This window comes from Aristolochia californica, unplaced genomic scaffold (assembly GCF_029961685.1).
Source record: "Aristolochia californica isolate CCGP_79_NKW_82.1479 unplaced genomic scaffold, dmAriCali1.0.hap1 SCAF_16, whole genome shotgun sequence".
NCBI classification, from domain to species: domain Eukaryota; kingdom Viridiplantae; phylum Streptophyta; class Magnoliopsida; order Piperales; family Aristolochiaceae; genus Aristolochia; species Aristolochia californica.
This window is the reverse complement of record NW_027181837.1, coordinates 2,960,502-3,090,989: the sequence shown is the minus strand read 5'-3', so window position 1 is coordinate 3,090,989 and position 130,488 is coordinate 2,960,502. Positions and strand designations below refer to the sequence as shown.

General features: G+C 38.2%; 13 protein-coding genes across 17 annotated transcripts; 6 read left to right on the top strand and 7 right to left on the bottom strand.

Annotated features, from left to right (window-relative positions):
• The first annotated feature begins 24 nt into the window (after window positions 1-24).
• LOC137953199 (WD40 repeat-containing protein HOS15) lies at window positions 25-14,136 on the top strand. 2 transcript variants are annotated; one of them, XM_068800472.1, is made up of 14 exons: window positions 25-216; window positions 4,268-4,413; window positions 4,657-5,122; window positions 5,621-5,715; window positions 5,800-5,846; window positions 8,118-8,268; window positions 8,551-8,614; window positions 10,382-10,540; window positions 10,633-10,754; window positions 12,030-12,104; window positions 13,172-13,225; window positions 13,310-13,383; window positions 13,499-13,573; window positions 13,690-14,136. In XM_068800472.1, exons 1-14 carry the CDS (start codon window positions 156-158, stop codon window positions 13,907-13,909), a joined length of 1,809 nt encoding a protein of 602 aa, XP_068656573.1. In that variant the 5' UTR covers window positions 25-155; the 3' UTR covers window positions 13,910-14,136. The 2 variants fall into 2 exon arrangements, 1 of the variants encoding a protein (XP_068656573.1); XR_011112352.1 differs by lacking the exons at window positions 13,499-13,573; window positions 13,690-14,136 and adding an exon at window positions 13,022-13,073 and having other exon boundaries at window positions 13,310-13,344.
• Window positions 14,137-18,812: 4,676 nt separating this feature from the next.
• On the top strand, window positions 18,813-20,551 carry LOC137953881 (WUSCHEL-related homeobox 4-like). Its single transcript, XM_068801420.1, has 3 exons — window positions 18,813-19,065; window positions 19,457-19,720; window positions 19,817-20,551. The coding sequence occupies exons 1-3, from the start codon at window positions 18,853-18,855 to the stop codon at window positions 19,982-19,984; spliced, it is 645 nt and encodes a 214-aa protein (XP_068657521.1). The 5' UTR covers window positions 18,813-18,852; the 3' UTR covers window positions 19,985-20,551.
• Window positions 20,552-23,103: 2,552 nt separating this feature from the next.
• LOC137952520 (polyadenylate-binding protein 2-like) lies at window positions 23,104-28,784 on the bottom strand. Of its 2 annotated transcripts, none has more exons than XM_068799594.1 (9): window positions 28,182-28,784; window positions 26,566-26,684; window positions 25,749-26,405; window positions 25,587-25,664; window positions 25,408-25,497; window positions 24,967-25,104; window positions 24,043-24,219; window positions 23,657-23,860; window positions 23,104-23,557 (listed from the first exon to the last, which is right to left on the bottom strand). In XM_068799594.1, the coding sequence occupies exons 1-9, from the start codon at window positions 28,453-28,455 to the stop codon at window positions 23,288-23,290; spliced, it is 2,007 nt and encodes a 668-aa protein (XP_068655695.1). In that variant the 5' UTR covers window positions 28,456-28,784; the 3' UTR covers window positions 23,104-23,287. The 2 variants fall into 2 exon arrangements, with proteins under 2 accessions (XP_068655695.1, XP_068655696.1); XM_068799595.1 differs by having other exon boundaries at window positions 23,657-23,857.
• A 9,486-nt stretch (window positions 28,785-38,270) lies between these two features.
• On the bottom strand, window positions 38,271-41,522 carry LOC137953492 (uncharacterized). Its single transcript, XM_068800915.1, has 2 exons — window positions 39,532-41,522; window positions 38,271-39,221 (listed from the first exon to the last, which is right to left on the bottom strand). Exons 1-2 carry the CDS (start codon window positions 41,312-41,314, stop codon window positions 39,142-39,144), a joined length of 1,863 nt encoding a protein of 620 aa, XP_068657016.1. The 5' UTR covers window positions 41,315-41,522; the 3' UTR covers window positions 38,271-39,141.
• A 2,343-nt stretch (window positions 41,523-43,865) lies between these two features.
• LOC137953821 (protein TRI1-like) lies at window positions 43,866-47,457 on the bottom strand. The gene is made up of 2 exons (XM_068801335.1): window positions 47,157-47,457; window positions 43,866-44,213 (listed from the first exon to the last, which is right to left on the bottom strand). Exons 1-2 carry the CDS (start codon window positions 47,421-47,423, stop codon window positions 44,097-44,099), a joined length of 384 nt encoding a protein of 127 aa, XP_068657436.1. The 5' UTR covers window positions 47,424-47,457; the 3' UTR covers window positions 43,866-44,096.
• Window positions 47,458-50,815: 3,358 nt separating this feature from the next.
• LOC137953520 (classical arabinogalactan protein 9-like) lies at window positions 50,816-52,505 on the top strand. Its single transcript, XM_068800946.1, has 2 exons — window positions 50,816-51,466; window positions 52,126-52,505. The coding sequence occupies exons 1-2, from the start codon at window positions 50,864-50,866 to the stop codon at window positions 52,216-52,218; spliced, it is 696 nt and encodes a 231-aa protein (XP_068657047.1). The 5' UTR covers window positions 50,816-50,863; the 3' UTR covers window positions 52,219-52,505.
• Window positions 52,506-61,349: 8,844 nt separating this feature from the next.
• On the top strand, window positions 61,350-64,629 carry LOC137953869 (uncharacterized). The gene is made up of 3 exons (XM_068801408.1): window positions 61,350-62,074; window positions 62,886-63,233; window positions 63,323-64,629. Exons 1-3 carry the CDS (start codon window positions 61,643-61,645, stop codon window positions 63,941-63,943), a joined length of 1,401 nt encoding a protein of 466 aa, XP_068657509.1. The 5' UTR covers window positions 61,350-61,642; the 3' UTR covers window positions 63,944-64,629.
• A 1,784-nt stretch (window positions 64,630-66,413) lies between these two features.
• On the bottom strand, window positions 66,414-72,112 carry LOC137953197 (guanine nucleotide-binding protein subunit beta-1-like). The gene is made up of 6 exons (XM_068800469.1): window positions 71,818-72,112; window positions 71,626-71,720; window positions 69,985-70,409; window positions 68,391-68,754; window positions 67,940-68,053; window positions 66,414-66,607 (listed from the first exon to the last, which is right to left on the bottom strand). The coding sequence occupies exons 1-6, from the start codon at window positions 71,921-71,923 to the stop codon at window positions 66,572-66,574; spliced, it is 1,140 nt and encodes a 379-aa protein (XP_068656570.1). The 5' UTR covers window positions 71,924-72,112; the 3' UTR covers window positions 66,414-66,571.
• A 606-nt stretch (window positions 72,113-72,718) lies between these two features.
• On the top strand, window positions 72,719-93,022 carry LOC137953154 (aspartic proteinase 36-like). The gene is made up of 12 exons (XM_068800402.1): window positions 72,719-73,124; window positions 73,218-73,338; window positions 74,020-74,447; window positions 74,557-74,713; window positions 81,712-81,794; window positions 81,881-81,977; window positions 82,073-82,145; window positions 82,390-82,596; window positions 84,970-85,094; window positions 85,200-85,301; window positions 85,412-85,509; window positions 92,441-93,022. Exons 1-12 carry the CDS (start codon window positions 72,859-72,861, stop codon window positions 92,607-92,609), a joined length of 1,926 nt encoding a protein of 641 aa, XP_068656503.1. The 5' UTR covers window positions 72,719-72,858; the 3' UTR covers window positions 92,610-93,022.
• A 576-nt stretch (window positions 93,023-93,598) lies between these two features.
• LOC137952875 (3-isopropylmalate dehydrogenase 2, chloroplastic-like) lies at window positions 93,599-98,873 on the bottom strand. Its single transcript, XM_068799974.1, has 12 exons — window positions 98,787-98,873; window positions 97,425-97,650; window positions 96,933-97,062; window positions 96,604-96,715; window positions 96,419-96,494; window positions 96,251-96,339; window positions 95,771-95,857; window positions 95,571-95,687; window positions 94,799-94,906; window positions 94,619-94,672; window positions 94,385-94,537; window positions 93,599-93,955 (listed from the first exon to the last, which is right to left on the bottom strand). The coding sequence occupies exons 2-12, from the start codon at window positions 97,636-97,638 to the stop codon at window positions 93,875-93,877; spliced, it is 1,221 nt and encodes a 406-aa protein (XP_068656075.1). The 5' UTR covers window positions 97,639-97,650; window positions 98,787-98,873; the 3' UTR covers window positions 93,599-93,874.
• Window positions 98,874-101,020: 2,147 nt separating this feature from the next.
• On the bottom strand, window positions 101,021-110,227 carry LOC137953052 (succinate--CoA ligase [ADP-forming] subunit alpha-2, mitochondrial). The gene is made up of 7 exons (XM_068800241.1): window positions 109,796-110,227; window positions 108,623-108,832; window positions 108,189-108,359; window positions 104,823-104,946; window positions 102,623-102,684; window positions 101,563-101,644; window positions 101,021-101,452 (listed from the first exon to the last, which is right to left on the bottom strand). Exons 1-7 carry the CDS (start codon window positions 110,006-110,008, stop codon window positions 101,313-101,315), a joined length of 1,002 nt encoding a protein of 333 aa, XP_068656342.1. The 5' UTR covers window positions 110,009-110,227; the 3' UTR covers window positions 101,021-101,312.
• Window positions 110,228-117,890: 7,663 nt separating this feature from the next.
• Window positions 117,891-120,745, top strand: LOC137953477 (pentatricopeptide repeat-containing protein At3g06920). Its single transcript, XM_068800891.1, has one exon. The coding sequence runs from the start codon at window positions 117,974-117,976 to the stop codon at window positions 120,530-120,532; it is 2,559 nt and encodes an 852-aa protein (XP_068656992.1). The 5' UTR covers window positions 117,891-117,973; the 3' UTR covers window positions 120,533-120,745.
• Window positions 120,746-127,748: 7,003 nt separating this feature from the next.
• LOC137953780 (3-oxo-Delta(4,5)-steroid 5-beta-reductase-like) lies at window positions 127,749-129,585 on the bottom strand. 3 transcript variants are annotated; one of them, XR_011112421.1, is made up of 3 exons: window positions 129,495-129,585; window positions 128,152-129,409; window positions 127,749-128,008 (listed from the first exon to the last, which is right to left on the bottom strand). XR_011112421.1 is itself a non-coding variant. In XM_068801286.1 (3 exons), the coding sequence occupies exons 1-2, from the start codon at window positions 129,531-129,533 to the stop codon at window positions 128,276-128,278; spliced, it is 1,173 nt and encodes a 390-aa protein (XP_068657387.1). In that variant the 5' UTR covers window positions 129,534-129,585; the 3' UTR covers window positions 127,749-128,096; window positions 128,266-128,275. The 3 variants fall into 3 exon arrangements, 2 of the variants coding, with proteins under 2 accessions (XP_068657387.1, XP_068657386.1); XM_068801286.1 differs by having other exon boundaries at window positions 127,749-128,096; window positions 128,266-129,409; XM_068801285.1 differs by lacking the exon at window positions 127,749-128,008 and having other exon boundaries at window positions 128,130-129,409.
• Between the last annotated feature and the right edge of the window lie 903 nt (window positions 129,586-130,488).

Here is a 130,488-nt window from a genome sequence, read left to right as displayed (position 1 = left end):
GCTGGAACGAATAGAAATCCGAATCAGGGGCGTAGGGAAAGACGACCAAGAAAAGGGCTGTTCTGTTCAACGAACGCGAGTAGGGGGAGAGGCGAGGGCTGATGAGGTTCGTTTGAAGATCAAATTCGTTTTTCTTTTCGATTTGGGTGTCTGTCATGGCGTCTATCACTTCGACTGAGTTGAATTACCTCGTTTTCCGTTACCTACATGAATCCGGTTAGTTCCCACTTGCTCCTCTTTTCGCCGTTGTTATCTTCATTCTTAGGGTTCAGTCATGTTCGAGCATGAGCATGCAGATCTGTTCTTTTTCATTGCTCGGCTGTTGTTAACTTTTGGTGCAGTTACTCGTTTTTGCTTATGAATGACCTGTGTTAGAGCTGGAATACTAATGTTGCTTCTTTTGTTGGGGTTTGTGACGAGATAAAATGCATGTTTCTGTAATTTGTCTGGGGAAGTTTATAAATAAACATTATTTATTAATTTATAAAAAAAGTTGCTACTTCAGGTGGAAACCTTTTTTTCCCTTCTTGAAAAAAAAAACAGAATTCAAACTGGATGCTGTTTATGCCGTTTATGTTGTTAGACTTGGAATAGAAATAAAGTGGTCATAAGCCATCACTCAATATAGTGCAGCCCGTAACTCTGCTCTTTTATGATTTTCAATGAAATGTCGTAAGGTCAAAAAAAAAAAAAAAAAAGTGCAGCCCTTGGACCACGACTTGGATGAATTTGAGCTAGTTGGTGGTTAGGCATTTGTGCTTGTTAATTGCTGTGGAAGACCTGTACAATATATGGGCTCGACTGTGTGTGCGGTTTTGACTGAAAATAACCCAATAACCTCCAATGAAATGCCTTCATTGGCTTCTCCACTGAATTAGCGTTTGTCATAATTGTTTACATGTTGTATTGTGCGGGACTTGTGGTCTTTTTCAACAATTACAAACTACATCAGACTGGTATTAACACTCTTTTTCTGCTTCTCTGTGTTGTGTACACTAAACGTCTCTCCAGTTTGCTGGTAAATTTGCTACTAAATCTCTTTTGAATCACCTGCGTGTGTGTCTAAAATGACTTCCATCAAGTAAAATTTTCAATAACCTTCTTAATGGGGTTGACTTTACCTCTGTGAACTCTGCTGTTTCTTGTGTTCCATATGCACCAAGGGACGGTGGCAAACAATGCATACCACAAGGTTCCCAAGAAGGGGGAGGGGTCAAGGAGGGAGCTCTTAACTATCAGATTTTTGAAAGCATTGGGTGCACATATGCACAAGTGAGCAGCTGGAAAATGTGAATCGAGTAATAAATGGTCAATTGATTCGTCCTTGCCCCCCACAGAACCCAAGGAAGGAGTTAATGATCAAAGTTTCATGCTGCTGCAAATTGTCTTATGTTAGGACTATTTTTTTGCCACTGTCCTGTTGAAAAACAATAACTTAGGGGGATCCAACAACTTCCAGACCAGGGCAGCAGCATCTCCAACAGAGTGATCAGTATCATTTCTCCGCCTGTAGCAGGAGGCAAAAGAAAATACTCCATCTGGTTTCCATTTCCAAATAATTTTATCCATTCATAACTTTCTTCTGTATTGGCTCTCCAGTACATCCATGAGAGTGCGGGCTTCAGTGATTTCACTATTCCTTAGTTTCTGTTTAAGCTGATGGTCCCAACCATTATCTCCTGTTATTGAAGAAACTAAGGTCTTCTTGTCCCCCAGCCAATTCACCTAAAGGATTCTTCCCCAGCCAAGAAACTGATCACCCTCTAAAGCGTATAGCGCATGCACCACATCCTAGCAGAGATTTCACTTCCACAATGGGGAAGGCCCAACATTAGATATTGTTGAGTTCATGGGTATTTTAGTCATTTCTGAAGTATATATTTGTGCTGGGAAGTCTCATAAGAAGTTGAATTATAAATTTCAAGGTGTACTTTTCATGTATTTTCTGAATGCTTCTTACCTGTATTATATATGTGTCTATTGAGGGGCCTTTTTGTCATTTTGATGTAATCTGTTTTAAGAGAATTTGTAAAACCAGATATGGGATCATGGGAGAGGTATAAAGACTGCTCTCTCACCCAGTTCTCTCTTTCCTTCTCCTCCTCTCTCTCTCTCTCTCTCTCTCTCTCTCTCTCTCTCTCTCTCTCTCTCTCTCTCTCTCTCTCTCTCTCTATCTATCTTGCTCTCTCATCCTTCAATCACATGATTTTACATGGTATAAGAGTACTGTGATCCATAGGGGGTAAGTTCTAAGGCCATTGGTCCATCTGTTTCAAGTGTGTGATTTTAGGATAGTTTTTTTTTTTTTTTTTTCATCTTATCCTTTTGCCAATTGCACTTAAAGATAAGATTTTTCCCTTCTTTGTGCCATAACCTAAGGGTTAATAGTTTGTGCTACTGTTTAAAAAGTAGTTATTAGAGGGTTGAATTTTTAGTTGAAGTGAGGTCTGGACCAGACCTGTGCCTGCACAGGCCTCCAAAGTTGATAATTGAGTTTATGGTTGATTGTTAAGTGTGTTTTTTCTAATTATTGATCTTGTTGTGTTTGTTGGAAGTTTGTTTTTGGTGTGCCCTAGAAGTGTGCTGGTTTGGAGCCCACAAAGTCTGTGCTGCTTTTGTTTCTGGCTGAAAGGGGGTTTAATTATAGTTATTAGCAGGGTATTTGACCTGGGATCAGGAACTGGGTCGGGTCAGCCAAGTCGTCTAGACTCGGGGTGCGTCAAAGGCAACTTGGCAAAAATGGAAGTGGCGAGTATGACCCCATGACCCAACTGGCCGAGTTGTGGGTCAACCCAGTGGGTCGGAAAACCATGGTTATTGGTGGCTTTTTTGGGGCTATTTGTGTTACTGGATTGGTGTTTCTGGAAGAGTAGCCATTGCGAATATAGGCTAGATTGTTACTCCTAATGTGTCAAACAATTCAGGCTCCAAGGATTCTAACACCATTCATATTACATTTATTAACTGGGTTGAGAGAAGGCCTGAATTGGTCTTGATCCTTCAAAATGTTTTTGAAGTTTTATAAAAGATTGAAGTATTTTCGGAGAATCCCCCTTCCCTTATGAATGATGAATGAGATGCAAAGGATAGTTAGGTCATGACTTGGCTATTGAACAGCATTGAGCTACAAATGAGTAACCAAGTTCTGAGTTGCACCACCTCAAAGGAGATATGGGAAATGCTGGAGTCTATCTTCTCTCAAGAAAATTACTTGCCTAGGGTTTATGATCTATAATACAAAGAACCTTAGTTGGTGATAAGACAATGACTGAGTATTTTACAGAATTGTGGTGTATGTTGTAAGAGATCCATGCTCTTCATCCTTTTACTAAAGATTCTACTGAACTCTGGAAAGAAAAAGATCAGATTCAGGTTGCCCAGCTCTTAGATGTTTTGGGCCTAGAATATGATGGCATACTTGCCCAGATTTTTGCTGGTAGTGATATGACAACACTGGGCAAGGCATACAATTGAGTTCTTAGGGCAGAAGAGGTTAGCAGGCATGGTTTCTTCTCCAAAGCTCTCTTCTCTCTGACCCTCTTTCTCATCTTTCAATAACATGATTTTACAGATTGTTAGCAAGCAGACAAATATCAGTATTATAGTATTTTGACATCAACATTTCTCCACGAAGCATTTTTTTAATTACAAAATCTCCAAATCCAGCTCTCTTTAGGTTTGCAAACATCCCTCTTGAAAAAAATGAGTACTTCTGTGCCTTGAAGTATACCTGTATAGGTTTCTTTCCAAGCTTGGTTTTTACATGTTAATCTGTATGGTGGGTGACATCATGCTTTACTTTGAAATTAATATTCTAAATAGCCATTATTGCAAGTACACCTTTTTTGGCAGTTCACTTGGAGTTCAAGAGGGTCTCTTGAGAGCTTTGAGAATAGGCATTAGAACTTTCATGTTATTTTGAGTAAAGTGAGATTTGTTGTTTAGAAACTTGAAATTAACTAAATCTATATTCTCTTCGTCCCTTTGGCCATTTTGGTTTTTCAATATTGTTCCTCCTTCATGTAGTTGGCTACCTTTGTTTGCACAAAATTAAATTAAACGGGTGTTTAGCTGGTTAAAGTTTTGGCATTCTAGGCAGTGAAAAAGAAACAAGAAAAAGATCGTTTTTCTGTTGTTATGTTGCATATAAAGTTGATTGCTACCAAAAAGATATGATTGTCACTTGCATCTATGGATACTGCTTTTTGTTTGACAGTATGTTTCATCATTTATTTGGTGTTCTTTCTCTGATTTATTAAAGTTGCAGGTTTCACACATTCGGCATTTACCTTAGGATATGAAGCGGGGATTAACAAAAGTCCTATTGACGGCAATTTAGTTCCACCTGGTGCTCTTGTTACTTTTGTGCAGAAGGGACTTCAATATCTAGAGCTAGAAGCTAATTTGAACAATGTGAGCATTACTTCCTTGACATCTGGTATCATTCACGTACTTTTCAGTCTATTGGGTTAGTTAAGGAACTTCACATTTATTTGAATGCCTGTGCAAGAAAAATCTCCTTTTTTGCTTTTGCTCCATTCTCTTAATCCCTCACCTTTCCTATCTCAGTATAAGTGGAAGCAACCTTTGCACCTTATAGAAGATAGTTATCTTATCCTGATTGATCCTGATTGATGCTTGATCTAAGCTTGGCAGAATGAATCAGATGTTGATGATGAGTTTGCATTCCTACAACCCTTGGATCTCATCACAAAAGATGTCTATGAACTGCGTCAAATTATAAAAGAGAAGAAGGAAAATCTCTACAAAGATAAAGAGAAGGAAAAGGAGAAAACAAAGGATAAGGGGAAGGATAAAGAAGCTGAGAAGGACCATGAAAGAGAACGTGCACGTGAAAGGGAAAGAGATAGGCAGGAGAGGGAGAAAGAAGCTGAAAGGGATGGGGAAAGGATAGAAAAGGATAGAGAGCGAGAAAAAGAAAAGGAAAAAGAGAAGGAAAAAGAAAAAGAAAAAGAAAAAGAAAAAGTAAAAGAAAAGGAAAAGGAAAAGGAAAAGGAAAAGGAAAAGGAGAAACATCAGGAGGAACATATTGATAGGGATTCCAACAAAGAGGAGGAAGTCAAGGCTAAAGTTAATGAAGAAGATAATTCTATTTATGGAGGTAAAGTTTTCCAATATGAATTTAATTAGTCTTGGCTTCTTTTTTTCTAATCGCTAAAAGGAAAGTGTATTTCTTTTGTTTTGCTAGTCCTTTTAGGCAGTGGGATATTTGACTCATGTATAATGGTCATGTGCGTTGGCGAATGAGAGCTGCATCTGGATCTTTTTATTATCTCAGTAGAACTATAATATTAACATTCATTTGAGATTGTTGGGTGCCTTTTGTTGGGTGCCTTTGTTCAGATCTGGAGTTCAGCATGAGGATGTTAGTGCTCTTCACTTTATGAGCGAGTATACATATATGTGTATATGTGTGTGTGGATAGTTGAAATGCTGTAATGTTATCATCACATGTAGATATAGTATGATCTAATCTGGCGCATCAACTTGATAATCAATAGATTTTCTAGTACAGATAAAGTCTGATCGTTGTGTTTTTCAATGGTTTCTTCGTAATACTCTCTTCTCTGTCAATTAATCTGTTTGACCACTTTGATAGGGCCTGAACCAATGGATATAGCTACAAGTTCTCCATCTTTGACAAATGAGATCCCGAGTTCTGATGTAACGATTTTGGAAGGGCATACTTCTGAGGTCTGTGGATTGTGTATTTCTTCCTGATCGAGAAATTGCAATTATTGTCATTATTTTGTACTCAGCCATTTTGGTTTTCTTCAGGTTTTCGTCTGTGCATGGAGTCCAGTGGGTTCCCTTCTAGCATCAGGGTTAGTACATTCTTTTTCGTCTTTATCCTTCATTCAACTTCCTTCTTGAATGAGATGCATATTTGTTCTATACATGTGTAACCATAAATATTATCTATAATTTAATTCAATAAGCTTTTCAAAAATGAAAACTGAAATGAAATTTAATATTTTTAAATGTTATTTCAAAAAAAAAATGTTATCAATAAATTCTAAAAGCCTTTTTTCTTATCTATCTGCATGTATGTGTACACATATACATGCATATGTGTACATAAAGGAGGCTGGAGTAGGGATGACAGCCAAGACTTGCTACTCCAGATGCCTGGTCCAGTTGAACCCTGGGTATCAATTATTGTTAACCCAGACAGGAGCCTGGTCCTGTTGACCCAGTTCAAGTGGCCAATCTAGTCCGGATTTTACAAAAATGCTAGTTAAGTACTATAAAATAAAACAGCAGAAACGTCTAGAACACCTTATATTTTGTGGATATCAGCACCTTATGACACCTTATTGCCTAGCACTTCCTCCTACTGCTCTTCCCGTAAGCTTTTATTACACCCTTTTATATTTCATTTACTTTTCTTTCACATCTTTGCCCTATTGAGGCCTCTGCTCTCCTCTTATTAGCACTAATCTGTCATCCCCACCATCCTCCCCTCACTCTCATCCCTCCAAAAAAGAAAGAAAAAGAAAAGAATGATGAGTGTCTAAAGTGTGTTTTGGTATTTGCAAGGTTGTAAATTGTTTAGAATTAGGTTTCATTTTGAATGAGACTTTCCCTTCTTAGATTCTTGACAATGTTGCAAAATTGGAAGGAGGGAGCGAGCTCTTCTGATTGTCAAAGGCTTCTAGGCTGTCTTGTTTTAATGAGTGAATGAGGATGATGCAACTCCTAACATGTTGGATGCTTAGTCGAAAGGCCCTTTAGGTCAATGGCCACAAGGGGACTTTCTAGTGTGAGGTCTTGGATTCAGTTCTCACCAGGGGAAGAGATGTTGTGTGCATGTGTAATCAACATTCAGAAAAAAAGGTTTGTTGGATGGTTACAGTAGAGATTAATGTCTGGATGAGGTGTCAGAAAGTGGGAGCTAAAATTTCTAGAAGCAAGCTTTTGTTGAAATACAACATTCGAGTAATGCATATATACGAAGATCAGATGTATGTGCACAAAAAGTGGAAAGCTATAACTGGAGATGGGCATGTTAGAGAAGACATAATTTGTTGAAATAAACAAGATGATAATAAAGTCATTCATGATAGTCAGGGATGTTCCATGTGGACCTAGTATTTCAATTCTTATGAAAAGTTCTATTGACATTGATTGATGGTCAAGCATTGTGCGGATATATGATAAAACATGGTTCCACGGAGGCAGGGATTCTAAAAGGCCAGCCTAATGGTCTATAATCACCCTCCCAGCAAATAATGTAGCTTAGTTTTGATTTTCCTTGTTGCTGATGCTTTTGTTGTTTTCCTCTATATATTGACTCTGCTTTAGCCGTTGTTCTTCTCCTCCTACTTTATAAAGTTGGTCATCTTTTTCCAAAAAAAGGGTCCTCCTAACATGAGTTTGCAAATGATGGTTCAAAATGTAGGAAAACAAGTATTCTGAATGAATCTTTAGGCTCGGAAAATGGTTTTCAAAACAAAAAAGAAAAGTAAATAATGTTCTAAAACTGATTTGGTTCTTATAAAAATATTTACAAATGCAAATATGTTGGCTAAAGGCATTTATGTAAGATGTATTCTTCTACTGAAGGAAAATAGAAAAAGAATGTTTTCATTTTGTTGCTGAGGGTTTTATGAAAAGCATACAACTCTGCTGCCTGTTTTTGCTGTTTACTTCTACCAATCGGGAAGATGATAGCCTTACATGATGGAACTGTTGCACTCTTATTCTGTAATTGTGAAGTATTGATTCCATTGGCAATTCTTCTACTTTTTTTTATATTTTTTTATGAAGGACAATTCTTCTACTTGATGAGCTGGTTTAACCAAATGGCTCATCTTCATTAGAGTTTTGAAAAATCTCTACTTTTATGTGCTGGTTTTACAAAATGGTTAGTGGGCATTCATTTATATCACTTGTTGAGGTTATACGATAATCTTATATGACGTTAGTGTTTTGCAATGGGATTTTTTTGGGTACTACAGTTGAAGCATACAGTTGTTTTCAGTGCTTTTACAATGTAATTACCGCTTCTGGTGCTACTGAATTTTTTTAACACAGCTAAATGCTTTATTTCTCTTTGTATTATCCATTTCATATTTATTTTTTCCATTTTGTAGATCCGGGGATTCTACAGCTCGAATTTGGACAATCCCTGATGGACCTTGTAGCTCTAGCATGCAGAATGGACCTCCAAAAGCACTGGTTTTGAAACATTATGAGGGCACTACAAGTGAGAAAAGCAAGGATGTTACAACTCTTGACTGGAATGTGAGTTCAACAATAACATGATCAAAGCTTTTATACATTGCTGATTCTCTACAGTTTAAATCTGGTTCGTTGTGTATGAGTTTTGATTGATGTTTGGACATCTTCTGGTGAGTCTTTGACTCCGTAGAGTGGAAACTGCACCTGGAAAATAGACCTGTCTGTTAACTGAGCTGAGCCATTGGCTCAGCATATCAAATTATAAATGGTTAGGAATGAGTTTCATCTAAATGTCACCAGGTGCCATGTCTGTCTTTTGTTGCTCTAATATTTGTGGTGTTACAGGGTGAAGGGACACTACTTGCAACTGGATCTTATGATGGACAGGCAAGGATATGGAGTAAAGATGGTAAGCTCTGTTCTCATCAAATTGTGTTGTGAATTCAATCCATATTTGCCTGTTACAGTTGAATTTTTTTTTTTTTTTTGGAACAAGGGATAAATTACTCTGATCAGATTACAATGAAAGTATAAGTTAGTTTTGTGAAGTGAATCAATAGGAATGTTGTTTGGATCTAACTGAATTATCAGACATGAGGAACCAATGTACATTCAACAGGATTAGTAGTTTTCTGGGAAGGCACCTGTTTGATAGAAGTTAATGAGGTCTAGTGAGTTTTTGGTATGAATTAGAGTGATGTTGGTTTTGTGTCACCAAAAAGTTGAAATTAATGGTTTGATGTAGCAGTGATTGCACGGATACCTTTTGCTGTTGTTTTTTTTAATAAAGCACCAGATGAGGTTTTAGTTGACATCATTTGGCTAGGCTGCACTTGAAGACAAATGCCCGGATTATGCAGGAATGGACCCCTCCTGATCCTGGTTACCTTAAGTTGAACTTTGATGGTTTTTTTTTTGGTAACCCTGGACTCTCAGGATTCGGAGGGGTTATCTCGGATCACCTAGGTAACCAGCTTTATTCATATGCCGGCCCTCTAGGTATCTCAGACTCTACCTCGGCAAAGCTTCACGGCCTCCTCAATGGGTTTTGAGTTTTTTGAGATAAGTGCTCCGGCCCTCTCCATGTCGAAGGGGGTTCGAAGGTGGTCATTGGTTGGTGCGAGCGTGCATCCCCTCCCCTGTGGCGTCATTGGGATATTTTTTGGGAGATTATTGAAAGTTGTTTATTATTATCTTGTATTTGGTCTCACATTCCGAGATCCGCAAATTTGGCAGCCGATGATGCGCTTGCTAAAAACGGAGCTACCCTACAATCCATGGTTGTCAGGGACATGCTCTCTTCTTTGTAATTTCTGTATTTCTCTTGTTTGTAATATATACATATCCTTTTCAAAAAAAAAAAAAAAAAATAGTTGACATCTATGAGTCCTATTATGTTGATTGACAAACCATGAATTTTTTAAATATAAGAAAAACTATAGTCATGAATGGAAACTTAAAAAGTTTATGCAGGCTAATTTATTTAACAGAAATCTGGTGAACACTGGTATTTATTCTTGTTCTGGAGCAGCATCTGTGGGTCCAATTACTTTTGAGACATGTCTAGGAAAAGGGAAAGCAGCAGAAGTACAAACATTTCCATCTGTGTGCTATACACTTTTTCTTTAGATCCCTTTGAGAGAATTAACTATTTCATGCAAGACTCTTTTCACACACACAAGATGTAAGACAGATAAGAAGAAATAAAACAGAAGTTTTCGTGAAATGAATACAACCTGATTTTTTATCCATGAGCAGTCTCTGTCCTCCTCTCCAATTTATATTCATCCTTCCTCTGGCAAAAAAAAGTAGAATACAGCTAGAAAAGCTTTTTTTCTGGGAAACGTCTATCTGCATTTTTGCAAGTTCTGTAGCCGACTGAATCCCTATTGTGGAGATAAGGTGTTATGTTTTGAAGAGACACTTTTCTACTGGTTTATTTTCCTTTTCTTTGATGGAATCGAGATGGGAGGTAGCTTGAAGATTTCTTTGTTTTTTTTTTTTTTTTTTTTTGTATATAGGTCCACATTGTGTACTTATCACTAGATAGAAGATATTTCTCACAAAATGTTCCTCAAATTACTTATTCTGTGATGTGTTTCCCTGGTTGATGTTACTTATTGCTTACAAAATGTGTCTCATACATGTAAGTCCATGTTGCTATGCTATTGATCAGGAATACTAAAGAATACTCTAAGCAAACATAAAGGACCTGTTTTCTCTCTGAAATGGAACAAGAAAGGTGATTTTCTTCTGAGTGGGAGTGTGGATAAAACTGCTATAGTATGGGATGTGAAGACAGGTGAATGGAAGCAACAATTTGAGTTTCATTCAGGTATAGCTTTCTCACTGGTGTAGAATGAATTCTTTTCTGTTCAAATCAGGTTTATTTATTTTCTTTTCCTGCTTCCTGTTTCTTTTCTGCAGCACCAACACTTGATGTTGACTGGAGAAACAATGTTTCTTTTGCAACATGTTCTACTGACCATAAGATACATGTCTGCAAGATTGGAGAGAACCGTCCTATTAAGACTTTTTCTGGGCACGAGGTTGGTACAATCAGACATTGATTATTTTGTGAGACCCATTCTCCTATATTTTACTCTTTTACAAACAGTTCATTTTTCTCTTTACCTGTTGTGCTTGATGCATATGATTCTTTCTAGATTTAAACATTTACACATTACTTAGCAGGAGACTATGGTACATAATTTGCAGAACTTCATTTTTATAAATTGGCTTTGCAAATCACCAGAATTACTTGACAGAATAATTGGATTTATGGGCACAAAGCAGAGAAAAAAAAAGTTACTGGGTAAGCTGGTTACAATTTCATCATTTTGAAAAATAAGGTTCTTTTGCATAGCCTATTGATAGAAACTGAAGTATGGATTGAATACTTAAAAAACATTTAGGTAGGAACTCATGATTCAGGCGACTTGGCGATTCTGAGTTTCTAAAGATTAGTGACAACCTGTGTATGAGAACTGAATGTGATACAGAACATATGTTGGTCTTCAACTGCTGATTCAAAGGTCATAGCTTTCTGGATCAATGGTCATTAGTACTAAATGCCTGATTAATAGCGGACTTGCCCATATTCCAACTTGAGAAATTACACATTGGCCCCATAGGGATCAATGACCCAAAGAGGCTGATTTTCTATTACTGATGATTGCCTCTTGGTTCCATTTCACAGACTAGGGGAAAGAGAACAAGGTGCAGTGCAGAAGTTTGATGGTTTAGTGAATCTATGCAGAGAAATCGAAGACCTATTCTAGCTTCCTGAACATTTTATGCTCTCCCTATGGTTATGTCCATCATGCAGTTTAGCAGCATGTTTTCAATTACTGATATTACTTTTTATTGAAGATAACATAGCTGAGATAAGGCGCTGTTGGTGTGGTGGTGCCCTTAGATGTTTCCACAAGAAAATATTAAATGACTCAACTAATGCTTTTGTAGTCAGTCTTTTGATGGGCATTGTTTCCTCTTCCAATGGTAATGTTCATGATGTGGTTTAGCAGCATGTTTTCTATTACCGATCTTCCTTTTTGGCTCAAGTCAATATAGCTGAGACGAAGAGGTGTCAGTTTGGTGGTAGTGGTAGCATCAATGATGATAACTCTTCTTGTTTCTTTTCCTCTTTATTTTCTTTTGCCACTTGAAAAAGTTACAGCCTTCCACTTTCATGATGTTATCCTTTTCTATCCGTATTCGGCAAAGATTTTGTAATTAAGCCATTGAATTGCTGTGAAAATTTCTTTCTAAGATTTCTCGATTCTTTTATGTTGGATTAAAAGCTATCTTTGAATACTTTCCAGGGTGAAGTTAATGCTATCAAATGGGACCCAAGGGGTTTGTTGTTGGCCTCTTGTTCAGATGATCAAACTGCAAAGGTTAAAAATTCTTTTACTGCTTCACACATGTTTTCTGCTGGTTTTCTTGTACTTGTTATGTTTCCATATCGTTGTCAAACTTGCTAAAATGGAACTATAGCATGAGGGATGTATCCATTGAAAAAAAAAAGGTTTTCTGATTACAGAACAGCATATGAGAACCTACCTTCCAAGAAAAATCAAGAAAATTATGTCCTAGTTGACCATTATGTTAAAAGGAAAAGAACAAAAAGTACCTGGTGAGTGAGCTATTATTTTCTTCAGTAAATACCTATAAATTCTCATATTTAAAATGTGAGATTTTACATTTAGTATGGGAGGCATCCAACAGGCCCAATATTTAAAACCAATTCCAAAATAATATGCATTCAATTACCAAATTACCAGGCTTGACGTTGAAAATGGGTCTCCTATTGCTCATGTTAAAAAGAAGGTTTGGTTGCTAATTTATGGATTCTTTTTGTCTTTCTCTGTTGGTTTAAGTGAACTGATTGAAATACGGAAGGGTGTCTTTATAGTTCTCATGATTTTTAAAGGGTGTAGAGAACAAGTCAGGACTTCTGTAGGTATGTTACTCTCTCTGGCAAGCAGGGGGGCGTACCCATTAACTTGTAACTAGTCCATCATATAGTGCACACACTTTGTTCTTATTCATTAATGGTAATTAATGTGATTTTTGTTTTGGGAAATCTGGATTAACATGCAAAGTGGAGACTTTAGAAGTTAAATAGTAAAATCCTGACATTTTAGCCTGCATTCAGTGGAACATCTGTCTGAGAAAGATCGTAGCTGTGAAAATTCTGCAATTTCCAATTTCTGGAGATTGGAAAGTATAGATAAAATTTCTACAGCTACATGTTTTTCAATCAGTTGCTACCTTGAATATGGTGCTAAAATGCTGGTTTCCACTTTTGCAGGTTACACCATGATTTCTATCAAACTACTTACTGAGCCTAAATATCTGTTGTGGTGAGTAGCATTTGAAGCTTGTATTTTGATGCTATAAATTTGGAGATCATCATAATATCACATTTGATAATATTGATTATCTACTCAACACGTACCAGATTTGGAGTATGAAGCAGGACAAATGTGTGCATGATTTGAAGGGACATACCAAGGTCATCCCTTATCTTCATTTTATTATGGGGTTTTTCATTATTACTCTATGTGGATAACTGAACATAGCCCTGAATTTGCTGCAGGAAATATACACTATTAGATGGAGCCCTACTGGCCCATCCACGGCCAATCCTAACCAGCAATTAGTGCTAGCCAGGTAGGGACAGGTTGCTGAGCGTTCCATTTTAAGTTTTTCAGTATTTTCCTCTCTGTTTGGATTCAAGTACCTGGAGATCATGACGATTAGTTTTGGAACTTTGACTCCTTTCTAGTGCATCATTTGACTCAAAAATCAAGCTATGGGATGTAGAGCTGGGGCAGCTGCTCTATAGCTTGAACAGTCACAGGTACTTCCATGCCCTCGAATGCTTTCATTTTACTGAAGATAATGTGGCCTACTCTCTGACCACAAATTACTTAAATCTTTGAAACTAATTTGTCCAATACTGTGGTGCACACTCAGAATGCCAGTATATTCTCTTGCATTTAGCCCGAATGGGGAGTATCTGGCAAGTGGTTCGCTAGATAAGAGCATACATATCTGGTCAATGAAAGATTTTAAGGTTGTGAAAACATACAGAGGAAGTGGTGGTATCTTTGAAGTCTGCTGGAACAAAGAGGGCGACAAAATTGCGGCGTGCTTTTCCAACAACAATGTCTGTGTCTTGGACTTCAGAATGTAGAGAGAAAATCCTGAGGCAATCAAGCCCCGGCCTGTGGCTTCCATGGAAATGTGTATATTGTGCAGGTTGAGATAGGCTTTTTCTGTTAAAACGATGCATATTTATCCAACAATACTTTATTCGTGCTGCCATCGGTGAGATTTCTAGAAGAACCAATTCTTTACCCTGTACAGATGACATGTTTCTTTTTCTTTTTTCCTGTTAAAATTAGTATATGATAGTTTGAATTATGGATTATATAATTAAGTAGGTTATATTATAACTTATTGATTAAATCACATCAGTTATGAATTACATGATAATATTTGTGACTTAAATGCATAATTATATAATTTAATTAAAATAATTAATTTTAATATTAAATGAATCATTTAATCAATTACAATGACCTAATCTAGAGAGAGAGAGACAGCAGGATGCCTTCCCATTACTAAGGTCTCTCTTTGATGGGAGGAAGATAGAGAAGGATGGAGGGGGGTGCTCCCTCGCCTCCCCTCCCCCTTGTCATTTTTAAATTGAAAGGCTTTTTAAGTCTATTCTTATGTTTGGACAGCACACAGATAATAGGGCAATGACTTAGAAGATGACTTTGGAAACATTTCCAAAAGAAGGACATGATTAAGCTTTTGATCATCATCAATGTGCATGTTGACATGATTATATGTGTTGTAACATTAGTATGAAACAATATAACTTTTTATTCATTAGGCTATTAGGTTCAGTGGGGCCTCAAAGAAAGTAGATTAAGCTGCCAAAGAAGCAAAATCACAAAAAAACTAGAATAAGTAAGCAAAAGTCAGGAAACTAATATCCAAATGATAAGATAACTGATCAGAACTTCACATATCAAATCTCTCCTACAGAGGATCCAAACTGAAAAAAGAAACCAGATCCCTGTATTGATGTTAGTACAGTTGATAAAAAAATGTGAATTGGCTATGCAAATCACGCCTCTGCTCAAATTTTGTGCAGGAGAAGTTTGCCTAAAGGGAATTGCAGGTTTTTGACCATTAGCAATTGCTTGAGGTGTTCCAAACCAAATATAACTGCATGACCCACCTCCCGATTCCTTAGAACAAAACTGCAAATTGTGATTTGGAGACTGATGGGCGCAGGTATTGGGAGATTCACAGCTAGAAACCTCTCTTCATCTTGGTGATATGAATGGTGATTTGCATAAGTAGAGTTTTTCAAGCTCAGTAACCCTAGTGCCAGGTGAGCAAATCAAATCAAAACCCTAGTTCCACAGTCAATAAGCTCTGAACAACAGACACCCTTGAAGAGAAAGTAGAGAAATCACCTCCAAAGAGAAGCCTTTGTCACCTAGGATCCAACTATAAATTCCAGGACATGAAATGTCAAAATTAGTTAAACCAATTGTAGACCCTTAAAACCTCCATCTAAACATCACACCCTTGAATCATGCCAGGCATATGTTAAAAAAACCCTTGATTCTCAATTTTGACAGTAAAATGTTTTTTTGGTAACTTTAAACCAAGGCCAGACAAAGATCATCAAAACAGGGTTGCAGAGGCAACATTCTCTATCACTTTTCCTTAAAACAATGTTTGGACTCCAGTAAGTTCTTCATTGCTTCCGATCCGAACCCTCCTGCTCCCTTATATTGTACAAGCCATACTAATGAATAAAATTTTCTATCAAATGATCAGAAGAAAAAGTAGTTGATAGCATGGTTTGGCACATCTTTGTGTCGGCATTTCGAGTATTTAGCAATAATGGCAGCAGCTCCATTATTTGCAAGAGAAAGCACTTGTGTGGTGAAAAGAACAGGAAAGAAAAAACAAAAAATTCTTCTTTTAAGATGATAAGAACTAGGTTTAGTGGACAAAATTCTGGCAGGGGAACCTTCTTTTCAAAATAACAGTGGGGTGTAGAACAAGAACAGGTAATGGAAACCAACAGAATAACAATTCCGCTGTCATTACCCGAAGAAATTCCTACTGGTGAATCTAGTTTCAAGATTGGAATTTATCACCTGAATCACCAAAATTTCTCAAAAATTGTAGAGAAATTCAGAAGAGACTCAAACAGGAATGGGAAACAGAACACAAAGGTCAAAATCCTCAGACATGGTCAGAGCATAATATTTCAAAAGAAGACAACAGTGGGTTTTGAGGACTCTTCTAATTGGGAAAAATTACCAGAAAGAAAACTGCTCCAGTATCATCAATTGGATGAAAATGTTGAAAGTTCAAAGAATGCCAACCAGTAGGCATGCCTGGCAGCAAACAAGTCAGCTGGACTTTGGAGCAAGCGATCTCCACGATCACCGGCTAATTGGGAAAAGATCTTGATAGTGCCATGAGCCTTATTCCCGTTCAGTTGGATCAAAGGTCACCTTTGCAGAAAGCGACCTCTTAGCAAAGGAGATAGAGAAACCAGAGACGATTCCCCTTAACAGTTTTTTTTTGTTTTTTTAATTGATGATCTTGTAAGTTCTGACATGGTCTTACGTTAATTCGAATTCACTTTCACTTACCCAAAATCTCATTAGTGTGCACCCACCAAGGGAAAGTAAAAGCGAATGACTTGTGTAATTCACTTTCACTCGCGCTCTCTATCAACTCTCTTCTTGCATACCGACGATTGAGCTTGCTCTCGCCCTCTCGGCCCCTCGACTGCATCTGTTGAGCTAAATAATGAAGACCTCCTTTATCCGCTCTATATATTCAAATTCGCCCATCTTGAAATTAGTGGAAGAACGAACAATCCGATTTTGTTACTATTTTTTTATTTTAGAAATCTACACGAAGTTAGTAGAATCATTTTTTAACGTGATCGTTTTGTCGTAGTTTTAAATTTGTCCGTTCTATATATTCGAATTCGCCCGTCTAGATTCTTAGAGAAAGTAAAAAAGTCTTTTCTAAAAAAAAACATTTAAGAGTGATAATTAAGATATTGTAAATATAAGAATTTGATAAAGTATCTAAATATTATAAAAATAATTAAAATTTTATTTTAATATGTAATTATTGTATTAATTTAGACTAAACTAAAATTATCTTATTTAATTATTTATTATATTCATAACTTTTAATATTATATTAAATTACTAATTTAAGAGTTGTAATTTAGATATTATAAAAGTAACCATGTTTATTTAATTTTTAAATTATTTAACTTATTTTATTAATTAAAAAGGTAAATAAGATTCATAAATGATAAGATGAGAATCAAAGAGATGAGAATGAATAAAATCTGAAGAGCAGGAAAACCACTGTGCAGGCTCTTGCGAAGGATTACAAAGCAACCATTAGCAGCCAAAGGAAGAGGCCCCAGAAGACACTGATTGATTTCATAAATGAATTGGTCAAACCTGACTGAATGTTTCTTTCTCAAAATTCTCCATCTGGGTCACATTACCCTACGTGTGCAGTACGGTTAGGGCACTCATTACAGCACTCAATTGATTCCCCAGTCTCTCTTCTTTAACAACAGTTCCCCTTTGGGATCCTAAAAGCCCAGAACAAAAAAAAAAAAAAAAAAACAAAACTGGATTCTCTGTCTCCCTTTCTCTTCCTTCTTTGTTTCATCTTCTTCTTCTTCCTCTTTCCAAGGCCGTGTGGTCTTTGTTACTCCTCCAAAAAGAGCAACAATGGCGACTGGTCCACCTACACGTGCATATTATGGTGTTGGGATGCTTAATCATGAGTTCCCACCGTTTCTTCCACTGTCTGGGCTCCATTTCTCTCATTCCCCCAACCCCTTTTCACTATAACCAGAGCATTCGTGGTAAGAAACTCTCTTATTTTTCATCACTATCACTCCTTTAATTATCCTGGTTAAACCTCGCTTGGTCTCCCGAGGGAGACAATGGAAGTATGCATACCAGTCTTGCAGTAATAATTGGTGATAAGCAGACGATAATCTGTGACTGGTAAGACTCCACCTAACTTTGAAATGATGCAGATCTTGCCTGGACGCAATTTTTTGTGATCATTCATCAGAACCCTCATCAATCTTGCCAGTATTTCTCAAAAGATCGAATCCAATCGTTGGTTTTTCACCCACTAAGACGAAATGGGTTAAAAAGAAAGAGAAAAAAAAAGGAGAGGAAAAGGTAAAGATATAATCATCTCCTTATTGTAGCAGCTGATGAAGTTATGTTAGTGGGATCTAATGAAGAACTGGCAACATAAAAAGAGAACTAAGGAAGAATATAATGATGTTTTAGAAGAGGACTTTATGTGATTTTATTCTATTTTTTTTTTTACATTGTTTAGTTTCCAAAAAAACTTCAAAAGAAAGCAGAAATGGGTCCCTCCTGTTTTTCAGAATTCCCTCATTCTCTCCTCCAGAGAGAGAGATAGAGAGAGAGAGAGGAAAAAGAAAGAAAGGAGACGGCTTTCAGGAGGGAAAATCTTGGTACTGATCCACACACAGGCGTGTTGGAGGATTGGTTTACAGTCACAACTCACACAGCCTGCAGTATTGCGTGTAGATGTGATATGTCTGAAGGAGGAGGGTGGGTTTTTCTTTCTGTGAGACATTTCATCACCAAATTTGCAGGCATAGGGATTGGGGTAGGAATCTTTAGTCATTCGCTCCACTTGGCTTTGGAGGAAAAGGGAAGAGAGAGGCCACCGAAAAGCAAGGAGGCCTTATCATGAAAGCAAGAAACGCGATTGATTTGACACCCCAACATCAGAATATTTTTGTTCTTGTCATCCAATTCAACTCCCCGATCTCTTTTTCTATTTTCTCTCCCTAAGTCAACCGCGCCTCATCATTTGGTCTCTTTTCTGCACTCTAGGAAGGATTTGGTTAGTGAGACACATGTTAGAGAGAGAAGAAGAACACCCTCCTCTTTCTCCCTTACTCACCACCTATATATTCACCATTGTTGCACCTCCATTTCTACATCTTCAAAAGTAACCTTCTCCCTTCCCCCTCCTCCTCCTCCTCCTCATGGTAAGGCAGCCATGAAGGTGCACCAGTTTGCAAGAGTAGACCTTTGGGAGCACGAACCTTCACTTTCGCTTGGCTGCAAGCGTCTCCGTCCCCTTGCTCCAAAACTCGGTGGCAATGGTCATACCATCGCTGCTCTAGATCTTAAGAGCTTCATCAAGCCGGAGAGTGGGCTGCGGAGCGCCGCCGGTGGTGTAGGTGACCGAAAAGAAGCTGGTGCTCCTCAGGTAATTTGCCTACCGTTTATTTTATATATTTAGATTGCGACAAGCCTTACTAGGATCAACTCTAATGGAGGACTTTTAGCTGTATAGCACAATTACAACTAGTAGAAGTGCAGTAGGTTTGAAATCAAAGTCCTTCCCGAATTATGGAATATTACAAACCAGGCCACTGGTAGAGAGAGACTACTCTTTCATGAAATGAATGCTGCAGTTTCATCCAGAACTCACAACACACTGCTCTCTGGCCATGATTGTAGTCTGTAGAAGCTTGTTTTTTGTTAAAAAAAGTAACATTTTTTGGCTGAATTTATGCATGAGTAATGGGCTCTGGTCATGAATGACTTCGAAAATTATCGCGAATTGATTAGGTTTGTGGCAACATAAATTCATGCAGGCTGAGGTGCAGTCCGGGGGCACAAGATGGAACCCTACGCAGGAGCAGATTGGGATCCTTGAGATGCTCTACCGCAGCGGCATCCGGACTCCGAACGCGCAACAGATCGAGCAAATCACGGTGCAGCTCAGCAAGTATGGGAAGATTGAAGGGAAGAATGTCTTCTACTGGTTTCAGAATCACAAAGCAAGGGAGAGGCAGAAGCAGAAGCGCAGCTGCCTCACCCGAACATTCTCTGTTAGCGTTATGCCGAAAGTTCCTGAAGTAAGTCGTGTACTTACAATTGTTTCACTGATTCTCACAGGTTTAGTTTCTTCCGATGGATGAGCTCATGACCTGGTCTTTTTTTATGTTTCATAGGATGGAGTAATGAAGGAGGAAGAGAGTTACTACAAGAGAAAATGCAGGAGTTGGAGTGTTCAAAGCTTTGAAGAAGAGAGAAGATTATGCGGTGGTTTCATCACTGCAGATGATCATGAGGGAGACAAGACTCTTGAGCTCTTCCCGTTGCATCCGGAAGGAAGATGAACGGATGCAAGCCCTTCGTCTGTCACTTCTTACTGCTTCTCACAGCTCAGGAAGAGAGAGAAAGATGGAGGCCGCGCCATTTCTCTCTCTTTCTCTATCTCTCTCTCTCCCCTTGACTATCAAGTCCACCGAGGCTCTTTCCCAATGCTGGAGCTTTGTAAAAGGCACGATGAATTCCATGCATTGGATTCTTTATCTGGTCTCCTTTCTTTTTCCCTGAATAATCTAAATTTTCAAATTCAAGCTTTTAGAGGGAATGGTAGTACGAGAAGCATCTTCAGGGACAGAGCCTGAGCACATTAAGAAGAATTTTAATGAAACCCATCAGCTGAATGATGTCTCTGCAACTTCTGTTCATGTGAAGAAAAACTTTGTTTCTGCAGCTCTTGAATTTTCAACCTATATCCTTCAGTTCAATAAAGTTTCAGGATCTATATACAGCTCCTGAAATCGAAAAAGAGGCAGAGAATGTGAATGGGATTTGCTTATAATTGCTTTCGAAGAAAAGGATTTTGTCTTCTCCTTTCACAAGTTCAAATGCGGATCGAAAAAAGTCAAGGAAAAAATCAGAAAAGATTACAGCTACGCAGACTAGGTTCCCACATGAATGAGGATTTGCTTGGAAGAGGTAGAGGTTTATGATATCATATATCTTTCTTATAACGGCTATTATGCAAACTATAATTCCATTATGAAAAAAATAAAATAATTTTGCTTCGTTGAAGCCCCTGAGATTTTCTGAGATGCTTCTACGATAAAACATGGAATCAAGCTCATCCATTAAAGTGGATTCACATGAATAGGCGACCCCAACTCTGTCTAATGCAAAGACGCAGCTAAAAAAACTGAGAGTCACCTTGAACAAATAACATAAACTGATCTCCAGGGTGATTGAAATGTTCAAGGAGATGAAAACGATAGTAACTGATCTAGGGTTTCCTACTTTGTGGATGAAGAAGAAGATGGAAATCATCTAATGGCTATAAGAAAAATGCTGTTTATTTTGGATCATACTTGTGTGATTTTGGAAGATACCAAAAAAATCTTGGATTTTTGTTAAGGAGCAGTAGCAGAAACATAATTTTATCCATATCTAAGAAATGTTTGAACATATTGAAATATGAATGCTTAATATGAAGAAAAAAGAAATATTTTCAGTGGGTCTCTGTGGTTTTTGCTTGAAATTGTGAAAACCCAGAAAACCTGAAAACAATATTTTCCTTATATATATTGAGAGGGTCACTCATCTGTAGATCTGTAGAAGCTTTCTTTGTCAAAAACCCATGTCGGAATCTCTTTGAAGGCATAAAGGTTAGCTTCTAGAAATGCTTTCTTTCTCCAACATTAGCAAGTGACATTCCCTCTGTTACTCACTTGCACTTCTCTTAGAGTTTCACAGTTTTTAAAAACTTTCATTTAGACTAGGGAAAGAAGACAGAAGAAAAGATGAACATCTCTCTTAGTTGTGTTCCAAAGAAAGAAGTCAAAACTTTTGGGCGATGCACTTGTCTTCCACCATTCCATCAAAGCTTTTCTGCTGTTTGGGATTGCTTTAACCAATTCAATCAGTAAATTTTCACCCATGAAACCAACCCACTTTACTAATCATTATCGACTTATCATCCCTCGACCAAATGATTACAGTCATGCTCCTGTTTTTTGTTTTTTTCTTATTAACAAAACTTTAGTTTCTAGTGGGCTACTGTGCTTTGTTTGGTTCTGTAGACAGTGAGGTCCCATGCACCAAGATCTCAATCATAAAGAGATTTCCAGTGACTACCTTTTCTTTTTCTTTTCTTTTCTTTCTTTCTTTTGCAGTTTTTTAGCTTTAGACTTGCAATGTGGGCATTGATCAGATGGTTAGTGTGGAAGGCATTTGCTTTGTGAGAAAGTGGTTCTACTTTTTTTTCATTTGAGATTCACAGAAAAGATCTGGGAGGTTGGAGAAGCACTGGTAGTTGTCAAAGAATTTTTTTTAAAGAGACAGAGACAGGGAGAGAGAGAGAACAAACAAACAAACTTGGCTGAAGTTGTTTTAACTTCGAAAGAGCATCTTAAACATGAAAAACAAGCAGTGGCTTCAGTAGTTCGAATTTTCAGAAAATATGGGTGACATCTTTCCTGTTTTTGGCTGAATTTTCATGGTAAAAGCTATGAGCAAAAGCTTTTGAAATGACGGAGAGGGAGACAGCAATCATGTAGTTTTGAAGGACTAAACATAATGCCAGACAGAGAAAAATAATTTTGATTTAAGATAAGAGAAAGGTATTTCAAGCTGTATGGCTCGAGTTTACGCACACTGAATATGGGTGGGATCTGCTTCTACATGAGAACTGGATACTCTTTAACCTCCGATGTTCTCAAGGCGTGTGACGATGCAAATTGGTCAAAGATTATGATGAGAAAATAAAGATTGGAAAAAGAAAAGAAGACAAAGAATGATTCATTTTGATGGACTTTTACACCCTATTTAGACGAAGAGAGACGATTATCCATGAGGACCTATTTTTTTTTTTTTTGTTTGTTTCCAGCTCATTTGCTTGACAGGTCTTCTCTTTCTGTCCTCGTAATCTTCCTTATCTTCGAATAATACATGAAATCTCTCAGAAGCAGGATTCATGGGGAGATTGAGAAAAGCAAGAAAGATAATGATTCAACGAGAGACTGGAACGTTGTTGAATTCACCTAACATGACTTCTAATATATCTTTACCACCAAATGAGAAGACAGATTTGTTTTGTTCTATTTCCACTGCAAATTTTCTTCATGTACAATCATTGCTTCTATAATGCTTCAGCTCCATTGATCTAAACTGGTAAGTTAAAGAGCGTCTGTAAATTTTATTTATCAAAAACAATAAAAAAAACTTTGGTGAAGATGCAACTCAAATAATGATTTTGTAAATTCTAATGTGATTCACTGGCTTGAACCTTTCTTCAAATGGCAATAGAACGTACATGGTCTATATCCTAAACCTTGAAAATTTTGTGAAGGTGACTTCAATCACCAAGGATGAATTTTATCTTTACATCCTTTCTTACCTTTACAATCAGTTGACATTAGCTCAACAGTTACAAAGATCGTTTAACATCATCCAACCATCAATTTCCAAAACACACTTGGTTCCAATCATTCCTATATTAAAATAACTCAGTATTTGAAGTAGGCTAACTGCAAACTACCATTTGTCCAATCAAACAGACTACCACCACCATAATGGTTTCACAAACTCAAATCCTAAACAGGAAAAACAATAATAGCCCTGCTCACTCCATGTACGAAGCGAGCTCCTCACTGGCACACTCATGAAATAAGATTATCACTCAGCGATAGAGCAGTCAGTTGATCAGTGGGAGCAATTCCCTGCTGCTGCTGCTGCTGCTGTTGTTGCTGAGCCTGAGCAACGTTCCTCAGGACCTCCATGGCTTCCGCGACTTTTGCCTTCAAAGCCTCGGGTGATTCCAAGAGGTGCAGAACCTCTGTTTGATCCATTTCTAGTAGCATACCAGTCACTTTGGCTGCAGCATCGTGTTCAACCTGCTCCACCAATGGGTAGAGACTTTCTCCCAGCATCTGCACATGCCCACACCAAGAAATAGTTAGGGTCATGAACCTGCACATCAAATGTCAAACTCATGAGGTAGATAGATCCAAGGATCTTGATCCACTCACTGTTCTTTGCTGCTCTGGAGAGGCATTAGCAAGAGCTGACGCCAGTGCACCAATTGGTATGGACTGTGAAATGGGTGCTTCACGTATTGACATGCCACCCATGTCGTATGGAACGGAAAGCATGCCACCAGCAGGCATGGGGAGATCAGACATGTTACGACCATGCTGATAGCGAAAGACTCTTCCCCTTGGCACCATAGGCTGCTATAAAGAACATATAATGTATTAAGAACAAAAACAGAATCCAAATATTAAAGTGGATAACATGAATGTATGATAAAACTTATAGCACAAATACAAGCAGGGCATAATTGTCAGTAAATCAGATGTTTGATCCTCATTTCAGACAAGTAGCCACATTGTAGTCTCCTGAATTAACAGCCCACCTGTTGTTGCATAAGTGGAATAGGTTGCTGGCTTTGCTGCACAGGTCCTCCACCAGAACGCCTCCCAGGGCGTTGGCCTTGCTGACCTTGTTGAACCATTGGCACGAGGAAATTTGGCATTGGTGCTCCACCAGGTCTCATCCCAGGCACAAGTTGTTGCTGGTAACCAAACCCAGGCTGTCAAAGTGAGAGAGACAATTAATTACAATGTAAAAAGCCAACAGAGCAGCACTCACACCCACAGGTATTGGCATTGACACCCAAATACTGGAAGCAATACGGAAAGTGTGCCGTTATGAACACAGTTTACTTTTTTTTCTTTTTTACAAGAATTTTATTCCATTCATATTGTCGACTCTATTAAAAGCATGTTTCATCCACTTCTAGCAAGGCTACTAAAATGAATTTATAATCATTTATGCAGCACAACAACTTCGATATAATTCCGATACCTAAATTTTCCGGATTACTTAAAGCATTTAATAGAACTAACAATGGTATTTCTGAAAATACTTGTAGAAATTTACACGATTGGAAATGAATACACCAGAGTCAACCCAGCCACATAATACATATTTCTAGAAGTGTTCAAAATTGTATGGTTAAGAAGCATAAAATGATATTACAATTTTAAGCTGGCAAGGAGTTAAAGACTAAGGTACTCTAAACAACATAATTAACAAAAAAAAGTGAGAGATTAATACAGTAGATAAATCATGAAAGAAAAATACATGGAGGAGATCCTTGGAATGTGTCAAAAAAATCACAAGAAACAAATGGAACAGAATAGAAAAAACTCCATAAAGAAATATCAGTTTTCATATCAAAATTATTAATAAAAATGTAGATATATAGTCACTATAAAACATAAATTACACCCCTAACAGTCTAACAGAGACCTTCATAACATGAAAAAACTTATACCTGAGGGGGCATGAGAGCAGGAGGACCTTGACCATAAAATAGTTGCTGTCCCAAACCTGGAGCACCAGGGGGATAAAACGGAACACGAGCAGCAACCGAAGGTGGCATTGCAACTGGCCTCATTTGAGAGAATTGTGCCTAGTCAAGTAATAAAGCTACAAATAAGCACTGAGACAACTGTAGAGAAGTTAATGAGATAGGGAAGATATATATCCTGTCAATTAGCATTTTTGCAGGAATATGGAGTTGATAATTGACAGAAGATTGCACCACTCCGAAATTAGCAACTGATACAATAGACTCAAGTTCAGGCAATCAAGTTTTTAACTGTCAATGAAGAAAAGATTGAACGCTTAATGTTTAAGAAATGGGGAAATGACATCTAGGAAACCCTTTCATCCACAACAAGTAAAAAAACAAGAACTACTTCGTGGAAATTACCTGCAATCTAGCTTTCCTATCTTCTTTGCGCTGTGCAAGTGCCACATATAGTGGTTTGCTGACAACAATTTTCCCATTCATCTCTGCAAGCTGCACAGGCACTTAAGTTGATGAGAAAGAGAAGTGATATATGCCTTAAGTTCGAAAAGGTAACAACAGTAAAGAAATAGCTAACTTACAGCTCGAGATGCTTCTTCAGGAGTCGCAAAAGCAACGAAGCCTGAACCCCGACTTATGCCACTTGGATCCCGCATAACCTGTCCAAATTAATCACTATAAGAATTCTGGTATTTTACAGATTCTGGCCCATTTACCACAACTAAAGCTGGAATACTAGGCACCTTGCATGAGGTGATTTTACCAAAATCAGAAAACAATTCTTTCAACATCTCATCATCAAGGGTATCATCCAGGTTTTTCAAGTACAGGTTCACCCCTTGGTACATGTCTACAGCCTCCTTATTGTTTTGCTCAAACCGTCCCTTCAATTCCATCTCCCTTTCAGATTTCTTCTGGGCCTTCCCAACATACCACTCCTTATCATCAATTTTTTTTCCATTAAGATCCTCAACAGCTAAAGCAGCATCTTCTGCATTCTCAAAGTTGACAAATCCAAAGCATTTGGATTTCCCATCTCCTTCTCGCATTACAACAGCACTTGTAATGCCTCCATACTCGCCGAATATTTTCCTCAAATCTTCATCAGTTGTTGTTTCTGACAGATTCTTGACATAAACATTATTAAATTTCGTCTTGTTAACAGAAGTCTCTCGCTCCTGTTTACGAACAAATGGGCCAACAAAAACTTGTTTATCATTCAGAAGCATCCCATTAAGCTTGTCTATGGCATTCTGGGCTGACTCTTCATTGTCAAACTGAACAAACCCATAGCCTTTAGACTGACCAGAGGGATCTGTAGCAATCTTGCAAGACAGAATGTTACCAAATGCAGAAAATGTCTCATGAAGCGCTTTGTTGTCAATTGCTTTGTCCAAATTCTGTAGCAATAGGTAGATCATAATTCATCAGACAGGAGATTGAGATCATCATTTTTCTTGTCATTTTTTTTAAGAATGTGATGGACTGAGATGAAGAATAAAGAATAACCAAGGGGAAGAAATACAAAGAGAGGGATTGATAGAGAAAGATTGGCTAAACCTTGATGAAAATATTGGCAGCCCCACTTTTTCGGATGCTAGGGTCTCGGTGGGAGTACATAATCCGTATAGGCTTGGCATTAATAGGGGTGAAGTTCAGCATTTCAAGTGCCCTTGCCGCTGCCATAAAAATTATACCAAACAGTAAGAACTTATAATTGTTTTAGGTATCCAATCATGCAGAATAATAGCAACTTGAGAAGACCACGAAAGGGACTCATGTTTTGTAGAATAGGAAGTCCAACAAGGAGATGAAGGATGTTATTAGCAGTAATGTCACTACAAAGGATCAAATACTCCATCAAACTTTGTAATTTTCTTCTGTTTTATTAATACATCTTTATCAAAAAAAAAATGTCACTACAAAGCATCGTGTAAAGAGCTCAACAATCAGAAGGCACATAAACACCATCACTAGTATATAATTTTCAGATAAAACTGCAATCTATCACATAGAAGATCAAAGAAAAACATTAACTGATCCCTTCTATGCACAATTAAAACTTTCATCAGATACATTTAACATGAATGCAGAGTCAGGTTATTTTTCATATGCACTGGAGTCCAATTATATCCAGCCAAGTAATTGGCATACAGGGACTTGGATTTCACTTTTCAGAAATCATATGGATTGGGCCTTCTCTCAATTACCACATGGGAAGAAGGGGAATTCTAATGAGAGATCTTGGGCTCAAATCGCACTGGAGGAATGGGGTGTAGTCTGCATGAAATATCAACATTCAAAATAAAACACTAACAATTAATACATCCTGCCAAAGTAAAGTCATTAAAGTAAATATTACTAGGTTAACATTTCCCTAAATTGCCTCACAAAAAGAGACAAACAGATCTTCAAGCTAGAGATTGCAGTAACTATGTTAAGTGTCTATTCCTACTTTCAACAGCTTCCATCTGACATGACTCTCTCTGTCTATTTCTCAGCACAAGGAAACCAAGATGCAGGGGCTCTTAGATGATAATAAAACCAAGTTGCTGGGTCTTTTAAGCACAAGGAAACCAAGCCACAGAATCATTCAACTGATGGTTGCAAAATTTCTTTAATAGATTGGTCTTATAAAGGTTAACTTTAACCCGGCTGCCGCATAAGTTACCCTAGTCCATACACCATATCTAACGTAATAGCTCTGTGTAAGTAAGGAATGAATGCCAGAAAGTTCCACACGCCTTCAGTACATCAGCCATGGCACATTGAGTCCTTTTCGTTTACAGCATAAGACTTTACAGACTATTCCAAATATTTCCAACCAAAAAACAGAAAAACAGTTGCTAACCCCTTCATAAGTTAAGAAAGCCACATAAGGAAGAACTCTCCCATAACCTAGAGACCCATTAAGTACGACATTAGCAATCGAAAATAACTGAATTTACAAATACGACAACGTAACATAAAGTTCAAGGCACGATAAGCTTAAACCCACAGAAGCTCGAAAATCGTGTACAAGTTCAATAACAGAGGTTAGAGCATTATAAACTTCGAATTAGATCAATACTCAAAGAAATCCCTAAAGTTTCACCCTCCAATGGTTTAAAACAAAAGATAATAAAATGTTTAAATAGGATCTACGCACAATCTTGGACAGTGGAAGGACACACTACCGTCTTGAGGATTGCTGTAGTTAACATAAGCGTAGCCCAAGGAGCGGCGAGTGCTGAGATCCCGACACACACGGACCGAGACGACCTGTCCAAGCTGGCTGAACAGATCATACAGGTGCGAATCTGTGACGTTGCCTTCCAAATCTCCCACGTAAAGGGAAGTCGAACCGAACTGGCTGTTGCCAGGGCCACCGACAGGGGGCGCCGCCGTCGCCGCCGTTCCACCACCGGCCGGAAGTGTAGTCTGCGACTGTACTTGAACCTGCGTCGCCATCCCAGTAACCCCTTACCCTAAATTTCTTTTTTGTTTTTTGTTTTTGTTTTTCTTTCCTTCTCCTCTTGTTCTTACAAGAACAGAAACCCTAGGGAAGACGATCAAAGAAACTACGAATAGGGTATCCGACTCTGATAGACAGACAGACAGACAGACAGACAAAATTGTTGGGGTATAATTGTTTTCAGATATTCGAATTTTTGTGTTTTTTTGTTGGGATAAAGAGGTATCGAGGAGAGGGAGATAGACACCGGAGATCCTAAGGAAGAACAGAGCAAAGCAAAGAGCGAATAAGGGAGGGCAGCCCCAACTGCACCGCAGATTGGGAACTCGACCTGTTTGCCTTTATATCCACCGGACTACTCCGATAAAACCCTAATCCTACTTCTTCAGAACTTACCATCCGTCGGATCACAAGACCGAGCCCACTGCCGCTCCATCCAACGGATGATGTAAATCCTCACGGATTTATCCCAGATTCGCTCAACTAAGTTGCGGACTATTGATTAAGTCAACTAATGACTGTTAAAAATCAGGATAAGACGAATTACACATAACTGTAATTAATTGTGGGCCCAGATGTCTGATTTTTTACTATTTTGGTTGTAGGCCAATTTTGTTTATCATTTTTAATCAGTTATGATTTTTTTTTCTATCAATTTTAATTTTCTAGGTTTTAAATATTTCTTTATATTACAAGTCGATTTTTTTATAATAAAATTTTCAAGCACTAGCCGGATTTGAGCTCTAACCTCCATTTAAAACTTTATATAAAATTATGCATAAATTTTACTTAAAATTGGGCATGAACGAACTCTACATAAAATTGGGAATGAGCTCTGTACATAAACCCTAGTTGAGCGAAAAGCAAAGAAAAACAAATAAAATTGGTTATATAGTCTGCATAAAGCAAAGAAAAACAAATAAAAGAGAAGTCAAAAAGCTTCCCACTAATTAGCAACTTTCTATTATTGCTCAAAGTCACAATCAAAAGATGGAAACAATAGCCATGAGTAAGACTTCTCCAAGATACTAATGGGTTAAAGATCAGTAGAAATTGAATTAACTTGAGGTCCAACTTGCAAGACCCAAAGCAAATAATATCTTCATTTGGATTGAAATTCCCATAGTGAATTATAGACTCTAAGTGAATTTGGCATTTTAGTTGATTAGAGTGAAACCGAAAAGTTGTTATTTCTACATTCAATATTTGTAAATTAAACAAAAAATTGTAAAAATTGCTCAACAAGAATGAACTGAAACCTTTTATATGCATTAAGACCCTCTCCAATCTTTACTTCATGACATTTCTTGTCACACTTATCTACCAGCATATATTAATGTTGTTTTTTTTTTTTTCCTGTTGAAATGGCTTCATCTCTGAAAAAGAAAGTTTTTCGAGGAGAATATTTGTATTGGTCACAAAGGAGATAATTGTTTCTAGAGAAAAAACTTTTTGTGTCGATGGAGAGTCGAGTGGTGATCGCTTTAGCTGTTATTGATGGGCCGGCGTTCATGACAGTTTTTATATAAGCGAACGAGGTTTGGTGGGCGGTCACGCCACCACCGCCTCGAAGTCTAAAGTGGAGGGAGACAGCAAGATGAAGATCGTCGTCGACAAAGTCGCAAATATTATCGCCGCCTCTATCTTCTTCTTCCGCTCTGGTGATGTTTGAACTCGGCAACTAGGTTCGAATAGTTATAACTCGTTCAGATTAGTTACCATTACGTAACGTAAAACCCATTATAGATATGTTACAAAGTGTTTATTGTGGCCGATATGGACTTTGTAGAGGCAACTTTGTTGACTGTAGCGACCGATATTGGCATTGTTTTCACCCGATATATCGAATATTTATGTCAGACAATATATCGGGTTTATTGTTTTTTGTCAATTTCCTTCATTTTTGCCTGAAACTCTCGCGTTCGGCGACTCCAATCCTAGTTTTCGATTATCTTCAACGTAATAAGGTTATCCTTTTTGAGTAACAGAGGCGGAAAATCACATTCTGATGTTTTTTCAATCGAAAATAGTGGTTGAAAAAATATTACGAAGATGTTTTTTCGTAATTCTACTGACGAATCAATATATTTGGTCCTCCCCTTCTGAGTATCTAGCAGCATCGGCAAGAAGGCGATGGAGGGGTACACGAAATCATTGAGAATGTTTTTAAATTGAACTTCGTGGTTGAAACCGTTATGGTGAAGTTTCCACAAAATTTGTGAACATCTGTTGGATATTAAACTTGTCTGGAATCAAAAAAAATTTGAATGATCTATTATCATTTAAATAGTACAAATAATATGTCATCGAAAAGCTATACATGTCTAGGTTCCAATGAATGAAACCATTCATAAATTGATGTTTTCTAGAAGAATATATTGACAATTTACTAGAGGTTGTTCAACAAAACCGAAAAAGATGCATCCATAGATAAATGTCCCTTGATGTGATAAGATGCATCCATTGACTATTGTCTTTTGATGTAATAAGATACATCTATTGATTAGTGACTTTTGGAGTGATAAGATGTCTCCATTGATTAATATTTTTTGAGTAGTATAAATACTCATGTACTCTTGTAAAGATAACAAGCAATTATATTGAAGAAATTCATTTTCCTTTTGTCTCTCCTTTATTTTTCTTCTTCTTTATATTTCTTAGAGTTGTTTGCCCACTATTGTCTCCAACAAAGTGGTATCAGAGCGAGGTTGCTAGAATGAGTTCAAGGGAGCATCTCTTTCTTTCCAATACCCACAATTATCCAAAATCAACTATGAGAGTTGGTCAATTCGGATGAAAGCTATCATTGGCTCTCAAGAATTATGGGAGTTAGTTGAGAAAGGTTTTGAAGAACAAGAAAATGAAGTGGATTTGCCAACAAATAAAAAGGAAGCTTTAGAGGAAAAAAAGGAAGATGGATCAATGTGCACTTACTGTCATTCATCAAGGTTTGGATGATGATATGTTCGTGAAGGTTGCTAACGACACCAAATCCAAGCAAACATGGGATACTCTTCAAAAATTTGTCATGGGAGTTGACAGAGTTAAAAAAGGTACATCGTCAAACTCTAAGAGCTGAGTTTGAATCACTTTTGATGAAGGAGAGCGAGTTTATCTCAGATTTCTTCACAAGAGTCTTAGCAGTGGTGAATTAGAAGAAAAGACTAGGAGAAAAGATTGAAGATGTTTGGGTTGTTGAGAAGATTTTACGCTCTATCAACACAAAATTTAATCATGTGGTGGTAGCCATTGAAGAGTCTAAAGACTTGGAGATCATGTCAATTGATGAATTAAATGGGTCATTACGAACCCATGAGGAGAGAATGAATTGAGGCAAACAAGAGCAAGTTGAGCAAGCCTTGTAAGCAAAGTTATCTCTTAAATCTAAAAGTGAAAGCACTTTGAGAAGTGGACGAAGTCAAGGACGTGGTAGAGGTCGTGGACGTGGACATAGTCAAGGAAGAAGTAATGATGAGAAAAATTCTATCTTTGATAATAGAAACTAGACTTCTCAAAGAAGTCATGGAAGAGGAAGATGAAGAGGTAACAATGGAGGCAACTATTGGAGAAATAATGAGGTAAAAATTGATAAATGTAAAATTGAATGTTATTCTTGTGGGAAATATGGGCATTACTCATGGGAATATCAATTCAAGAAAGTAGATGAAGAGTTAAAATTGATTGACCACAAGGAAGAAGTTGATGAGCCTACATTATTCCTTTCACTAAAGGATGAGCCCGTGGGAGAAAATAGTACATGGTACTTTGATAATGGCGCTAGCAACCACATGACAGGTGATAGAAGCAAATTTGTGAAACTTGACCAGAACATAATGGGCCATGTACGTTTTGGTGACGATAAAAATGTGCAAATTTAAAGCAAAGGTACAATCTTATTTTAAATGAAAGGTGGTGGCCACAAAATTCTTCATAATGTTTATTACATTCCCAAGATGAAAAGTAATATTTTGAGTATTGGGCAATTTTTGGAGAGAGGCTATAAAATCACCATGGAAGATCGTTTTCTATGGCTTAGAGATTGAGAAGCCAATCTTATTGCTAAGGTCACAATGACAAAGAATCAAATGTTTATGCTTGATATGAAGAACATTGGAGCAATGTGTTTAAAAGTTTGTGTGAAAGATCCATCATGGATTTGGCACATGAGATTTGGTCATCTAAATTTTGGAGGACTGAGAGACTTGGAAGAAAAGAATATGGTGAAGGGCATTCCAAAATTAATCATCCCAATCAAGTATGTGAAGCGTGCTTACTTGGCAAGCATTTAAGAAAAAGTTTTCCGAAACAATCCACTAGAAGAACCACCAGTCCACTTGAACTAATCCATGCTGATGTATGCGGTTCTATCAAGTCTCAATCTCTTGGTAAAAACTCTTACTTTATCCTTTTTATTGATGACTTTTCTAGAAAAACATGGATATATTTTTTGAAGTACAAGAGTGAGGCTTTTGAGGCATTCAAAAAGTTTAAAGTTTGAGTTGAGAAAGAAAATAGTTATGAGATTAAAGCACTACACACCGATCGAGGGGGAGAATTCACTTCCAATGAATTCAAGACATTTTGTGAAAGACATGGAATTCGTTGCCCTTTAACAGTTCCTAGATCTCCACAATAAAATGGAGTTACAAAGAGGAATAATAGAACTATCCTCAACATGGCTAGAACAATGTTGAAGAGCAAGATGATGCCAAAAGAATTTTGGACAGAAGCTGTTGCTTGTGCAGTCTATCTCTCAAATCGATCACCAACAAAAAGCTTAAATAATGTAATGCCGCAAGAAGCATGGAGTAGACAAAAGCCAAGTGTGTCACACTTTCAAGTTTTTGGATCAGTAGCCTATGTTCATGTTCTAGAACAAAAGAGATCTAAGCTTGATGATAGAAGCAAGAAGTTTGTGTTCATTGGCTATGACGAAAATTCAAAAGGTTACAAGGTCTTCAATCCTAGCAATAATAAAATTCTAGTAAGTAGAGATGTTGAGTTTGAAGAAGATGTTTCATGGGATTGGAGTGATAATGAAGAAGGGATCTATGATTTTCTTCCATACTTTGAAAAAGAAGAGTCTGCAGTGCAACAAACTCAAGGTGAAATTACTCCTCCAACCTCACCAAATACATTATCTCAAGCATCATCATCATTTTTTTATGTGATAAGATGCATCTATTGACTAATGTCTTTTTATATGATAAGATACATCTATTGATTAGTGACTTTTGGAGTGATAAGATGTATCTTTTGAGTAGTATAAATACCCATGTACTCTTGTAAAGATAACATGTAAAACAATGTAAGCTCAGCCCAGGAACATCTAAACAGCAATCAAGAAGAAAACCAACACTGATCTATTACAAATACGATAAGAAACTTTGTCCCACTATACGCTTTAGAAGAGCTTCAATGGTTTCTGGACTGAACAGAAATTACAAGAAGAAACTAAACAATAAAACAGAGAAATGAAGAAGGAATAGCTCTGATTTTTTGGATACCAATGCAGCTGAAGAACACCTATTTATAAGTGTTTTTCATCTAGGAAGCTTGTAGAGCAAGCCATCTAAGAAGCTTGTAGAGCACACCATCTAGGAAGCTTGTAGAGCACACCATCTAGGAAGCTTGTAGGGCAAGCCATCCTGTTGTCCTCCACGTTGGCACTTGGTGATGCAATCGTGGCACGTGCATACCGTGCGGCCAACCCCCTTGGACTCCCGTCGGGGCTGACGCCCCGAACCCTACTATCCGTTTTACAATTTCTTCACAAGTAACCATTGCGGTCACAATTTGACCTCATCAGAGTCTAAGCTGGAACCGTTAACTAATTACTCACTATCGACATTGGCACTCCTCATACTTGGGGGCCAGCGAATACATTACATTAACGGTAACTTGAGAGAGGTGGGCATTGATACACTAACACCCCCCCTCAATGTTCACCTCTGTTGGACTATGTTCTCGGGCCAACGCCCAAGCCACAAAGATGCTTGTTCATCTGAGCACTCCCTAGTGCTTTGGTAAAAATGTCTGCATGGTTGTCTTCTGTAGAGCAGTACTCCATGTATTTGGTCTCCTCTTCAATCAGTTCTCTTACATAGTGATACTGAATCTCTATGTGTTTAGTTCTAGCATGGAACACTGGGTTCTTCGCCATAGCTATGCAACTTTGACTGTCACAATTTAAGGTAGTTGACTCAGTCAAAGGAATACCTATATCAGTCAAAATGCGTCGTAGCCACACAGCTTCATAGGCTGCTACACAAGCAGCTTTATACTCTGCTTCGGTTGATGACAGTGTAACTGTTTGTTGCTTCTTACTAGCCCATGAGATGATACCACTTCCAAACAAGAATCCGTAGCCAGTAACAGATTTCCTCGTGTCAATATCTCCAGCCCAATCTGAGTCACAATACCCAAATAAAATATCTCCTCTTGTGTAAGATACTCCAAAAGTTAAAGTACCTTTGAGATATTTGAGGATTCGCATTCCAACTTGCCAGTGCGTTTTTCTTGGATTATTAGAAAAAACGACTGAGCACTCCCACACCATAGCTAATGTCAGGTCTTGTGTTACAAAGGAAGATTAAACTTCCAACTAATTTTCTGTAGAGCTTGTTGTCAACCTTTTCAGAGGAGTCATTGATTGACAACTTGGTATTCACTTTCATTGGGGTGACTACTGGATTACTTTCGGTCATGCCAAAAGTAGATAATAGTTCTCGAGCATAACAGTTCCTGAGAAATAAAGATATGATAAGATTTTTGCCATACCTTAATTCCCAAGCAGTAATGTAGAAGGCCCAAGTTTGTGATATTGAACTCTTGGCTCAACCATTCCCGAGTCTTCACAATGTTGTCTTCATGGTCACCAGTGATTACCAGGTCATCTACATAGAGTACTGTAATGACTCTTTTCTCATGTTCACAAAGAACATATAAGTTTGCTTCAGATTTGCTTTTACAGAACCCGCGCTCCAAGAAGAAAGAGTCGATACATTTGTACCAGACTTGTGGTGCCTGCTTTAGACCATACAAGGCCTTTTTTAATTTACATACCTTCTCCTCTGCATTTGGTAGTTCAAACCCTTGTGGTTGTGCCACGTAGACCTCTTCCTCAAGTTTCCCATTCAGAAAGGCAGATTTTACATCCATTTGATGTATTGTCCACCCGTAATGAGCAGAAGCTGCAAGAACTACCTGAATTGTTGTCATCTTTGCTGTTGGAGCGAAGGTTTCATCAACATCAAAACCTTCAATTTGTGAGAATCCCTGAGCAACAAGGCGTGCTTTGTATTTTTTAAGAGTACACTTTGTTTTCCAAATCCATTTGTTGCCAATGATCTTTCGGTTAGGAGGTTTGTCAACAATCTCCCAAGTATCATTCTTTATGATACTATAATACTCTGTTTACATTGCAGCTCTCCATTTTGGATCTGACATGGCTTCCTCCACACTTACTGGTTCTTTTACCGTCTCGATGATTTGAGTCATCAAAGCCATATTCAAAAGTTGTTGTCCTGCTTTGTTCTGCTCCTCTATTCTCTTTGATCGTCTAAGCCCATCAGGACAAGAGCTTTTATCTTCAACTTTTGTCATCAAAGAGCTGGTACACCCACTTTGGTTGTGGCTTCCGTGGAGGTGCACTAGGTTGGCTTGATTTTCCAGATTTTGGATATGAGTCTGGTTCCTCGTTTCATACTGATTTTTCAGTATGTTCCATGCTTCATTCGCCTTCGAAATATGTTGAATCAGGGTGAGGATAGAATCTTAAATACTTGTGACAATTACACAAAGTGTATCAGCATTCTTCCTTCTCCAATCTTTGATGAGCTGAGGATTAGGAGGAGTGATCTTTCCACCATTAGTGACAGCAACAGGTTCAACATCAACTCCCAGAACTATATCAAGAAGTTCATAGGAGTCCAAAATTGTAGTGATTTTGAACTTTCACAGGAGATAGTTCGTGCTATCAAGTTTGCCTTCTGTGAAAGCCGGGGGACGAATACATATTGCTGGTACAGAACCAGAACTAGCAGAAGAGCTATTAGGCTTAAGATCAGTCATGATGTTGTATTTTACGATAGATGATTGTTGTTAAGAGTCCCCTAGAGCTCTGATACCATGTAAAACAGAGTAAGCTCAGCCCAGGAACATCTAAACAACAATCAAGAAGAAAGCCAACACTGATCTATTACAAATACGATAAGAAACTTTGTCCCACCATACGCTCTAGAAGAGCTTCAATGGTTTCTGGACTGAACAGAAATTACAAGAAGAAACTAAACAATAAAACAAAGTAATGAAGAAGGAATAGCTCTGATTTTCTGGATACCAATGTAGCTGAAGAACACCTCTATTTATAAGTGTTTTTCATCTAGGAAGCTTGTAGAGCAAGCCATCTAGGAAGGTTGTAGAGCACACCATTTAGGAAGCTTGTAAAGCAAGCCATCCTGCTGTCCTCCACGTTGGCACAGGAAGACGATGGGTACACAAAAGCATTCTTTCATTAGGGTATCTTACTCATGGTTCAGGTTTCAACTCATCGACCTCTTCTTTGTAAATAGCAGTTAACCACTACAGTGACGAAAACTTTGATGGGTCTTCGCCACCATGATTTAGTCAAGCAACAAGTTCAGATAAATGCATCAAGCAGTTGTAGATTAAAGGATTCCGTAAGGTGAGAAAAAAAGAAGAAAAGCATAAAGAATTAAAGATGAAGAGAAAAAGATGGGAGAAGTTTGTTGCAGCTAGCGTTGAAGTAGTGGTTAAACAACTTGAATACCAGTTGGTTTCATGAATGCTTTCGTAACTTTGTCATTTGGGGTTTAGAGAAACGCAGGTAGCAGAAGTAGCCATGGGGAAACTGAAGGTGAGATAACAAGCATAGGATGATAATTGATAAAGAAATCAAGATGAAAAGAAGAAGATGGATTAAGTTTGTTGTCAGCTGTGAGTGCAATCAATGGACAAACGACTCAAACACCACTTGGGTTGATGGATAGTTTAGGATCTGTGTCGTTTGGAGAAACTCAAGATCTTTGTATTCATTAATCCATGTGGGACTATTCGACCTAATTTAAAAACATGGTGGTAAATCTTTTGGTTGTTGATGTGGTGTGCAGACGTGACTATACACATATGCAATTGACTGGTCAAAGTTGGGTATTTTTTATATTAAGTTTGGAAGTTGATTATTTTTGTTAATTTTTTTCTTTTAAATGGGTAATTTAGTAAATTTCCTTTATTTTTATTGTACAATATCTTAAGTTTCAAACACACCCTCCCGAACCCTTAGAGATTTTACCAAAGCCTCCTCTTAGCATAAGATAGAATGAAGATCATACAAATGAAGAGTCATAAACTCTTTTAACACTAAAACATGCTAGGAAAAGTCGGAATCCTTGGGTATGGCACTAATATTAGGCTCACCAGTCTTGTCTTGTCTTATCCTCACTCTACCAACTCAAAGGGAAAAGATAAAAAAACATCGATGTACAAAATCAACAAAATAAAAATCAAAACTTGGAGATTTTAAACTTTAGGGATTGTTTTGGGTAATATAGGCACTAAGGGTCTGTTTTGCACCCACAGAAAAAAAAAGAAAAAAAAAAAGAGAGAAAAGTATTTTATGTTGTTTGACAGCAAAGAATCATTGAAAGAAAGTAAGAGAGAAAAGAATCTTACTTAATAAATTTTATTTCACAAAAATGATGGAATTTTGGGAGAAAATAAAAGAAATTGAAATTTGAGAGAAAGTTTAAATCATAAAAAGTTTAAAAATTACTAATTTTCTTTTCTTTTTCCATGTGTATACAAACAAGAGAAAGTACATTTCTTTGTCATTTTCTTTCTCATTTTCCAAGGGCATCCAAAGAGGAGAAAAAAACACATCTTTTCTTTTCTTTTCTCTCCATTTTGTGTGTTCCAAACACAACCTAAAAGCTTTGTCAAGAACCCAATCTCTGGTAGGGGACCTCATACGAGCTACTTGGACAAAAAACACAGAGAAAGGTGACAACCAAGTAATCAACTACCAGCAAACGTGACTTTTAAAGAGATAAGAAGATTTGGACAATCTGACTCCATGATATTTCATTTTCATCTTCTCCATCTGTCTTCTTCTCTGCGTCTGCAACTCTGCAAGTCTTCTGAAACGCTTTCTTGTAAGGAAAAGGTGTATTTCATGGGTGTCGGTCTTCGTTGTTAGAGAAGATCCATGGAGAAAGAAAAAACAAAATATACGTCGCTGTCCAAGCATAAACTAGTCCATGGGCATCGAATATGAAGCTCAGGGTCCTAGCGAGAAAATAGTACGAAACCCACTAACTTTTCCACTGTAATTTAAGCTTTTCCCCCCACCCCTTTTGAAGATCACAGCTTTTTGTTCACTTAAGAGAACGCATGAATGGTGGTCCTGCCGAGCTTTTAAGGAGAGGCTTCTCTTCTGCCTGGCGTGCCAGAACATAATCCACGATTTCTACAAAAACCCCCGTTAAAGAACCGAAAACGAAATTCCCCGGAATCTGTTCTTCTTTCCATAATCAAAATTTTTACATGGAAGCGCACTTGCAATGAGTAATGGGGTACGGAAGATTATTAAAACATCATCCTCGTCATCCTTTGCCCGGTTTGAATGTCGTGGCTGCGGCCTGTCGATGTTTTGTTGTGCTGGTTTAATTCTTTCTCCTGCTCGGCGTTTCCGCTCTTCTCTTCCCTTCAATCGACGAGAGTTCTTCAAGAACTGAGCAGAAGCCTGAAAAGTTTTCAAAACAATAAAATACAGTGAGAAAGAAGCGGCCATTTTGATATCTGCATCAACTTCCACTAACTCTTTGATTGGATATGTGGCTTTATGTTAAAGCCTCAATTCACTTTAAAAGTCTAGCACAAGGTTGATACTTTTAAGTAATGGTCATTTAAGAGAAGTTTGATCGGTCTTTTGGTTGGCAATTTGATCTTTTTTAGAAGTTAAATTTCTGGTTTTCTTCGACTTGATTGAATTCAAAAGTAAAGGGTATATTAGAAACGAAAAAAGGAGGATTCATGCGACTTTGGGAACTTACTAGTCGTCTTCTTCATCGCCATTGCCGTCTTTTTTTCTTTTCTATTACAGTCTTCATCACTCTCGTGTTCTACCACTTCGTCGGGTGATCTCTCGGGCAGAGCTGCAGCGAAAAGCCAGGTAGCGTTCATCTGTTTATTGATCATTCGAGCTGCGTAGTAAGGCACCTTAATTTGCTTCGTCCCCTTGGTGAAAAACCGTCCATTGACAAACATAATGCAGTCCATCAAGCTCTCCTTCGGCAAGCCTACCATATCATACGCTTGCGATCTTCTCCACAAGCTCTTCTTGTGGGAATTCGACGGAACGGACAGACAGAGAGCTCGAGTGGTGTCACTAATGGCTGCTTCAGCATCTTTGAGTATCAAACGACACTGGGCTCTATTGCTGTACAGAACAATTCTCTCCTTTGTCATCACCGATGGACACAAATCCAGAGCTTCAGAGTAGTACACCACAGCTTCTTCCACGTCTCCGCACCAGAACATCTCGTTCCCTTTCTGTTTCTTGAGACATACCGACACCCTCTTTTCCTGTAAATCTTGCTTGGACATTTCCTTCTCTTTTTTCCTCCTTCCAAACTTGATATCCTTCACCTCGTTCAATGCTTTTTCCACTTCTTTGCTCCTTTTAAACTTTGATTTTCTGTCAGTGTAATCTAGCAGAAGAGCTCTAGTGATCGTTTCTCCTATATTTTTTCTCCCTCCGAGGTCTCCAAGCTCTACCAGATCTGAAAGAAACGGGGCAGCAAGCTCCATTACCTTGAACCTGACAACTGGGTCTTGTATGAGGAGGAGGAGGCAATCAATGCCCATGTATTGCCAATCATCGGAAGACCTGGAGAGGTTGCAGAGACTCTTTACAACTTCCTTACAGTCTGAAATACATTTCCTCCCCTCTTTACTGTAACAAAGAATCCTCAAAAGGCCGACTCCCGCCGGAGAGGTATCGTTTACCAGCCTTCCCCACATCTTACACAAATCCTTCAGAAACCCTTCTCTGCAAATTAAATTTAAGGACCTCTCCTTGGAAGCAAAGCAGTTGAGTATATAGAGAGACCAGCACTGGAGCTGGCTGGCCCATTCCTCCGCCTTCCTGTTCTCCATCTCCACCCCTCCCAGCCCTCTGGTCAGCAGATCGCACTGATACTTGAACCTCTTCTTCCGATCCTTGACCCCTACGAACTTACTGTAAACCACATTCAAGCATGTCGTGGCCAACTGCATACACAATTCTACAATCTCCGTCTCAGATTCCAACATCGATTTCATCGTTTGGTCGTAACTCGCCAGATGGCCTAGCGCTCGAACTGCAACTCGCTGCTCGACCCAACTCATTTTTCCTCTTAAAAGCTCTATCAAAGGCTGAACGACGCCGGCTTCCACGGCCTTCTCGGCGAATTCCGCCTTGTTTATGGTGTACGAACCGATGATATGTGCAGCATAGTAAGGAATATACACGTTCTGGTCTCTACAAATCCAGTCTTTATCGTTAACACCTCTTAGAATCAGCTTCCCCATGCATTCAAATACGCCCAGAGTGGGAAACTCGGGATCATCCGGCTGGGTCATGGCGATGTTCCACAACCCGCTCAACACCAGAACATGCTCCTCCTCGTCCCTACGGGGCATCTCCCGGAAGCTTTTCACAATACGGGCTCTCCTCAAAGATGGGTCAGATTCTCTCATGGCGCAGAAGAAGCAAGAAGGTGCATCACACGGCAGCAACTCATTGGACACACGCTGCTTGTTCTTCCTGTTCCTAGACTTCCTTCCCCCTTCCATAACCACACCCAGCTTCTTATCTTCACTGCTGTTTAGGGTTTCAAGAGGTCGGAGGAGGAAGAAACGGGGAGTCTTGTGGTGAGAGACGGCAAGACCAAGCGGCGCATGGTGAAGAATAATGGATTATAATTAGAGAAATGCGACTTTTGATGAGCGAGAGGGAATGCATTCGGTTAGGGTCGAATGATGATCGATTCCTCTTTACTGACAGGGTTTGTACTTCCCAGCATCTGTTCAGGGAAGGGAGATACTCCTTCCACATCATAATATTATAATCACTGAGGTAGAGCCCTCTAAATCGTCACCCAATCATTTCTTGTAACATAAATAGAAGACTAACATAGCTAAAACATAATTCTTAGATTCCTGTAAGACTTCATCATATTAATTATGGCTTTGTGAGACTAGTCTTCCATGTCTACTCTTCAATACTTTCCAACATCAAATTAGGAAAGAGTAACGATTGTTTGCACCAAATTTTATAAGAAACTTGAAGCTCTAATTTGCAAGTGGCTTTAACTTATTTCATGCAAATCTACCTTTTGTTTTTTATTCTTTTTTTTGCAGTATGATTTCCAATCACACTTACAATTTGATTTTGTAGTAGCAGTGGTAATCCAAAAAAGCCTTATTGGAATCGGTTCTGCTTTTATCTCTTGTACTATCACTTAGTTAGAGAGTTGGATCCAACTTAATTGAAACTTTTCTGTGAAACTTACTCTTAGACTCATTAGGGGCTATTGCAATAGTGATTTTTATAAACTTGCTAACCTATTTCAAATTCTTTTCCTAATATAAATTGTGCTAATGTGGCACATTAGGGGAAGGGTTCATTAACCCTCCAGTTAATTCAGTAGGACTAGCCTCAAACTACTCTAGTTCACTAAGAAAATCCCAACTCCTTGAGGTTAAAAGCCAGTATAATTAAACCTTGCCTACTGGCTTTAATTTACACCCTCCAACTTATCATTCATTAATTGAAGATATTAGAACAAGTAGATTTAGGTCCTGTTTGGAACCCATAGAAAAAAAAATGAGAGAGAAAGTTAGTTTCTGTTGTTTCGAAGGAGAAAATCATTAAGAGAAAATAAAATAAGAGAGAAACTTAGTTAATAAATTTTCTCCTATAAAATCAAGAAATTTGGGGAGAAAAGAAAAGAAATAAAAGTTTGAGAAAAAAATTTATTCATCGAATTTTTAAATTTTTTCAATGTGTATCCAAACAAGAGAAACTATATTTTTCTTCCATTTTCTCTCTCGTTTTCCATGGATATCCAAACAAGAAAAAAAAAAAACCCTCTTTCTTTTCTCTTATTTTCTTTTTCTCTCCACTTTTTGTGTTCCAAACACAGCCTAAGAGATAGGGTTTATCCCATGTATGCACATTAAGCAAGGAAGAGGAAGACAAGGGACCATTTGGATGGAAATCGTCACTTTTGTTTTCTATCCTCAAGCCAAAGAATAGGGACCATTTGAATGAAAATCGTCACTTTTGCTTTCAATCCTCAAGCCAAAGAATAAGACTAGTAGAGGACTCTTCACATGCATAACAAACAAAAGATCAGGCATTGCTATACTTTGGGTAGGTTGGACTTCCTACAAAGGAAATACAATTGGATTGATTCAACTCCTTTATTCATATCACATCATTGTCAAATGGCAAAATGTCAGTTTAGGAGAAACAACACTAGAAGGGGCCACTTTTACTTGTTTACTCCTTTGTACCTCCCCTTGGCTTTTCAAGAGTGCTTTCCACCTCACAATAAGTCTAATTTTTTATGGATTGAGCCCTGTCATGATGGAGGTAGGCAAATGATTCAATTCTCAAATGTATCTTTTATTGATTCACTGAACTGGTAACATATTCCTTTCTTGTTTCTTCTTATTGTTTGTGGTGATTCTTAGATTTTGAATGACTAAATTGTATTCCTCTCTCTCTCTCTCTCTCTCTCTCTCTCTCTCTGGAGGAGATAATTACAGTCCAAAAAGATGAAGAAGAGAAAGAAAAAAGAAATTTTAAAAGGGGGAGGAGGGGGGAGAAGTGGCCAAAGATTGAGATTGGGTAGAAACCAAGAAATTGCGGCTGCAATAAGAAAATATTGTTTACACGTTTAAGAGAAAGATCACTTTAGACACTAGATAGCCTTTTAGTTTCTTGAGAGACACCTCCATTAAATTTTGTCCCCTGTAAACACCTTCTTCATCTTGAAGCCTCTTGCTTCACCAGTCACCTGCACACCAAACAGCTTCCGGTCGGTTTCGCAGGTTCGAGACCTGCATGGGCTACAAATTTTCCTTTTTTGTTTCTTTCATATGATCGAGCTTTTCATAGCATCTACACAGATTTTTTTAGACAATTATATTTATGGCAAAATGCAGGCCTACATTTAAAAAACTAATCCGATTTTACATTATAAAATTCTGATAAGAGTTGCAGAAACTGGGATCAGCTCAGAACAGTGTCTGAACAAAGAAGAGGTTAACTTTATATAAGTGTTCAATAATATCAATGAACTACACTAACTTGAAATCAAAGTAAACACAACCAAAATAAAAGGTTAACTTTGCCACATGAAATCTTCATTTCCATGTAAATTAGAGGTAGTACAAGAACAAAACTGAGCAAATGCAAGGGGACTCAGTAGCTGGAGTGGGACATTCATTGATAACAGCATCTATTGTAAATATGATGGACTGAGAACTTGCCCCTCTTTACAAAAAACTGCATCAGATACTGTATATACCCTTCTTGTACTTCAACTAAGTTTTCACCAGAATAACCTCAAAGGAAGTGCGGATTGAGAAGCCCAGAGATCTCAAGGAAACCGACACGATCTTTCCCCCCAAAAATCTTCTTCAACTTCTCATCACAGACAATAATCTTTTTGTTTTCTGGATCCTGTTTCAGTAACGAAATAAACAACAGAATTACAAATCAACATTGCAAACATTGTTGGAAAGAATTCATGCCCTGCTACTCCAAGAAATCAGTGCATCAATGAAGAAACAATAAAGCATCAAAGCAATAGGGGAAAGAATATGGATGGGGAAAGCCCATCAGGGACCAAGCTAGCCTTCTTGTTTACAAAGGTCAGGATAAATTATTTGACATCAGGTTTTAGCAAAATATATGGACATGTATTACTTCTAGAGTATCATGCTGAGCTTCCTTTATATATATTTCACACACACACATGTTATAAAAGTAACTGAATATTGACAGACAATAGAAAAGCAAAGACGATAATGCAAATGTTTTCATTGATCCTTGCAGCAAGGCAGTGCATGCAGAAGCCAACTATAACGAGTAAAGCCAAATATTGGAGGAAATAAATTAGCATTGCTTCATTGGGCAGCTCAAAGAAGATGAGTTCAAAGACTTTAAGAACAAAATCAGTATTCTTTCAGTTTTTGCGTTATACTTCATTGTATTCTGCCATGTATCATTATTGCAGCATTGAACAGATCGATTCAATTGGCAAAATGCAACACACTTCACATAGCAACTGATAATACAACATGAAACTCATAACAAATAACGTAATACAGTTCCAAAAGATCACATTAATCAAACAATAATTCAACTGAAACTGTCATATCAAGCCAAAGTTACTATTACTGAGACAAGTTTGTCAACCTAATAGTGTTCCTAAAGACCACATTAAATGATTGGATAATTTGATTGAAACTGTCATATCAAGCCAAAGGTATTATTACTAAGACAAGTGTATCAACTACTCTCCAGTAGATTCTTTGATTCCATTAGTAATTTCTTTATCACTGATAGTAATAAATTGAACAACAAATCTCCTCCTCATTAGTCACTACCAAAACAATTTAGAGCTAAAGCTATTCCCTTTCAGTACTTGACAATGAACAATACACAATACATAAACATGTACTCTTTTTTTTTTTTTAAAGTAACATTTTTACCGTTCTTTTAACAGTGATATTTAAATAGAGTGACTATTGGTAGGGTAACCAGTCACATTATGGCTCTCGCCTCCTAAACAATAGCCTTCTTCAGAAGTAAAGAAGTACAGATAAATAGTTAGCAAGAAAAGGATTCTTCATGATACGAAATTTTAGAGAAACCAAGGAAATGGTTCTCTTCTACAGAATCCTTTCCAGAATCTTGTCATACTAAAGAAAGCTAATGCCGTACTGATGGTAATGCTGCAAATCAGACTTTTAACTAGGAAAAAAAAAGGCATTTCTTTAAAAATTACATGGCAAGAGCAGGAGAAAGTTTTGAGTTAGAAATTAAATGTTTCAAGAGTTATGCATAGCAATTGAAGCATCACATTAAGATTAGACTACTCAACATCTACATGACTGTCAGTGTATCAAGAGGATATCACTATGATATACTCATAAATTTCTTCGATCAATGCTCTTAAGCACATAAAGATGTATCAAAAAATAAAAAAGAACCTCCATTACAAAGGCATCTCCCCAAATATCCAAGACATTTTTTCGTTATGCACAATATTTTGCCCAATAATTCAATTATGTAGTAGCTAATTCTGGAAACAAGTACTTCAAAGAAAAATCTCATGCAACAGGAACCTAAGAAAGAACTCCTCAGTTCCATCATAACTTTAGCATCCCAGGTAAACTTGCCACCATATAAAAGCATATTATTGGCGCATTTGAGCAAGATAAGAAAAGTGAATGTAAACTGCCTTGTATACATAAATAAAGAATAAAATCAAAGAGTCTTTCAAAGCATCCCTGAAGCATAAGAATAGCCACTAATCTCTACTCTTGTCAAAACCATAAATAAACTTGAACCTAATAGACCAAGCAAGAGTGATTTTCGAACAAGAAGCAGCAATTCGTTTTTTTGTGCTTGAAATAACAAAATCTACCAGTGGCAATCCAATTCTTTCACACTCAGGTATGATAAACAACATGAACATGGGAAGCCACCGGTACAAGCTTCAAAGCGAAACCACATTTAAATCCCAACATTACTCTCAACAAATTTTAGTGTCTCAACAAAAACGCAAAATTCTCAAAAACCCATAGTTGCGTATTCATGCTCTGAAAAGAACTTTTCAATACCAAAATAAAGAAACAAGAACTATTGCGAGGACATACAGGAATCTGGACAACAAGTAAGAGAAAGAACTTAAACATTCACCAATCCCAACTCTGAACATTTTTATGTCATGAAAATAATCTCAAAAATCCATATTTGCATATTCATGCTGTGAGAAGAACTATTACATATTAAAATAAAGAAAAAGAACTATTTCGAGCAGATTCAGGAATCTGGAAAATAAGCAAGAGAGAACTTGAACATTCGCCATCCATATCATACTGAAATAATAAGCACTTACTTTTCCAAATAATAATAATAATAATAAGCACTTCAAAACATGTATTTTTTCTTGTATGCAAAGTCTCCAACTTAAAAATTTTGATGATGATAATGACGATAAAAAATACAACATCAACTACAACAAATATCTCAATGGCTATATTGAAGAAAAAATCCACAAAGCAGGATTTTGAAAAATGTAGCAAGTGGCACAGCTAAAAGGGTAACAGGTATTAAAAGAAAAAAATAAACAACAAGCCTAGAAGTAGATATACGACGATTTAATAAATCCCAAGAACCAAACAAAGAGTCCAAAGCAAGATGAACACGAAACAGCATCAACCCACACTCAACCATGAATATGAAGTTATTCTTTCTGTAACACCGTTACCCTCTCTTGAAGAGTAAAATATACAGTGAGCTTCATGAAAAGACCGGAGCTAACCAATCCGCACAGAAAAATATCTACTGAGGCACAAAAGACAAAAAATAGCCTTTGTAAGTAGAAGCAGAGACCTGAAGATTGTGCTCCTTAATGTAAGCCCAAATCTGCTTGAGTGCCTGGGTTCGAGGAATCTCAGGTACTCCAACCAGAGCTTGCAACTCTGGAGAAACAGGCTTGGGCTTCATTATACCACGAGGCTCACGTTTTCCAGTAGTAGCCTGATTGGACGCGGCAGACTGGACTTTCACCAAGCGCACAACATTAGGGGCAAGGCGCACCGTCCCCGGCGACATGGGCAGGAAGACGCCGGAGCAACCGACCATTGGGAGAGCAGCCATGACGATAACCAGCAAGCAAAACAAAAATCCTGTTTCTATCTGGTGTGTCCAAATCCTTTTAAAGACGCGCCTCAAATCCTTTTAAAGATGAGAAGGTGGCCTTCTCTTTCATAAATAAATATTTATTTAAAATATTTTTATAATATAAATAATTTGATAATTTTCTTGTTTTGTTAGAATAAATGTTATAAAAATTGAACTGATCAATAAAAACCCATAGGATGACTGGTTTTGGTCCCCTCAACTCGGTCCAAGTTCAACCTGACTCATGAGTCTCAATTCAACTCACTCACCTAATCCGACTCGAAAGTTCGGACCTCAATCGGTTCTTGATTATGAGTTTTAAGACCATGGTTCAAGAGCTTTAAGTAATATTTAACATCTAAATATAGTTTATTATTAAAATTTAAAAAGTACATTATATTTTAATTATATTTTTAATCATTAACTTTTTTTTTATAAAAATAAAGAAATATTTGCTATGAAAATAGTGGGATTATATTATAAGATGATAATTTTATTATATATTATAATATAAGGAATTTTATATGTTTATTTTGTCAAAGCTGGGTAGTTCTGTCCACCACTGATGGGTTAACTACTTAGCTTTCCGCACTTAACAGACTTAGCCAATATAACTCAACAGACCGGTCTGTTAAGTACGAAAAACTAATTACTTAACCCATCAATGGTGGACATAACTACCCAACTCTGACATATTTTTATCTACAAATTTAATTTAAATAGATTAGTACTAAAATTAAACTAATATTAATATTTTTAGTTTTTAGAAAAAGGTTAGGGACCCCTCCATCTAGACTCCATCATGGGGAAGAGCAAGCTCCTCTTCCTTGTTTCCTCCAAATCGAGTGGTAGAATAAAATTGAGTCTATGTCAAACCCGAACCTGACCCAAACCTGACCCATTTATTTAATTAGGTGAAGCAAATAAACCCATTTATAACTCAGGTTAGATTTGGGTCAAATAAATATGGTCAAGTTGGGATCAAATTACCAGGTATTGAGTCAAATTTAGCTACTCCTGCTTTGTACTTGGACTGGTTAGTGCATTCCCTTTCACAGTCTTCCCCACTTCATGGGAGGAAAATTGCCTCTTCTAAAATTCGAAGCTAAGGGTGATTCTCTTTGCACTTACATCGAAATCACTGTTCATTGACCAAAACTGAGAGCAACTTTCAAGATTAAGGGTGGGCATGGATCAGGTTGGGCTCGGGTTTACCAAAAACCCAAACCTGAACTTGATCCCCGACCTCAAAACCCAAACCTAAACCTGATCCCCGACCCCAAAACCCAAACCTAAACTTGAAAGAGTATATATCACCCAAGAAAGGTGATATATATAAAAAAGGAGAAGTTTGAGAACTGGTTCGATTCGATGTCACTCCTACAAAGCAGAAAGTTTCTTAGCCTTTAGCAACCATATTAGTTCACACGTATCTCCATGACCTGAGCTGCAAAAGCTTCAAGGCATAGCCACCTTGCAAATATCAAAATGCAACAAAACATGTGATAACAACTGAAAATCATTTGTTATTGTTATTGCTAAACCATTTTGGTTGAGTTCTACAAGTGATGCTAATAAAGATACAGGTATGAGAATTTAAGGCATTTGACCCACATTGTTCCACTCTAACTGATGTATTAAAGCCTCAATAGGAACTGAAATTTATTTCCAAACCTTTCTCACCCTCTTTTCTTGATTCTCTCTCTTCCCATTCTTTTTGCTTTGACAAAAGGAGAGCCTTGGTTACAAGAGCTCAGACTAGCTTTCACCCAGTGGGATTGTCTTGGTAGGGTAGAGAAAGGAGAGAAAGCAAGGAGCTAGTTAAGTTTTTTCTTTCCATTTTTTCTCTTTCTTGTCTCTCCATATTCCTTATTTCCTCTTTCTCTTTTTCTTTTTTGTCTCTCCATTTTTCTTATTTCCTCAGAGAAGAAAATCCCATAACTAAGAGAGAAACAAACATTTTCTTTTATTTTCTCTTTCATTTTTGTGCGGCCAAATATTCCTCCTCATAAATGAAAATTGAAAAGGGTTTAGGGTTTAGGGTTTAAAGTTACTCATATTATAACAAAATCCAAAAGAACTCATTTAATTGCAAGTTAAGAGAATGCCGAAAATAATACCTTACATAGTAGAAGAGGAAGGATTACTCTTTTTCTTCCTTGTCTCTCCATATTCCTCCGTTATCCTTATTTCCTGAAGAGAAAAATCCCATAACTATGAGAGAAACAAACATTTTCTTTTATTTTCTTTTAACTAGAACTCCTCCCTCTTTCCTTTCCCTTTCCCTTTCCCTTTCCCCTTCTTATTTCTTGAGGCGGAAGAGAGCCTCAGAAGGCAGGGACTCACCGTCCGGGGAAGGGGTCGATTCTCTCCCCCACTAGGGAGAGAAGGGGTCTGTTCTTTTCGTAAATGAAAATTGAAAAGGGTTTAGCATTTAGGGTTTAAGGTTACTCATATTATAGCAAATATCAAAAGAACCAGTTACTTCTTATCTATTAGCTTCATACCCTTTAATCAACTTTTTTCATATGTAACATCTCGTGACACTACAAACCAAACTAACATGATATGTCCCTATTTTGGCTTTATTCATTAATATGTCAAATAGTTTACTTCTACTCTATCTTACATTCTATAACATTATGTGGGACATACTAACATGGGGTCACCCAAAAATTATCGTAAAAAATTGAATAATAAATGTATTAAGTGGCGAGACATTTTGGAACGAAATCGAACATAATTTGAACAAATTGAAGCTTAACCAAATGCATTAGGGTGGTAAATATATTTAACCTCATTGAGGGGGAGTCTAAATAATGCCCACTTATAGTCTAAACTATTAAAGCCACATGTGAGTTCGAGACATCCAAGACATAAATAAAGCAAATTGCTTTTTTCGAGCTCATGATTTTAGCCCTCACCAAATCTGGGCCCCCCCCTCTCATGTGTCACTTGGCCTTATGTTCCCGTCTCCAGTTTAAACATTTAAATAATCCAAAACCCTAACGGTTCACTCGAAGCCTTGCTCTGCCGACCGATCGCCATCCAACGGCGGATGTTGGCCGATCTTGCAACGGGCGGATGTTGGACCATTACGTCACGCCTTCGAATATGACCGTTAAACCGCGTTTCGTGAGACCCGTGGTTTTGAAGGCACGGAAACTGGGCCTTGCTGAGTGGGGCCCATTTGGTGACGGTGGGTGCAGTGGTGGCCCACAGGCCACCGAAACTTAGGTGGATACGTGGCGTTCGGTAATTAGAGTAGTTTAGAGTGTCGTTTTGTTGCTTAGCGTAAGAGCTGCGAAAGAAGCTTCCTGAAACCCTCCTGGCTGTGGCTTTCTATTTATTGGTCTCGGCTTTCCCTGTCCTTCTTCACTCTTCACCAGCACTCTTGGATCGAGGGCCGCGGCGCCATGGCAGTTAGGCGTCTCTTCACCGTTCTCTTCATCTGCATTGCCGTGACAGCCGTCCGCGCCCAAGCTCCCACCACCGCTCCTACCACTTCTCCCGTCGCTGCTTCTCCCCCAACAACAGCCGCTCCGCCTACCACCTCGCCGACTACTCCCGCCCCCGCTGCTGCTCCCACCGTCTCCACCCCTCCCCCTGCTACTACACCTCCCCCTGCTACTGCCCCCGTGGCTTCTCCTCCGAAGCAGGCTACACCTCCTCCCGTAGCCACGCCCGTGTCGACCCCACCACCGGTCCAAGCGCCGGCCACTCCCCCTCCTGCACCCGTACCCGTGAGCCCCCCGCCCTCTCCCCCACCTCCGGTGGCCTCCCCTCCTGCGCCCGTGCCCGTTAGTTCTCCTCCGCCCGCCGTTACACCACCGGCACCCGTCGCGGCTCCTCCTGCTGAGGTTCCCGCCCCGGCGCCTTCCAAGTCGAAAAAGAAGAAGAAGAAGCACACCGCTCCCGCGCCTGCTCCGGCCGTCTTGAGCCCACCCGCTCCTCCGACCGAGGCACCTGGACCTTCTCTGGATGCCACTTCCCCCGGACCCGCTACCGTCTCCGACGTGGTACGTTCACTTTCTTACTACTACAGACATTGGTAGGACATTGGTAGACCAGATCGGTTCCCGCCTCGCGGGATCTATACAGGAGTGGGCATTCGGCGCATTTTTATGAACCTTAAGTTGAGGTCGCTAACGTCAACCGTTTGTCAGTACGGGTGCGCTTTGTTAGATCTGAATCGTAGACAGTTCATACTTCAATCGTCCCGAGGAACTGACAAAAGAGATGGGGACCACATGAGCCCCATTTCAGGCCTACAAGAAACATCCATTTACAATTATGCCATCTTTCGGTTTAAACAAGATCTGCTGGGAGTGGCATTTCTGTAAATGATTCCCAGATAGTGGCATTAGTCTTGGGTGGTTTGTAACGCGACGGCTGGTTTTCGCATCCCATTTGGATAAAGATCGCAGCACGGCTAACCTACGCCGCGAGCGATTAATGCACATGTTTAGAGTTCTTCGATGGCAGATGCACAAGGGAATCGATTTTGTTGTCAGATTCGTGACAGCTGTCAAAGATCTGTCGGCGAACATTACGCCGGAACCCAAAAGTCCAAATGCAATTTCGTAAAATAACATTTTTGACGTCCGCGTTAATCGTGAGAGCTGGATGCGATGAGACCGCGCTGGTGCTTAAATGTTTTTGTAATTTTTTTTGGCAGAACGGAGCAGTGAAGGCGTTGTCGGCGGTGAAGATAATGGGAGGCCTGGTCGCTGGATGGATCGCGTTTTACTTGCTGGGCGTCTTCGTGTAGACGAGATTCTCCTGTTTCCTTGCTGCTTCTTCCATCTGTGTTTTTTCTTTCAATAGTTTATAATTAATTTTTTGTTCTCCTGGTGCTGCTACGAACTCATTTTCCGGTCTCCGTCCCTCCCGGAGGAGAGACCCATCACCTTTCACTTTGTATTCTTTGAGGAGATTATCATTTGTATTGAGAATTACTTGATTTTTAGAAGCTTTAGAAGCTTGCCAATCGGCAGGACCTTCTTCAAGCACATTTTGGAGATCTCCACTGTCATTAGTAGAAAGCAAGCTTAGACATTTCATGGATTGTGCAAGTCATGCGGCCATTATTTTCCAGCATCTGTCAGCAAGTTAGACTCCATTATTGAGCAATTCTGCTGCTTCCAGAGTATGATTTCAGTTGATTAGCAGCCAGCCTTTTGCTGTCAATAGCAGCTTGATATTTGTCGTTATTGCTACCTTTGTCTGCCGGAAGAGACGATCCCAACTGGAAGATGATGAGCCTCTTAATCCGAATAAATGAAAACAAGAAATCTATACCAGGGACTACCTAACCCAAATAAATTATCATAAGATACCTGATAACATGTGTATCATCAAGAAGATAGCTATCAAATGGCCAAGATCACATGATCATAAGAGAAACACCTACACATCCCATCTAATGAAAGTCACATGTGTCTACATTGGATTTAATCAAGAAAACAGATATGCAACCACCAAAGCAGGACGAAATGTCTATCATTAATGGACAAATTACCCCTCACTAGAGAGGACAACACAGATAGCTTGAAAAAGGCAAAAGGGGTTGATGAATAGAATCAAAGACCCCTACATAATTGTATAAAAAATACCCAAGGACCCCTGTTTAGATGATTTTTTTAGGCCCCGTTGGTGTAAGTGAAAATGATGACACTCTCACTTACCCAAAAAAGTTAGTGCGTGCACTCGGAGAAAAGTTAAAGTGAATGAACGAGTTCATTCACTTTCACTCGTTCGTTTGACGCTCTCTGCATCCCTCTCCATCCGTGACCGTCTCTCTCGGTTCTCTCAGTTTCGTCTCTCACCTCTCTCTCTCTATCAGAACCTCGTTTTGCCCTCTCTATTGAAACGTCGTCTCGGTCTTCTCTGTTCCCCCTCTCCTCTCGTTCTTTGCCGAAACCTCGTCTCACCCTCTTTGACGGAACCTCATCTTGGCCCTCTCTGTTTCCCCTCTCTCTCTATGCCTGAACCGACGTCTCTTGCTTCTCGCTCTATGCCTAACCTCTGCTTCCCCTCTCTCACCTCTCGCTATCTGTTTCCCCCTCTCTCACCTCCCCTCTCTATTTATTTATTTATTTATTTATTTATATAAGATAATATAGACAATGTATAATTTTATTTTAAAATTGTAAAAATAAATATCTTTGTTTATGTATTTAAAATTTCTTTTTTATAGTTATTTAAACAAATAATTTTATTGTTTTCGTAATTATATTATTAATTTATATTAATTTATTATTTTGCCGAACCTGCTTATGTTTAAGCGGAGCTTAATTTAAATATTTCGATCCGAGTTTCGAGCCGAGCCAAGCCTCGAGCCTAAAATTGTTATCGAACTCGAGCCCAAGAGCTCGAGCCTCAACATATATTTAAAATTTTTCAAAAAATATATATCGAATAAAATGTATATAAAATTATGCATACATTTTACATAAAATTGGGCATAACCTATATATATAATACGTGTATAAGATTGGACATAACCTCTATTTAAAATTGAGCATAATCTATATATATAATACTTGTATAAAATTCGACATGACTTCTACTTCAAATTAGGCATAACCTCTACTTAAAATTGAGCATAATCTATATATATAATACTTGTATAAAATTCGACATGGCCTCTACTTAAAATTGAGCATAATCAATATACATAATACCTGCATAAACATTCCATAAACACTCCATAAAATTGTCTATATATTCCATAAACACTCCATAAAATAGTCTAAACACTTCAATACACTGCATAACATTATAAATAAACTCCACACAATAATCAAACACAACAAAATTAAATAAAATATCACTATCAATTTACAATCACCGAAATAAAAACTATAAATCCTTTAAATAAAATCCTATTACTATTAGAGACTTACGAGAAAATTACAAGAAATATTTTAAATTTTTCTTAGAAAAGTTAAATGGACCTCTTATTGCCTTTTCTAAGGAAATAGATAAAAAATAATAATTAATCTAATATATTATTATAGTTATCGATAATTTTTTAATTACATAAAATATCAAACACAAAATTGCTATGAAAATTGCCTCATGCTCAAAGTATTATATCATCAACTGTCAAATACTTATTTAAAAATTTTCTATATGGTTTTCTAACCCATCTTGGCAAGAAAATCATACTTAGAAAATTATATGATTTTCTAAAAAGAATTTATAATTAAAAAATATTTTGAAAAAACATGAGACACTAATGATCCCTATATTTCTACTAAAAATGTTTTTTCAATATTTATTGAAAAAACCACTAATAGTCTCTAGAAATATATTTCTATTAAAATATTTTTTCAATTTCTTTAAGAGCCATGAGGAAGGGACAAAGAGTTTTTTTTTTCTCCTTATTTATGATCTCGCACGTAGGGGTGGCTTTGAATAAATTATATATAAAATTATGCATACATTTTTAAAAATATAATGATAGGGGAGGTTCAGGATTGAATTTCAATAATGGATTAAATTGCACCAATATTAATCTTTTTTACTCCAATTGTTGTCTAGCTTGTTTTGTAATTTTTTAATTAGTGCCCCTAGATAAAAATTTATATTCCAGGAAAAACTAAATATATTTTTCCTATGATACATATTACCAAAAAAATCTTTAAATAAAATCTTATTACTATTAGTGACTTATTAGAAAATTACAGGAAATATTTTAAAATTTTATTAGGAAAGTTAAATGGACCTTTTATTGTCTCTTCTAGGGAAATAAAATAAAAATTAATAATCAATCTATATTATTATACTTATCGATAAATTTTTAATTAAATAAAATATCAAACACAAAATTGTAATGAAAATTGCTTCATACTAAAAGTATTACAGCATCAACTGTTAAATACTTATTCAAAAATTTTCTATACAGTTTTCTACCCCATCTTGGTACGAAAATCTTACTTAGAAAATTATATGATTTTTAATTAAAAAATTCGATTAGAAAAATGTTTAAAAAAACTTGAGACTCTAATAGTTTATAAAAACTTATTTCTATAAAATTTATTTTTAATTTTTTCGAGAGGAAAAAGTTTTTTTTTTACTTTGTGATCTTTCATGTGCGAAATCGCATGTGCGAGATCATCTTCGTGCGGGGGAGGGGGGAGATTATTTCTCCCCTAATTTCTCCCCTGAACTTAGGTTCTGGTTTTCTGCTGAGACGACGCGGAGGGAAGGGGGTGTTGGCGCCGGAGAGGACTTATTGTTGGGGATGACGGCTGTGACGGAGAAGGTGACGGAAGCGGCGACGACGGAAACAAAGGCGACGATGAGGAGAGGAAGAAATCGAACGGACGGCCACAGAGGCGGTCGACAAGCAGCTGCGACGGTGGTAGAGACGGCCGCTGAACAGCTGCGACGGCGGTAGAAGCAGCGACAACAGCCGACGGGAGGGGCTCGACGGTGACGAGGGGAGGAAATTCCCCTCCCCGCTCTCGATCCAGCTCCAGCTCCCGCTCCCCTGCTCTTGATCCTGATACTGATCCGACTCACCTCGAGCCAGCTCGCAAGCCGACGAACCGAACCTGGCTTCGGTCGAGCTCGGCTTGTTAAGGTAACAAGCCGATTTCGGTGCTCGAGCTCGATAGATAACGAGCCGAACTCGAGCCGGCTCGGTTCGAAGCCACCCCTATTCATTACTGTTATTACTATACTAAATTAGTGATTTAAGAGTGATAATTAAAATATTTTTAAATTAAACATTTGATCAAGTATTTTAGTTTAATTATTCTATTTTTATTATTAATTAAACTAATTATTCTAATTTTTTTAATTATATTATTAGTTTATGCTACGTTAAAATCTATCTCATGTTATTAATAAAATAATATATTTACTTATTATATTCAATACTATTATTACTATATTAAATTAGTAAATTAAAATATATAATTAAAAATTATTAAAGTAAGAATTTGATAAAATATCTAGACATTATAAAAGTATACGTTTTTGTTGAAGTATTTTATTTTTTGTAATTAATTATATTAATTTAAACTAAACTACAATCTATCTTAATTTATTAATAAAATATTTTATCTAATTAATAACTCATTCTCTTGTTGACACTACATTATATTTTTCATTTTGGGCACTAACACAAGAAAGTGAATTCCAATGCATTTTACATCGAATACACTAATACGAAAAAATGATTCACTTTCACTAGGTAATTTAATTTCACTTTCCCTCCGCCCCATTAAGTGCACTAATCCCCCATAATACAATTCCAAGAAATTCAATTTCCATATATACCAAAAGAAAACCCAGAAAAACGAAATAATAAAAACCACATCCATTATCCAAATAAAAAAGCATTTCTTTGCGATGGAATTCACCCAAAACCATGAGGAATGCTGAGCATTCCAACTCTACATAAACTAAGAGAAATAGATTTTCTTTCCAGAGAGAGAGAGAGAACAAATCGTCTCCCTCTCTTTCTTTTAATTTCTCTCCAAATTCCAGAAATACTCTCAATGATTTTCCGCTTCCAAACAACAGAAATGGGTTTCTTTCCTTGTGATATGGCAAGGCCATGAAAAGCCCAGGTGGAGGCAGGGGAGGCATATGGCAAGGTCTAAATAGAAATGCTCTGGTGGAGACCATATAGAGCACAAGCCCAGTAGTCATATCTCTTACATCATAGCCAATTATTATAAGACAGTGACGAACATTTGATGTACTCTTACACCTGAAAAATCAAAATATTAGTCTGGATAGAAATGGAAGTTTGAGAGAAAGAGAAGGAACGATGGAGAAGACAGGGCATTTGGATTTCCACCAGGATGATAGAAACGAAATGAGAAGAGGCTGGCAAGAACCCACTAGGAAACAGTTGAAACAGACTTTGATGACAAGTTTGATGCCCAGTATGTGCCGCCATTAGTCTTTCTTATGTCATATCCTAGCCGTGTAAACAAAACAACAAACAACTGCAGTGCAAGTACCTGAAACTTCTCTCAGCATAAATGTTCAAGTACAGAGAATCCCTCTTTTGCTTCGTGTGAATGGAGAAGCTTGTGAGGTAAGCATTTTCAGTCTAGTTAAAGACTGATCATAAATGATATTGGCACTGTGTAGTTTTATTGCATGGAAAGAGGAAACTCATTGTTTATAGCAAGTGAAGATATAAACCAGGCTCTTCAAGTTTCAACCACCCAAACTGATTTGTTTAAAAATCAATGTCATTAGTTGATCTTAGATAATGGTGGTTGAACTCCTCTGTAAAGCTAGGAGATCTTCAACATCCGGATTATATAAAGGAGCCAACCTTTCAAATTTCAATTCTAGTTGAAAAGGAGATTAACAATTATTTTGATTGATGTTCAGCAGCTTCAGTTTCAAATAAAGTGGCTTTTAAGTCCCCGTTTGGAATAGAGATTAATATATAATACCTGAGGAGGACCCATCTTCAAAAGGCCAGAAGCAGTCTTGTTTGCTCGGGTCAATTGTAAGAAACATCTCTTGGAGAACTTCATATATTTTTTAACTGGAGCGATGATGTCTACCTCAAAGACAAGCTCAATTACCATTTGGTAAGACAGATTCAAACAATGCTCACATTTCTTTCCATTCAGAAGCACCTTATCCTGTATGACGACTGTATGTCACCTGCAGAAGGACACATGATACCAAACATCCTTCATTCTGAAGCTACTGCTCTCAACGTGCACCATCGGTTCTGTTTCCTCTCCTTTTGAGGATTCTTCCAACAATGATCACTACAAGGGCATATAAAAAAGAGAAGCTAATTATGAGTAAAGCCATGAGAAACATTTGATGGGTTTCCTCTTCGAATGCGAAAGATCAAACTAATGGTCCAGAAGGAAAAACTGGAGAGAAATGGAAATGATAGAGAAGTTTCACCTTGTAGAAAGAAGACCAGGCATCTAGCTTTCCCATCAGGTTGATAAAAGCAAATGAAAAGCAAAAGTCTAGCAATATCCCACCAACAAACAATTGAAAGGTAGCTGTTAATGACAGAGTCATAGCACCATGTGCCACCATAAACCGCTTTTCTCTTACGTCCCACTCTTACAATCAAATCATCAAACATCTGTGCTACAGCGACCTGAAACTTCTCTTTCCTCCTTCCACTCGCCACTCGCCACTCTCCCTGGAGATTTTCTCTTCGTATCTACTTCCTGATCATCTACTCCACCGTTCTGTCCCTCATCGTGGAAACGTGAGGAGCCTATCATTTCAAATTCAGATAGAGACTGAGATCACTGTTCACCGGAAAGTGGAAAATATTTGCAGACTTTAGCTCAATTGCATGGAAAAACCGATTATACATGGGACCACAGCTTCTTCCAGTTTGACAAAAAAAAAAAAAAAAACGAAGACCCAGTTTCTGTTTGATTAGTTGACAATTCACAATGGTGGAACCTGTAATCACGCAAGAACTGGCCAACATCCTTTCGGTTGAAATTGGTCAAAGCAAGCAGCTTCTGTATTTTTTTTCTAGTTGTAAAAGGGTTAAAATAATCTAGTAGTTGTTGATGTTTAGTCAATAAAAGTGGGTTGTATCAGTTGAAATGAGATTGATTAGTTGGAAGCTTGGTGCTTGAAAAGAGAAACATTCAAAAGCACAGAATAGTAGTAAACAAAGCCGAATTAAATCATGATCTATTGCATCATCCCATTAGCGATTTGCCGAAATCTAAAAACACAGAGCATCCAGAATAAAGATGAATATTAGATTTCATTAGAAATGGATTCTTTAAGACTTCAACAAATGGAGAAAAATCCAAGCAAGATAAAACTTGAAATTGTTCATATGTCACATGCCCATGGAAAATTAACATTTATCCACACAGAAAGTAGGAACAAAACAAAGAACAACAATTCCCAGAGAATAACGTCCTCATCAATCCATCCCCTTGTTGCGGAATGCGGACCCTCCACCAAACCCCGTCTACGAAAATAGCCCGCACTACAGAGCCTCAGTTTCAGTTTGAAGCCCCTTATCCAGTCGAATCTGAGCAGCCACGGAAGAGGCGGAAGACAGCCAACTGGGGCAGCTTTTGTCGGGGAAAAATGGGCCCGGTCGAGAAAGACGATGACAGAAGAAAACCGACCGCTCTGCTGCTATTATCTCTATTCTGCATTCACACTCTATTCTGCATTCACACAGTATTCTTGTAGCAAATGGAGTAAATTAGGGTATCGGATTTTTTGAGCTTTTGGGGAAGAAAACTTTTCGTTTCCACATAAAATCTGACCAGCTTTATTATAATATTAGGATAAGCTCAGGCATTTTCGCCCTTTCTCCATTTCTCATCTGACCATCTTCCTCGTGAAAACCTTCTTTCTTGAGTAAACAAAAGGAATTTTGATTTTATACTTGACTCCATCCCCATTGGATCATACGGATGGATTATCAGTTGAAGTAAAATCAAAATTATAATTGCCCCTCTTGATTCTATCTCCTATTTCAAATTTCAGAGACATTTTTATGCTTACATCTGAAGATTCCTTAACATTTTGCTTGTTCAATCTGGTTTTGAGAAGCGAGAACTGCGTGGACCAGAGAGATTTTGATTTTGATTTTGACTTTGACTTTGACCAATAGGAAAAGGGGGGAGGTCTTCGAGACATGCTCAAAGCTGGCAAGCACTGGGCGTTTTTATCAAATCGAAGCTCCTAGGACTAAACGAACAAATAAAAAACAGAATGGAACCGGTTAGGGATCCCGGGTCCGATTAAACTCAAAACCTCTCAAAATAATGTCCCTCATGAGCAGATATCATCATTAGTTCTCAGATAATGTCCCGTGCACATGGACCCATATCCTATCATGGTAGACCCCACAGCCTCACCTGAGATCCGATCATATCTTCCCAGGATCCCCATCTCCCCGCTTCAACCCAGTGGGTCCCATCCCTTTTCCCCCCCACCTGTCCAATCTACATATCTCTTAAATTAATATTATTTAATATTTTAATATATTAATTATATTCATATATTTATAAGGGACCCACCAGTAGCACGAGTGGCTCCTCCAATCGGAACCGTAGAAATGACGTCTTTAGGGGGGTGCATTTAAGGGCTGGTCTAGCATTGAGATTTTTTATAAACAAAAAGTAATAATAAAGAAACCGAGCCGGTCGGGGCCGACCGTCCGGGCCAGTCGCCGCAACGCGTGGGTCCGACGGCCTACGCGGTTTCGCAACTAGCAGATTCCCCTCACTGTCCATATATTCCTTCTCCATTGCCTTTCGTGGTATCTACACGGTAGTAAAATTACAATTCTACCACCAGGGCTACAAATGTAATTTCCTTACGATTAGGTGTCAGTCGCCACAATTAACCAAATTAATATCCGAAGATCTCGGCTGCTGCGTCGCCACCGAATATTCTAATCGATGGGCCCACAGGTATTAATAAAAGTATCTATTAACAGGGGAGATTTGGGAATCTAATCTTCCAACACATCCCCAACCCTGTCACTGTCGTCTAATATCTTTGCTTTCTCCGCCTTAAATTCCTCCCTTCGTCATTAATCACCGCTAATTATTTCTCCTTAATTAAACCTCTAATTTCGCTAATCCTATTAAGTCTCAAACGGAACGGGTCTTGGGATCCTCCGTTGAGCCGTTCCCAGTTCTTCGACTCCGTCCAATGGAACGCCGTTTCTTTCAGGACTCCACTTTTGTCGCCACTCGCGCCATTCGGCGATGAGAGACATCCTTTTCTGTGAGAAGCAGGTAAGGATCCAAAATGGTTAAGAAGGTATGGCATTTATTGGTAGTCTCACGGTAAAAATCTCCTATTGTTCCACCGAGTGACTGTACAGAGTTTCCTTTTGTATAGGCGATCTCTTCAGTTCAGGCTCCCACACACCCCGCCATTCACTCCCCTGAAAACGGTTTATATATTTTTTTTCATCATCTGCTGAAATTTCATTTTCTCTCTCTCTCTCTCTCTCTCTTCCCCTCTTTTCGGCTACAGTCATCTCTCTTGCGGTCAGTAATCTGTTGCAGACTCTGTTCCTGTCTCTCATTCTCAGTTGGTTCTCTTCTTTCCTGTGAGAGCGTCAATAGTTGATCTCTCATTCTATGAAGGCTCATCCCTCACATTTGCGTTCTTCTTCTCTCTGAGGTTTCCTCCTCTGTTCACGGATTGCGGTTTCGTTTCAAGGGCTTGTGGCGGAAATGGAAAAAAAACAAGGGTTTTTTTCGGCGCTTAAGGAGGAAGTAGTGCGGGGGCTGTCACCCGCGAGGTCCAGGGCGAAGAGTCCGTTGAGGAGCGGCTCGCCCATGACGAGTCTACTGCGACGGAGAAAGCATCACTATGTGGCGCCTCCGGAGCCGTTGATCGCGAGATCCGGAAGCCTGAGGCCCGTCGGTGAGACTCTAACGCCTTTGATGGAGGGGCCCGATCCGGACGCTGGCGCTGATGGGAAGAAGGAAGGTTGGGGACACTGGATGAAAGGGCAGCTTGCTCGAGCTCCCTCGGTTTCATCGTCTGCGTACAAGCGCTCCGATCTAAGACTGCTGCTCGGGGTCATGGGGGCCCCTTTAGCCCCCGTGCATGTTAGCACTCTTGACCCTCTTCCACACCTTAGCATAAAAGATACTCCCATTGTAAGTCTCCTGCTGTATTTTTATTCTGCTTTTGAGAAAGGCAATGTACTATCTTATTGTTCTTCCCTGTTTCGTTTTTGTTTAAGTTTGGGAGTTTTTTTTTTTTTTTCACTTGGATTTCTCATCTTTATTTTTAATGTTCTCTCACTTTCTTCGTAGGAATATCTTCTGATTTCCCTAGGATTTCACTTTTTTTTTTATATATTTTCTGGTGTTTTCACAATTACTACCTCTTTCCCATATTCGGTATCTGCAGAAATCTCGAACTACTTGTTGCTTTCCTCTGTGAAGTTCCTTTTTCTGTTGTGTTTCGGCGTTTTTTGGGTTAATCGTGCAGGTTATTGGTGCGTTTTTCTGTCAATCATCAACCCAGTTGCATGAGTTTTAATAGAAAATTGATGAATGTATATTCGAGTTTCAGGTTTCTTAATCTTGTGCTTGGCTGATGATGGCCATGTTTTTGGGTTTTGGAGCATTTTCTGTTCATTCTCTTTTCTTCTTGTCCTCGTATTTATTCTAGTTTCCCTGTTGGAAATGATTTTTACTGGTTGATATACAGTATACACGAAAACGTCGTTTTGTTTATATTTCTGGAAACTCTTTCTCTACTAAAGTATTTCGCAAACCAAAATTTCTGCTTTCGGCGAAGAAAACAAGTTTGCAAACTAGTATAAAGGGTTCTCGTACACCTCAGGAGCGAGCAGGGGAGAGTTTCCTTTCCAACTATTCTCTGCAATTGTTTTGAAATTTTTGTAAAATACTACCTCAACGAGCTGGGATATATTAACCTCTTCGTTTTCCCCCCTTTCAGGAGACCTCATCTGCTCAGTACATCCTGCAACAATATACCGCTGCCTCTGGGGGATTAAAACTGTTGAGCTCTATCCGAAATGCCTACGCTATGGGGAAAGTAAAAATGGTTGCGTCCGAATTTGAAACTGCCACCAAAGTCATGAAGAACCGAAATGCGTCTAGAGCCGCGGAATCTGGGGGGTTCGTGCTTTGGCAGATGATGCCTGACATGTGGTATGTTGAGCTCGCTGTAGGAGGCTCCAAAGTTCATGCTGGCTGTAACGGCAAAATCGTCTGGAGGCATACCCCTTGGCTTGGTGCCCATGCTGCCAAAGGGCCAGTCAGACCCTTGCGAAGGGCTCTCCAGGTGAGCTTCAGACCCTCTGCAATCTCTCGTACTCAAATAGTTCTCTCTGTGATTTACTCAAAAATTTTGGGCTGTGGTTGGAATTTCAGGGACTCGATCCGTTAACCACTGCCAGCATGTTCGCAGATGCTAGATGCATCGGTGAGAAGAAAGTGAATGGTGAGGACTGCTTCATCCTAAAGCTCTGTGCTGACCCACTGACACTGAAGTCCAGGAGTGAAGGCCCTGCGGAGATCATTAGGCATGTATTGTTTGGCTACTTCAGCCAGAGGACAGGGCTTCTTGTTCATATGGAGGATTCTCACCTCACTCGTATCCAATCTAATGGGGGAGACGCAGTTTACTGGGAGACTACCATCAACTCCTTTCTTGATGACTATCGGCCAGTGGAAGGTGCAATGATTGCTCACTCTGGTCGATCTGTAGTTACCCTCTTCAGGTTTGGGGAGATGGCCATGAGCCATACTAAGACCAGGATGGAAGAAGTGTGGACAATTGAAGAAGTGGCCTTTAACGTCCCTGGCCTATCCATGGACTGTTTCATTCCTCCTGGCGATATAAGATGTGGTTCGATCAGTGAAGCATGTGAGCTCCCACAAGGAGAGAGGGGGAAGACCATGGCCATGGCAGGAACACACCGCTCCAAGGTTGCCGCTGTGGAGAAGGCACACGGCAATGTTGACAGCATCGTATGGAAGGTGGAGGTTTAGTTGACTGTAACAGGATTGAAGTTGGCCACTTTGTTTATACTTAGTTCTTAGTCCTGACTGACTCATTAGGATGTAGCTAGAAGAATCTGATAGAAGCATTTTGGGGCTCGGTCTTGTCCAGTAAATAGAGCATAATCATTCACAGGTTCTGTCTCAAAAGTCTTGTTTGAATTCTTACACTCAAGACGATTATAGACTGGGTTTGTGGAGCAGATGGAGGTTTTTTTTTTCCAGGTTACCTTCCATAGCCGAAGGATGGCAGTGTTGAAGCTTTGCTTTTCTCCCGCCGGTGAGGGGGAAGAACACCACTAGCCTTCTATTCTACTAATTCTCATGCCTAGCAGATTTCCGGTGGCAACAAGGACTCAAGACTGTCGGCAATCTGTTTTCCCTTTTTTCATTTCAGGTGTTTTTTTTTTAATTTTTCGGTCATTAATGTGTTTCGATTGATGTGAAAGGTGTTCTTTGGTGGGGAAGAAGAGGGTATTTCTCTGGATCAAAAGGGAGTAAAACTGAATGAGATGAAACCCATTTTATCTTACCTGCCATAACTTCATCTGGTCTGGGTTTCTGGTTAAAGAGGATTTTACCAGCAACTGCTGAATGCTAGATGTAAACAAACTTGTGTTCCAGCCAGATATTTAATGCTGACATATAAAATTGTGTATTTTGATTTCATTTTCTCATCTGTTTCATCTGGGTGCCTCTGAACTTTGTACATTTCAATGATCGTCTCAATATCCGTTTTCTCTGCTTGCCCATCTCCTGCTACTGTTAGTAATTCCAGAGGTAAAGACCACTCTGTTCCGCATTGGGTCCCATATCCAGAAGCTGAAAGGGATTGGTGAGTTGCTCCTTCCCATACCCTTTTTGACCAGAGACCCAAACCTTCCACTGCTTTTAAAGCTCCAAATGCCTGACATAATGGAGGGGAAGGATTTGGAGATTGTGAAAGCCGGTGTGAAAGCATCATTACAGCATGGCACGATATAAAAGAGCAGCAAAAGGCTCCACGTGGTGACTCTCTTTCTCTTTTCCATCTCTGAAAGTGATTAAATACTGAACCAGTGTTCCTCTTTCAATGTGGTCTTCGTCTCCTTTGTTGAAGAAACCCAAAAAAAAGAAGAAGAAAAACTGAAATGAGCCTGCAATCTGCATGGCTCCTTCCTTATATTAATCACTAGGAAGTTTCCACAAATAACAGAACCTCTAAGTTGTGCAAAAACTAACCCTTCTTTATTGAAATGTGTAATTTATTTGATGGGAGGAGTGACAGACTCACTAAGTCAAGAATCAATTAATGAAGGAACTTGGTTGGTCCCAACTTAATGCAACCCTCAAGGAATTTCTTCTAGCTTGTCCATTTCTTGTTTAGATCTACCTGATTCCCTTTTCGATTGGCACATAACATGTAATCTCCGATTAACTATGTATTAGCAAAAGATGCTGATGGGTGTGCTTAGATGCAGGCAACCCACTTTGATGGAAACTTGACTGCGAGATTTCTTCTAAAGAATGGTGATGCTGGAGTTTATTAATTTGCTTCTCTACGGAACTCCTAAATTGAAGGCAGCAGCAAATGGCCTCCTCTCTGCAACTTTAGTAACTATTAATGACAGCATCTTGTACCCTTTTGTTTTGACTAAATATTCTAGGAATTCATTAGATCTTGGGGACCTCACCTGTTCTTATTTTTAATCGTCCTGATATTCCACCAGTGGTTTCTTTAGCTTGAGCATCTTTCTGTGAGAACTCCTGCCAGCATAAATACAGGAGAAGGAATTGAAATGAATCCAACAAAAACAGGTTTATGAATTCACTTGTACAGTGGCATCGAAAGATTGAAAAGATTAAATTCTGGATTTTGTTGGTTCCGACAGAATCCAGAATTTGATAATTAAAAAAAGAAAAAAGAAAAAACTGGGTCGATCTCTATGCGATGTTCTGGTTTTCCTTTTCGCTTGTAATTTGGATGGAAGATAAGCAGCTGTTTAATCTTGATGTAATCTCGATGTGCCTGGCTGTTTTGAACTCTCCTCTACAATCTTCATGTAGCTTAGAATAAAAGAAGAAAGGAGAAATGGGTGCCCGGAACAAGGAGAAGAAACGTTGTTTTTCACAGAGTTAGTGGTTTAAATTGATCGGTTCAAATAAAATATTTAATTAAATTAAGTAAGCCATCGATTGCCAAAATTGTTTCATAACGATCATAATAAACCAGCTAAAGCAAAGCAGTCAAAATCATCTTATTTTCTAAATTCTGCGTCCAACCAATTCATCTTCTGAACCATTAATTGCACTTGGTCTATGTCCTGTGTACCCTGTGCACTGCAGTGCTACTTTGCGTAAATCTATTCAAAGGCTCAGAAGACAAAAGTTGCCTCTTTCTTCTCTTGTATGTAATCTCTAGTAGTCCATTTATGACACATGGGTAACATACTCCAGAAGGCATTTGGGGTGAAGAAAAATGTAAACGAAAAAAAATTGGAAGGAAGGAAGAAAATTTTGCCATACAAAGTGGGTACACATTTTACAGATTCAACACATGAGAACTGGAGGAGGACAATTGATGGATACAAGCACTGGAACTCATGGCAGTAACCACAAAGCTCACATGGTTTAGAACATTCAAATCACCTTTCTGTGTCCTCCGAATGCCCATATCTGCCAATGAGAAAGAAGTTAGGTTCTACTTGAAATTCAATAGCTATCTTTTTAACAATTAAGAATACCATCAACACTTAGCACCACTCACCTTCAATACTAATCTTAAACTAGAAATGCCTTTCCCCTATTAGATTATTAGCAAAGGCAGTCCATGATCCAACCATTGATATGCAGACAGTTTTAACTAAAGACGCAAGAACTCTTCGGGATATAACCTATTCACTGAAAACAGTCCTAGAACAAGACAGCTCACTTTTTTGCCACCATCTGGAATTTCACCCGGTGTTTATCAAATTACTGGGCCGCCAGTACATGAGAGGTAAACCAGCAATGAACAATATACAACTAAAAATAGCTCAATAATGGGCCTCAAAAGGGTTTTACTGATTAAATGCACTGGCAACCAGTGATATTGTACTTTTCCAGCACAGCAAAGACTCGACTCTCTTAGTCCTACTAGCCCTCATGGAAAACTATGAAAAAGGAAACAACAGATTTGTGATCCTCCCACTCAATTAGATGTTGATTTGTCTGAGTCTCTGCAGGAAAACTCAAGAATTCAGATTGAAACTGGGATCTCCAAATTGTGAAATGGCATCAAATTTGTTAAAGTTGGATAGGTTACCCACCGGAAATGACTGATCAAAGTTGGGAGACCTTTTCCCAACCAATGAGTATTGAAACTTTTCATGCACAAACCAGTCTAGGACTGTTCTCTCACACACAACATCTCACTCTCAGACAACTAACCTAAGATGTCGAGCCCAAAAGCCAGTGAGACTTTTTTACCATCAAGTTCAGGCTTAAACTGACAACCTGACTCAAGACATGAAGAACTCACAAACACAGGCCATCGCAACAAAACAGAAACATGGGCATGGGTTGGCTCTGATACATGGTAGGTTAGGTCGATCCCCCCAAAAATGACTATTCAAAACTTAGATGCAATCTTCCTAAAAAAAAAAGCATAGAATTTTTTCAAGTCCAAACCATGTGGGACTATTCTCCCACACACTCTAGGGACTTGGAGCAAATGTACAGTAATAAACTGGTAGTTACCGCCAACAATAGTTTTAGAATTTAGTACACTTCTGGTTAAACAACCATGTGTTCTCAATCTAGTCACTTCAAACCAGTGAAAAAAAAATGTTTACAGAAAACCAAATCTTAGAGGTCAGTGTGTGTACATGCATGCATAGTACAGTGGGTGTTTGAGTGCTTGTGTATGCATGTGTATGTGAATACATGCACAAGAGAAAGAGAGAAAATACCGGAGAAGCTCAAAATACTCAATTGCAAGGAAGCTAGAAGAAAAAACAACAAACCCACCTTTAGGTTTCTATCCCAACTTCCTGTACATAATGCACTACCGTCTGCAGATAAACCCAAACAGGTTATTCGGCCCTCATGTGAATTTTGTAAAGATCCCAAGTTTAGGACAACCTGAAATAGAGAAACCAAAAGTTAGATAAATTCATGTGTACTTCTTGCCTTCTAAAGATAACATGTCACAGAAATACTTATACAAGCTATATCATGCAACTAGTATGACAGTATACTTGTTTGAAGTTAAGCAACCATGAAGCCCTCACTCCCCCCAAAACACGACCCTTCCATTTCAGAAAAATGTCATATCAGATAAATTAACTCCATAAGAGTTACAAACTAGCAAATGTTCCTTCGTTAACCATATATCCCAGGCTACCCTTTTCTGAGGCTGAAAAATAGATCCATTCTTGGTCATTTACAACAAGCACCAAAGAACTAGTTAATGAAATACCTTAGCCACAAGAGTGTCCCATGCATAACAGTCCCCATTTGAGTATCCAACAAACAGAAGCCTGCCTGATATTGAGAAGGCAATGGAAGTCACATAGGGGATATCAGTATCACTATCACCATGTGGCTGATAGTAAACTTGGAGCTGGTGACCGGTCCTCATGTCGAATAGTCGGCATGTACCATCATCTGATCCTGTTGCAAATCTCATCCCATCTGGGAAGAACTTCACAGTGTTGAGATCTCCTTCATGTCCATGAAATGTTCGAACTGCTCGACTTCCTATACGAGTATCCCACAATCGAGCTGTTGTATCACATGAACCAGAGACAAACATCTTTGAGTTTGACCCATTGATTGAAACACTGCAGGAAAACAGGAATTACTCGACATAAAGAGAACATGAATTAAAGCTTCAAGATCTCAAAGTAATGCCTTCTGAAATAGTCAAAATTTAAACCTCATAACCATTTGCTTATTTCTATTTTCTACTAGAATCATCCCCATTCAAAACCTTTTCAAGCTTTCTCTAATGTGGATGCCATTAAACATCCTGTAGTAGATACATGATTATGAGTTTTTTTAGTCACATTTTGCTGTCAACTAGCAAACTGATTAAAAATTTAAACCACATAACCATTAGCTTCTTTCAATGTTCTACTATTCATTAATAATGGCATAACATACTCTTCATTCATTAAGTAACAAGAAAAGAATTGCAGAGCAAATTATTTCCTAGCTCAAGAACAGTGTAATTTAATCAACCCTGTGGCCATGAAGACATCACAAAATCTAAAATAGGATTTATTGTTACTTATGCAAGCTGTTTTGCCAGCAGAGTTCCTGATTAACTTAGATATAAATATGACATATCTTTTGCTTGAAGTTTAACCTTAGATTAAATAACCATATCAAAGTAGTATCTTCTTCATTTGCCTGAGAAAAAAAGGAAGATATAAGTTCTTGATTAACCCGTGAAGAACAAAATTATGGAAGAATTGGTTTCCAACAAACACTGGCTATTCATTTAATATTTTTTTAACATGCAGGCTAATCATTTAAAGCCTAAAATGGAAATAGCAATATAGTCACCCTACTGACTAGTTTCTAAATCTTTTCTATGACGTCACAAGATGTACAAAATGATCTTCAATAGACACACCTAATCAGAGTTATCAATCCAGTTGCGGCTTGCAGCAACTCACATGACACTGCATTACAAGCACAACTTCTTTTTTTCCAAAAAGTACAATTTGAAGCACACTGTGTGAAGTATTAAGCAAAAAAAAAAAAAAAAAAAAAAAATTAAAAAAAATCACATGAATGAATACATTATTTAGGATTACACTGTAGAGTAATTTCCAACTTGATTTTGGGAAGTAGACCCAGCACCATAATCGAGAAGTATTTAGTGACTCAGTACACTAGAGCAAGATTACATAGTTCAAAAAATTTCTCTCATTGATATTTGAGAATGATTCTAAAATAATCCTTGGTTTCAAGTTTTTAAACCTAATCAGACGTCAATTGGACATGAAGCCACCAGAAAAAAGAAGCACATGTCCAACTTTTACAACTAAAAACACTAAATATACCTCAAAACATCAGAAGTATGCCCTGATGGAAACTCCCCTCCAAAAACAGAAATTCTTTGGCCAGTGGTGATATCCCACAAAACACATGTTTGATCACCAGAGCTGGTGATTAGGTGAGTGTCTTCATCTGGAACATACTGACATGAAGATACATAGCCTTTGTGCCCACTAAGAGTTCTTGATATTGGTAAATTCCCATCCCTGTCAGTTTGAGAACTAAGGCTGAAGATGGAGCATACACTATCAAGGCCACCACATGCAACAGATTGACCACTAGGGGAAAATGCACAAGTCATCACCCATGCACAAGGGAGCCTTATCGCATGTGTTTTCTGGCTCGTAAGAGAATTCCATACAATCAATCTTCCATCTTGAGATGCACTAACAATGCGATTCTTCTCAGGGGTCCAATCAAGTGAATAAACCTGTTGAAAATTTTTATATAGATATCTGTTACAGCACTTATGCAATCGAAATTCAATCACAAGAAACTATAGCATAAGTACAGGAGAGGTCAGACAGCAAATATTAACTATGTTATGCTCTCCAACTACTAGCTTGCACAGACTTACTAGAAAGTCCAATTTACCATCAAATGCAGATATTCATTTAGCACAAGGACAGAAAGAAAAAACTGTAGCCTTGACAAGGTGTTTACTCTCACCATGATGACCAAAAATTGTTGCTTATCAAGTTCGTTAGATTTTATGTTTATATCAATAAGTTTCATCACCAGTGAAGACTTCTTGTTGTCAAATGACCAAAGAAATAGCTTTTTTTTTCTTTCCTTCTATGTCCATCATAGAGAAGTATTTAACATCAACGCTTCACCCACCTTCTGCATTGCATTTTCTCAAACTCTGCCAACATCCTTCTTTCTACATGAATTCTCCTACTCCACTCTACCTTGTCCTTAGTTAACTCCATCACTATGTTGTGATTCTTCAAGTTTTCTTGTCATCTCCATGGATATCATCTTCAACCATGCACTATTTCATACATGAAACCTTCAACTAATGAATACGACGTTCTCCTCAGAGATGCATCAGGTTTCCTTTGCAAATGCAAACAAAGGATACTATTAATGTCTTACTTATTTGCACAACTTTTAACCGCACTCTTCTACACCCATTTCTGATTTTATCTTCCCAGATTTGTCACAGATTTTATCTTCCCAGATTTGTCACAGAGCCCTTCGAGATTGTCATCTCTGCCTCCATCCTATGTGAACACTTCAGTTTTTGAATTTTGCTTTATTACACTCTTCAAAATAACGGAGCAGTATAGTCCTACAACCTTTTGGTAATTCTCTGCAAATACAAATTCCAAAACTCCGCCCCCCAAATTATTTCACAAGTCAGAACCATTTTAAGATCACCGAATTTACAAGGTAAGTAACTGTTTACACCCTTGATCGGCACGTTAACCTTTTTCAGTTACTGATTTCACATCAAGCCCGGTTAAAACTTCGTAGAAAGAGAACAGAGCCGAGGGAACAAACTATTCTTCTCTCATTCTTTCTCGACAAACTTCGAACCGCTCTAACTAGTTAAAAATGACGGCGCATGCTTTAGCAAGCTAAAATCACAGCGAACCACTAACTCGGAAAGAGGAAGAAAATAGAATGTAATAAAGCCTAACCTTTCCAGTGTGCCCCTGTAAAGTACGACAGCAGACCAGATCAGTGGGACCGAACGTCACAGACGTTCTCCCTTGGGCTCTCGCATAGCCAGCCACTATAAAAAATGGGCATCTAAGAAACAGATCCACCAAGCAAGAAGCAAAATAAAGAAAGACAAGACAAGAGCTGGAAAAGAATCATCGATTCAGTACCATCGGTGTCCAGTAGGAGAAGTCGTTTCTGCTTCAACCGATCTCTGAGAGCATTCACCGTGGTTGTGGCGGCAGCATGCCGCTCTTTCAGCTCCGTCACAGACATCAGCCCTGAATTTTAGCTCTCCCACTCTCTTACACACATTCGGTCGTTTAACCGTCCGCTGCCGCCTGATCGGAACGCACTACGTAGATGCAGCAGAAAGCGGGTGATCGAAGTAACGCTAGGGTCACGAGAAAGGGAAAACCACAGGTGACGAAGGAAGAAGACGCCAGCAGAAAACACAGAGGCAGTGCGGTCAGACAGAGAGAGAGAGAAAGGAGTAGGATCGTGTGGAGTGGACGTGATGAAAGGGGCATCTGACTCGTGTGAGACTCGGGGCCACTAGAGCCCACGTGCGTCTGACTTTCAAGTACAGAGGTCAGAGTCAGCTCTCTGTGGGTCCCACCTCCGTCTAAGGAGTGCGGACCTGAATGCGACGGCAAGCGGGGAAAACGCCCGGTTCTGTTCGGATCAGTCACAGAGCGAAAGGCGGTCCGATTATTGTTTTCCCGTTCCGAGTTTGAGTGCGCCTGACCAAGGGGTGGGCGCATCATTTTTCTAAGATTAAACCAAACTTGGACCCGGTTCTTGGACGGAATGAAATTCTATTTATGCACTTCTTTTTATAAATTATAATTGGTGGCAAGCACGATTTGCTGACCCACGGGTTACAACGGATCCGAACTCGATCACACTATTAAAAGGATACCAAAACTGGATCCGGTTCTTGAATGAACCAACCGAAATCCGATAAGTACTTCCATTAATCAGTAGCTGTATGATGTAATTTCGCCGATTTCTGCAGTTGGTGTCGGATTAGTTGGGAGCAGACCATTTGACAAATCCAAGAGTCATGGCTTAAGACGGGATTTCCTCTCTCTGCATTTCTCCTCTCTCGGGTTTCTCTTCGCATTTTTCTTTCCCCGCTTTCGCTGGAAAATTTATCGTCCGGGTGTTGTAGCAGAATCTGAAACTCCTCTCCTCCGCCAATATTTCCGATGCCCAATTCGCGGGCATGTGTTCGAATCTTCTTCTTTCTCACCGCCCTGCTTGCAGACGATCTCTTCGCGGACGCACGGTCAGATCCTAACAAATATAATGCGCCGCTTCAAACTGGGTCAGCGATGATCCTGCCTCTCGTTCTTACTGCCCCCAATTCATCTCGTCTCTTTAATCATCGGAATTTCCACCGACAACTTCATAAAGACTCGTCTCAGAAGCCCAATGCACGCATGCGTCTCTATGACGACCTCCTTACCAACGGGTAAAATCAGTTGTCTGATACACTTTTATGTTTTAACAAATTGTTTTCAGTTATAAATTTGATGTAGAAAATAATGGGGTTTGATTTTTCTAGTTATTACACGACTCGGCTTTGGATCGGTACGCCGCCGCAGGAGTTTGCTTTAATTGTTGATTCAGGGAGTACAGTCACTTACGTACCCTGCTCCGACTGTGAGCAGTGTGGCAAACATCAGGTAAGTTCCAATTTGAGTCTGTTTTTTCGTTGTACATATTTAGTTTTCGAACTGTTGGTGAGTTGCATTTTAAAATAAGAACATATTGTGTGTTTTGGTGAAGTTTGTCCGTTGTTATCTATTTTATTTTATTTTTTGAGAGCAATGTGCCTGCTGTTGCCTTTCAGAAGCAGTCTTCAACATAATAGATGACAATCATGTCTTCAATGCTTTTATTGAATGTCCACTGTTAGTCATGGATTCTTCTCAATTTGAGAAGCTTTTTAATGTGTATATTTTGGTTAGAATATACTTATTTGCTTCTGAAGCTTTTTGTTTGCTACATGACACACTTCACCAAGCACTTTCCTTTTGGAAAGCTACACACACGCTCACACTTATTGAGATTGTATAGTAAATTCTGTTGTCATAAACTCTACAGCTCCCCAAACTTTTATTTCATCCATGTTTTTATTTATTTCTCTCTATGATTTGCAAGGTTTTGAAACTATGCTCAGTTGATCAATAAGTCAGTAGTCACTAAAGTGGTAAATAAGACATACCTTATCTTTCCTCTGCACATTGCAACTATTCATTTCCTTCGAAGATACTGATCTCATTCTTCAGATGTTTATCTTGCCTATTAAGCTAGATAGGTTCCATGATATCTTTCTTATATTTTGTGGCATCTTAATTTAACAGGACCCAAGGTTTCAGCCAGACTTGTCAAGCACATACCAGCAAGTAATGTGTAACATTGACTGTAGTTGTGATGATTTAAGAAAGGTATGTATTTATGAAAGGCAATATGCAGAACAGAGTTCTAGTAGTGGAGTCCTTGGGAATGACATTATATCCTTTGGAAAAGAAAGTGCCCTTGGTCCACAACGAGCTGTTTTTGGTTGTGAAAATGCTGAAACTGGTGATCTTTTTAGTCAGCATGCTGATGGAATTATTGGTTTGGGAAGTGGTCCACTCAGTATAATGGATCAACTTGTTGAAAAAGGTGTAATAAGTGATTCGTTCTCTTTGTGTTATGGTGGGATGGATGTTGGTGGCGGTGCCATGGTTCTTGGTGGAATTTCTTCTCCTCCTGATATGGTCTTCTCTCGATCTGATCCTGTCCGCAGGTATGACTTAATAATATTTCGGCGGGGCTATCTGATTAAAGAAATATTTCACTGCACATTTTTATTTGGTAGATCTGACACATTTGCTCTAGTCTTTTGATGGCAACAGTCCATACTATAATATCGAGTTGAAGGAAATACATGTTGGTGGGGCTCCACTGCAGTTACCTCCAAAGGCTTTTGATGGCAAGCATGGGACTGTCCTTGACAGTGGCACTACATACGCATACCTTCCAGAGGCTGCATTTGTTGCGTTTAGAGATGCTGTAAGGTTTCTTTACAGTTGTTTTATATGCAGTACTTTACAAATTCATAGTGGGTAGTGCACTTAAATGTTCATGGGCCAAATAGAGAAAGTTATGTTGTATGTGAAAGTCCTTTTTGATGTTTCTTTTTAGTTATTGGTCCACACATGGTAGCAGCACTAATCAACATACTTGAAAATGTTTTTTCAAGGATCTTTTAATCCTTATTACACAACCATGTAGACTTTTTGAATGACTAAGGGTGAACATTGATAGGGAACTTGGTCTTGTTTTTCGATGGACTAATTGGATTTTGGTGGAAAATATGTAGAAAAACAATGGATGGATGTGGATAGACACAAAAAACATTAAAAATAAAAACAAAATGTACAAATTTAGTTAACTGCCTGACTGCATCCTATATGGCATTCCCTTTTGTGTTTATTAATATAGCATATATTAAATTTAAACACAAATCTTTGCATCTCTAATATTTTTAAAATTACACTTCCTAACTAGAAATATATTCTCGCATTAAATCATATTCTAACAATGCCCTTATATGAAATTGAAGATTTATCTGCCCCGTTCTACTATGATGGCAGTTTTGGTAACTCAACCAAGTTTTCTAATGCAAAAGTAGGCCTAAGATAAAGTGTCCTCATGTTTGTTGTGTGTAGATTTTGTTTAAGGGCCACAACTGCTGTGCTAGGTAAATCTTTTGGCTGTTGATTTGGAAAACATCTGCTAGGTGGAGTCGCTCTGCTGGTGGTGTCACACTTTTCCCAAATCTCAATGATTTTGTAGCTCCATAATCATGAACTATTGGAGTTCAATGCTTCCTTCATTAACAATGAGAAGGAGGGCCTCCTCCAACAAAACCCTCCTTTAGAATGTAATGTTGGCTTATCTTCAGAATGGCTACTATGCAACAAGATGTACGTGTGTATGTGTGGTAGCAAAGGGAGGGGGTGAATTAAGAGTGTTGATATTTGGTGTTTTTGGGATCATGAGGGAAGCATTTGTGCTATACTGTCTCATTATATTGTGGATTTTGACTTGCAGGAGAGCCAACACTGTTAGTAGTTCCTTGGAGTATGCTAATCTTTGAAAGGGGAGATCCATTTCCCCTTGTATAGTCAAAATTCTCTCTTACTCAAATCTTCATAAAGTCGTCTCTTCCGGGGTTAACCATGATTAGAACCTTGAAGAAATTCACGGGTTAGAAAAATCAGGTAAGGAGTTTAATTCTCCTTTCATTTGTTCAATATCAAAATCAAAGGCGCTTAATTCCGCCTGCCATCTAGCAAAGATTTGTTTGGATGTAAGATTTTTTACATCCTTTTTAAGAATGGATTTAGCAGATGAACAATCAACTCTTAAAAGAAATTTCTGATTTAATAAATCGTCCTAAAATTTATGAATGCACTTAATGATAGCAAGAATTTCTTGTTTCACAATAGAGTAATTAATTTGTGTATCACGCCAATTTCCAGATGTAAAACGAACAAGTTCTTCTCTTTTACTAACTGGATTAATTTGTTTTAATATGCCACCATAACTAATATGAGAGACATCAGTTTCTACAACCTTCAGATATGAAGGATTAGTAAGGTTAAGGCAAGGAAGTTGTCTAACCTTTTTCTTGATTAATTGGACTGCAATTATATGTTTAGTAGTCCATGACTCAGGATTCTTTCTGAGTCGTCTATGCAATATTGCTGAGTCTTGGGCAAGATTTGGATAATAATTAGCAATATAATTGAGACTTCTAAAGAATCTCTGAAGTTGAGTTTTTTCCAAATTTTCATTTGGAAATTTGGAAGCAAACTCGATACTTCGATCAATAGGAACTATTTGTCCCTTATGGATATTATGACCTAAAAATCTAACTGAGGTCTGAAATAATTTCATTTTGGGGGCAGATATCACCAACCTATGTTTTCTAATAACTGTTTTGAAAACATGTAAATGCTTAAAATGAGTATCAATAGATTTTGAATAAACTAAGATATCGTCAATATAAACAATGGTAAATTCAGAATAGTTTGCAAAAATATCATTCATGATATTCTGAAATTCAGAAGGAGTATTTTTCAAACAAAAGGCATAACATTTCATTCAAAATGACCAAAAGGTACTATGAATGCAGTTTTGTATTTGTCTTTTTCATTGATTTCAATTTGCCAATATCCAGATTTCAAGTCGAATTTTGAAAAGATTTTATCAGAACATAATCTGTCTAATAATTTATTTTTTTTGGGATTGGATATCGAATCCATTTCAAACAATCATTGAGTGGTTTATAATTAACTACTAATAGAGGAACACCTCGTTCCTTCTCTTCATTTTTATTAACATAAAAAGCAGTACAACTCCATGGGGAGTATGATTTTCTAATTAATTTTTTATCCAACAGATTTTAGATTCCTTTTTTGCATAGGTCTAGAAAAGTATGTTTCATTTGACTAGGCCTAGCTTTTGTGGGAATGGTCCTCTCATTGAAACCATCAATATAAGGTAGGGACACAATATTTTTATGTCTATCCCAGAATGCAGTAGGAATATCACTACAAATTTCTTTGGAAAAAAATTTATGGAGAGAACTAATTTTCTCTTTAATGTTTGTAATTTCTAGTTGCTGATCTAAAGTTAAGAATTGAATTTCTTTATGTAGGAAACTAATTTAATTTTCTTTGACATTTTTCAATTCAAAAATCTCATTTATAAAACTTACTTGTGGTTGAGATTTGAAAGAGAAATAAATTGGTTTGTTATTAATTTCTCCAAGAATTCCTTGATTATCAATGCCTTTAATTGGCATAATTTTTTCCAAAAATGGAGTGCCTAATATGACCTGTTGGGTCATATTCTTAACCAACAGAAAGTTTGTGGTTATGCACTGATCATTAGTGCAAATTGAGACATTGTTTAATTTATATTTAATATTCATTTTTTTACCATTAGCATTGGCCAAAGATTGAGTGGTCTTTTCAAAATACTGGGTTGGAATTAACCCTTCTTGGATACAGTTTAAATCTGCTCCACTATCGATCAAGGCTGTTAGATTAGGAATAACAATGTTCTGGTCGATGACCAAATTAATCTTTGTATGCCACTTTTAATTTTCATTTTTTTACCATTAGCATTGGCCAAAGATTGAGTGGTCTTTTCAAAATACTGGGTTGGAATTAACCCTTCTTGGATACAGTTTAAATCTGTTCCACTATTAATTAGGGCTGTCAGATTAGGAATGACAAAGTTCTGGTCGATCTTTGTATGCCACTTTCGATGAGTGACCTTGGTGATTTGATTAAGAAAAATATCATCAGATTTTTTCTCTTGTTTTTCTATTTGATTTTCAGGCTTTTTGTATAGGGATTTCAACTCTTTTAATTCAACCTTGATTTCTTTGATCTCTCCATGTATGCATTGAGAGATACAGGTTGTTTGAAGAAGTACTTAGTTTTATTTTAAATAAATTTGAAGTTATTATCTGCACTTAGTATTATTTTAAATAAATTTGAAGTTATTATCTAAGTAAACTAAGTGCAGATAATAACTTCAAGTTACCCCCCTCTGGAGAGCCCTCTACCCACTGCAATTGGAATTTTCATAAGGACTTTGGTTTTACCGGACAATGAAGATCCATAAAATTCTAGGAGGATTGGGGATTTGGGGGTGATACACTGAAGAACCTAAAGTCTCTCCTATATAATCTAGCTTCAAACCAAGCAATTTCTGTTGCTCAATCTTGGACCTCAGGTGCTCGTCATCATGGCACCTGGAACTTTCACTTCCAGAGAAGCCTTTCAGAGGATGAGACTATTGAGATTGCTGACCTCTTAACCAGATTGTAGGCTGTTAGAGTTGGAGAACATACCAATGATAAGCTGGTCTGGACCATTGGTGACAACGGTAAATTCCTTCTCCTTGGCATACGGGTTGCTACATGGCTGGGCTGACTCTCCAAGAAGCATTACTGCTGTCTCCTAGAAGTTAGGATCTTCATATGGAGTGTGACACTAAATAAGATTTTTAACAGCTGGCCATTTGAGGAGAAGATCCAACCCAATCCAAAATCTCCAGTGTGATTTCTGTAGTTGAGGAGGAAACAGTTGGCGACACTCTAATGCATTGCTCCTTTGAATGGGATGTTTGGACCCACTTCTTCAGTAAGATAGGTATCACCACGTGGTAGCAGCCTTGTCGAATCCGTCATTTCAGCATGGTTCCAAGCTTCCAGTATTCTGAAAAATCTTGCTTTGCTATTCCATTGTTTACATCCCTTGGCATCTTTCGTTAGAACGGAATCATAGATGCTTCAGTGGCTAGTTTGCCTCAGTGGATAGAAGTTTTCAGCAAGATTTGTGATGATGTTATTTCATGGGTCAGCACCAGGAACAAATTACCAGCTTATGTGGTGGTCTACTTTGCCAAAGCTGGAAGTTGGCTGCTTAAATGACCAACCCCTGAGTTCCCTCCCAGAAAAATGGTTCCCCTCCTTTGCATGGTATCATTAAACCAAATTTTAATGGGTGTGCCTTTGGCAATTCCGAACCTGCTGGGATCAGAGAGGTCTTTCAAAACCACGAAGGAGTCGTCCTTGCTTCCTATTCTGGACCCATTGGCCATTCTGATTCCACCAATGCTGAAGTACAAGCTCCCTGGCCAGGTATTCTTCTCTTTAAAGAGCATCTTGGGGGAAGGTTGTGGATTGAAGGAGATTCTATTGGACTGTGCTCCCACAATTCTAACCCCCCTTGGTGACAATGGTGATGTTTTTATGAAATTATTGATGTATCCGATGAATTTGATTGTCCTTGGTTGCATGTCCTGAGATCAACCAATTCTTGGGCTGATCTCAGGACATGCAACCCACCACCACCACCCTTCCCTTTGGTTAGCCTTGTTTTTGTTTTCTTCTTTGCCTTCGGCCTTGAATAAAATTGTATCTCTTAAAAAAAAAAGTATAAGCTCACTCATCCTAGCATTTGCTTCAAAGACGAGGTTCAGATGGCATTGTCCTAGAGAGGCTACTGAATTGACTCAATCAGCTTCTCTACGTACTTGACACAGAGCAAGTGTTGTACACGCACGTAATCTTTCATTCATTCTACAAGGTAGTAGGGATGCAATGAACAATCACTATGGCAAGTTTGTCTTTTGTTTCTTTGACATTCTACATCTATGGCTGTTAAAACACCTAACAATGAGATAGAAAAGAGGATTTAATGTCAAATAATCTTATAATCTATTGAAGAGTGAGGTTTGGGCCGGGAGATTAGGGTTTGTATTTTAAACAATGGAATTATGGTAAAAAAATTTAGTTTTGAGCCAGCTCGCGAGCCTTGGAGTCAACTAAGTCAGGCTTGGGCTTTGGCTCATTTGGGCAAATGAATTCAACTTGGAGCTATTGTAAAAATGGAGCCGAGCCGTTTGCAAGCCGGTTTGGCTGAGTACCACTTCTAAACATAGTTTAATAGAATAGACACCCTACTTTAATATCATGTTAAACTTGGGTCCAGGTCCATTTCAAAATGGCTGCCCAAAGTTCAGCTGTTTTTTTCTAACTATTAACCACATGATTTTCCATGACTTGTGGGACTGTCCCAATAACTTTCAAATGTTTATTTCATTCACTAGTTAATTTTGACGGTGAGTTAGTGGACATTGTTTATATCTGCTCGGTTGTTTCCCTTTTTTACTAATCACCATGGGCTTGAATTTGGGTAAAATGCCAAATTTTTTTAAAAAGTAAACCCAGAAAAATCAGTGTATGAGTGATAATTACATTATTATAGAAGCTAACAATGTGAACATTGAGGATTCAGGAGCCATTGTTTTTTTTTGAGAATAAGTGTGAATGTATTACTGAAGAAAAAAATTACATACCTTGAAGCTAAAAAGACAATTCCTCCACAACAAGATGTTGGAGGGTAACACCTTTTTTCGCTTGAGCATCGGCTAAGTGATTAGCAGATCTTGGAACATGTTTCCAAGTGCATTGTAAAACAGAAATTAACTTACAAATTTCATCAAAAAACTCCCAATGACGCCAAGGAGGTTTTGATGGCTTCAAGCACCAGTTAATAATGACTTGAGAATCCCCTTCAACCAAGAGAGCACTTCAGGAGCCATTGTTAAAATAGACAAAGTAAAATTGCCAGTGAATACCTACTGCTGTTACCACATGTGCATTTTGTATAGCATAAGAAACATTTCTAGAAGTGTTCCGTAGTTGTAAATTCATGTTTTTAAAGACTCTGGACTTTTGGGTGAAGTTCTCACATGAAAGACAGGTGTCTTTTCTGGTATATACATCTATACGTCCCTGATAAGCCTGTAGTTAGTGCTCATGTTGAGAGTAGGAGGGGTTTCAACATTAATGGAAGTAAGCGAATCAGATTGAGTGTCTTGTTATCATAGATTAATATATGATTGTCAACTAGGGGAAGAGAGGAGTTGGTGGGTATTTCAATAATGTAAGTGGATTCGTTTAGTTCAATGAGACTAGTCTGAAATTAAAGTGGCAGAATGAGAAGTTTGTTTTGACCGAGACTTGAGCATTTGAAGAAATTTGATTTGATATTGTTTACCGGGGATATTTTTGTGTGGTTGGGTGTGTTTTCATGAACGTGAAATACTGGAGTTCAGGAAAATTCACCAGTCTTACCGTTTGGCTTGTTGTGAGGTAGTTTGTCAGTTTTGAGGACCCTGACCAAAGTTGTGATAACGTTATACAAAATGGTGATCATATCTTTATTTATGGAGCATTTGTGAGGATAAGTTCTTCTTGGGGTTGGATGGTTTGTGATTTGAGTTTGACATTGTGATCATATGTTTCTTATATATTAGTTAAAAAAATTGGTGTTGCATAATCTTGAGCTGGTTGTATAACTGGTCATACAGAATTGATAGATTGGACGCATATCTGTGTGCATCAATGTATATTTGATTATTGTACGTATGGTATATAGTGTATCACCCTTAAAATGGTATTTTTTATTCTTGGCCAGTTAATTAAGAACCTTCAGAATCTCAAACAAATCCATGGTCCTGATCCAAATTACAATGATATCTGCTTTTCTGGAGCTGGAAGGTATATATTTTGTCAATCTGAAGTAAATTTATTGGACCATAAGAGCTTCTAGTCTTGAAATACTAATCCTTTTAGAGTGCACTCAGTGATCCATCACAACTCTCGAAAAGCTTCCCTAAAGTGGAAATGGTTTTCGGCAATGGACATAAATTGTTACTGACTCCTGAAAATTACTTGTTTCGTGTAAGTGATTAATTTTATTTTGTGAAAGTATAATTCATCTTCATTTCACTTCATATTCCTGGGCTTACAAATTTGTCTCTCTATTTATTTCATAGCATTCGAAGGTTCATGGAGGTTATTGTCTAGGAATTTTTCAAAACGGGAAAGATCCAACCACTCTGTTAGGTGGTAAGGCTGATTACTTGTTCCAAACTTCTAGGAAAATATAGATTATTCAATCATGATATAGTTATGCAGGCAGTGAATTGGTGAAGATACTTTTAACTTAGTTGCAGAGTCAATGTTTTCCTGGATTTTGAATACCTCTTCATTTATTATTTTCCAATATACTTTTTCTGAACAAAAGTTTCTGCCTATGCATTATTCTTATTATTGTTTTTTGCATTTATTGATGACTCTACTTTTATACTAGGAATTATTGTACGCAATACTCTAGTGACTTATGATCGTCAGAATCAGAGAGTTGGTTTCTGGAAAACCAACTGTTCTGAATTGTGGGAGAGGCTACATATTCCTATAGCTCCTTCCCCTGCACCTGCTTCATCCATTGGTAGGAATTCAGCTTCGGATGGATCCCCTGCATTGCCTCCTGCTGTGCTGCCTGACAGTGTAATTCCAGGTAAACTAATCCCCTTATGAGAAGGGCAGATGACCCACCTGAATAATTTGTCTTCCTTCATATCTTTATGTTTGGACGCTTTTTGTGTTTGATTTCCTGGATATTGATGGAACAAGCATCATAGTCATTGTAGATTAGGTACTAATTCTGAAGACTGATTCCCTTGCACCCTGTTTTCCACTCTTCAGTAATTCTTCACCAGACTTATTATTCTTTTATAAATGCATCTAAAGAGTGCTGGAAGTCATAGCTTTGGCTTTCAGTGCCTGATATGATAGGGCGCAGTTGAAGGTCATGAATTCTCCAGCCTACACTGCCTTGAAGAACCTAGTCTTTCAGACTGAAGAACACAAGGTTGTATTATGATCATCTGTTGTATGGTTGACCTTTTCCAGCAGACAAACAAAGCTCAAAAATGTCACATCCATGATCTTCCCAAAACTTTCCAAACATTCATAAGTTAGTTTCTTTAGTGATGAACTCCAAAAATGGTCCTTGATTTAGATAAACCAGATTGGTTTTGTTTATGGATGTGCAATAACACTAAATCATGTGGGGTTGTTTGGCATAATACATGTGATTCAGATTGAACAATTAACGGCGTTCAACTGGGATGTTTTGATTTTTCTTTCTTATATTGTTTAAAAACTGCTACCACTTTTTGTATTGATTCAAAAAATTGGAAAGTTTGCATGGAGAGAAACCTTAAATAGAGAAAGAAGAGGTGAATAATTGCTTATGTTTTTACAGATATCTCTGAACAGCTGATAGAAATTTGCTTGAGTCAGTATTAAGGAGATCACATAATTGGTCAGTCTCCTAGTTTTAAAATTTATTACTGTCAAATCCTCCCTACATTTTTTTAAAAGGTTAGTTGCCTCTAATAGTCATTAGAAATGTCAAAAGTACCCATAAGAAAGATATTATGCTGATGGGTCCACTTGTTTAATTTAGGATCACATAGTTATGTGGGACCCAACTACTTGGCTTCACATTGAATAGTAGTCCCATTCTCTTCATATGCCCTTTTGTTATTTGTGGCACCCAACTGTTAGGCCTCAAATTTAGTACTAGATCCATTCTTTGTCGTCCTGTACATGTTGTGTGGGAACCATACACATTTATATAACATGCCTCCGTGAAAGAGTATGTTCATTATTCAAGTATGCGGTCTATTGGAGGGTTCCCAGATATGTTGTATGATCCCTCGGTATATACACCGACATTACGTAGGTGGTTATTTTTGTCATTTTCTCCGTTCTGTTAGACTTGTACTAATAGAAGAAAAAAATTGAGGCGGGGAATTCACATTTCAGTTTTAGGGGGTGACAAAAATACTAATATTTTGGGTAGGTGCTATTAGATTTTGTCAGGAGGTTTGTAATGAAAGTCTAAATTTCGATTTTCCATTGTGTCCTTTTGTCATCTGGATTTTTGTTTTGGTTGAAGCAGTGCTATTTTTATGTGTTCAGGGGAAATCATGATTAAGTGCTATTCTTATTAATTATATATGATGTTTCATTGGATTCAAAGCAAGAGAGACATTTACACAGTCCCTTTGAGTATGAAAAGATTAACTGGCTCAGAAAACTGGCTAGTCTTTTTCATACAGCCAAGTAGCTTCAAAACCGATTTTCAATAAATTCAGAGAATTTGGCTAGAGATACCTGCCCCGAGCTCCTGGACTTTTCACTTGTTTATCTTGTGATGTTGAAATTCCTCCTAGCAGCTGGGGTGTTGACCAATTTGAGATTATTTGACCAAGTTCCTCCAAGAATTCAACTCTCTTGAAACTTCTTTTAAGGACCACTAAAAGATGTTATGACCATATGAAGCTGTCAATTTTTTAATTAAATTTAACTGCAGCAGCATATTCTGTGAGAGCATCAAGTTTTTGAGCTCATAGGGATCCCAAAGGACCAGAATCCTACCAGACAAACCATTTGCATCCAAACACCCATTCAGGATTAGATTTGTTCCACAATCTCTGCTTTATGGCTTCTGAAGAGACTGCTAATTGATAGTTAGTCATTTTCTTGAACACCTGAGCTCCCGAAACCCTTGAACCTCAGTTTTTCAATTTGTCCAAAGGTGTAAATTTTTTAGTTAACCATTAATGGAGAAGTAAAAATCTAAAAAATTTAGTGAAAGAAAACAAAAATGGTAACTGGTAACAACACAAAAGGGTCTCCAAGGACGGGTGGTTACTGTATGTGGAGTACCTGACACCTTTGGAGAAAGTTATAATAGCATTATTCGCTTCTCTTTGAGAATGGATCATTTGTTTCCATGCTCTACTTTTGGCACACAATTACATATTGCACTAGTTTGTTCTATGTCCGTCAATATAATTGGAAGTATTATGATGGCCAGGTGAGTTCAGAGTTGGAGTCATTACAATTGACATGTCCTTGGATGTAAAGTATTCAGACTTGGTTCCTCAGGTTACAAAGCTTGCAAAATATATTGCACAGGAACTAGAAGTCAATACATATCAGGTGACTGAGAAGCAAAACATTAGTCAACTTTTTTATAGCATGTCCACTTTAGTATTTATTATAGTTGTTATTGTACTTTGTTGCTAACCAGTTGAATATGTCCAGGTCAAGTTATTAAATTTTACAAGAAAAGGAAATGGAACTCTCTTACAATGGGGTGTATTTCCAGCTGGGTCATCTAATTATATTTCCAATGCCAGAGCAAAAGTAAGCTGTCTTCTTTCCCTATATGAGAGGCTTGCTGCTCGGAAAACAGTTTGCAATCTTCTGTCATACAAAATAAAAAACTGAAATAATATGCCATTTTTTTCTTACAGAATATAATTTCACGGTTGACTGAACACAATGTGCACCTTCCTGGCTCTTTTGGAAGCTATCAGCTGGTCAAGTGGAAATTTGAGCCGCCGCAGAGTAGGTATGTTGCTACATATCTTTCTGGATTCAAGTATTCTTCACTTTTTTTAAGTTATTTTCATTTGGCACTGTGATGATTTTGGATGCTGGGACATGTAGTGGACACTAGATAAATTTCAGATGCAGGGACATGTAGTGAATACTAGATAAAAATGTCGAAAGTAGGGTGGGAATAAGTTGAGACATAATCCTGAACTGGATGAAATTGGGTTTATGATAAAACTGACTTCTATCTTGAACTGATTCAGCTTGATTTTGTAGACCACCTTTGCATAATTGTAGTGTTATAGCTTTCTTATCTTATCAAATAAAATTTTGGATACTTTGAGATCTATAGTACCATATTCAGGCCTCTCCTTGATATTAGTTTGACACTCTAATTCTAGTGTTTTAACTTTTTTAACTAAAAACTGAATAGATTGTGTTAAAGTTGGCCTTGCTCTTCTCAACATGACTGCCCAGGTTTTTTTTGGGTAATCATAACTAGCTGAGGTTAGAATACCTCCTCTTAACTAATGCATATATGATCTATTAAGCCCAAATCATGTGGGGCTATTCTCCTACAAACAACACCACTCTTGTTTTATTTTTAATTTTTTTTTTATGATGATGAATATCATTAAGGACAAGAGAGAATTTCATAAACATGGCCAAGAATGCCATCAAGAATCAAGTAACGAAAAGTTAAAGAAAATAAAATTATAGAATAAAATATAAAAAACTATAATTTATGTTTCCGGATCTATGTTGACAACCAAACTACTCCTCTTAGCCCATGAGCCCGATACTGTATTCACTGACCGATTAATATGATTCCAAGAGACACAAAGTGTTGAAAGTAAATCACCTAGGTGCAAAAATTGCCCATCAGATCTCCACGGTTTGGTCTAATATGCCTTTACCGACCCACCCTAGCTAATAACAGACAATGAGTCACTCTCTATTACCGGTAAGAAAAAATGTTCACTATACAACTGAACTCGAAGAAGAGCACTGACTTTAGCACTAGTGCAATCTGCTTCACCTATTGGCTCTGAAAATGTGAGAAGTTGGAGATCCTCATGGTTTCTAATAATCCCTCTCCAATGTCCACTGCCCCTTGATTGTCTTTACAACTACTGTTAAAATTCAGTTTTGAGGGAGCCAAAAGGAGAGATCTACTGCTCCATATGAACTTGCCTTGATGGCGAGCAAACAGCTAGAGCTTTCCAATTATTTCACAGAGTTACCTCAGTTACCCTTTGAAATCATTAGTTAATTGAGCCTACGATGGACAAGATGAACATGATTATGAATTACATGCCTAATGAATGAACCTGGCTTGAGAAGATTCTATCATTTCTTTCCAACCATAAACTCCATGACACTACTGTCCCCACAATTTTCCATAAAAGAAACAATTTCAGACAGCCAATCATTTAATGTTATTGGTAGGCATAATGATAAAACCAAAATGGTCAGTATAAAATCTCCAAATTTTATTTCCAAAAGAACAATGTAGGAGAGTATGAACAATAGATTCACCCTTTCCACTACAAAATCAACATGATGTAACTGGTATCCACACAGACATAGCTGATCATATGTTAGAGTCGTCCTTTTAAAAACAGTTAAAAGGAAGACTTTTACCTTTGGTGGACTGATAAAATTTCAGGCTAGACAGGAACTGTCAGAGGTAATGCTGCTATTGCTATCTATCCGAGATGAGCATATGCTGATGTAGTTGAATATGCACCTGAAGAATCTGCAAACCAGATTAACTCATCGCCACCAACACCCTTATCGTGAAACTGCTGAAGTAAGGAGTGAAATTCTACAAACTCAGCTTAATTTGCCGCTGTTTGTATCCAAGTTAAGGTCCCTTTCACCTGATTCTTCCAATCTCGAATCCTTTGCTGAATGATGTGGAGTGTGAGTTACACAATAAAGACAGAGAAACTTCGGATAAGGCCTCTATTACTAACGCTTTGATCAATTTCTATACGGGGCTTTACACCGAAGAATGCCACTCTCGACCGAGACTCCTTGGCTTGCAATTCTCCTCGATCTCCCCTACAAAGGCCGTTTTTCTTGAGTTACCTTTCTCAGACATGGAAATCCAAGATGCGGTCCTCGGCCTCCCCAATGACTAGGCTCTTGGATCAAATGGCTATAATGGGGAGTTTTATAAGCGATGCTGGCTGGTTTTGAAGGAGGACATCACCTCTATGGTTCGCAGTTTTGACAAGGGGGGTATTACATTCAAAAGCATCAGAGCTTCTCTCACTGCCCCCAAGAAGACGAATGTTGAACTTCCAGGAGACTTCTGGCCCATCAGCTTGGTCTCTAGCTTGTACAAGATTATTGCTCGACTACTTGCTCATAGGCTTATGACCATCCTCCCCTTGATCATTCACTGTGGATAGTGTGCCTTTATCCGCAGGCATGACATTCTTGACTCTTCTATGTCTACACATGAGATTATAGACCACCTCAAGAGATCCGGTCTTCCTCGATTTGTGCTCAAAATTGATCTTGAGAAGACCATTGACCGAGTTAACTGGCCTTTACTAGATGATATCATGGAACACATGGTTTTTGGTGCACGATGGAGCATCTGGATTCGTAGTTGCATTACGTTCTTCTATCCCCCTTCTCTTTAATTTCATTGTTGAATACTTGTCCTCCTTGGTCTATTCATCAAAGAGAGTAGGGTGGCTTAGCGAGATTACTTGTCAAGCGGAATTTGATATCCCTTTGCATCATTTTGTTGATATGATACTATCTGTTTTGGTGTGGGTACCCTTGAATAAGTCATGAAGATCAAGGCTCTCCTTGGATTCTTTGAGCTCACCTCTGGCTAGAAAGTTAATTGGAGCAAAACTACCATTCCCGGATATCACATTGATCCCGGCTTACTACAGACTATGGCTAATTCCCTGGTATGTTCCGTTGCCACCCTCCACTCCACCTTTCTCGGGCTTCCACCTATTGACAACAGACCTCGCGGGGTACTCTGGGCTTTGGTCATTGAGCATCTTGAGAGGCGGCTCTCCACTTGACGGGGGCGGTTACTATCAAAAATGGGCCGACTCACTCTCCTCAATTCATGCATTACTGGACTGCCAAATTACTTCCTCTCATTCATGTCTTGTCTGGCCTCCATTTGCCACTGTATTGAGTTTATCAAAAGACGTTTCTTATGGAGCGGAGCTAGCAACGGATTCAAAGATCATCCCATGGGATGGAAATATGTTTTTACTCCCAAATGTCTTGGAGGGCTCAGAATCCGTCATAAGAAGGACATGGTTAGGCCCTACTTCTCAAATGGTTATGGAAGCTCCTCTTTGGTTGCTGTTTGGAAACCTATGGTCCTTGCTAAACTTTGGAACACCGGATCTAGATGGATTTTGGACGGTAAACGACAACACTTGTCTCCAATTTGGCGATTCGTCTTCCACCTCCTCCCAACCTTTTGTTTGACAATCCAATTCTACGTTGGAAATGGCTCGTCTGAATTTTTTGTCTCACTGGTGGAGCAGGAGTGGCCCCCTTGATTCCTACATGTCCTTTTTGTTGCTCATGACTCGTCGTGACATGACTATGGCTGAGGCTTGGGGAAGCGGATCTTGGAATCTTTGCCTTTGTAGGGGTCTTAATGATGAGGAAGCTCTGGCTGCTTGTAGCCTTGTCGAGAAATCCGAACTCACTTGCAAGGCCGGATGATTTGGCTCCCTGAGGACGAGACAATTTTTTGTATCTTCGGCTTACTGGCACATTATGGGTTGGAGGGGCCCGCAGCGACCATGAGGTCGCTATGTCTTGGCACCTCATGGCCCCCTGCAAGGTGAAGTTATTTCTCTGGAACGCTTGCCTCGACAGGATTCTCACTTTTGACAATCTCCGAAGGCGTAGAAACGCTATTCCTTGCTCCTTGTACCCCTTCTGCAATCCTGTGGAGGAAACAGTCAGCCTCCTCTTGCTGCATTGCCCTTTTGCCTGACACGTTTGGACCTCCCTCCTTGGCAATTATTCAGTTGTGCCTCCCTTGTGACTTGCTAAGAGTTTACCCTTTTTACCTTGGGTGTCAGCTACCCAAGCTTGGCAAACTTCTCCTTTCAGCCTGCATTGCTCACATCCCATGGTGCGTTTGGAAAGAACGGAATAACTGCTGCTTCACCTGCAATTTTAACACCGTTGGAGAAGTCATTTACCATGCCACTGGCCTCATTTTTGCATGGCTCCACACCAGAAAGGAGTTTAGCAACCTCATGAACGCTCTCCGCACCAATTGGCGTGTGACTGCTCAGATGTCCGTCCCCCTACAGCTCATGTGCTAGTTAGCTAGCAGCCTCCCCCAGCAGGACCCTCAAGCTTAATTTTGATGGTCGTGCCCTTAGTTGCCTTGGTTAGGCGGGATACGACTGTATGATTCGTGACACCAATGGTAGCACTTTTACCTCCTACGTTGGCCCCCTCAGTGTGATTGACTCTACTATCACTGAGCTTTCTACTCTCTTGCATGGCCTCATTATCATTCAAGACCGTTTCAGCGGACCTGTCATCATTGAAGGTGACTCTAAAGTTGTTATTGGCTGGTGCTCCTCCTCGGATTCTCCATGGGTCATTGGGATTTTTTTTGGAATGGCCTGACACGTTTTCAGAGCTTCTGATGGGGCTGTTCTCCTTTCCTGTGCAGGCCTGCTGGGCATCACTAACTCCACTTGCACCGAGCTTTGTGCTTTAGCCCATGGTCTGAGAATTTTTCAAAGCAGATTGCAACTGATCGTTGAGGATTCTTTTGTGGTTATTAATAGGTGCAGCAAAAAGACGCCTCTTCCGCATTTGCGTGGCTTATTTTCTAAAGCTATGGATCTTGCAATTAATGTAATCCAATGGAACCATGTTTATAGGTCAGCCAACTCTTTGGCTGACTCGCTTGCGAGGGAGGTGGTTTCCCACCAATCCCTCATTGCAAAGGACCCCCATCCCTGTTTTGTAGCTCTATACCTTCGAGCTTTCCTATAAAATTGTACCCGATTATGCTGGATTTATCCCATTTAATCTTTTGCCCTGAAATCAGATAAACGCAAGGAGGCTTTAACAATAAATGCTTAATCTGAGAAGGGATGTGTATTCTTCTTTTTTTTCCATTAAAAAAACATCCCATCACAGAAACAGATACTTTCATCGGCAAATTGTAGAGGAGGCATTGTGAGAGGTGAGGACGTTTTTTAAGATGTTAACCATCCTTTATCATGAGCCAACAAAAAATCCTAAGTCTGCTACCAAATGAAATAATGAAAGAGAAATGGGGTCACCTAGTGAAACACCTCATGGACCTTGAAATAACCCTTTTGCGGTCCCATTTATTAGTATTAAATATTTGAAAGTTAACATTCCCTGCCAAAAGTTGGCAGGCTGATGCTTAAAGCTTGCCTTGCTCATCTCTTGATGATTTGACTCAAAAGAAATTAGCGGCATTTCCAGGGGCCATCTTCTCAACCTGCTGCTTTTCTCAGCATACTAAAAAACTCTCCCGATTTATAGGAATTTTCACCTGCAGGGGAAGGGAACTAGATGTTCTTCTTTGTGTAGTACTCCCCTGTGGTGGAGGGCACAGTGGAAGGGAGAGCAGGCCCTGCCCTTGACAACAAAATGGAGGAAGGATAGGGCTCTGCTTCCTCCCCTATTAAATATCTGTCATAGTGGAGGGATCCCCAGCCATAGCACAATGACAGGGAGGGCAGGGGTTGGCATTCCCTCTCCGTAAACGATCCCTCCATGCACGGGGGTGCCACTTTACTAGTGCTCTCAAGGGAGGGGAGCCCCCACCCTCCCCATCATTGTCGGCTGACCCACCTTTTACTGGTTTCTCCACTTGTGCCAACAAGGTGGGGGAGTACTGGAGTTTCCCTCTCCTCTTACTGGGTCACATGTGGAAATTTCCCCTGAGTGACACGGATCTGGCTAATCACGCCAAGTCAGCCAATTCACTAGTTGAACTGTCAAACTCAACCTGGTCAACTGGGTTTTGACCCTTCTCGGGATCTTACAAAGCATAATCCAGATAAGGATCAAGTCTGGTAGTATCTGGTTTAACTGGCCAATCCAGTTGGACCTGGTTCAATTAACCGGTTTGGATTTTATAACCATGGAATATTGGATCCCCTGCCTAAAAAAAAAAAAGTTATTTTTTTCTCTTACCAGCAACCGCCCCTCCTGCCCTTGTTCTGCTGTCACAAAATATTTAGATGCTTTGGAATTCATTCCTTTCTCTCTCTCCCCTTCTCATTCTTCTTCTGGTGTCTCATTTAATGTTTGGGTGCATTAGATCTACTCTCAATCATGTTATTATCTTTTGTCTGCCTATGCGAAAGTCTCTTTTTTCTCTCTTAACCTTATCCTAAACCATGGAGGAAGGTAATGTTAATAATTGAGATTATTTGGTTTTCTTGTGCCAATTTTGGCGTTATTCATTGCAAAGAAAGAAAAGTTGGTGTCAAAGAATCTGTATTATCTAATTCTTGTCACTACTACAGAGATGGGACATAAGACGGCTGGGATGAGAATTGTAGCTCGGTAAATGGTTCAACTGTTAAAACAGGCTGGATCAAAAGAAATGGTTTGCAGTTTTTTAAAAGCTGGCAGGAATGCTGATTCTGGTTCAAGTGGCCATTCTGTCCAGTTTTTTATAGCAACGTTTTGTACCTTTAGTTTTCTTTGGCCAGGTTAACCAATTCAAGGATTCTGAGGTTGATATTAACGCCACTTCTCTCACCGCCATTAGTGTTGATGTTCCATATCTGATTTGGAAAATGTTTGTGGTACAATTTAATTGTCAAGTTTGTTATATTTACATTAATTTTTTCCTCAGTCTGATCCCACTTTCCAGTTATTTCCATCTAACTTCATCTTTTTAATGTGATCTGCTTAACGGTGATTTGTTGCAGGTCATGGTGGCGGAAACATTTCCTGGATGTTTTTATTGGGCTTTTAGTAGCTGTTTTACTCAGTTCCTCAACATTCCTAGTGTGGTACATTTGGAGACGCAGTCAAGCAGTTGGGAGATATGAACCTGTAAATGTTACCTCCCCAGAGCAAGAGCTCCAGAAACTCTAACACCAATCCGTCTAGTGTAATCTCAAGTTGCCAATTACCAAAGCATGTTATTGTCGATTGATTCTCCCGTCATTTATAGTTCTCACACCCATTTGTTCACTCACCAGCAGAACATGTAGTGGGTTGTTGCTGCCGTAAAGTGAATGCTCAGCTCTCTCACTTTTGTACAAAATTAACATTGAGGTACTACTCTCAGGTATCGCTACAGTTTTGTGGGGAATGTCTAAGAAATTGCAATTAACTCTGGTTGTAATAGGTGGAATGGGGTTGGTTCCGTCTGTAGGCAATTTGACAAAGGAAGCGGGTATTTTCCTCCCCTATATAGAGTTAACATCCAATGTCTATGATACTTGATGTATGGATTAATCAAATATCTGCTCATTTAAGTTTTAAAGAAGGTCGACAATACCTGTATCTTCATATTCCGTTTTTCCCATCTCAGCATTTCGATCTGGCAGTGTCTGTGATATGCTTTTGCTCCCTGGCATTTGCTCCCTGTCTTCCTCATATAACTTTATATTACATGCATCAAAAGCTTCACAGATCCCAGTATTATTTACATGAAGAATTATTAAACAAAATAGTAATTTTAGAATAAGGTTTTGAGTCCATCCTAAAATGATTAGTCCAAGTTAACAATCTGTTCCAAGTAATAAGCACAGTTTCTAATCTGTAATCCATATAGAACTATTCTTAACACTGTCTTCGCATACAGCTCTTGGTACCAAATTAGAAATAGGATTACATTTTATCTCAAAATGACTAACCAAATTTAAGAGAGATCTTTCCAAGTAATAAGAATATGATTGTTCTAATTCTAGATCCATGTGGACTAATACAGAATGTTTAAATAAGGGGCAAAAAATTGTGTTATTTTAAAATTCACAACCATTTATGTTCCATTTGATACGTGGTAATGTCATAGCAAGAAACTGATCTTTTATTTGCTAGAACCAGTACAAACAGTAGCCAGGAGGGATACCAAGAAATGGTAAACCATGAATAAGCATTCCATTCGTAAGACCTCAATTTCTACAGTTGTTGCAAGGAAAATACCAAATAAGAAGCCCTCTTCAGAAAAATAACATGCTACCCTAGGATTAAGAACATAAAGTACAGAATAAAAACCTTGTCTAATACTGCTTGTCCTACTTAAGACCCTTTTTTACCAACTCGTGTACACAATTGGAGGTTTTCCCATGTCCAATAACAAAATTAACCCAAACTACCTGTTCTGCTTTCCCGGTTCATTTGACCTGATCCGATCAACTTAAAACAGGGGAGGGTAACTGAGAACTGATTGACTTTAGCACTTCTTCACCCATCTCTCTGCATCCCAACAATTTCTGTAGGAAGTCACGAGAGAAGTTATAAGATTCTCATGTTAGGATAATAATATCAATTTTAGGAATGGGTGGATCCTTTGCCTTGTTTCTTTCTGAAACCCAATTTTCTAACTATTTAAAAATGTACCGACTTTGTTGCAGTGCCTCCAACTAAACTATTACAGTAAGACCATCTCAACTGAAATGCTCTAGTTGCAACAGATTGATGCTATGTCACGAATATATTCAACTACACAAGGCAATGACATTCAATAGAAAATGACAAGGTCATTCAGTTGACAGGTAAAAAATAACCAGCCACCAGCTATGTCTCTTGCTCATCTTTCTGGGGGTAAAGTAGATTAAGTCCCTCGGTTCATAGCAGTCATGGTGAAGGGGAGGATATCATATGATTCTTATGTTTTTTATTAATGTAGATAAGAAGTATACCATTCCACTGGAAAATATGTCGCCAGTGCGAAACCCATTGTTCAATGTCTGTAGCACAGCATCCTCAACCCGCTTTGCAGCATTTTCTTCTCCTAGCCCATACCTCAATAGCATTGCGGTACTAAGAACCGTTGCCAGAGGATTTGCCATGTTCTGCCACAACAGCACAAATTAAATAGGAAAACACAGATACTCAGACAAATTTAAAGCAACAATACTTCATTCATATTTGACCTGTCCAGCAATATCAGGAGCGGAACCATGAATTGGTTCAAAAAGCCCAGGTCCCTGCACAAAGTGAAGCCACTAAAGTAAAGCTCAAGTAGATGAAAACCTCATCTGGTGGAGAAGAGTTTGGCCACAATATGCTTCAAAACATGAGTATGAAAGGTGCCTCTGTCACAAGGTACATACCGATGCACCAACACTAGCTGAAGGAAGCATCCCGATGCTTCCCGTAAGCATTGAAGCCTCATCAGACAAAATATCACCAAAAATATTGTTTGTTACAATCGTATCGAACTGCCAAAACCTCAATGTCAGATACTTTGAGACAACCATTGTCAAATCAATAAAAAAGCTACATAATAGAATAATGCCCAATATTTCAAAACCATGTGGCATTAAGTTTTTCTAATAGAGAACAGTTCAATTTTTTTAATGAATTTTTGGTTCATCAAGGTGAGAAATGACGGAAGATGAGAAACATCCGTTAAGAATTTTTGGTAGTGCTATGTAAGTTGATCCAAGTGAAGGCACTGACCCCTTGCACTCTTCCTATATGAGGGAATACAAACCTCTTTTAGAGAAAACTCTAGCAAATTAAATGAAATTTTGGGCAAGCACTCCAGGCTCACCTCTTCTTATTTCTAGTGCTCATGTTACAAGTAATGATTCAAGCACCCTAAGCACCCTGGTTCATATCCCTTTCAAAGTGGTGTTGCTAACCAAACTCATACATAGTAGAAGGTCTATATTCTTGTGATGCATCAGACAAAAATGACAAGCATCTTAAGGAAAAGAAGAAAAAGGACAGGGGGAAGAAAAGTGAAAGAAAAGCTCCCCTCAAACAACTGTTTTAGGTGCCATATCATAAATACACATTTCACGTGACTCTGGAGCAGTGGAATAGCATTTTCATTCAACAACAAAACTGAAAAGAACAGACAAAGGAGAACACAGGAACCTGCTTTGGATTACGGATAAGTTGCATCGCAGCATTATCCACATACATGTGTGACAGTTCAACATCAGGGTATTCGGAGGCCATATTGGTCACCCTTTTCCTCCATAACCTTGAAGCCTGACCACATATGGAAAGGATAATTTAATGTCCTATTTGAACAACATTCAAGAATAGCCAATACAAGCAAAAATATTACATACCTCTAAAACATTCGCTTTGTCAACAGAGCATAGTCTTCCACATCGTTTCTGAGCAATCTCAAATGCAATACGAGCAATACGATCAACCTTCATTGCATTTCTTGTGTAAGTTAAGGGTAAAAAGCAAATAAGGAACCTAATTAAAGAACCTGGACTTTGAAGATGTACCACTAGAGCTAAAAGCAAAAGGTTAACAGCATGGTTTTCCAGTCAGCCGAGTCAACCCATGACTCAAAGAGTGGTTCAACTCTGATTCAGGAAGGGGCAGATCGAATTGGAGGTCGGTCTTACTCCTTCTATTCTGAGCCCGTCCACCAGAATCACCCCAAAACCTATTACTGGACTTGCAAGTCCCTAACCCAACCTGGGTTTTCAGGTGCCCAAGTTTGGGTAGGAGAACCGTGGTTAACAAAAGACATTCCACATTTGGCTTTTCCAATGATAAGCCAGACATGAAAACTTGTAGAAGTTGAAGATTACCTCAGAAGCTGAATAGACCTCTGTGTTGAAACCAATGTCCTCACCCATCTCAGTTGTCCCAAAACCTCTAGGCTGTCCAAAATAAATCCCTGTATTTAAAGAGGAGAACTATCATCAATTTGTTTCTTCATCCACAGTTGTTGACAAAATATACACCAGTGATATTACCTCCAGTAAGCTCTCTTACAACCATGATGTCAACCCCTTCAGCAACCTCCTTCTTCAAGGTGGATGCATCAACTAACTAAAAAAATTAGAAATGGGAAAAAATCAGAATTAGAAGCAATAATACATGATAAAAATCCTATAAGGTCTCCAGATGATGATTTTGTCTTCACAGAATCACACAGTACTTGAGGAAATACGGAAGCTGGCCTCAAATTGGCAAAGACTCCAAGGCCTTTACGAAGCAAAAGCAACCCAGTTTCCGGCTTTAAATGATGTTCATTGTTATCCCATTTATACCTGAATGTATTGCAACTTTGTAAGAAACCAGAAACATAGATTCTTCACAAGTATTTGGAGCATAAATGGCATGGGTCAATAGTTAAGCGTCCCTATATCCATTTACTATCATGTCCATTGATATAGACAACACAGACAGTCTCACTTACAGAAACATAATTCCAGAAAATTTGTCCCAAAGAAGGAAGAACAAAAAATAAATAAACCGAAAAAGTACCCTCCTATTGCCCCAAGGAGAATAGCATCTGATTGTTTGGCAGCTGCTAGCGTTTCATCTGGCAATGGAACCCCCACCGTGTCTATAGCTGCTCCTCCCACTGGCATTTCTTGAAATTGAAACTCGATACCTTCAATGGAAAGATGACATAAAGAAGAGTAAATCCATATGTAGTCAACCAACTGAACAGTTGCTCCAGAGACACTACCATTACTTCTTCCCAGCTTTTCCTGCTTTGTAGCTGTAGCCTCAAAGATTAGCATGCCACCTCGGACAGGCAAAAATATGGTTCTGTTTTCTTTATGAAAGATGGAAAAAATGTCCAAGGACCTTCACCTTTCACATTTTCAAATATCCGCATGTTTAGTAGTACCAAGTTGGTAAAGCCAAGCTTCTTGAAGGTCATTCCTCTTGCTTCCAAAAAGCTTGAAGCATCAAATATCATAATACCCAACTCGACTTCAGAAAACAAAAACAGAGTACAAAATTTACCTTCTAGAGAAGCTGCAAGGGCAAGAGCTTCCTTCGCAACAGAAACAACTTCAGGACCGATACCATCACCTGGAAGAAGCGTGATCTTGTAATGTTTTGGCGCTGATGAGGCATAACAACGAACATTTCTGCAGTGCTTCGACGGTGTAATAGATCTGTATGGATAAGACACCTTCAAGGACGCCCAGTTGAACTGCATGCAGGTTGCCGCCATGGAGAGAGACGACTATAGAATTTAAAAAGAAAGAAAAGTGTTCAGGGGAATGCTCGTGCAAATGATAGAATCTCAACCTGGAGAACTTTATTTTCTTAGAATCTCATCTCTCGTCCTCTTCGTAGAAAGTTACAGTCAATCAACTCAATCATACCAAAATAAAAGGTCAATTAAAGGTTCAAAATTTATCTCACTGGTCAACATAAAAGAGCAGATTTTAAGAAGAGAATGAGACAGAGAGGAAACACCTATTTCCGCCTGGGGAAAATGAGGAGAAGACACAGAAGCTAATGGAAGGAGTTGATAGAAAGAAGACTTGGAAATGGGGAAGACTGAGTTACCTTGGGGACTGACAGTAGCTACAGGGATTAGACTTCATTTTAGAGCACGCAAATCTATATCTTCTAACTATCTGTATATTAAGTATAGTAAGGGGATCTAGAGGAAATAGGAGTATGCAGAGTTGGCAACTCCTCTCGCCCCTCATCTTCTATGGAAATAGGAAACAAGAGAAAACAAGGAGCTTCTCCTCCTCGACCCCTCCGCAAAACCGAAGACCACCGTAAAACAGCTGGTCCGAAGAAGAAACAAGGAGGTGCAAATTAGGATTGGGCGAAAAGGAGGAGAAGAAAGAGAGCAAAAAGGGAGAGGAAGGATTAGAAAGGTCGTGAGTGAGATCAAATGGCCAGGACGGCCCGTCAAGGTCAATGTCGAGTTCCATGAGTTCCCACTCGATCGGACTGGGCTGATCTTTAGTTCGAGAGTAGTGACGCTCGCCGTCGCCGGGTTCGGCGGACATAATGTTGGTGGCGGCGGCGGCAATGGATGCTGCTCCTCCTCTCTCCTCTCATGCAGCTGCAGCTGGGAGATGATTAACCAACGCCAGAAAAGAAACTTCAAGCAAATAAAAAATAAAAATAAAACTCCAAAAACTGTGAGAGAAAACCTACAAACATCCCGAAGGCAGAAAATCAACATCAGGTCAAAATTCAGGCGTCAATATCTTCAGGACAACACAATACCAGATCGGTAGAGAACAAGCAAAACTCCTTACGACGAAACAAACAAAAAAACCACGCAAAAACCATTCCACCACGGTGAGGTGCTACAGTTACCGCGTAAACCATACGGAGAGATGCTACAGTTACCTGCAGACAACAATCGGAAAACCGCTCCTCTCCGAGACGTCGCTGAAGCAGTAGCTAGGGAAGACGCTTCTCAGCCGAAAAAAACACTCCCCCCGGTTCCGAGCCAGCCCGTGAAACTGTGAAACCGTGTATAAACATCGAGTTCGGGTCTCCTAGACCGACTGGTCCAGGATTACCCCAGACCAGCCAATAAAAAGAGAACACGTGGATAAAATCCCCAAAAAACCAAAAAATTAATTGTTTTACTTATGATCAACTCTAAATTAAAATCATAAATATTTTATATTACGTAAAAATAAAAAAATTGTAACACCGCGTTCTAGGCCCCAAGTTCTATATTGATTTCTCCCGCAACTCGATTATATTGGTCTAAAACCTAACTCTGCTCGACTCGATTCTTTGGTTCTGGCTTGATCATTATCTTGGATAATTAACAGCTTATTACTCGGTCAATATATTATTTAGTGTATAGTATTCTAATTGACTCTTTGAGGATTATTTCATGTGTCATTATTAAATACTTTAATTATTTGGTATATATTATTTGGGCTCATGCCCATTTTCGTTGTTGATATTGTATTTCTCTGACTGAAACATTATTATTAAAAGACTTCTCGGTTGTTGACTGTTGTCAGCATTTATTCGGATGAAGAAAACACGTAGTGGCCCCAACATATTATCTTCCGGTGATTCCCTATTACCCTCTTATTATTTGTTAAAATCATTTTTGAAATGTCTATAGACCTACTAGCTACAGAGGATAGGAGTGTGTCCAACATCCAGCCTAAGTCAAGTCTATTATTCACCCAAGATGTTTTTTTTTTTTTTTTTTTTTTTTTTTTTTTTTTTTGCTTCCCTAAGAAAGTGGGTAGACTTTGTGCCCCACAGTTGGGTTACTTTTCTGTCTTTGAAATTGAGCGGAGAGTATTTCTGACTATGACCATTTGATTGGAGTATGGAGTTTTGTCATAAGGTTAGGAGTGATTTTTTCTTTCACCATTATTATGCCAGTTGAGTCTCTTGACAAAAACAAAGAGATCACAGCTTGAGGAGGAATGTTGGAAGATATGATAGACTGCCATTTTATACGAGAAAATCTTATACATTATTTGCAGCAAGTCGGGCGTTTATGATATTCTTTCACCCCCAGCTTTAGGGAAATGTTGCAAAGTAGGCTCAAACCCACATGACCAAGGAAGACCCACACATCTAATAGAGGTGGAAGATGGTTCAAGCCCATAGACCAAGTAAAAGGCCCACACAGTGGTGGCATGATGGTAAATAAAGAGTCATCTCATAAAGATGACATTGATGTAATTAGTTTAAGCTCTAGGGGCATAATTATAATATTATAATTTTATTTATCTATAAATAGAACTTCAAGGAGATAGTTAGGATACAAGTCCATAACCTCTTTCTCCTTCCCATTTTCTCCCCCACATGGCGTCTCTCCTTTTCTCCATGAGTTAATCCATAGAGTCCTAAAAATCAACAACTTTTAAGAAAAGAAAAGGACATTTCACAAATAACTTCTTATCATGAATGAGTCAAGGCCAATATTTGGCAAAAGAGTAGGAGTTGACCTCTTGGAAGGGACTGACTACATGTAATTGTCGAACAAGCCTTATTGTAAAAAAGGAGTCGAACACTAATATAGGTGTTGACCTCTCTATGAAGAAACTCAAATTTTCAAGATGTCAAACCCATATCAGAATTTTTAGGTCTCAAAACTTATAAGTGACCTAGCATTGCATTCAACAGTAAAAATAAGATTGAATGCATATTTTCATAATTTTAGACCTATTTTTTACCTATTTTTGTTCAATGCCAGAAAGTTATTTTTCAAATCTTAAGGCTAGTTTTTTTAACATGGAGAGGCTTTTATGTAACCAAACTTGTCCCAAATAAAAAATCTCTTAGCCAGAGTGTATTCTAAGCCTCTTAAACCTTCACACTTGATTTGAGAACTGGTGTCACCTCCAAAGCTGTAAAGGAAGTAAAATTAAAAGTTTTTGTATCTTGAGTTAAGTATTTTTAGCTTCTCTTTTAAATTCTTTATTTAATTAGTCTCTTATGCTACAAATATTGATTTTGTACTTTGCTCATCTCATGAGTGCAGCCTAAGCAAGCAAAGTCACTTTGTTGATCTTGAATTTACAGTGAAAGAGAAGCAAGGAGACAAGTGGATTATATGGAAGTTTATGCAATAACTGGAAAAGGGGGAACAAGAGAAATTAGGAGAAACCGCTGTTTCAGTGTGCTTGCTCTGCTCTCCTGTTGTTGGCCCAAAAATTGTTTCCATTCTCAGTTATATCACCTGAACAAATCATGTACCAGAAGAAACTGTCCAAGTTACAAACTTGAACCTCGTTTCAGTTTCTTTATTGACTATGTGAGGCCCAGACTCTAAAAAAATCCCGTGAAAGCTTGTTGGTCAGCAATTAATGAAGCATGCAAGATAAAGACCGAAACAATTCTGCAGAAGCATAAATCTTTTGGACGAAGAAAATTGATGAGGAATTTGTTTTAGTTGACGAGTCCGCGCTGTTTGAAAACATCAAGCATTGCAGCACCAATCTTTGCAGGTGACTCCACCACTGTCACACCGGCTTCTCTTAGCGTCTTAATCTTGTCTTGGGCTGTACCCTTTCCACCAGAAACAATTGCTGCACCATGACATGCCCAAGTAGAAGTTCAAGCCTCTTGTCTGCTCAAGTCTCAAACTAGCAGAAAACATTTAAAAGAAATAAAGAATGCCAAGGAATATAGTATGTACCTCCAGCATGACCCATGCGACGACCTGGCGGTGCTGTGAGTCCAGCAATGAATGCAACGACAGGTTTCTCAGTTCCACTTTCCTGGTTCATTGCAATGGAATAGATCGGGCTTCTCAGTTAGAACAATTTCCAAAGTCATTTCTGTGTGTTACACATAACAATTACAACTAGTTTAATAATCCAAAAACAGTAGGATGTATCCTGACACACGATTGAACAACTACCCATTCTTTTGCTCTTTGGTAGTTTCTCATCAATCATTACGTTCATATACGAAGGTCAAGATCTGCCAACAACAGAACCCACTACTCGATACATACCAATCGACATACACCAAAAGAAATGCACAAACCTGATAAATTAAACATTAATTTAGGTTCAATTCTGTAAACAAAACCTTTGAAGGCAGTGCCATTTAGTATAATGTTTATTAGCCTCTACACAACTATGTGATAAACCAGTAATCACCTTTTAGTATAATCTTCTAGTTGTGATTCCTAGGTCCCCAGGAAGGTATGATAAGCTAGGACAGGTTTATTTTAAAAAATATTTCGTTCCAGATTTATGTTTTTTGTTTTTTTTTTAAGTAGAACATGCAATTTCAATGACTTGGTCTTTCGTATCATCAACATGTGCTGCCGATTAGTCTCATGAGGTGTGACTTATACCTGTTTGTTCTGTTTTTGAAGACTCTCTGGCCTGGATAGCTATCCTACTTTATGCTGATAAAACTTCATCAAGCAAAGCTAACTGATAACAGAAAAAATAAGTGTAACTTCATAACCATTAACTTCAGTTGTGGATAAATTTTGACTTTAACACTTTTTTCTTTTGTGGATGATGTTTGACTTTTGACATCCACAGAAACTAAGGAAACAAAAAAACAATCAAATCCACCGATAACGAATACAGTTAAGCTCTAACACAGCAAAAAACCAAATCAGCAACGATGCAATGCCCTCAAGGTATAATCAATCTGCCTACAGAAGCCACAAAGATCTAGTTTTTTGGAAAAACCACAATAACTTAATTGCAGCAAGTAGGAAATAGCAACTATACCTTTATAAGGGCAGCAGCATCCTCTTCTGCAGTCCCTCCAATCTCTCCTATGAGAACAATACCTGAATGCAGGATAATAGGATAATACAGTAAGATCCCAAATGCGAGCACAACCACCATCAGCATATGTAAATTTTGCTACGCATCTTCCAACATTTTATACCATATTAGCCAAAAAAAATTCAAAGTTTATAGTTGTACCAGGCACTAAACCCTCTTTTCCAAAAAAAATTTCCACTCTTTCTACAAAGTATGTTTTGATGATAATGTATTAAGAACATAAAAGAATATACAACATTTCAAAATATAATAAATAATATAATATAAAAAATATACAAATAAAATGAGGTACCAAATGATGAAAGAAACACAAATACAGGGAAAGTTGGAGAAATGTGGGAATTTTAAAGAAATTGCTGTCTCAATCAGCAAATGAATCATTTTCTGTAACTTCATTGATACACCTATTCTACTTGTCACATGATCGTTCCGATAAAATAAGTTCATAGGAACATGAAAGGTTTCAGGGTTTTTTCTGATAGGCAGTAGAATGAAATAGTGAACACTAGCCACCAGAAGATTTGACGAGTTGTTCAACAAAATAAATATCATTAAACCTATGGCTATGAAAATCACAGTTTTTGATATATCAAAGCAGACTGCTAAGGCTAGCTTCTTGCAACATCCCAAATCAAAATTGACTTTTTTCAAAAGCCAATTTAAAAGTACCTTATATTCTTGGTTAACATCTTCAATTAGGAATAAATTAAATACCTGTTAACCATTCTATTTTTTATTTTATTTTTGAAAAAGATGTGTATATAAACAAGAAAATACAGAAATTACAAAGAGGAGAGCATTTCCCTGACAACCAGGGATATTAGGGTAGCTCCGTTTTTAGCAAGCACATCGGCTGCCGAATTGGCAGATCTCGGAATAATTACTTGTGAACCATTCTATTGTAAACCTCATTTCCAGTTATTATGGAATTGCCTACTGACAACAAAGTAACTGGGAGTATGAGTGAGTGTGCATGCGTAAGCATGTGAAGAGCATGCGCACATAACTGCATCCGTGAAAGCTAGGAAAGCTAATAACCACATCTATATCGAGTTATTCTTTTAGAACACTGTTCAAATACACCTGAATTCAATCGGTTAACATCCATATCCAACTATGGAATATCATCTACCTCAGAAAAAGCACTATCAATATGACTTCTTCTTTTTCTTTCCTTTTCTGCAGAAAGCAGTAATAACTTGTACATAACAATTAAGCTACATATTCATTGTTGAGGCAGTGTTATCAAATATTCTTACTCTTTTTTCAAAAGATATGCTTATTCTTTGACCTAGGCTAATAGGCTACTCAGATATTTCAATCAAGTACTAATTTGCACAAAAGAAGGATAAGGAAGATCTTTCTTATGACTTCTCCTTTTTCTTTCCTTTTTTGAAGAAAGTGGTAACAACTTGTATATAAAAATTGAGTTACACATTTATTATTCAAGCAGTTGTACTAAATATTCTTATTCTTTTTTTTTTTTTAACAAAGATGTGCTTATTCTTTGACCTAGCAGTAGGTAATCTCTTTCAAGTATTTTTAAGTGTAAAAATCTCCAATCCATCCCCAATTTTCTTAGGCTGGATAAATCAAATATTCTGGTAATCATGACGAATTCCACCACAGTGGAGCTCCAAGCTCTTAGGCATGGCTGAAGATTTTCAAAAATCGCTTTGAAGGTCCTTTAATCATGGAAGGAGACTCCTCAGTTTGTCATTTCTTGATGTCAGGGAAGAAAGACCCCCCATGGTGCCTATGGCCTTGTTTTTCTTTTAAAATTCAGGAACTTTGTTTTTTGGAATTTAATAAAGCACACTTTAAAAAAACTATATATATATATATATATATATATATATATATATATGTATATATATATATATATATGTATATATATACGTATATATATATATATATACATATATATATATGTATATATTTAAAGAGCCTAACCATCTTTTTCACAAACAAAAGTTTGAATCCTAAGAAATAGGCTAACTAGAGATTGCTCCAGCAACCTCTAATTAAACACTAGCAGAAGTCACAATTAAAGATCAAATAAGAAATAAGTTTCTGCAGATAAATTTATGAAAAGTGGAAAATCACATCTCAACTCATTTTTGCTTCATTAAATAATTACCTTCAGTCTGAGGGTCTGCAAGGAACTTCCGAATGCAATCAACAAAGTTGGTTCCATTAAAAGGATCCCCTCCAATACCGACACAGGTGGATTGCCCAAGGCCCACAGCAGTGGTTTGATAAACCTTTCAAGTGCGAGAAAAATACAATTAGAACCAAGCATATAAATAATCCAAAAAAGGATGGATTTAATGAAGAATTCTACAAGATGATTGGAACTTCATTAAAGAGAATGTGTTTATTACATCTGAAGAGTTCTATTTCTAAGGCACTTCATGCAATGCTATGAAAGTATCATTCATTTTCCCTCACCCCTAAGAAGACCCATGTGAAGGGCCCACAAGACTTTCGGCCAACTAGTCTCATTTCCAACCATTACAAATTGGAGTGCAGGTCCTTGCCAACTGATTGCATAAGGTCCTTCCATATATCATCTGTGCTAACATTTTCTTTCATTAAGAGGAGACAATAATTATTCTTGGCCATGGTTGTCCATGAGTCAATTTGACTATTTCAAATAAGACCCCCAACCCAAAGTGGGGCAAAGAATAAATTTTAGGAGGCCTTTTACTGGATGCTGCAGGAATTTCCTGGAAGCATTATGAAGTCCATGGATTTTGGCTTGAGATGGCAATTTTGGTTTAAAAGCTTCACCCTCATCTACCCCCTTCTCTACCCTCACTAGTGGCAACTCCTGCGGTTTTTTCAAGAGATCACAGCCTTAGGCAAGGCAACCCTCTCTCCCACCTTCTCTTCAAGCTAATTGGAGAAGTACTACATGGTCTTTTTTATCCCAGCCAAGAATACAACCTGGATCCTTCCTTTGCCCTAGAGCTCAAATAGTCCAATTTGGCAATGATACGGTTTGCTTCTACACTGGTACTCTTGACCCAGTCAAAAACTTCCAAGCCATTTTCACTCTCTGTGAGTTCATTCTGGGCCAAAAAATTAACTAGATCAAGTCAGCCATATTTGGGCACACCTTAAATGCATGGCCTCATCCCTTGGTTTTTCGTTATCAACCCTCCCTTAAATCTACCTCAAACTCCATCTTTTCTCCTCCAGACCTGATAAATCCCTTTCAGCTCCATCTTTGAGCACTTAGAGTTGCCTTGCCTCTTGGAGAGGGGAAATTTCCCTCCAAGGTTGGCACTCACACTTGTCAAAATTGGCTGGTCTCCCAATTTACTTTCTTGCCTTTCTCTCATGCCCAGCAAGCATTGCTAACCACATTGAGCAACTTGAGTGAGATTCCTTCGGAAGGACAAGAATGGTTCCTCGGGATTTCACCTTGTGAGATGGGATAACATTATGCTTCCCAAAGCATCTCGGAGGATTCAGGATCAAGAAATTCATTTGATTAACAAAACTCTCCTCGAAAAAATGGATGTGGAAGTTCAGAGTGGATAAATGCAGCCTTTGGAGATCAATTTTAATTAGAAAACACCATCTTCCTAGCCTAGATTGGTGGCTCACATCTCAAAACAGTACAGATTCACTAACCCTTAGGAACGTTGTATGCAAGATGAAAGACAACCTCAATTACGAGACAAGATTTAAGGTGGGAAGAGGCATTCAAAGTCTGTTAAGGAATAGTCCCGCATGGATTAGTGAGTACAAAGATTTTGAGTTTATTAGCTGGAAAAGAGGTTTCCTATGTTGGCTAGTTATTTTGGGATAGGCCTTGGACCCAACTTAACATGGTATCAAAGCAGGTACTCATATGTGGGCCTACACCTAAACTATCCACTTGTAGAGCACAAAAGAGGGCCTACACCTAAACTATCCACTTGTAAAGTCACAAAAGAGGGTCTACACCTAAATTATCCACTTGTAGAGTCACAAAAGAGGGCATACACGTGAAGGGGAGTGTTAAGGAATAGTCCCACATGGATTAAGGAGTACAAAGATCTTGAGTTTATTAGCTGAAAAAGAGGTTTCCTAAGTTGGCTAGTCATTTTGGGATGGACCTTGGGCCCAACTTCACAAAGTCAAATTATGAAAAGACCTCTGTGTTGGCAACTCTACTCTTAAGAACTTGTTTCCTAATCTCTTCTTGGTTTCTCACAAATTGTGTGAATCTTGGATTAAAAAATGGCCACATCACTGGTTTGGGTTTTGGACTTTTGTGGAAATCTGACCGGGGGAGAGATTGTGGAAGCAAGTCTTCTAACCAAGCTCCTGGATAAATTCTATTAAAGGGGGCAAATGAGGACTTGCATCATTGGTAATTGGTCTCGAAAGGAACATTCTGGGTGGCCTTCTGCAACCAATTCCCTCTGAACTTGGTTGCAAGACAACCAATGCTGCCGGCTCTATCTTGGAAGCTCCTCAGACCACCAAAAGTGATCTTCTGCATTACATTCAAAAATACTTGCAGTGGACAATATTTCTAGGAGGAGATTGACCAATCTAAGCCCCACCAGCAGGGTTTACAGATCTGATACTGAACCCATAAATCAACTGCTACAGCATAGCCCAACAGCTGCTGCCCTCTGGTCTCATGTATCCACCGTCTTCAACCGGAATTTATGTATGCTTGCTTCCTTTTAATTATCCCGGTGCTCTCCCCTACTCTCCCTAACATTTGTCACTCTATTTGCAAGGTATGCTGTGGTTTGGTGCCTTGGATCTTTTAGAAGGAAAGAGACCAGCAAGTGCAGGTAAAATGCTCTCCTTTCAAGGGTTTAACTGAATATGCATGTTTGTATTTCATGATTGGGCATTCAAAAAGAATTCAAAAGATCTCACAAGTGCTGTTCTTCACCGAGGCTGGCTTCCCTTGCTCGCCTTGCTAACCACAAACATGTCAAAATTTGCCTTGCTCCCTCCCTCAAACTGCCACCTCCCCCCTCCCCCTGATTGGAAACCAATGAACACACCTTTGATGGCAGTTCTGAGAGTAACCCAAGATCTGCTGGATGCAGTGAGTTGTTCCTGAACTGTAATCGCAACATGCTTCTTATCGACTCTAATCCGCTGGTCATCATGGATTCAAATGAAGTCAAGATCAAATCTGTTCTTACTGACCTAAAAATCTTCAAGCAACATTTCATGCAAGACATCTACTTGTCAAAGGTGACTTTCCCTTATACATTGGTGGGTGCAAGAATCCGGGCAACATTCAATGTCATTTCAGTGTTTTTATTGAACACATTTGAAATTTGCATGATAATATCTCGACTTCTTGGATTCATGCATTAAGATAAGCAAATAAGGTGCCAAAAAACTTGCTAAAGAGGGGAATTCTCTCCTACGCTTGGTAGAGAATGGAACCACCTCCTCTTAGCCATTCCATCTCTCCTCTTTTTTAACAAATTTTATGCCATTCAAAAAAAAATCCATAAAAAGTGCAGATGAGCCATACCGCTTCATATGTTAAGGTACCAGAACGGGAAACAATTCCCACACGTCCTGGTTTGTGAATATAGCCAGGCATAATCCCAATTTTGCACTCTCCAGGCTTGATAATACCAGGGCAGTTTGGTCCAATAAGACGAGTTTTCGTCTGCCTGTTTAGTGCAGCCTTCACTCGAACCTGGCAAGCATGGGAAAAGCTTTACAAAATTATGCAATAACATGAAGATTTAAAAGAAGCCATACAACATTTTAAGAAGCTAATTCGTCATCTCATCAAACCACTGGCAGTGAAAACTATTTTATAATAAGAGATATTCCAGGATGCATCAATTGTGAGCAACTGCATATGGAACATAAAATTACCCAAGTATACGTAAACATGAATATACATATATATGTCAAGATAGAGCCCCAACTACAGCATATAACAAACCAACATACCATGTCATGTTGTGGGATTCCCTCGGTGATGCACACTACCAAATCCAACTCGGCTTCCATAGCCTCCAAAATAGCTGCCGCAGCAAATGGAGGAGGAACATATATGGCAGATGCATTAGCCTTAGTTTCAGCCTTTGCTTCTGCAACTGTATTGAAGACAGGAAGCCCCAAATGTTCCGTGCCACCTTTCTTTGGCGTCACTCCACCTACCTACCATCATTACCAGAAGCAAAGTAAAACTCCACTTTGAATTGCATTACCCTTCCATGTTTTTCTTTTAAAAAAATAAATTAAAGTAAAAGAAATAGATTAGATGAAGCAAACTGTTACAACAAAGTGTCAACAACATAGAGCTGGGAGACCACACAAAATTACAAATGTGTCAGCCTCACCTACTTCATAATTATGGGCAAAAAAAAAAGAATTGCATCTAAAAACATCACTCTCACTAAGATCTTCGGGTCAATGCCTACATCGAGCCTCATCAGTGTCTATGGTGTCTATTAATGTAACCAATCTCAAGAGAAATCAATGCAATTAAAAAATAACAGAAAAATGTATACAGTGCCGAAAGAATGTGACAAACAAACTTTTCTATAACGTATCCGAACATTAAAAAAGGAAAGTAATTGAAGCAACCCCCGTAAGTAACACCAGAAGTCACAGTACGACCAAATAATCAATATGCTACTCTGTGGAAATTTACTAAGCATATCATCTTCGATAAAATAGTCAAAGAAAGATAACAGTCTACATATTCGCATATAGCAACTGCCGAAATTTCTTCTCGTTTTTTTTTTCCTTTTCGAAGAAAAATAAATTCTTTGATAGAACACAATAACAACGAGCAGGACTGTTCGCGATGCCCACTCAAAAAAAGGTATAAAAAAAAAGGCTCGTTGAATTGAGAGGTCCCTGTTGCCGAAACTTGCAAAAATTGCCTACAGACTGAGTTGCTCCAGACAAAGAATAAACATCAGGCACCCAAGACAACGAATAGCCAAAAGACATCATAGAGAATCACAAATGAGAATGAAGAAGGATCCAAAACCCAATTAGAGGTATGGTAGTACCCATGTTTAAGATCCATCCATAAACTAAAACCCGTGCAGAAAACAGAACGTCAAATTTAGAAAAATACAAGTTTTAATGTCGAGAAAAAGAGGTTGATACCATTTTCGTGCCATAATCGATGGCCTGCTCGGTGTGGAAAGTACCATTCTTTCCGGTGATTCCTTGACAGATAACTCTAGTATTATGGTCAACAAAAACAGCCGGAGGAGGATCTGAAGCGGCGGCGAAAGAGCGCGATTGGGACACAAGAGAAGGCACGCTTTGGATTCTGGAAGCTAAGGATTTGAGAATTTTAGTTGAATGCCTAGCCATGGCGACACTTTCTTTTTCCTTCCCTTCCTCTTTGCAGCTGCGTTAGACTCCCGCACGAGACGAAAATAATGAGAGGAAAGTCAGTCGAAACGTGCAGGTTATGAACTGAAATGGCCAATGGTGGCGAGATTACTGGACGGGACGGGAAACAAGCCGAGTGTGGTGTGAGACTCGGAGGATGCAGCTCGAACCAGGCTCAACCTCGAGCTTGACCTCAAAGTCAGTTAAAAATTTTGGATTCGAGTTCGACTCCAATTTTAGGTTTGAAGCTGCACTCGACCTCAAACTCAAGTTCAAAGCATTCAAATCAATCCAATATCAAACATATACAGATTTGAGTTTGGCTTAGCTCGATGTCACCCCTAGTTTCACACCCATCTTTCATAGTTTCACAGAAACGCAATGTATTGTTATAAGGAAATGAAACCTGTCATGAAGAAGAAACATACGTAACTTTAAATAAAAATAAAAAATAAATATTATTCGACAACTGAGATAGTCTAAAGTATGAAGGCTTATGTTCTTTGTAATAATTAATTTAATATTTAATAAAAAAATATTTGTATATATGAAGTTATGAACTCTTTATGTCTGTTGTTTTGCAGCTTAATGATCAAAATCTTGTATAGAATAGTCAAGACATTGCTCCTACGTCAAAAAAAAAATTATCTTTCGTTTTTTACGCCAATGTTTGATTCCAAAACTAAATTAAGTAAATGTAGAGTATTTAAACACCTAATATTTCTCATCAAATTGGTTGCTTAAGTCGATAAAATTGAAGTGTTTATCATCTTGCTTCATATCTTCTAACACGTTTTAATTATAAGTCTTGTATTGTTTATTTATTTTGGGTAAATAAGAGAAAAAATGTTCAAAAGCCATTAGTTGTTCCTCGATTGTTTTTACTATATTATTTTAAATAGCATCATCATCAAGATTTGAAAGAGATTAGGAAAAAAAGTGTACTTGAATTTAACTCTTTTCTAGGAGGCTCGAAAGTCATTAAAAACCAATACTAGCTAATGTATTATGAAAAAATTTGGCTCATACAAACAATACAGCTTTAATTTTTTTTCTTGTTTCAATCGAAATGCCCACTCTATCACCACCACAAATTAAGTCATTAACAACATTTTTTAATATCAAAGTAATTGTATCACTTTATCAATTACCTCCCTCATAACAAGTTTTTTTATTAACCATGCTCTAATTTTTTTAATAATTGTTTGCAATTTCGACAACTCTCACCCTCCTTTCACAATTCTCTTTAATAAGATTAAGAAAATATCGTCCTATAGGGAGAGGAGGGATGCCCTCTCTCTCTCTCTTCCCCGGATGCCCCCTCTCTCTCTCTCTCTTCACCCCCCCCTCCTCTGGGAATTGATTTCTAGAAAATAATTCATTGGAATTTAATTTTTGGGTAAACGATATCTTTTGAAATTGATTGTAAACAATTCCTAGGTAAATATTTATAACAACGAACTGATTTTTGGATTGCAGTAGTGATACAAGATAGAGACTGGAGAGAGAAATAAAAGCTCAAATTTACACAATCTACTTTATTTAGGGAAGATATTAATATTTCAAAAAAAGTAGAAGCAAGTCCAACTAATACATAATTAGACAACAATCTTTACTTATCGAAACAAAGGGTAGAACTAACCCCTATTTATATAAAATTATAAAATATTCTATTTATTTGGATTTTTAAGGCATGAACTTGGAGAAAGCAGGAATAATCTATTGCATACAATTATTAGAGTTTCAACTTTTTTGCCCAATTTAATCCTTAATGACCCTTCCAACAAGAGATTCAGATATAAATAAACATAAAAAACTATATAAATCGTAATCAATAAAATTATTTTTATAGTGGTTCACGATTCAAACTCAAACTACTAAGCTACTCATAAGATATCTTTACGTATTGGAATTCAATTCTCTATTTCAAAACCAAACAAGTGGCTACAAAAGCCAATTATATTAAATCACATAAAGGGAATACAACAACACTATTAGGGTACACAAGAATAGAGACTAAGGGGACACAACCCTTGCAGTTGAACACAACCACAAAGGTCAACAACACTTTGGCTACAAAAGCCAATAGGCCACAACAACTTGGGTTCTTAGCACACAAACCTAACACCAATTAGGTATACAACCCAAGGATAACCACTCATGGCATTGGCCACAATAGTCTTTGCAACTTATTTGGGTATAAAAACTACGAGTTTGCTTACACAAAGTTCACCCAATGTATATAGGAAGGAATACTCATTTTTTACAATACAAAGCATAATAAATGCCTCTTAAGTAGATTTATGCAACAATTAAACATGAAAAAAGTATACCTCTCTCCTAATATGCCTCCTATATGTAATAACAATTTATGAGAATGTAAATGTCATGGATTTGAAACTTGGAATTAACTTTACAAATCCACACAATAACCCAATAACAAAACTGCCCAATAGAATGATAGATTTGAAATTCAAAAGCTCAAAATTGACTTTCTAAACAATGATTAATAATTTGAAAATTCGATGACTCAAGTTCCACGAATAATTAATCAAGCACGATCATAGATTTGAAAATAAGAGTTCCATTGGAATCTATAAGGATGGTTGTTGAATAATAATGACTCGGTTGACACTCAAAGGACACAAGTTTAGCTTGAAATCAACTAAGTACGGAGAAAAAGTTTTAAATTAAGAGTTTAGGTTACTTAATTTTTAGAGATATTGTTCAAGTAGACAATAGATATGAAAATAAAGACCTAGATAAGGTTGTTGGATCATATAATTGATATAACAATCAAGGTATAACTATTCTAACATAAATTCAAGTCGAATCCATAACAAATTTTAAAATAAAGTGCTTGTGTACATTGTTTTTTGGAAAACAGGATAAATTGAACTTTGAGATTGTAAATCTAATCTACATGGAAGATTGGAAAAGTACGAAAGTACTTTGGAGAGTCATTCCTTGATATGACTATGCTTCATGGTTGAAATGAGGCAAAAACTTAAGTTTTTATGTTAAAAGTATAATTATTAGATTTGTAATGAATGTCTTGTCCTTTAGAAATCTACCAAAAATTTAATAAAAATGAATAAATACTTGAATTATTTGGTTTGAGTTGTTAAATACAACGATCACTTACAAAGTTTGGAGATATAACGTGGTTTAATCAAAGCTCGAAAATCTTATTTTGCAATTCACCATCAAAACATTATTCTTCCTAAAGCTTACTGTTCAATGCAACTATTCGAATAGTAGGGGCCTTTGCTTAAACACTCTTTTCAGTCTATTTGAATGGAGGCTTCATTATTCAAATGACAAGGGGTTTAAGATGTTGCATTATTCAAATGGTGGCTTCATTGGGTTTTTGTGTAGCTTTTCCTAATGCATTGTTTGGACCATAGGGTGACTATTCAAACAGTCTAACTTATGACATCTTTTGTTTACTACACTGTTCAAACACCAAAGGGATTATTTGGATAGTTTGACTAATGCATTTTGTTTCGTATATTTTTGTTTCAACCTTTTGAATAATTAGAATAGTTGATATTGTGAGGAGGCATCGAATCATTTTAAAGTTTGTCCAAAACTTACTAATTACATATAGTTAGTTATAAATATTTGTAATCATCAAAACTTGGTAAGAAGAGATCATCGAGACCAACATTCTAATAACACGTTTTTGGGTAATTTTGAAAAACTATGTGCAAATATTGAGACCATCTATCTTTCCCCAACTCTAATAACCAGAAACCAAATCCTAAAAATACAGTGTATCTATTATGTTTTGTCTCTTTCATTATGCCATTTTTTCTTTGTCTTTAAAGAAACTCGGAATGATGGCCTTCGTGGAATTGAAACCTACTTTCTTCAAAATGTCCATAGACCCTTTTAGATACTCGGAGAATTTGGTCCCTTTTTTACCATTTTTATCTTTGTATTAATATTTTTAACTTGGTAATTATAAGAGGTTAGTGAACTTGGAGAGTAGATCATCTTGAGAAAAATGAATACGAATTTCAAGGAGATTTGCTTTCGTTGGAAAATGTAGTTTTTCGAGTTGGTATCTCTGTTAAAGGGTTAATACAAAAAATAACTGACACTTACAAAGAAGATATAGAATCATTTGATGAAAAATGGATTTCAATTGTGAAATATGAAATATGAAATTTCATCATTTTGTGAAGGAACAAAGAATTCTAGTTAGATGAAGTGAATTCTACTCCAATTTTTCACGTATATTATACAATTTTATTATTCAATAAGTAAAAATCACATTCCACTCTTAACTTCCCAATCACGGAGGATGATGCTATTTTCACTGGTAAAGAAGTTTCCCTGCCTCACCCCAGCCAGAGTACTTCTCATTTTTCATAGAAAAAACACGGTTTTGACAACTAACATTGCCTGCAAGCGGTCGAACCATCGATGATAGTCTATCGTAAGCATACCAGAGTTTAACTAAATAGAAAACGAAAAGGCATTGATTTCCTTGCGAAGTTGATCTTTTCGACAACACAAGAGCAACAGGTAAAATTCTCATCTTTAACGAGCACTTTCAAGTTTCACGGGCTGACGTAGAACCTCTTATTTTTCTTCTCAAACCTGCCTATGATACCATGTTAGGACTGGAAATAAGAGTTGTGCAGATAGGAATTCAAGAGAGAAAGAGAAGAGAAAGGGGCGTCAAGAAACTACAGTTTCTATAGAAATAACTTTCCTGTTATGCTTAATATACTCAAAATCCACTAACCGATGAGATTTTGATACTGGGTAAAAAAACTGGTGTTTCTGGGTATCAAAATTTTACCTATGTTCGTTTTTTTTTTTTTTTCATGTATTGAGATTGCGTATCTCTTACTTAAGAGTGCTAATAGATATTACAGTGACTGATAAAGTCTTCTTCAAAGTTATTGCTTGTTTCACATGCTTCATTATCTATGGAAGTTTGATATCCCCCCTGCTTGGCTGTATTCATCGGCCAGAATCTATTCAGTCCCTTCTCAAAATATGGGTGTGCTGTATGGATGTTATCAAGTGCTGCCATGACACCTGGGGAAAGAGCACAATGCAAGAGCATTTAGTAGTCCTCAAAGATCAATTAGAGTAATTGAAAATATCATTTATTCCATGCTCTCTTGGGTTATTACTTGGTTTGCTTTCCCAGCCCCCAGGCAGGCAAAAACTGAACTTTGGTGGAAGCTCATTGGGAAACCCTGGTCTATTTGAGGCTGGTGAAGTCATTAGCAGCCAGTTTGGGGTGTACTCTTAGCTTTCTCTGGCCCAGCAGGAACTTGTGGCTTAGCCAAGGCTGAGAAAAAGCTCTTTTTATAAGAGCTAAGCGCTTCTCTTAACTTTTCTCGGGGCTGATCATCATAGAAGGGGATTACCAAGTGATCTGTTGGCTCGCAAAGAAGTCTGCTATACTTGGAGGCTTAGACGTTCCTTTGATGAAGTAACAGAATTTCTTTCTTCCATGCAAGTTAATTGGCATAAAATCTTGCATGCTGCAAACAGCTTGTCAAATTCTTTACCTAAAGGAGTTTCTCTGCTGTCACTTGTAGTTGGGGAATCCTTCCTCTTGTCCTCTTTGTCTTGAGAATTCCTTCTTCCTCATGTTATATTATTTTAATTCTTTAACGGAATTATCCATAAGTTACAAAAAACATGCTTCATGATCTATCTATTTGTTGGTAAAAATTTCTGTCTTTTGATATGCTACATTTTCTTTGATCTTATTGATTTACTGCATTCATGGCAAAAGTTCTCATCAGTCTTTGTACTAATGTTGGGTCCAAGTCCATCCCAAAATGTCTAGTGGAAATTAGGAGGTCTTTCTCCAACAAATAAGTATCAGATCTGTTTAAGATGAAACTATGTGGGACTATTCTCTCTCACACAAAAACTTGTGCCCTAAGATAATTAGCCTAAGAGGTGGAACACATGTGAGGCTATAGGCAATGGACTTTTTTACCCATCAACAATTTTAAAGTAGAATATGTTGAATTCTCTTTGTTGGTTGACTATTCTTTTGGTTGGGTCAGCCTGCATTTTGTTTCTCTTTCAGCTTACCAACTATTTTTCAATTCAGATGTGTAAAGTTCGGTCGAAGTCCATCCCAAAATTACTAGCCAAAGTTAGGACACCCTCTTCCCAAGTAATAATTATAGGATATTTTTAACCTCAGGTCCATGTGGAACTATTCAAACACTCTCCCACATGTGTGCAACATTTTTATGGCACCTATAGGTGGGCCTCCACCCAAAGTTGGGTTCAAGTCTATCCCAAAATGACTACTTGAAGTTAGGAGGCCTATTCCTAAGTAATAAGCTTAGGATCTTTCTGACCCTAGATCCACGTGGAACTGTTCCAACAAGATGAGTGAAAGTTGATAATATGCTTTGTCTAAAATGGCAGACCAATTTCCAAGCTGTGTATCTGGTATTTGTATCTTGGAATTTCATCTGCCGAAGTGGTTAAGATTGTTGGGTGGGTGACAGTCATTGCTAATTACTTCCCTATGTTTGGCTAACCAGATTGATGCCCTGTCCTGTAGGCAATGACTTCCATCTTTAGGTCCCAACTATTTAGTTTGTTTCCATAATTGCTTGAAACTCTATTACTTTCCATATATTTTTTAGTAGTTTTGAGTATTAGTTGGCTCCACATCCAAGGATGACAATTTTGAGGATTTTTACTAAACAAAGTTAGTCCTCCATGTTCATAAGATATTTTAAATATAGTTGTAGCTTTATTTTCTGTAATTACTGTTGCCTTTTGGCCTCATTGCAGGTGCCAGCTTATATTTATGTTAATACATTAAAGGGCAATGGCAATGTCAGATCTGCACATGGTGACAGTAAGGACCTTCATCTTGTTCTTGCAGGAAGCATATTGAAGAGGAATAGTCTTAGGAGCTTCTGTTAGAGGAGAGGCCCAGAAAGGAGTTAAAAGCACTTCCGCCATGTGCTCTCCACAATCTTTTTGGTGCTTTTTATGAGGTAGTTTCTACCTTTCCCTGTCCCTTTATCCTTTACCTTTTTGTAATTGGGTACATATTCTTATTCTGTACATGTTTCTGTTGGTTTAGCTTTGGATTTTCTAATTTGGAGGACCCATGCTTCAATATTTTTTGTATGGCTGAGTGCTGGAAAAAACTATAGATTCATGCTGGCTGTTAAAGGCCAATAAGAGACACTACAGATCTTGGCAGATATGAGAAAGCTCTGGCATTTTAGAGGTATGACATCATTTCTACTCGTCACTCAAACAAAAGCCTAACTAATTTCAATTTTTTAATTGACTGATTTTACTTGGTGATACTCATATCCTTTATTTTTCTTCCTGAAATGGAGGTTATACTAAGTATCTTCGACCAAATCAATTTAAAAAAATAGAAAAAAAATCCTTGATCAAATGCATATAAAGTGAAATTTCGCATATCAGTTTATTAATGCTTGTGTCTCCAAAAAATGTGTTTCCTTTTGCAATACTTGAGTATTCTGCATGTGAGGCGTCTCCTGTAGACCAGCTTCTGAGAAGCTTCTGGCTTACTTATGTAACTTTAGTATGGCCCAACCTTTGTAGATGCTGCATAGCTTGAAAATTGCTGAGGTAGCTTCGTAACCATTTGGCATTTGCATATGATTAAGCAACGTGTCTTATTCGTAATGTGCAGTTGGATAGTTAATTTGCATAAGTGGAAGAACTTTTAATCCACACAAGCCAGAAATTGAGTAGCTTGAAATTTCCACGTGATAGGATAAAGAGTCTGATACATGGAATGATATTTTACCTTGGAACTTTAGTGATTTCCTTCTTACTTCTGCAGGAAGTATTGCTCATGCTAATTGGAAATGTCATAGTTGCTACTCCATACAGCTATGGTTCTCATCATTTAGTGATGACCCTTCTGGGTCACATAAAATTACTGATTCATTGATGGATGCTGTGAAAAGCACTCAAAAAATGAAGAGCGAGTTATCAAAATCTGAAATTGATCATGTTTGCAGCATTATAGAGAGTGGACATTGGGGGGCAGATATAGAAGAAGCTCTATTGCATGTAAACCAGGCATGCCAATCTCAATTTGTTAATGGTGTCTTGAGGAGGGTGAAGGATGTTCACGTAGCAATAAACTATTTTAGATGGGTGGAAAGGCAAACTAGTCAAGTGCACAATCCTGATGCATACAATCTTCTTCTCATGGTTATGGCTAGATCTAGAACCATGGATAGGTTGGAGCAGATTCTTGAAGAAATGAGTGTTGCCAAATGTGGGCTTTTTCATGACACCTGCATTGAGTTGATCACAACCTTTGTTAAGTCAAAGATGTTGACTGAAGCTGTAAATATGATGCATATAATGCGGAAGTTTCGTCCGGCATATTCAGCATATACAACTCTGATTGGTGCTCTTGCTGAGGCCCAAAAGCCTGATATGGCCCTCAGCATGTTTTATCAGATGCAGGAGATGGGATATGAAGTGAATGTGCACTTGTTTACAACTCTTGTTCGTGTCCTGGCCAAGGAAGGTAGGTTTGATGCAGCACTCTCTTTACTGGATGAGATGAAAAGCTGCTCTTTTGAGGCTGATGTTGTACTTTATAATGTATGTATTGATTGTTTTGGGAAAGTGGGCAAGGTGGATATGGCCTGGAAATTTTTTCATGAGATGAAAACACAAGGCCTCATGCCTGATGATGTAACCTACACCAGCATGATTGGGGTCCTCTGCAGAGCAGGTAAACTGGATGAAGCTGTGGAGCTTTTTGAGCAGATGGAACTTGGCCGGACAGTTCCATGTGCCTATGCATATAATACAATGATAATGGGTTACGGCTCAGCTGGCAAGTTTGAAGAGGCTTACAAGTTGCTTGAAAGGCAGAAAGAAAAAGGTTGTATACCAAGTGTGATTGCTTATAATTGCATCCTTACTTGCCTAGGGAAGAAGGGAAGAGTAGATGAAGCTTTAAGCATTTTTGAAGAGATGAAAAAGGATGCTGAGCCCAATGTCTCAACATATAATATTCTCATAGATATGCTCTGTAAGGCAGGGGATGTCACTTCTGTTTACAAGCTTAGGGATGCCATGGAAAGTGCTGGACTATTTCCTAATATATTGACACTGAATATAATGGTTGATAGGTTGTGTAAGATCAAGAAACTTGATGAAGCCATTCGTATATTTGAAGGTATGGATGTGAAGAAATGTGCCCCTAATGGAGTCACATACTGTTCTTTAATTGAAGGGTTGGGGAGGCATGGCAAGGTTGATGAAGCATACAGGTTGTTTGAGAAAATGTTGGATGTCGGCCAGGTCCCAAGTGTTGTGGTCTACACATCTCTTATTAGAAACTTCTTCCAATGTGGGAGAAAAAATGATGGCCATAAGGTTTACAAGGAGATGATCCGCCAAGGCTGCTGTCCTGATTTGACTCTTCTCAACACCTACATGGATTGTGTATTTAAGTCTGGAGAAGTTGACAAAGGCCGTAGTTTGTTTGAGGAAATTAAAACTACAGGGTTTGTTCCTGATGTGAGAAGTTACTCCATTCTCATTCATGGTCTAATTAAAAGTGGATTAGCTCGAGAGACCTATGAGTGGTTTTATGCAATGAAGGAACAAGGTTGCATTCTTGATACCCTTGCTTATAACACTGTTATTGATGGATTCTGCAAGTCAGGGAAAGTAAACAAAGCTTATCAACTTCTAGAGGAGATGAAAGCTAAGGGGCATGCACCCACTGTGGTGACGTATGGATCTGTCATAGATGGGCTTGCCAAGATTGATAGGCTTGATGAAGCGTACGTGCTCTTTGAAGAAGTAAAATCTAAAGGAATAGATCTAAATGTTGTTGTATATAGCAGTTTGATAGATGGATTTGGGAAAGTGGGTAGGATAGATGAAGCATATCTTATCATGGAGGAAATGATGCAAAAGGGTTTAAATCCAAATGTGTACACATGGAATGCCTTATTAGATGCTCTGGTGAAGGCTGAGGAAATCAGTGAAGCCCTAGTATGCTTTCAGTCCATGAAAGAATTGAAATGCCATCCAAACACTGTGACGTATAGCATTATCATCAATGGTCTCTGTCGAGTCCGAAAGTTCAATAAGGCTTTTGTGCTTTGGCAGGACATGAAGAAACAAGGGCTGACTCCAAATGTGATCACATACACCACTATGATCTCAGGACTTGCCAAGGCAGGTAATATTGTCGAGGCAAATGGACTGTTTGAGAGGTTTAAGGCAACTGGTGGGGTACCTGACTCTGCTAGCTATAATGCTCTTATAGAAGGCCTAAGCAATGCTAGCCGTGCAATTGAAGCTTATAGGGTTTTTGAGGAAACTCGATTAAAAGGGCGTAACATAAATGCAAAATCACTGATTTCCCTTTTAGATGCCTTGCATAAGGCTGACTGTCTTGAAGAGGCTGCAGTAGTAGGGGCTGTCTTGAGGGAAATGGCCAAATCTCAGCATGCTGTAAAAACAATGTGAGATTAGATATTGAGGTATTTATATAGGCATTCAATGCTTCATTAAAGTTCTTGACAATGTTCACTAGACATGTCACAAAAATTTTGCACAATAGCATGAGCAGATTCTTTCAACTGTTCTGCTTTTTTAAGAAACTTTCAACTGTTCCTTGAGATACACATTCTGGTCATCTTGAAAATTTCTCCAAAAAACTAAGTTTTGGAGGTTGTGTTACTATTTACTGGAGATGATATTGTATCTCCTTTGAGATTTTTCTAAGTGAATTATATTTTCTGTATGTGCTACTACAAAAATTTGACCATGTTACCTCACATATGTAATAACTGATTACAAATGCCTGAGCTCAAATATCTGAGTAGTCTTGGAAAATGCAGGACCTCCATCCTAGCCTTTGGGGAGTTGTTGAGATTGAACTTTTTTATGAAAATTTAAAATTCAGTTCAGCATTGGCAATCCATGGTTAGCAAATGTGGATTTAGTCATGGACTTCAGTAAAAACTAAAGGTTGGAGAGTTGGAAGAAGAGGAAAAAGAGAAGAAGGAAGAGAGAAAGAGAGGAGATTGAGAGATGCTCTAAAAGAGAGCTTGTTGGTGGTCATGCACGACCCCGCTATTTAATTAAAAGGGTTTAAACAAAGTTATAAAAATGCCCTCACTTATATAATATTACTTCTTCTCCATATATCTCTCAATCTATATATCTTATGTGCATGAAAATTAAACCATAGACACAATCGAGTATGTAGAAGAAGATTATGTACAAAAATAAATCTATTGAAATGGTGAAATGACCAAAATACTCTTGCACTTATTTTTTAACCCTCCTCCTCAAACTGGAGTGTACATGTCCAAGAGTCCTAGCTTGTCACAGAAAGATAAGAATTTACACTTTCCTAGTGCCTTGGTGAAGATATCTCCAAATTGATTTCCGGATCAAACAAACGGGGTAACTACTTCCTTCTTCATCACAGTATCTCAAATAAAGTGCCAGTCTACTTCTATGTGTTTAATCCTTTGGAAGACTAGATTGCTTGCAATGAAGATAGTTGTCTGATTATCATAAAACATACTCATGGGTTCACTTTGATAGAAACCTAACTCCTGTGAGATAGATCTCACCCACATCAACTCACTGATTGTATGGGTTGTCGCCCTATATTCAGCTTCAGCACTAGATCAGGCCACTACATTCTGTTTTTAAGTTTTTCAACTAATCAAACTGCCTCCTAGGAAAACACAGTAACTAGTAGTCGACTTCCTGTCTAGTTTGGAACTAGCATAATCCGCATCAGAAAAGGCTTCAATTTTCAGATGGCCATTGGGTGTAAAGAAAAGACCCTTTCCCCGTGCTCCTTTAAGATAACTCAAAATTATCTATGCAACTTCTAACTTTGTGTGGATGTTTCATAAACTGACTCACTACACTCACTGCAAATGAGATGTCAGGTCTAGTAATCATTGCGTATATGTTTACCACCACCTAGTCTCCTATACATTGTCTTGTCATTTATTTCTACACTCTGATCATCACGGCGATCATGGCCCACTTCCATTGGAGTATCAGCTAGCTTTACTCCTAATAGACCATATTCCTGTAGCATATCTGTTATATACGTTCGTGACTTTCGTTATGTCAAAACAACTCCTTCTTTGTTCCTTGCTACTTCAATACCTAGAAAGTATTTCAATAGTCCCAAATCCTTAGTTTGAAAATGTGTGGCCAAATAGGACTTGGTTTCTTCAATACCAGAAATGTCACTACTTGATAGAATAATGTCATCTACATAAACCAATAATACCACAATCCCAAATGACATTTTCCTTACAAACAAGGAGTGATCACAATGGCTCCTTGAGAATCCCATAGACATCACTACTTGATTGATTTTTTCAAACCAAACCCTCAAACTATGCTTTTATCCATAAATTGATTTCTTGAGTCAGTAAACTTTATGCTTCTCCCCTTGTACAACATATCCTGGAGGTTGCTCCATAATCACTTCTTCTAGATCACCATACAAGAAAGTATTTTTGATGTCTGGTTGACATAGAGACCATCCTTGATTCACTGCAATAGAGACCAATATACGAACAGAGGATAGTTGGGCAACAGGTGAAAAGGTCTCAAAAACATCCACTCCATATGTTTGGGATACCCTTTAGCCACTAGATGAGTTTTATACTTCTCAATAGATCGATCAACATTATATTTCACTGTATGCACCCATCTATTACCAACAATTGTTGCTGCTGAAGGTAAATCACATAATTGCTAGGTCCCCGATCTACCAATGTTTCCATCTCAATATCCATGGCTTGCTTCCACTGGGGAGACAAAAGAGCTTTTTGCACTGAAGAAGGAATATTGTATGTAGAGATAGACAAAGTAATTTTTCTATAGTTGTTAGAAAAGGAACCAAAAGAGATAAAGGATAATGTGTACCTTTTTTTACGCCTTTCTTGAGTGCAATAGGAAGTTGTAAATCACTAACCTCAGAATCCTAAGACGATTCTGAGTCATGGTCCGGTGTCAGAGAGGAATTTGGAACTTGAGATGGAGTCTCCTTTCTGCGCTGACACACCTGCAAAGGTTTCTCTACAGTGATACCTTGTGAAGGTCAAATGTACTCATCAATTGGTAGAGAGATAACTGATATAGGATCTAGAGGTACAATAGGAATTGATGCTGAAGAAGTGGACTCAAAGAAGGGAACATTCTTGAAAAATGTAACATTTGTAGATGCAAATGTTTTCTAGGTGGATGGACAAGAATATTTATATCATTTCTGTGTTCGAAAATACCTAAAAATATACACTTAACAGCTCGAGGAGACAATTTATCTCTTGAAGGTCCCAAAACATGTGCAAAGCAAACACAACTAGACACACGAGGAGAAATGGGAAATGGAGGAACAAATGGTAAAAGGACCAGGATAGGAATTTTACCTTTGAGAACAGAATATGACGTCTTTTTTTATAAAGATGTATTTATATTAACAAGAGAAAATTACAAAGGAAGAGGGAGCAGATCCCTCACAACAAGAGATTGCAGGGACAACAGAATATGACATCTTATTAATCAGAAAACAGGCAATGAGTACAACATCACCCAGTAAGATTTGGGCACATTCATATAAATCATCATAGTTCTAGCAACTTCGAGTAGATGACAATCCTTACACTTTGTCACTCCATTTTGTTGAGGGGTAAATACATAGGATGTTTGATGAATTATCCATTGACTTTGACAAAAAAATATGAAAATTTTGATTTATGAACTCAAGGCCATTTTTAGTACAAAAAACATGAATTGAAGCAGCAAACTGAGTTTTTTATTTCATTATAAAAAAGTTTGAATATATCAAAAGCCTCAGATTTTTCCTTAGGGAGATAAATCCAAGTGCACTGACTAAAATAATCAATAAATAAAATAAAATATCTGTGACCAAATTGTATAGTTACAGGACAAGGACCCCAGACTTCTAAATGTACAATCTCAAAAAGTTGACTAGAGTTGTGGGGTGAGATTGGAAACGAACTTCTGTGATGTTTGCCCAGTTGACACAACTCGCATTGAAAGAAATGCTAGAAAGAAATTATGCGAAAACTTGATGCAGTTTTGTTGTGGATGGATGACCTAATCTCAAATGTCACTGTAGAGGAGAGCTTGTTGAATGTACTGCATGGATATTATCCGGTAGGTGGCTCTCCAGATAATAGAATTTGTCTCTCTCATGAGTAGAACCAATTGTCTTCCTCATTATGAGATCCTGAAAGACATAATGAGTAGGGTAAAAGGCTAGAGAACTATTCATAAATTTTACTAGCTGACTGAGGGATAACAAATTCAATGGAAATTTTGGAACAAGTAGTGCAGATTGAGGAGACAGGAAGGATGCTTGAGTAATAGTACCCACTCTTTGAACTGAAGAAGTAGACCCATTAGCAAGATTGACATGCTTTATATACAAGTCCTGTTTTAAATCTGAAAACAATGATGAAATACTTGACATATGCTTTGTAGCCCCTAAATCAAGAAACCAGGATGGTGACGAGTGTACATGAAAGGCTGACATACCTGAACTGGTACTGGTGATAGTAGGAACAGGGACAGAAGCATGAGCCTCAGATGCGAAAAATGAGGCAACAAAGAACTGAGTCATACGCTGTGCAATTTGATGTTGTTGTTGTATTAATTGTAGCATTGCATCTGGGGCTTCCGGTGTAACAAATGTAATAGTATCAGATGATCACTGCTGCTATTATGGATAGTGCGGCTGGCCCATGCAGGTTTCCAAAACTTAATCCAGCATGTATCAGAATAGTGGTTATTCCATCCACAGTGAATACACTTTCTTTAAGACTTACCATCAGCATCTAACAACTTTAAAGTTGGAACCTGGGAAATTCAGTGAATTGACTAAATCCAAGAAGTCTGAGATCTAGACCTGGCACTAAGGAAGAAGCAGCCTGCCTTTTCTGATTGGCTGTGTTCTTTTGTCTTCTTCCCAATCAAACCAAAACAACAAGCAATCTTCCCCACCGTCAAAACTAGATTTTCTGCCCAAAGAATTCTTTGCTGACTCGGGTAACTTCCTCTCTCATCCAAATCTTTATTTTCCCTCTTTTCTTCATTTCTGCTGTATGCTTTATTTTTTGTGTTTTCTGTGTGTATTTTCATGTTATTGACACTAGTTATTCAAAGAGAATAAGCATTTGCATAGTGTGTTTTTTTTAGAGTGTATCACATCTGCATCTTAAAATAAAAGGGAAAAGGGAGTGCAGTACATAATTTGCATTGCTCACAGCTGCATTGCATAAACTGATGCAACACTATAGTTTCACTCTGATTTTCACAAGGGATTTAATGACAATTTCAACAAGAAATAGACCCCCCAACTGCCTTTCTACCAATGAGAACTACTGGTTGACATATATTATGGCCTTAATATCAAAATAAATAAATGAATATTTGACCATTCTGTGGATGTAGTGTCACCTTCCAGAAACATTATTTCTTCTTTCTGTGTTTTGGGTTTGCATAGCGCTTCATAATGCCAAAGAATCCTTTGGCCCTCTATATTCTGACAGGGGTACACTTTTATTGGCTTTTATCCTGCCATGCTTTTGGAGATTGGTTCTTGACCTTTTGTAAGCTTGCTGTTTGCTGCAGAAGAGGTAAGGATTAGTGGCTCACTCAGAGCTTGTTATTCCTTTCCTTGTTAGTTCATCAATGAACATTTTTGTGGCTGCTTGCTTCAAAGCAGTGTTAATGGTGTCAAGTATTCAGAAAAAATCATATTCATTTCCATGATACTTACATTTTAGAAAAAGACAGTTGCAGTTGCTTCTGAACTTCATTGCACTAATGTGCAATGGGGCAAACAAGCCTACAAGTAACTTTTTATTGTGCTTAAGGTATCATCTGGAATTGCTCCAAGTGACATAAAACACAACACTATGAATTGGGCAAGCAAGAAATAAAACACTTTCAGGATAAGCATATTTTAATCACTGCGAGTATGCTGCTTTTTTAGCATTTCTTGTTGCTTATTGTTGTTTTATGGGAACCAGTTATAAATGTAGTTTTTTGCTTTTTTTAAAACAAATTATCATGTTATGCCATAATTAGTTCATGTTTTTCTTTTTCTTGTTTTTTTTTTTTAAACAGTGAGGAGGCAAGGGGACAAATGACAATAACAGATTATAGAGTTTAACTACCTCAGCTAAAGAATCAACAAGAAAATTCGAGGACAATTAACATTAGACCTAAAAGAGACAAAATCACATGCAAGAATTTGAGTTTTGTGGTAGACTCTCCAATACCTCCAAGGGGAATTTACATCACGTCTACACCACATTCTCTGAGTTGGAATCACCTGTCTTTTAGGCTGGCAGCATTGTAGTGTTTGATTCTCAACCCTTGAAGAAGGGCATAAAGCACTATCAAGGTTGAATTGAATATCCTAAGGGGTAGAGGCCCTTTATAGAAGTTGAGTTACTTCTTATTGTTTGTGTGATTTATGTTAAAGTTAGGTTTGGATCTATCTCAAAATGACCCGAAGTTAGGAAGTCATTTCTCAACTAATAATTACAGGATATCTCTTAGCACATATCATGGGTTATTCCTACTATCACTCCCTCTTGCATCTAGGCTTATTTATGTGGTTCCCACAAATTCTTTCCTTGATAATAGGACGGGGATACCATTTTCAGATTTTGACTATTAAGTAGCCCTCTATATCAAGAGGGATCCTTCTGACTCCAACATCATTTAAATGTGCCCTTTCAACACCAACATCATTTACATAGCCTGTTGGCATATGATCCCTTGAATTTTCTGCAAAAATAAACTCACAAACATGGTGGCAAAATGTAGAGGAGGTTTATAGTATGCAGTCATGCAAAAAGATTATCCTCAGATTCTTTATCATTCATTCAAAGTGTTAAATATCAAAATTTTAAAACCTGACTTGCTCATTAACGTAGTAGGGCTAGCGGGGGTTCTACGAGAGTGTGTGTGTATATGTGTGTGTAATATATGGTCTAAACAGTTGACTCGATCGGAAGGTCATGGTTGGGATTTATTTAATAGGAGTGTGTATGTGTGTACACATATGTACAAACCCATGTATGTATTATATATGTAAATATTGTAATAAGATTTGAAGAAGTATAATCTACAATAAAATATTTATGTACACTATAATGATTGACAAGTAAAAATGTCATTTTCTTAAATGACTAAAACTATGACATTTTTTACTGAAAAAATTGAAAAAAAATATATTATTGCTAAAACTATATATGAACATATAGGTTAAAAATTATGATTATATAACTATATACTATGCATTATATCAATAATTTCGAAGTTGGACTTGTGATGAGTTAAAGGGGATTTGCTCAAAATAGAAGGAAGCAAAACTTCTCTCCCCCTCGATCGAGTCACTCGCCAGGTCGAAAAACCTTGATTAGTAATAAACTCCTTGTAAATATAAAGTGAGGGGAAAATGAAGTGGATAGTTGGGTATTTGAACAGAATTTCAAAAGTATATTTATATTTTAGCAATGGAAAGCATGGTAAGCATTAATGAAATTAGGAAGTAAATCAATAAACATAGCTTTTGTAGGGAGCTAGTTCAAAGCTTCAAACTAAAAAAAAAGGTAGCCTTCTCTTTCATCAAATTTGAAATGGAGAATGTAAAAAGATGTTGTAAATGAACTTAAATTCTGTTTTGCTCAAAATTCAAGCAAATTATATTGATGTAAGGAGTTGATTCAAAATTTCATACTCTCTTTGACAAGCGAAAAAGAAATCCTTTGGCCAGATAAAACCAGAGAAGGATGTAACAACTCTATCAAGGAAGCTTCTTGAGCTACCTCTTACGCCAACTCCATTCAAGAGAAGCTTCTTGGTAGATGGAGTAAGTGAAGCACATCCTCTACCCAATTTATCTCGACGTTGTTCAATGATCTGCAAATTTGGAACAGTTCTTTTGGATCAGAAATGTTTTTTATTGTGGTGTTTTGAGATTAATAGTGGCACTACAATCTTCTTTATCCTGCAAAATCCCAACCAACCAGAGACAAATTAATGAAAGAGAAGAAGCTGCTTACTGGGAGAAAGACTTAAGGAGAAATGAACTCTGAAGTTTTGGACACCTGGAGAAAAGAGAAAACGGAAAACCGATAACCGAAAACGGAAATACGAAAAATTTCTGGAGTATTTACTTCCTTCCGTCTATGGAACAATTTTGTATGCTTTCATTTTGTCGATCCAAGAGATGAACGAATTCTTGGTGTTCCTAAACCCCAGAAATCCGTGCTCCTTGCTTTTATTCATGGAATCGAGATACGAGTTGTCTGGATTGAGCATCTTGTCCACGAACCACCAGTTTCCGACCTCCTCAAGCGGCGTCTCCGTGAGCTCCTTCTCCCTCACAATCTCCCCCCACACCAGCCCTTTGTCTTTCATCGCCTCCGTCATGCTGAAACCCTCGCCCTCGAACTCCAAGTACTCGACCCCGAACAGCTCCGCCAGGATCCGCCACAGTTGCTTCCACTTGTACACGTCGCCGTTGCTGCAATTGAACGCCTCGTTCCTCGCGTAGGGATCCACCGCCGCCCAAATATGGTGCTCGGCGATCAGATCCGCGTCGGAGGCGGTGGCGTACCCGTCCCACGCGATCCGGTTGCCGGGGAATTTCATCGGGCGGCCCTCGTGTTTGCAGATGGTAGCGTAGACGCAGAGGGATCCGAGCAGGTTCATCAGGCTGTAAGGGGAGAACCCGAAAATGACTGCTGGTCGGTGGATTGACCAGGACAAGTCTTCCTTCTTCTGGGCCTCCTCGAATAGGATATCCTCCAAGACGTAGTAAAAATTCGGGACGGGGAGACGGGGGAGATCTTCGTGGAAGGGCGGTTCGTGAGGCCGGAAACCGCCCCGGAGCTGGTGCGTGCCGAGGTAGTGCTTCAAGCCGGTTTGCAGGCAGATATGCTGGAGATTCGGGCAATTGGGTATCAGCGCCTGGAGGACGTTTCTGAACATCCGGCCATTGGCCTCGCAGTCCTCCTCCGCTGTGGCGCGGCTGGTCCAGGTGACGTAGAAGACGTGGGTGACATCGGAGAGAGGCGCAAGCTTCGCCTGAGCGTCGGCAGCGTCGCCAACGTCGCACTGAATGTACTCAATTGGGTGGTCGGCGGACCAGGGGGGACGCGGCCGGCGGGCAACGCCGTACACCTTCCAGGGCCCTCCGGGAGTGTCATGGAGCGGAAGAATCTCCAACAGCGAGTTGCCGACGATGCCCGTAACGCCGACAATCAGCCCCACGCTGGGGAACTTCTGGGCTCCCTCCTCTTCCTCCCCAAATTTCTTCTGCAGAGCAAAACAACAATAAGAATTCAACAAACCTGTCCTGAAGATCAGACCAATCAAACTTTTTCACCAAACCATCGATTACCTTGGCTGCACCGATCGCCCCAGCCCACCACCAGCTCATTTCCTTCCCAGACAGAGAAAAACCTCGAGTAGGAAAAACTCAGACGGAGATCTTTAGCTTTGGAAACCAGAACACGAAGAGGTACTCCTATTTTTAATTATGTTCTCTTGGAAAGTCAAGATTAGAGAAAATGATCCGGATCGTTGATTATGATCGGACGGAGGAGATAACGTTTCATATATTTCGCACCAAGACTATGGGTTAGATAAATGGGTCGGTTTAGGGTTTGGGTTGGTTTAAGTTTTGTCACATCTAGTGATTGTTGTCGCATGAATGAAAACATTATCAACAAGGATTTTTAGGGTATTTTTGTGAGAGTGGTTCTGTCTACTTTTGTGAGCGGTGGTTTTTCGTACTTAACCAACTAGTCTTTTACGTTGTATTGGCCAACATCTTGACAATTTTTTCATGGTTCCACAAATCTTTGTTTTTCTTTTCTATTTAATAAAATATTAAATTCACAAAAAGATGGAACTTATATGGTGGCTGATTTAGAACAGCCAAACACCCATTTAAATCAATCATTGATTCAGACTCTTCTAGATAGAAAAGATAGTATCAACCAATGGAAGATTGATTCATGTCCAATTTTAACAAAATAATATATATAAACAGATAAGAAGGTGGTCCAATTGGACCCAATTCAATCAATGGTTAAATCTAGTTTAATCGATCGTATCGACATTAGTCATCCTACTAGTTTGATGACCGATTCAATTTTAATAACATTGGGTTTGACAACTAAAGATTTCATATAACATTGACACAACATATTAGGAACTCCGACAAATCAAACTGATAAAAGACATTAAAACATTGTCTCCTAATTCGTTCCCACTCGAAAGTACTCCTAGTCGTATTTTGTCATGCATTAGTTTTTACTTTTTGTTCTACTAAATACCCAAGTTTAAGAGCTTAATTTCGGTACTATGACCTCCTTAGAAGTAGCAATTTC

Bases quoted from the DNA above. Each gene is read 5' to 3' on its own strand.
- LOC137953492 (XM_068800915.1), bottom strand. From the start codon at position 41,314: ATGGAAGGGGGAAGGAAGTCTAGGAACAGGAAGAACAAGCAGCGTGTG. The intron at 39,222-39,531 runs GTAAGTTCCCAA...AAAACTTTTCAG, and splicing joins GGCGATGAAGAAGACGACTA to GCTTCTGCTCAGTTCTTGAA.
- LOC137953154 (XM_068800402.1), top strand. From the start codon at position 72,859: ATGCCCAATTCGCGGGCATGTGTTCGAATCTTCTTCTTTCTCACCGCC. The intron at 82,597-84,969 runs GTAAACTAATCC...TATGATGGCCAG, and splicing joins GCCTGACAGTGTAATTCCAG to GTGAGTTCAGAGTTGGAGTC. The intron at 85,510-92,440 runs GTATGTTGCTAC...GATTTGTTGCAG, and splicing joins TTTGAGCCGCCGCAGAGTAG to GTCATGGTGGCGGAAACATT.
- LOC137953881 (XM_068801420.1), top strand. From the start codon at position 18,853: ATGAAGGTGCACCAGTTTGCAAGAGTAGACCTTTGGGAGCACGAACCT. The intron at 19,066-19,456 runs GTAATTTGCCTA...AAATTCATGCAG, and splicing joins AAGAAGCTGGTGCTCCTCAG to GCTGAGGTGCAGTCCGGGGG. The intron at 19,721-19,816 runs GTAAGTCGTGTA...TATGTTTCATAG, and splicing joins TTATGCCGAAAGTTCCTGAA to GATGGAGTAATGAAGGAGGA.
- LOC137953199 (XM_068800472.1), top strand. From the start codon at position 156: ATGGCGTCTATCACTTCGACTGAGTTGAATTACCTCGTTTTCCGTTAC. The intron at 10,541-10,632 runs GTATAGCTTTCT...TCTTTTCTGCAG, and splicing joins ACAATTTGAGTTTCATTCAG to CACCAACACTTGATGTTGAC. The intron at 10,755-12,029 runs GTTGGTACAATC...AATACTTTCCAG, and splicing joins AGACTTTTTCTGGGCACGAG to GGTGAAGTTAATGCTATCAA.
- LOC137952875 (XM_068799974.1), bottom strand. From the start codon at position 97,638: ATGGCGGCAACCTGCATGCAGTTCAACTGGGCGTCCTTGAAGGTGTCT. The intron at 97,063-97,424 runs GTAAATTTTGTA...TTTCCATTGAAG, and splicing joins CCTTGCAGCTTCTCTAGAAG to GTATCGAGTTTCAATTTCAA. The intron at 94,673-94,798 runs GTATGTACCTTG...CACTTTGTGCAG, and splicing joins CAGCTAGTGTTGGTGCATCG to GGACCTGGGCTTTTTGAACC.
- LOC137953869 (XM_068801408.1), top strand. From the start codon at position 61,643: ATGGAAAAAAAACAAGGGTTTTTTTCGGCGCTTAAGGAGGAAGTAGTG. The intron at 62,075-62,885 runs GTAAGTCTCCTG...CCCCCCTTTCAG, and splicing joins GCATAAAAGATACTCCCATT to GAGACCTCATCTGCTCAGTA. The intron at 63,234-63,322 runs GTGAGCTTCAGA...TTGGAATTTCAG, and splicing joins CCTTGCGAAGGGCTCTCCAG to GGACTCGATCCGTTAACCAC.
- LOC137953052 (XM_068800241.1), bottom strand. From the start codon at position 110,008: ATGGCTAGGCATTCAACTAAAATTCTCAAATCCTTAGCTTCCAGAATC. The intron at 108,360-108,622 runs GTATGTTGGTTT...CATGCTTGCCAG, and splicing joins GAATCCCACAACATGACATG to GTTCGAGTGAAGGCTGCACT. The intron at 101,645-102,622 runs GTATAGTTGCTA...GCAATGAACCAG, and splicing joins ATGCTGCTGCCCTTATAAAG to GAAAGTGGAACTGAGAAACC.
- LOC137952520 (XM_068799594.1), bottom strand. From the start codon at position 28,455: ATGGCGACGCAGGTTCAAGTACAGTCGCAGACTACACTTCCGGCCGGT. The intron at 26,685-28,181 runs GTAGTGTGTCCT...TTTTTATGGCAG, and splicing joins CTACAGCAATCCTCAAGACG to CGGCAAGGGCACTTGAAATG. The intron at 26,406-26,565 runs GTTTAGCCAATC...CTATTGCTACAG, and splicing joins CTGCCAATATTTTCATCAAG to AATTTGGACAAAGCAATTGA.
- LOC137953780 (XM_068801286.1), bottom strand. From the start codon at position 129,533: ATGAGCTGGTGGTGGGCTGGGGCGATCGGTGCAGCCAAG. The intron at 129,410-129,494 runs GTAATCGATGGT...TTTGCTCTGCAG, and splicing joins GGGCGATCGGTGCAGCCAAG to AAGAAATTTGGGGAGGAAGA.
- LOC137953197 (XM_068800469.1), bottom strand. From the start codon at position 71,923: ATGTCTGTGACGGAGCTGAAAGAGCGGCATGCTGCCGCCACAACCACG. The intron at 68,054-68,390 runs GTATTTCATTAA...TCTCTATTTCAG, and splicing joins GGGACACTCTTGTGGCTAAG to GTTGTCCTAAACTTGGGATC. The intron at 66,608-67,939 runs GTGGGTTTGTTG...TCTCATTGGCAG, and splicing joins GTTGGGATAGAAACCTAAAG to ATATGGGCATTCGGAGGACA.
- LOC137953821 (XM_068801335.1), bottom strand. From the start codon at position 47,423: ATGGCTGCTCTCCCAATGGTCGGTTGCTCCGGCGTCTTCCTGCCCATG. The intron at 44,214-47,156 runs GTCTCTGCTTCT...TTACTGAAACAG, and splicing joins TTAAGGAGCACAATCTTCAG to GATCCAGAAAACAAAAAGAT.
- LOC137953477 (XM_068800891.1), top strand. From the start codon at position 117,974: ATGGATGCTGTGAAAAGCACTCAAAAAATGAAGAGCGAGTTATCAAAA.
- LOC137953520 (XM_068800946.1), top strand. From the start codon at position 50,864: ATGGCAGTTAGGCGTCTCTTCACCGTTCTCTTCATCTGCATTGCCGTG. The intron at 51,467-52,125 runs GTACGTTCACTT...TTTTTTTGGCAG, and splicing joins CCGCTACCGTCTCCGACGTG to AACGGAGCAGTGAAGGCGTT.